The sequence below is a fragment of the Notechis scutatus genome, chromosome 2, assembly GCF_049901735.1.
Source record: "Notechis scutatus isolate UNSWTSFEM ecotype Mainland chromosome 2, rNotScu1.2, whole genome shotgun sequence".
Lineage (NCBI taxonomy): Eukaryota > Metazoa > Chordata > Lepidosauria > Squamata > Elapidae > Notechis > Notechis scutatus.
In genome coordinates, this window is record NC_142010.1 from 158508198 (window position 1) to 158652376 (window position 144179).

Here is a 144179-nt window from a genome sequence, read left to right on the forward strand (position 1 = left end):
TAGTAGCAAAGATGCCAGCACAAAAGTGAAGGCTAGGGAAGTTTAAGGAAAGAATATAGGAAGCAGACACACTGAGCATGTTTTATATGTTTGAAATAATGGAGGATCAAAGTGGTATCTTCAACGTGGCCTCTTCCTCTCTTTTCCCATAAAAAGCAAATGAGAAAGGAGCAGCCAGTCCAAATACTGATTTCCTATTTTGAACATTTCTATAGCTACATAAATGGGAATACTTTATTTAGTGGGGATTCTAACAGGAGCTTTGCTAGTTTTTTTATTCTGAGGAGAAGGAAAATTAAGAGGCTGGAACAAGGAAAGCCAAAGCTTTTCATGGTGATCCAAGAGGTCCTTTCCCTACTGGAGGGAAGTATAAGAGCAGCATTCAATTCCAAAAGCAAAACACTTTTCCTCTGGTATACCTCAGTTCTGGGAGATATTTGGGATGAATTGTATTGGGTCCAAATTAAAAAAAAAAACTGCAAATGTATGGTGTTGTTAAATCTGATTGTATGAATCTGCCTTCTATGTTGGGTATTGAACCATCATATAGCACAGAGTCTTCTGGGTTTCCCTGGGGATTTCTAGAAAGGAGCCTTCTTCCCTTACCTGAGATCCTGGTTGGTGGCTAGGTTAGAGGTTAGAGCTGAGACCTTCAACATGCAAAGCATTGGTTACATTACAAAATTGCAGCTATTCATGAATTGCTCATTGGCTGGAACAGCCCACTGCGGAAGCCTGTAAGAGTCCTCATTAAATGACAGGGCTTGTCTTGGCTGCAGGAAATATGCCACCCCTTTTCCACTCACCTACTTCATTACTTCCAGCCCTTTGGATCAAATGACTGCACTTCCGACTGAAATTCTCTTCTGCTCCTGAGTTGTTCAAGTTGTTAAAATGCCTGCCAGGTCCTCACTCCAGGAACAACTGCATCTTGGCAACTATTGTCATGTACTTGCAGCCGAAAGGGATTTTCTCCAGCCTGGCTGGCTGTGATGACTTGGTGGATTGTTGACAACCCATTTCCTCTTGGAGCTCCCTTTTAGAGGATAAGGCCCTGGATTAAGTTCCCACTTTGAGCAGATGTGGGAGCAACTCCCTCAGGACGGATTGGGTGGATGCAATCAGTTTTGGTTCTTCTCCTCTGCAGTGTAATCTGTGTGGCTTGCAGATCTTCCCCATGGAATAGACCCAGCGTAGCTATAATTCACCGGACGTGGATACCAAACCGTTACCTAGTTATGCATGCGTGTCTCTCTCTCTTCCTCTTTCCCCTGGGACTAACTGTGATCCTCTCCACTCCTTTCTTCTCTCTCTTTCTCTCTCTCCAATAGAAATGGAAACATTACTGAAAATGAGCAGATGTCCACCGGATCCAGACCGATATTTCCTGTGTGCAAATGAGGTAGGGGTCATGCCTAGCATTCCTTAAACCAATATCTTTTTCTTCCTCATGTTCCCACCCACTTGAAACCAGGGCCAGTGACCTGGAGATGCTGGAGTCAACAAGATCAGTCCTCAGAGGCCACCAGAAGTGGTGTCTGTTTCAGAATGCTGAACTTTGTTCCTCCTAAAGGGGAGAAACTCAGCTATGGGCTATCAGATGCGTGGAAATCCCTGGCAAGTTTGTGTGTGTGTGTGTGTGTGTGTGTGTGTGTGTGTGTGTGTGTGGCAGGGGGGGGTCTTTTTCACTGGCTGCTTTGCATTGGTTGATGGGGCAAGCAGGCATTGAGGGATCAGGATGGGGTGGGGATGAGCTCTCTTGATCTCAGTGGAGAAATGCTCCACAGAGAAACCAGAGGGAGAAATGGATGTTAGTTTTTTGAAAGCCATGAGCAGTATCCCTCATAAACAGGCTGCTCAGTGTTACATAGCAAGGTGGGAAGGAGTAATAAAGCAGGGAAATACACCTCTAATGAGACTTTCTGGAAGCAGGGGAGGGAAAGAGAACACCTGAAAACAAAATGTCTCCAGAGAACTGAGGCATTGTTGCTGGTAGAACAGCACTCCTGGGTTCTGATCTGAGTTTGGCAAGAGGTGTGCTTGTGTGAGAAAATGCAAAGCATTTGGACCCACTAATAGGAGAGGATTATTCTGAGGTTGGAAGACACAAAAGAAGAAATGGTTGTTGGTGGGTTTCTTCCATTATTATAAAGACTGCCAAGAAAGAATGAATGTCTTTTGCTGTTGCTGCATTGAGCCTTCAATCCCAATTCAACAATTTCTTGGTGAGATTAAACTAAAAAAGCTTAAGGAAAACATTATGAATTAGCATGTTATAGCAGTTATATGGACAAATCTTGATAGAAGACTTGATTTTAAATCATAATACAGCTGCCTAACTGCATGCTTGGCCTCTGCAGATCTCTCTCTTCAGCTCCAGTTATTCTGTTTATAGGGGGGAAACAGAAATATTCATTGCCTTATAGAATATGGAAAAATGGAGATGATGACTGCAAAAAGTGCTTAAGAAGTGCTATATAAATGATAGCCAGTCACTAAGTAAGGCACTCAGCTGAAGAAATTTATTCACTACTATCAGGAGAAGCAGTAAAATCTTGTTGCATGGAGTACTTCTGTGGAAGAATTCCAGATATATCTTAGAAGTAGAACTAGCAGATGTGTGTGTGTGTGTGTGTGATTTGACTGGTACTTCAGATTTAGCAATGGACTATTTTTTTTCTGTAAAACACTGCTCAGATTAATCCCACTCCTAATATTTGGGGGAATGTGTGACAAATCATAAGTGCCATCATTTGAATCAAAGTAGGTATATTCTTCTGTGGAGCAGTTTTTATTCTGGAGAAAGAAAGGTGGCAAAACTTCAATCCGAGGTCAGGAAAAAAGGGAAAGTTTAAGTGACAATATAAAATCAAAACCAAAATGGCTTTTATTCACTCCAGTCCCACAGACTCCTATGGCTTTAGGTGGTGGGTTTCTATTTTTCAGCCCACAGTTCAATTTGGTCTGGTGATCATGGCAAACGTCTTTTGGATACACTTGGAACCAGGTTAAATTATGGAAGAGAGATTGATATGATTCAAAAATCTATAATAGATTTCAGAAGATATATAATTTAAGCAGAGCTTCCGCTATGTATCCTACATACTACAAATGTATCACCAAGAAAAGAAAAAAAACAGAAACTGAAGCCAGTAAGGGCATGACTTCAGATATTTACTATCCTAGTACAGTATCTTGTTGACCTTGACTAATTTTGGGGGGGAAATCAAATTTAGACCTAGTTCGTCCTTGAAGAGGACACCACCAGAAAGACCCAGGACTGTTTGCTAGACTAGAAAGCTGAAAAAACATCCTGGAAGAAGTCTGCCTATGGTAAGCCAATACTATTGCCACAAAAAGAGCATGAATATGTTATATTGTCACCAAGAGCCAAAATTAAACTGAAGGACTTTATTTTAGACTCTACAATAAATCTGCACCAGCTTGTCCCATTAAAAAAATGGAGATCTTACTATAAAAGATCTGGCTCAAGTTGTCTATGTTGCATTGGTATAGCACTATAAGGGCTCCAGATCATAACCAGAATAGCTCCTTTATAAAGAAGAAAAGGATAAGAGATGGAGAGAAGGACAAACACCATAGTAAACTCTCCAGCTAAGCAAGGCCACGTGGCTCTTTTCTGTGTCCATTTTCCAGAAAGCAGCAGAATGGGACCTTGCATGAAAAAACTCCTCCTTTGGCTTAATCCCCAAATCTCCAAGAAGGGCTACAAAAATCCCTTGCAGACAAGTAAACCTCAGTGGGAATTATAATGCCACAAGGTAGAAGGGTTGGGTCAATGATAAAGCAGCAATGTCTTGCTCTCTAAATAGTTAGAGCCTAGCTGAATCAAAATGCAAGAATGTGATAGATGTCTAGTTTTACTGCGCTACTCAATAGGAGAACCTGTCTTAAAAACTCTGAGATCCAATTCAATTGGAAGGGTACCTGAGGTTCGTATTCATCCCTGGAGTGGATGTAGCATTTGCTCACAACCGAATCGCTACTTTGCTTCTCGGTTCTCTTTAATGAAAGGGGGGGGGCGGGGAGAAAAGAAAGAGCGAGGAAATCGCCGTAGGGCGCCCCCATCACGTGAACTCTCTTGGGGCAACTGACCGAGCCCCTCCGCGAGGGCAGCCTTTGTGTCTCCCCGAGAACGCCACGCCGCCAGGGGAAGAGCAGAGGCGTGCTTGAAAAGGCGCCTTGAGCTCGTCTTCGGTGTGCTTTCCAGGCAGGCCCGGCCCCGTTCCTTTGCAGCCCCGCTTGCCGTGCGGAGCATCCTTGCCGCTCTTGCAATGGACGCCGAAGGGCAATTCATGGCCGCACTTGCTGCGTCTGAATGTGGCGCTTCAGCTTCAGGCGAGCCGGGACCCTATTGGAGCCCTTCTCCCCGCATTCGTTCCTCCCCCCCACCACCACCACACACCGCTTTCTGGGGCACAAACCTCCCTTCCGCCTCGTCTTCCCCTAAATGGCGTCTTGCTTGGTTCCATCTCCTCCCCACAACGCTATTGCTCCGAGTGCTCTCCTCTAAAGACACTCGGGGCCTCTGAAGACAAGGGAAGGAAGGGCAATGGGGGGCTGGGGGGGGGGGGACGACTCGCCCAAGCATTAGGCTCTAACATTAACCCTCCCCTGTCGACTTCTCCTCGGCGAAGTGGAGGGTTCTAAAGAAGCGGGGAGGGGCGCGGCTACGCGATGGGTTGTATCCACCAACCAATGAGTGCGGGGTTCATAAAAGCTTCTGGCCCGGTAGGCAGGGGGGCACAAAAAGGCTGAGGGCGGCGAAGGGGCGAGCCCAACTGTCCCCCCCCACGGACTAGCCCCTTGCCTGAGCCTAAGACAGGCCTCGAGGGGGCTGGGAGGAAGAGCACCCGCCCATCCCCCTCCGGCCCCCGTCCATATCTCCGGGTGTAAATAGTCAAGGGCGTTTAAAGGAGCATTGTGTGCTCCTTCGCGGGTCGGTCGCCTGCGCCTTCTCCGTTTTTTTACTCTATTCCTTTTCCTTTAAATCTTTTTCCTTTAAAAATCCATCCAAATCTGTTTCTTCTCTTCTCCTCTCCTCCCTCCCGCGTTTTTTTCTTCTTCGGTTTGTTTCTTTCCAGATATTTGTCACGCTTTCCTAAACCCCGCTTTGACGCCTGCGATTTCCCTCTCGCTTCGGTTCCTCCCTCCCTCCCTCCCTCCCTCTACCCCAAGAAGAGAATTGGTTTGGTCAAGAGCGGGTTTCTTGCCGTTACCGCGCAACCATTTTTATTCTCTTTCTTCCCCTCCGCACGGGCGGACCCCCCTTTTGTATGCGACACTGCAGCTGGGGGGGGTCCAGATCACCATCGATCGGGAAGGCAGAGCGACCCCTCCCGCACACAGGACCAATCCGTTCCGACCCGCCCCACCCGGGGAGGACGAAGAAGCCCGATTGTACGGCAGTCCACGTCCTCCGAGGAGCCGCCGCCGCCCGGCTGGACCCCGGCGCTCCCCCAGCATGGTCACTGTAGGTATTTCGCGTTTCCGTCATTCCTGTATATGCCCTCAGTGAGGAGTCGATGGGGGTCCCACCCGCCTCTCTGGCTCTTTGGACTGGAAGGGCGAGGGAGAGCGAGATGTTGGGGGCGGCGGAAAGGGCGAGCAGATTTGCCTCCCCTCCCGGCGTTTAGGCGGGGTGAGCTTTGAGGGGTACAGCATAAAATGCCCCCCGGCCCCCTACCCGCAATGAAAGGCGCAGATGTGCTTGGGCAACTCACACCCACACCTGAGCCGGGCTGCGCCGTGTGGGTTGGGAAGGGCGAGTGCGGATCCTGGTGGAACGGGTGGCGTGTGAACGCGAGCCGGGTCGATCGCTCCCATTCTAACGCGGCGCGACGGGGCCGGCTAGTGTAGGCTTTTCTTTCCGTGCCGGGGATGGGGAAGGCTGAATGGTTATGCGGATAAAATAACCGTCCATTCCCTTCTCCACCCATCGTGGTCGAGGCCACGCCGGAAGGAAAGGACATCTCTCACACACACACACACACACACCCTCGCGAGCAGCAGGGCCCCCATTGACGCCTAATCAGGCGGCGTGAAATTCGGACTAGGGTGTGTCTCTCCTCCCGTCTCTGCGTGTTTTCAGGGGGAGGGGGAGAAAGACACCGAGATCTTTGGGGGAGGGTCTCTTTGGGAGGGGTGCCCAAGGAGACCTTGCCCCAGCCGGCTGCGCATTTCCGCAGAGCTTCGAAGGGTCATTTTGTGCACCTTCTCCGCCTTGGGCTGTCCGCACATCCCCGGCGGGCAACCGCTTGTGCCTTGCGCACGTCGGGATCCTGCAGGTGAGGCGCTTTCTCTGCGGATCGGAGCGCCTCGGGTTGCCTTGACAAGAGAGGCGGCTGCCCGCGGAAGTGGGGGCTGGAGGGGGGCCTTTTCCAGTCTCACTCACCGACGCGCATCTTGAGGCGTCAAGGCGCAGCTAACGGCCGACACCTTAGGCGCAGTGGAGCGGGGGCGGGACGGGAAAGAGATTTGGAGTTGAGATACCGGGGATGGGGAAAGAGGCTGCCAGAATCGATCCCGTTGCAACGCGCCTCGGTCTAGAACCTGCATTTCTACGCTGCCGCCGCCCCTACCCTCCCGTCGAAGAGACGGGAGTGGAGAAGGACGCGCTGCTCCCTCCCGAACGCGTTGCATGTCGCGGTGTACTTGCAAATGCCAGCTCTTTTCCTTTGCGAAGCCCCCCCCTCCTCCTCCGCCGTTTCTGCTTAGCGTAGATGGTCCCATTTCGTCAGCCCCACCCCACAAGCTGCCGACAGGAGCATTGCAACTGAACAATAGGAGCTGGCAGCAGCCTAGGGGAGAGGTCGAAGTGCCTCCTCCGCGCCCATTCGGTTTGCACTAAACTATCGCAAATGCTCATCCCCTGGCTGTGAAGAGGAGGGATGAGGGGCTGGAAAGGTGAAGGAAGGGATGGGAAAGAAGAAATGTGTCTCCATCTGAGATGGAGGAAAACCCGGTGCATGAGAGGTGGTGATGTTGGGAGCCACGGAGGGCAGGTGGCAAGATCCTAATGGCTTTGGGGGTGCAAGAGGGAAGCCCCGCAGACTGGGTGGATGCAAAAGGCACCACCCTTTGCAAGAGGCACGATGAACACTTTCCTCGAGGCAAGAGAAACAGACCCTTTGGACACAAAGCCACATTGACCTTGTCGCAATTGCTCTGGGTGTCCCCCCCTTTCCTTGCCGCATTGTATACCCCACCCTTTGGAAATAGGGCTTGCTGAGAAGCAGGGAGGAGGGGTGTCCAGTGGGGTGTTTACCGTGGATGTGGGGTTCTCTTTTCTGCAAGAGCTGCCTGCCTTGTGCTGGAGAGGGAAGTAGAGAGAAAAGCCAGAGGGTCAGCAATGCAGCAGAGAGCTAGTGAGCCCAGAGATGGAGAGGAAATTGGAATCTTCAAGTTGCAAGCAGAAGGATGGGGTGTGTGCTGGAGCAGGGAGGATTGTGGGGCTTTTGCAGCTGTGGGGCTTTTGCAGGCAACGTGGGGGGAGTGCCTTGGCTGTATGGTTGCTTTGATTTAGCAGAAGGGAAGAAGTAGGTTATTCCATTCATTATGTTGGGTCCCAACTTCTCTCACTGGCAGGGAAAACCCAGATTTTTCTCTTACCGCCCTTAAGTTGTAAAAGGTGAGAAACAATGACCGAGTGGTGCTGCATCAACATAGGTAGAGAGAAGGAGGTTATTTTCTTCCAAAATGGGGCCGATAGAATTACTAAAGTGTGACTTGAAATGGCCTTGTTGGACTGCTTGGATTTATGTTAGTTCACTCAATCAGAATACAGCTGGAAGGGCCTTTGGAGGTCATCTAGTTCAGCCCCCTGCTTAGGCAGAAGGCCCTATACCACTTCAGACAAGTTAAAATTCAGGTGCAGTTGTGAAGGTCACATAACATTTGAAGTAGAAAAAATTACAGAATGACATTCAGTTAGTCTATAAGATGCTGTGTCTTTCTTTACCATTGTAACAGCAATAAAATTACTTATCTGAAATTTAACCTAGACATCATTACAGTAGTGGGCTGATCCTCCTAACAAGTTGGGAGAGTTGCTTTCCATTTTGCAAAAAGGTGAGTTGAGCTTGGGTTGAATTTGAACTCTGGACAGAGGCAATATATAGTCTATCGGAACAAAATAGTTCTGATTGGATTCTAATAGTGGCTTTGTTAATGAGGTGGAATGAAGCTGAGCTGACAGGTTTTACTTTCTGAGCTTGCTAGTGCTGTGATAAGAAACATGGATGATAGAGAACAGGTCATTCATACTGAACAGCATTAAAATGTTTTAAATGGGCCCCAATATATTTTGTGGGAAGAAAGTCAAGTTAATCTATGGTAGCCAAAAACAGGAATAGACTGGCAATACCTATTCAGGCTAACAAATTTTATTGACAAACATCAGTTTTTATGACTCCATTTGATCTGATGCAGAGAGCAGCAGCTCACAAAATCTTATGCTTTTGTATATAACTTGTAAGTTTGAAAAGGTATACCAGTCACCTTTTAATACATGGTTCTTTAAATGGGAATGAAGATTAGTGTGTCTTTCTGTCAATACATCCCTTCTCCTAGTTATATATTTTTCTAATCTGTCCCTTTAATTCTAGGGTTTTTTTCCCTTCTACATCTTTCGCTTCCCTTATCTCACCTAAATCCTGTTTGTGTGTGTGTGTGTGTAAATACCACTTAGTTTTACTGTCAGAGTATCAGAGAAGTTTTGCATCATTCAGGCTGAGAAACAGTATGAAAATGAGGACAAAATGTTTGTGGAAGGCAGCTGAAACAGGAGGCCACTAGCGTCTTCTAGTCAAAAATACTGGGTTCAACAATGTACTCTTTTAGCTTCCAGGGTGTGTGTTCATTAGTTACAGGAAGGATATTTTTACTGAGTTTGAGCTGGAAGTTACAAGCTTAGCCCTCAGCTTTAAAATGAGCTTGGTAACAGGAAATTGGACCTTTGGGGTTCTATCTATCCTTCAAGACAAAAGGGATGGGAAGTAGGACTCCTGGGTCCCATTAGTTAATATGCACAGCTTGGGGTGGGTGGGATCAAACAGCTGTCAGGCTTTACCAATAGGTGTGGCTGAGGCCAGAGCCTCTCCCTGGAGGGAAGGATGCTATTCTTACTCTTACTCTTCTAATTTCCAGCAGCCTGCTACTTCCCCCCCTAGAATGATCTAAAGAGAACCAAAAAATGGTCATAACTTAGTATTGCTAAAAATGCCTCTGTCAGGATTTGACAAGGACTTTAAAGGGGCGTGACTTCTATTGCTTAAAGAGTCTGATTTCTTTTTCTGGTGCAATACCTTGAATCTTTTTTAAAGAGAACATTCTCAAAAGATTCTTAGTGTTCAAAACTAACTCATTTGAGCACCCAGAACCTATTTACATTAATTACTGTCTCCCAATTTTTGTTCAAATTGCAGACTTCATTCAAAATGGTTGTGATTTCCGTGCCAGCTGCTGAGTTCTTCTTCCCTTATTTTTCCCCCTTCTGCACTACCTAGCTTTACAAAAAAGTTGAAGGAGCAGAAAGCTTCCACACACTCCTCTTTTTGAAAAACTGATGTCTTGGGTTCTCGTCGTATTCCACCTCCTCCTGGCATTTCTCATATCTTTGGATAGCATGATGGGTGGTATATAAATTTAATAAATAAATAAAATAATGCTCCCCCCCCCCAAAAAAAAACCCTCCCAAGCATATGTTGTTTACACAACCCTGCCCCCAGGTCAATGAGCAACACTGAGTGCAGACACTTGTACAAAATAATGAATGAATGATAATCTTGCAAGTAAAATACCAAACAGTGCTGGAAGGGGAGGGGAGACTTTGTTTATTGTGAGCAAAGTGAAACTGGACTGCAATCCTTTTAAGTCCTTAGTTGAAGGTGCAGTTAAGTAAGCAGCACAAGCGAAAGTGCACAGGCATAGGTTTGCATTATGAGTTCCATGAGTACTTTGGCCTCTCTCTTAGTATTCTGAAAAGTCCTGGGCACCATACTTGTTCTGGTATAAGTCAGCCTCCAGCTTCTGACATACTCTCTTGGGAGGTGGGGTGGCCTTTGGGGAGCAGAAAAGACCCAACAGAACCTCGTGGCATTTGTTGAGATCAGCTCCAGGATTCATTTGGCTGTCTCGCAGATAAAACTGAAGAATGTTCCTTGAGGCACATTATGCTTCTAGTATGCTTAATTTAGAACAGGGGTATCAAACTCAGTTTCATTGAGGGCTGCATCAGGTTGTGTTTGATCTCGGGGCTGAAGTGGGCATGGCCAGGGTGGACATGGGCAGCATGACATCACTCGTGTCGGGGTGTGTGTGCCTGTGATGGCCCAAGCGCTCTGCCAGCAAAAATGGGCTCCCTGGCCATGATCTTGGCCGTGATGGCCTCCTGCAGCCCTCTGCCAGAAAAAACAGTTTTTTTGGGGGGGGACACACATGCCAACCCTCCTGAGCTCCATTTTCACTGGCAGAGGCCTGCAGGAGGCTGTCGCAGGTGAAAATGGAGCCTGGAACAGCTGGGCGTGGCCCTCCTGAGTGCTGTTTTTGTTGGCAGAGGCACTGCGGGCCAGTCCTTTGCTGTTTCCATAGCGGCCCCATGGGACATATCCGAGCACCTTGTGGGCCAGATTCGGCCCACGGGCCTTGAGTTTGACATCCCTGATTTAAAATGATAGTTGTGCATCTTTGAGTTTTCCCCATTAAAGCGTACACTATTTTCCACCATTGGTTTCTTACAGATATATATTTCTGCCTATTTATTATATTCCTTAAGTCTTCGAGAAGCTTTCCCACCCTAAGTTGATATTTCCACATTTCAAATCAGTTGTACCCGGTCAACCTCAGCTTTTAGCATCTATAGTGTAACAAATTGAGCAATTTATTTTGAATTGATATGCTGATTTGCAACTCATAAATTGTATAGTTTTGGTGGTTTTCCACATCCATTCAGAAGCTACAGCAGTGGATACGTTATATTAGAGAAAAGGTAACCTTATCATTACGCTTTCTTGAATCTAGTTGGAAATTTTGAAGGTATTAGAGAAAGCTCTCATTGAGAAGGGAGCATTGCTCCTTGGAAATAGAAACTATAAATTTCCAATGACCTGAATTGGGAGCTAGTTCTTGCTAGGGCTTTCTAGCTGTTTTTTGTTGCTCCATGGTGTGATTGTACATCTTTCACATTGTTTCCAGCTGACCTTTTAGGGCAGGATGAGCAGCCTGCCATTTCTTTGGAACCCTTCTGGCTGCAATTGCTGAAAACGGTGATGGCCCAGTTTCTTGCTGTCATCAGAGAAGCAGATGAAAACTGTAGTCTGAGCCTTAAACAAACATGTCACTATTAAAAAAGAAAGAAAACCTGAATTCTACTCACAGGTATGACATGAATCCACCCCCTCAGCTTTCTCCAAAATAATAAGGGCAGCAACTGGCTACAAAAAGATTGTGCATCCCTTATTTAGAAGAATGAGTTTTGGTGGATGATTTGGGGGTGATTGATTGCACAGATGATGAATCTTGGCAGCGGCAGTTTTTGATGATTGTTTGTTATTCCAGATCTTATAGCATGGCTGCAAGGAAGCCAGTAGGTTGTATAATAGGGTCTAGTATACCCTGTCTGCAGACATTTTTTTAAGAGTGAAATGTAATATTTATAACTGGCATAGATGAAACTGCATTTGTAAAAGGAGGAGAATTTGGTCAAAACTAAATGTTATTTACATTCATATTTTAATTTTACATTAAGTCTTGATCTAATTATATTCTCATAAAATTGATGTGTGATTGTTTCCTATGTATGTAATACTATTTCCGTTCTTATATGTTAAAATTATAGTTGGTAGTAATTTTTGGAGAAGTTTAGAGGCTGTGCCAAGAGTGTTTTGGCCTAGCTGTGTATCTTGGAATGAAAACAAACTCAAGGAAGAGCTATCCTGACTCTCCTTTAGTTCTTCCAAAGACATCAGTCCCATAATTTCTATAGTAATATTGGGGGCCTTAGCTTATCCTACTGAAGGGTAATGCTTCATTTCAAATATCCTTTCTATGCAAAGGATCATTACTTATAATGACTTCTGTTCTGGACCAGGAAGCCTTCCAACTGCGTGGCATTCTAAAGCATTTTAGTAAATGCTCTGTGAAGGACTACATTTTGCTGTATTCAGTCTTTGCCAGCATATTGCTTTATAATCTCTTAAACTTGCTGAGGTCCACTTTTTTTTTTTGCTTTAATGGCAGTCTGCAATGCTCTTCTTCTGGCATTTTAATTGCTCTCCTGGATTGGTCTGTTGTTCCTGGGACTCTGTGGTGCTCTCTTCCTTGCTGTTTAATGTGGTGAATCCAGAGTTCCTATAATAAGTAACTGGAAATGAAATGAAGGTTTAATAAGAGCATTCTGTCCACAGAGGCTGTCTAGAGGGGCAAAGAAGGAAGATTGTTTGGACTTTGTTGTAGGCACAGGATAGACATTCCCAATGACGGCGGCCTAGAACTGGTTGTGGGCATGATCACGCTCAAATATCTTATTTTTCTTTGTGAGAGGTCCTTGCTGGCACTGATGATGTTTCCTAGTTTGGGTAATGTAATCTGTGAAAGGAAACCATTAAGTTCAGAGAGCACCAAGGACCACTCATTTCAACCCTGAGCTACAAATATTCTCCTTTATTGATCTTTCCCTTTGTGCCACCCTCTTTTCCTCTGGCCAAATATCTGAATTGCTTTGCTTGCAAAGGTTTTTAAAGGTAGGGAAAGAAGAATGTTTAGTTCTGGGCCCACAGGTTAACCTTAGTTTCAGTCATGAGTGTTTATATTATATACTCTAATTTGAGGTATGCAAAGTAAAAAGGGCAGAAAGAGACCAAGAAGTAGCATAGTAAACAATTTTTTTAAAAAAATTAAATATAGGAAAAGTGGGGGGGGGAATCAAGTTTACATTGACATCACTTAGTGCTTCTCTCCTTATTAGATCATCCATTTCTCCCTGTACCTGAATATTCAAATTCTGTAATATCTAAAGAAATCCAACTTCTTTCAATGCAACAAATTATGTTGATCAAGTCAACCTAGCTTATTTTAAATCTGTATCTAGGGCTTTGGTGTGTGGAATCGGTGTCTTTTGATACATTTCTGGAAAACTGAAGCAATGAAATCTAGAAAACTGTGGTGCACATACTCGCTGCAGGCCACTAGAAGAGTTGCACAGTCCTCTGAATTCCTGATGTTTATTTTACTTGATTCTGCCTATGTAATTGCAAATGACAATGTTGAATCATAAGCTGAAAAAAACAACAAAATCTTGTGGTACCTTTAAATATTAATAGATTGAATGAGGCATGTGCTTTTCTGCATCAGACAAGATCCATTTTGGTTAGAATGATGAAGGATTGTATAATTCAAATGGAAACTGTACTGTATTGATTGATGAAAGCTAGTGCCACAATAAGTTGATTAAACTTTAAGGTGACACAAAAGCGTAATACTTTATGATTGTATTTGCAATAAAAGGAGCTAGAACACAAGCTACAACCCCATGCTTAAATACCTTTTTTCATTCTTTTGCTTTTAATGACTTACTAAAATTGATGTACAAACCTTTTACTTTTAGGCATATGGCTTATTTTGCTATTGGTGAGTCTTGAAGCTCTGAAGTATATCTAGGAATCTAATTGATAGAATTAGACCTGAGAGACCATGCTACTGCCCCTGCAATTAGTCTGAGAGATAAAATCCTTGCACTCAAATCCAATGAATCTCTGATTTTGATTGCTATCCTGTGGTTGTATGTATTCACATGGCCGTTGCTTTGGATTTTTTGCAGCAACCCAGCCCCCAACCACCAGCCATACAGAAAAGTGCCAAATTCTGGAGGTCAGCTCTACCATGAAGCAGGACATCTTTGTCTGCCTGGCTCCCATAATATCTGTCTAGCTGATCCAATCCTGCATGGTTGGCACACACTCTGGGCTCCTTTGATTAAACAGTATTATCTATCAAGGCTCAGGAAGCATGCTTTCTCTGTAGCAGTGTTTGCCTCCTGGAATGAGGTTCTTTCTCCCTTCTGAGGTATGGATGGCTCCCACCCTGCTGTGCTGTAGAACAACAGTGAGGCCTTTGGTGAGGAAAAGAGAAAGCCATTATTCATTCAATCTGCTCGGCTGCATTTGCCATCTTTTATTGATTTTATTATAATTTCTATGTTTAATTGTCGTGAGCTGCCCAGAATCATTGGAAGCTGGATGGCATTTAAGCATAATAAATTACTGTTGTTCCTGGCACATCTTTTCCATTTTCACTTACTAAAGGCGTACTCCCTTCAAGTGCAGAAGGGTGGCTGGGACCAGAGCATAGCACAACAAGAGCTACTGATCTCTTGGATGCTCAGTTTCACACTGTACATGCAATATTCAGTGCTACCTGCTGTTTTTGCAAAGAGAAACCATTCTTATCTGCAAGGTCCCCAAACCTATACATTATTTCATTACCTCCTTCAGCTTACCAGAAGATCATCTAGATGAGGAGAATGAATGTTCTTCCTTTCCTTGCTTTCCAATCTATTTTCTCTCTCCTACTAGCTATTTCATCACTGTGAATAGACAGAACAAATGCCTTTTCCAAGTAGCCTCCTCTGGTAATGAAACTGCAGGATTTCCATCTTGAGATGTAAGGAAGAAAGTAAGCTCCTCCACCAGCAGAACTAGAGAAAAGAGGGCTGGGAGTCATGACTTGAAGTTCTATTTCCAGAAATAGGAGGAAGGGAAAGAGTGCTCTTTGTTATATAATAGTTGCAAAGCTCTTCTGGACAAACTGAAATGACTCAGCAGCATGTCTTCCCCATTCTTAAAAGGAGCTTTATAGCACCGTAAACATATCTAGATTGACATACATGCATTGCAGTTGCCAAGATGAAGAAGAGCCCATTCTACACTCAACAAATGTGTGTTTGTTTGTGTGTGTGTGTGTGTGTATGTGTGTGTGTAGGAGGGGTGACATCTGGAGACGTGATTGTATTTTTTTCTCCTGGAAGATTCTGTTTGTATTTTTATCCTGCTCTTTCCCCAAAGTTCTCAGGGAATTGGCACATGCATTAAGCTTACCAAAAAAGCTAGACAGAAGGAATGTGAACTTCAGGATAACCCAGCAAACATTGAACCCTGTGAAAATATTTTTAAAAATGCACTATCCAATTAGTTGCATTGGCTTTCAGTCAGTTCATTCTATCACTTAATAGCAGGATTACTGAAATGATTGTAAGCCTTCAGAAAATAGATTTTGAAATACTGTAATAAGGTTTGGCTTAGTAGAAATTGCTAACTAAACCCGTGATGCAGTTCCTTTAAAAAGCCCTCTGTCCAGCTGCTGAAATGTTAGCACATCCTTCTTCCTATTGATGGCCAAATTTCAAGGTCCATCATCACATTATAATTTCATAATGCAGGTCCCCTACATACATTAAGATAACATATAATGTAATAATGAGTGTGAGCTTTAATCATACACATTTAATGTGGTTTGATTTCAAACCAGCACGTGTGATTTGATACATTGCTTCTCAAGTAATTTCAAGGAAGTCTTCCTATATGAGAAGTCATGAAATTTATAAAATGAGATTGATATTTTAGGATTTTTGTTCTTTCTTTCAAGGTTATATCTCTATGTGTGCACATGGATGTGAAAGAGGCAGGGATATTAAAAGTACGTATATCTCTGCTGCTACTTTATTTTATTTATTTATTTATTTGATTTGATTTGTCAATCACTTACAAGATAATAGATATGTATAAACATGAGTAAGAATACAGGAAATAGGTACAAATAAATGGGGACAATAGGACAGGGATGGTAGGCACAATGATGCACTTATGCATGCCCCTTACAATCACATACTTTCATTTCTTTTATATAAGGCTGTAATTTAGAGAAAATTTATATGCACATACTACCATGTATTAGTGCACTAATGCGATGTCTTTTATATCCAAATCTAAAGTGTCAAACAGGTCCTGGTTAGGGTTGGTGTTTGGATATAAAATATATTATAAAATATAAAATATGTTACTACCTGAGACTTCTCAGAAAACAACAACTGAATGAAAAACTACTGGTGACCTTCTACCACTGCACCATAGAGAACATTTTAACGTAACATTTTAACTCTGTATGGTTGCCAATTGCACAGTGGCAGATAGGAAAGCACTCCAGAGGGTTAATGTCATTGCCCAGAAGATCATTGGTTGCCATCTCCCCTCTTTGGAAGAGCTTTATAGCTCCCGCTGCCTTAAGAAAGCTCAAAACATTCTCAAAGATCCCTCTCATCCTGGGAATCCTTTTTTTGAACTATTACTATCTGGCAGATGGTACAGAATAATAAAAACAAGGACAAATAGGCTGAAAAACAAGCTTCTATTCCAGGGCAGTGGCTCTTTTGAATTCTGCTGTATAGTGCAGTGTTGGTGTGGTGTCGGGGTTTTTTGGTTCAATGTGTGGAGGGTGAAGGATGTGCATTTGTGTTTATTTTCATGGTCATGATGTGCACTGAAGATGGTGTTTGATTTCCTTGTACGAGGTGCAGTGACAATAAACTAAACTAAACTAAACTAAACAACTAAACTAAAAACCAATAAAAATTCCAAACTTGCAAATTGATGTTCCAAACTAGATTGTCAAAGTAACAAATGTTTTAGCTCTTACGGATATATATTTCCACTTAAAAGGAATTGTGCAGCTTTTTTTCTTTACTATTAGAGTTTGTGTGTGTCTGGAAAGAAAAACTAATGAAAGAAGAAGTATGAGTTAGAGATGGAGCATTGTCTTTACATGGGAAGAACGTGATGAAGTCCTCATAGTTTGCAGTAGTATGATACATTCAGTGCTCTGTGATTGAAGATTCAAACTCAGACTAAAAATACAAGTGGATAGAGTTCATAAAAGTATACCAAACTAATTTATATTTGAAATTTAATTGATGAGCCATTTTTACTGGAGTTGTGGGATAATGTTAGACAAATTACTGCACATAATATGCCTTGGGTATAGGTTGTATGACTCTTGACAGGTTTGAGAGACTACATTTCAGGGAGACAAGTTATCTTTCCAAGTAGTAGCAGGCTAGACTGCTAGATCTGAAGAACATGTGAAAGCCACAGTTTTCTCTCCCTCTTCAACTCAACTATCACTCAAATATTGTGCTTCAAACTCTAATAATGAAACCACTGCATCTGTTTTCTGATTTTTACAAGAATAAATGATGTTTTTGAAAGTGCTACTATATGGGAATGCAGGTGAAGGACTAGTATCTCTTCTATCAGCCCACAAAGGTGTGCACATATATTGATTATTTTCCAAAAACAACAACAAAAAATACAGGATCAGATTTGGTCTGGTAGCATAAATTGGCAAAGGAAACTTCTGAGTTTGAGGACAGGGAAACTCTAGCTGTGAACTGCCTCTGAGATGGGCAGCTATATAAATTGGAATAATAAAATAAATATGTAAATACATAGAAAACAAATCCAGAAACAAATACTCCTATGGGTAAGGCAGCAACTCTGAAGATTGCTGACTCCTTCATTCTAAGTCCCTTCTTGATCATCTGACCCAGAGCAGTAGTTTATTAAGGGGTTGGGAGGAATCGTAGAAGCCATGCTTTCTTTGTTTTGAAAAGAATGACATTTTTAATGGAGAAGTAGACATAGCATAAGCATTGTTTATTATGATCAAAGCCATTTACAAGGGCTATATTTTTCTCTCCTTTTTAAAAATTCACATGTGACGAGATTATAAAATCACTGTCTGTTGATTTCATCCTCTCAAAAAAGACCCTTTGATGGTGAATTGAATGCTTGCAATTGAGGCAAGAGGATGAATGATTTTGTTGTCACAGATAAGACCCAAAGATGATAGAAAATCTTGGAGTTCCCCAGGAAGCTTTCTTAACTGATTTGGTCTGGGACTAAAAGAGTCTGGAAAACACCCTTTGAAGAACAAAGAACAAAGTCCAGCCAAGAGTTCTCCAAGACAGCAGTCACCAACTGGTAGACTGTGAGAAAATTTTGGTGGTCCGCAGAAAAATGATTTGCATTTTTTATATTGCACTAAATCAGGGGTCCTCAATCTATGCCCCCTGGGCTGGATAGGTGCAATGAATGTTCATATTGCTGTAGAGAGTCTCTCTCCCTCGGGGTCTTTTTGTGTGGGTCAGAGGGGGGCAGAAATTCCAACTTAGGGTCTGTTTCAGCTTCCTGGTGCGGGGCTTTGGGCAGCTGGAGGGAAGTGCCGCTGGTGGTGAAGAGCCAGGGGACCTTGTTCCAGTGGGACTTCATCATGGCCTGGAACTGGCTGACCATCTCAGCTGGCTGAACCTCCAGGCACCAGTACCTGGCCTTGCACTCCTGCAGGTCTTTCCTCTGCTTGGAACGCCTATGCTCATAGTCCTCAGTGAGGTGCTTCTGCTGAGCCTCCTTCTCAGTCAGATCCAATTTGAACTGAGCCAGCTGTTTTGCCAACTCTTTCTCATGGTAGCTGCTTAGCTCCAACAACTGCTTCCTGTTGGGGCCCTAAGGAGCCCAGGCAGGCAGGGGAGGAGTGGCTGTGAGGGGAGGGGGGAGTAGAGGCTGGTAAAGTTCCCTTTGACGTGACATTGAGTTGCCCATACCAACCCAGTCACATGGTCATCTAGCCACGCCCACCCAGCCGGTCATTAGGCAGATCGTATTAGTGGTCCGTAGGATTTAAAATTATGAATTTAGTGGTCCCTGTGGTCCGAAAGGTTGGTGACCCCTGCTCCAAGATACCTCTGAGCATTCTAAGACACAAAACTCTTGTAAGCCAGGCTCAAGAGTTGTTTGCTCTTACTCTTTTCATGATTGCTATTTGATCTATCAGAAGAAACCTTGCATTGGTGTTGCTCCAGAACAAACAAAAGAAATTATAAATTTCACAGTTCAGGTTCCTCACTCCTGCTTATTGATGCCCCTAAAATATGTTTCTGTGTAGGTAATATATTTACTACTGCAGTTGAGTCTGCCCAAGGAAAGAGCAGGGTGAGCCAGAAATAGGGTTTTCCTACCTTGCCAGAACAGCTGTTATTCCCTGTGAGTATTGATGTTTTTGGAATGCTGACTGAAAATGTCACAATCTTTCAGTTTGCATGGATCAAAATGATAAAATGATTTCCAGGTTTAAAAAAATGATTTCCCTATTCCCCCACTACTGATTAAGCAGGAACATTCTTACCTCTTCCAGAAATACAGATCATACCCTTGGAAATTAAGCATTCATTTGAAACTTTTAGAATTTAAAACAAGCCTATTCTGTAGGTGGGTGTTTTTTTGAAGAGTAACCTTAAAAAGTAAATAGGATCAACTGCAATTAATATTCTTTCTAGTTTTACAGAAAAGCTAGTCAGGAGACCTTGATTCATGGTGTGCTTCTCATTTGATTAGGTGTTGTGCATTATCACCCTGAAAACCACAAATATCTTAGCCATTTTTGTCTCTAAAGATGCCTGGTGTCGGGGCAATTCTCAGTATGAAATTTCCATGGATCCATATACCGGGCTAAGTTCACATTCCAGATCTTAATCCCCGCATCTATTTACTCTTCAGAATGAAAGTGGCTAATTTTCCCCTAATGTCTTGGGGAAAAGAAGGCAATCTGAAGAGATAGTTTGACTTTCAGTGCTCTAAAGCAAAATGCATGCATAGTTCTTTTTATTGTGTGGATTCACTAAATGAGAACTGGTTAGCAACACTTTCCTGTAAATTGTGGATCACAGGATCTGGATTCCCAATTGCATAATTACACTTAGGCAGATAGTTACAGAATCTTCCTAGTTAACACAGAGAAATTCATATTGAGAAGATGAAATGGAAATTTACTTCTGTAATATCGGGTTCAGCAAATTGGAAATAAAGGCAGCAATATACCTCAATTTTTTTTATTTTAAAAAATTCAAGAGCATCAGTGTTTGGAAGTTGTGGATGGAACTCTTCTGGAAAAATATGTTTGCAAGTATATGAAAGGTGGCTTATCCCAGGGATAAGATTTTGGTCTCATGCAAATGGTAGGTGGGTATCCTGGGACCCAATAACACTAGGCAATTTTCACTCTGGCAAATAACTCTCAATGGTGGGAGACCTGAAAGTTGTCCTTCTAGGGAATTTTTGAAATTTGATTAAGAGCTATACGAGAATAAATCAAAGGTTGTATGTAACTTTGATTGTAATCCCTGCATGAGAAACCTTATATTCAGTTTATCATTTCCAAAGCTGTGATTCAGTTTCTTTCTTGGGAGGCCTCCTGTTTAGTTAGGTGATGAGTTTTTCTAAGGTCAACCTTATAGGTTTTTGCCCCTTCCATTGGTTTAATGATTAGCTGTATCCGGACCTCTTAATGATAGGATCAATCAAAATATCTAGCCCCTTCTACAGCTTAGATTTGGGTCATGGGCAATACCTGAGGGAGACAAGATTAGTGCATAGTTCACAAAATTGTCTGCCATAACATCTTGCCTGTCAATGACTTATTTAGCTTCAACCGTAATAATACACAGGCAAACAATTGATACAAACTCAAGGTAAACCACTTCAAACTCGATTGCAGAAAATATGACTTCAGCAACAGAGTGGTCAATGCCTGGAATGCCCTACCTGACTCCATTGTTACAGCCTCAACCCCTCACAGCTTCAACCTCAAACTGTCTACTGTAGATCTCACCCCATTCCTAAGAGTTCTGTAAAGGGGGTGTGCATAAGCATACCAACGTGCCTATCGTCCCTGTCTTACTGTCCCCATTTATCTGTATTTACTTCCTTTATTCATGTTTATGTTCATAACCATTGTTATCTTGTACATGTTTGACAAACAAATAAGAGCTTGAAGTTTTTAAAGGGATACTAGTTTATTGGCTCAGTGGCTAAGATGCTGAGTTTGTTGATCAGAATGGTCGGCAATTCGGTTGTTTGAATCCCTAGCACCGTGTAATGGAGTGAGCTCCCGTTACCCAGCTTCTGCCAACTTAACAGTTCAAAAGCAGGTAAAAATGCAAGTAGAAAAGTAGGGACCACTTTGGTGGGAAGGTAACAGCGTTCTGTGCACCTTTGGCATTTAGTCGTGCTGGCCACATGACCATGGAGACGTCTTTAGACAGCGCTGGCTCTTTGGCTTTGTAACGGAGATGAGCACTGCCCCCTAGAGCCAGAAATGGCTAGCATGTAGGTGCGAGGGCAACTTTACCTTTACCTAGTTTGCTGGCAGCTGCATCCATTGAAACAGGATAATGTAAGTTGGATGATACAACTTCAGGTAACATTTCACAGTTTAGGTGCTTCAGAGAAATACAGATAGTCCTTGATTTACAACAGTTTATTTACCATCTGAAGTTACAAAGGCACTGAAAAGAATGACTTATGACCATTTTTTCACACTTATAACCATTGGACATCACCATGGTCACATGATCAAAATTTGGATGCTTGACAACTGACTCATATTTATGATGGTTGCAGTATCCTGGGGTCATGTGATCCCCTTTTGCGGCCTTCTGACAACAAAAGTCAATGGGAAAGCCACTTAACAAAGGTGTTATTAAATTAACAATTGCAGAGATTCACTTAACTGTGGCAAGAAATTTAAAAATGGGGGAAAATTCACTTAAAAATTGTCTTGCCTAGCAACAGATATCTTGGGCTCAATTGTGGTCATAAGTCGAGGATTACCTGTACATTGTGGAACTGGCCCTGGTTTTAACTATGAGAAGATCATTTCCTTTTCCATCCTTGCTTCTTTTGGTCTCCAAAATGTCTAGCGTGATCTGCAGCAGCTTTCTAACTCCTCCATATTATCATCAAGTCCTATCTTCACCTTCTGTACTTTGCACTGGTGGAAGTGGTGGGGCTGTGGTGGTAGAAGAGCAATCTCATTTGAGATTTTCCTCTCTAAAAACAAAGGGTGAGAAATGAAGGATGTTCTCTTAAAAATAAGGTGAGAGTTTTCACATAATCACAAGATCCCAGGAATGGAGCTGTGAAGTATGTTCATTTTAAAAGTTGCTACTTTAGGGCCTGTAATAAGGCTGAGAGTATGTTGGGTGGAACCTTGATCGAATCAAAAGTAGAAATCTTTCTGCAGTAAAAAGCTGGGATTTTGCCCCAGGACTAGGTAACAAATGAAATCTGTAAAGAAAGTTTTTGCAATGATCCTTGTATGTCACTTTTACTGTAAATGTGGGTGGTGCGACCAGGGATTTGGAACAGAAAAGTGTCCAGTGCTTTATTTTTCCATGGAACATTGTCTATCCCACATCAGAAAAATTCTATTTCGAAGGTTTTTGGAATAGAATAATCAGATTTCTGCAGGTTTTATTTTCTAAAGACTAGATTAAAATAGTTAATGCCTATCAAAAGTTCCAGAAGTTTTAAAACTGCTCTGTTTAGTCAGACTAGAAAAGGAAGACTGGAATTTTTCTTACAAGGTCAAAAGAACTAGAACATGCTTTTTTGACTGGAAAAGTAGAATAGGTAATTCTTTATGAGACTATATCAGATTCCCCTCCCCAAATACTCAGAAAAATGCAGAAAACACAACATTTAGGAAATGTCAGTGTTTCCTCTTTGTCTACAAATGCAGGGATAAATAGTCACATCTCGTTTGCACTCATTGTCTCTCACACATATATATTATATATATATCTAATGTGTGTATGTATGTATGTTTGTGTATCAATATATATAAATCAATTCTCTAGAAGAGTTTTGTCTTGTTTGAAAAGAGACATTAGACACACACACACACACACACACACACACACACACACACACACACACACACACACAAATGCCTCTTTCCACACAAGACGAAACTCTTCTAGGGAATTGATTTTGGAAACCTGCTTCATTTTTCTTACCTGAACATGGATCCACTGCAATTTTAGTGGGAGCTTTGACTTTTCCTGATACTCAGTTACAAGATTCAGTATAGGCTTTTGTCGCAACTTGGAAGGAGCTAATGACAAGGGCCATGGAGTACATCGCTTTGTGGACTTTCTGTGTGAACCTGATACAGTCCCATGATTTACTGAGTGACTCAGAGAGATGAAGAAAACGTAAGAGACACTTAGAGCATTAAATGACATAAGAGACATTTAAAGTCTTCAGTGGAACTGCATCTACATGGAGGGATCCATGCAGTGGGGTACCTCAAGGTTCTGTCCTAGGCCCAGTTCTCTTCAACATCTTCATCAAAGATTTAGATGAAGTGATAGAAAGGACCTCATTTAATTTTCAGACAACACCAATCTGGGAAGAATAAGCAGCACTTTAGAAGATAGGTTCAAAATTAAGAAGGATCTTGACAGACTTGAACATTGGATCCTATTGAGTAAAATGCAATTCAGTGGTGAGAAAAGTAAGGTCTTAAACTTTTCCAAGAAAAACCAAATGCACAGATATAGGTAGTACTTGGCTCAACAGCAGTAACTGTGAAAGGGATCTAGATGTGCTAGTGGACAGCTACTTAAGTATAAGCCAGCAATATGCGGCAGCTGCCAAAAAAGCCAATTCAAAAGAGGGATAGTATCAAGATCTTGTGAAGTGATAGTACCACTTTATAATGTACTAGTACTGGGGGGGTCTAACTCATGGCCCACAGGTCGGATGTGTCACATGTTGGCTCCATCCCTGCCCAGTTTAGCAAGGGGGAAAAAAGTCCTTTGATACGTCACATGACGCCACTGTGATGATGCAAGATGGACACTCCTATACTAGTAAGACCACATTTGGAATACTGCATTCAGTTGGACTCTTTCTGGGCAGATCCTTTGGAAGTGACACGTCTGAGCCTTATTATCTGGGAGGAGCTTGAGCTAATTGCTGTTGAAGTGGACAAGGTCCTTTGGGCTGTGAGCTCAGCCGTCTCTGTTCTGAACCCATGCCCCTTCTTGTTGGTTAAGATCTCCTGGGAGATGGCATGTGGTTGGATCTAATAGTAAGTAATGCCCTTTGTAGGAGAGGGGGTGCTGCCTGTTCTGAAGAGCCATTCTTGGACCCAGCAGTATCTTTTAGGAAAGAGAATAGTTGGCTTTATGGAAGATTGCTGAGATGGTGGTTAAAAAGAGTCCAGAAGCAGATTATCTGGACCCTTTTCGGTCTGGGTTCAGGCTAGGACACACCACTGAAACAGCATTATTTGCACTTGTTGGTGAGCTTTGGAGGCCTGGGGGGCGGGGGTTGTTGATGCAATCATTCAGGCCCTCCTGGATCCCTTGGCAGTTTTTAATACTATCATAGAATCATAGGACCAGAAGAGAGCTTGGAGGTCTTCTAATCCAATCTCCGTCTCAAGGCAGGAGACCTTATACTTTCCTAGACAAATGGCTGATTTTTAAAAAAATCTCCAGCAATGAACATCCACAACTTCAGAAAGCAAAGTGTTCCAATGGTGAATTGCTCTCACTGTCAGGAAATCTACAATAGCTCTAGGTTAGATAAATCTTTAAGAAGTTTCCACTCATTGCTTCTTGTCATGCACTCATGTGTTTTGGAGAATAAATGAACCCCCTCTTCTCTGTTGCCTGGTCATTCAGTACTGGAAGAATTGTCTCCCCTAACCCTTGCTCTTCAATAGGGTAGAAATACCTAGTTCCCTTAACCATTCGTTATATGATGTAGCCTCCAGACCTTTTTTGTTCGGATTCATGTTTCTCTTCTCTGCACCATCAAGCATGGTATCATTCTGGACCAGCTTGAGGGGAATGGGAGGCTCTGTGTTAGGGTGGTTCTCCTCTTTCCTCCATGGCTGGCTCCAGTTAGTGTTGGTGGAAGGGGAGAGGTTGAGCCTGAAGCTCCTGTCATGTGCAATGCTCTAGGAACTCAAACCTTTCGCTTCTCCTTTTCAACATCTATATGAAACCACTGGGGGACGTCATCTGTAGGTATGGGGTGTGGTATCACGACTATAGTGATCATCAGTATACTGATGATACCCAATAATATATCTCCACCTACCTAGCTGGACGAGTGTTGGCCATAAGGTGTGGATGGGGAGGAATAAACCAACATAACCCTGGCAAGATGGAATGGCTCTGAGTTTTTGTCTCCACTTTTTCTATTGAGGCCAGATGATATTTCATCTCTGGATGGGGTGGCATTCCCCAGACTGAGTTGAATGCACCATTTGGGAATCCTCCTAGACTCATGGCTCCTGCTCAAGAACCAGGTGTCAGCATGGTTGGGTAGGGTGCTTTGCATAGATTCATTTGGTACTCCAAATGTCCACTTTCCTGAGACAGGAAGCCTTGCTCATGGTCACTCATGCCTTGGTCACCTCCCGTTTGGATTACTGTAGTACACTCTACATGGTTCTGCCTTTGAAGACCACTGGGAAGCTACAACTGATTTAGAATGTGGCTATGTGTGCAATGATTGATGCCCCTAGATTTACCATTATAGCACCTCTGTAGCGCAAGCTGCATTGGCTCCCAATTTTCTTCCAGTTGCAATTCAAGGTGCTTTATCACCTTTAAAGCTTGTTGGTTGGTTCGGAGCTGCCTGGAGTTTGATATGTGTGGCTATATAAATGTTTTAAATAATTTTTTTTAAAAAATGATGGAGACCCATGTAACTGCTACTATGACATGCCAATATTAATCAAAAGTTGTGGGTGATGCTGAGAATTATAGAGAGAGGGATAGATGCAGGGATTAATTACATTGAACCCTGTCTTGCATTGTAAGTGTAATTGATCTGCAATCTTTATTTTTTGATTATGAAGAAGCATTCTACTTCCATTTCTTTAGCATGTTTGGTGCTCTGCAAAAGATGTGTTTATTTGTTTAGTTTGTGGTAAGAGACGAATGAAATAGGGAATTTGGTATCGGACAAAATGGGAACATCAAAAAATTTCAGCCGCTTTGAAGATTGTACCATCTGGATATCCAGAGTCTGGTTGTTCTTAGGGGTCTTAGCTATTACACTATTACTTATTGCAGTTATATCATGCATGAGGAATCACAGGTTTTTATGAATGTGCTTTATATTACATTATAAAATTGTTAATTTTACAAAGCAGCTCATGCCCTGTACATTGGAATACCCAAGTAACACCTCTACCCTAGCACCAGCACTACTGACCATTGTGCTTTTCAGTATAATTCAGAGTGGTGATTTTTATCTATAAATGGTGCAGGGGTAGGTTACTTGTGAGATTGTCTATCTCCTATCCCATCTTTCTGATGAGCAAGATCTGACATCATTGGCATTTGGATCCTGTTGCTTGGTCAGTGTCGGTTGGGCAGGATTCAGGGGGCTGTTTCCTGTTCCTATTGCTGTTTGACCCCTTTGTGACAACATCCACCTGAGATTCAATTAGCCTAACTCACGCGTGTTTTTTAGAAGGCATTGAAGACTCATCCCCGCCCCCTTCCTTAGGCCGTGGGTCTGAGAGTGATAACACTATTGGGCATATTTCCTTGCAGCACTCAAGTGCTTGTTATGTTTTTATGTTTATTATGTTTTTCTATTTATTTCCTTTTTATTATGTTTTCCCTGGTGGCACAGTGCAGTATTACAGGCAACCTCTGCCCACAGCCTGGAGTTCAATCCTGACGGAGCTCAAGATTGAGATCGACAAAATGAGGACCCAAATTGTTGGGGCAATATATTGACATTGTAAACCGTCCAGAGAGTGCTCTAAAGCACTATGGAGTAGTATGTAAGCCTAAGTGCTATTGCTATTGCTATTTTGTTTTATTATGTGCTTTTTACTGATTCATTGTTATTGATCATGTATGTACACCTGTGTGGTCAGTAGTGTGGCTATAGAAATAGAGTCAATAAATATATATTACAAAAACACAATAAGAAAGAAAACTTTGCGTTCCTTCCCAGTCTAGCCTAATGGCACAGGCCTCCAGGATCTGAAATCGTGCACATTTCCTCCTCCTCCTGCTACTCCTCCCCCTTCCCCCTCTGGAGTTGTCCCTTCTGAAGAGGAGGAAGCTGTGTGTCATTGTTGGCGTGGGCGTGTCGGATACATGTAAGAATAGCAACTTTCGGTGGCTGGCAGTCCTTGGGCCTGCTGTCGCCTGGGCACTCAATGCTTCATTGTCCTGAAGGGTTGGCTAGGCAGGCATTGTTTAGTGTGCCGTGCTTGTCTCCGTTTGGGGAGAGGGAAGGAAATGAAGGTGACAGTAGAGTGATGGCTGGCGCTCTGTAGTTTTGTGCATGTTGTTAAACCTTTATATTTTACATCTCACAAAATATTATATTTGTTATTTATTATATTCTCATTTCTGCTCCAGAGGTGAAATTACATTCAAGATTTCTGGAGTTTTGCACAAGGATAGGCAAAGCAGGGAATATTGATGCTTGGGCTGTAATGCTTTCCTGGAAGGAGAATGCTGTCCAACCGTTGCTTGTATGGAGTGGGGGAGGATATGCAGTTGACTGCTTGGAACTAGATTCCTTCCCTTTCTAAAACGACATAGGATGGGTTCTACTGCTATAACCAGTAGAGAATGTTATCAGTAACCTCAAATTCAGGGACTGATAAAGATGAAATATGATAAATCTGTTTTTTTCCTTTCTTTTTTCAGTGACTGAACAAGTAGGGCACATGCCAGAGTCACATTTAGCAAGTGGCTGGGTACATCTGTCTGTGCATGACACAGCAGGAGGAAGAGAGAATGCAGTGCCTAAGTCTCTGCACTCTCTCCCTTGCAGGCATGTGACCTTGGCTTTGCAGAGCCTTCTGAGGATGGCAGAGCTGATATACACAGTGAACAAGCTGGATGAAGCTGCAGCAGTACAAATTCTTGTGATCCAGAACAAGGGTGGATAGAGTGACTATTTTTGCCAGTAGAAGACAGTCGTGGCTGTTCCATAACATTTGCTTATTATAAGAACCCTCATCTCATCATTGTGGTCTCATTTTGTGGAAGTCCCATCTCATCCCCTTTTTTCTTTTATTATTTATTATTATTGTATTATTTATTTAGTTCATCACACATTCATCCAGATGTTCAGATTGGATTTGGCATTTTTTTCTACCTAAGGACCTGGGCTAGGCAGATGTGAATCTTTGATGGTATTAGAGATATCACCGCAAGATGTAAGCTGTTCTGAGTAAAGCTGCCTTTTGCAATTGGCGAATTTTTCAATACTGATGGTGTTCAAGTGCTGCTTCACTTGTTTATTTTATAATTTATTCATATTATTATTATTATTCCACATTTCCCCAAAATAAGACCGGATCTTATACTAATTTTTGCTCCAAAAAACTCATTAGGGCTTATTTTCTGGTTAGGTCTTATTTGGGGGGAAATAGTGCTAAATACTTTCATTTGGCTGACGATCTTATCTGGGGCTTATTTTGGGGGTAGGGTTTATATTACGATCATCCTGAAAAATCATGCTAGGGCTTGCTTTCCGGTTAGGTCTTCTTTTCAGGAAAACATGGTATTATCATTTATTATTTATTATTGGAACAGAATGCTTGGAGACTTGCACTTCCAAGGGGGTCCTTCTGGTAACCCAATCGATAAAAGGATTTTCATGCACAGTTGGAAAGATCTTGTGGAACTTCTCTTTTGTCTTTCAGAAATTGGTGGTGCATTGGTTTTCCGGTACTGCAGCTCCAATTTCAGATTCTGATTCTGATAATGCTATGTTGTGGCTAAATGAATGAACTGGGAAGTCCTCAAATTAGATCTCACTTCAACCAAAAACTCAATGAGAACAAAGAGAGAACCTATATGCATGTGTACACCCTTTCTGTTTAACAGTATAACCTTTTGGGGTCCATTCATTGATCATGCTAGAATGTGATAAGAACTTAAATTAGTGAAGGCATCAAAATGCCTAAAGGGCCTCTCAGAAATACACCTGCTGACCATGTTCCCCAGCTGAAGTGTTATTGATCTAAAGGGGAGGGGCTTATGGTATTGCCTTTGTGTACTTAATTGACAAGATATTATCAATTCTCTACTATCAGTCATGATGACTAAATACTGCGGGCTCTACAATCTTAGAAGATATCAGATTGGGGAAGGTTACCTAGGTTGGGACTAGACTGACAACAAAATCTTGCAGCTATTTTTTTCTCCTGAGCTCCAGCTATCCTGGAAAAGGAATTTTGCAGCAATTGCAGGTACTCCAGCCTTCAGCTTGAGCACCTAGTGTAAGAAAAGGGTCATCCAGAAACCTCCAAATGTGATAATGGAAGATGGTGTTTAACCTTCCGTCTCTCATTTCTGATCTCACTCCCAAGACAAAATCAATGTTGAGAAAAGTATATTTAAAATCAGTATATGAAGGTAAGATATTTGCTTACTCCAACATGTAACAACCCTTTTAATCTGTTCAACAACTCCAATTGCTTTCTGTATATAAAACGAAGAATAACTCCAACTGGATGCCTTGTAGAGACACTTTTAAAGCCTATTCCATGGTGATAAAAGCAGCAAATGATCTTAGTTCTCTGCTCTTATTTCATCTACAGAGTGTTGCCTGTTGGCCCTGTTTCCAATCCCCCAGTCCCTTCTAGTCCAGGGGGGCTCAGACAATCATCTTCAGGGCAATGCAGAATGTTGAACATCTGTCAGATAAAATCATACGGATTCCTTCCCTGTTAGAACTTTTGCATGTTCAGATGGATACAAGTCCATATGAGATGCTGATGGAGACTTCTCGCCTATTATTGGAAATAAGGAAGTGGATGGAGACCTCTGTGCTGTTAGGGCAACCACCTGTCATTTAGACCCTTGTCCTCCCTGGCTGGTGAAAGCCTCCATGATGTGACCAGCAGGTGGCTTCATGCAGTGATAAATTCCTCACTGGAAGAGGGGACCTTTTCAGGAGGCTCTGTTTGTCATTGCCTTAAACAACCATCACTCAATCACACCTGCCTGAACATTCTTCCCTTTTGGTAGCTCAGCAGCTCTGGATGAAATGAACTTCCTAGGTCCTTCCAGTCCAGATTCAGGCCCACTATGGGACAGAAAGAGCCTTTGTCATGCTCATGGATGATCTCTGTCTGGAGGCTGTAATGACCTGGATGGGAGACAACAGACTTCGATTGAATCCTGCTGAGGCTGAGAGGCTTTGAGTGCATGAAATCTCAGGATCCAAGTTTTTATCATCCTTAGTTCTGGATCAGGTTGCACTACCCCATTCAGATCCAGTTCACAACTTAGGGATTCTCTTGGACTTACAACTCCTGCTCAAAGAGCAGATGGGGTGTGTGACTAGAAGAGTTTTTGCAAAGATTCAGTTTGTGTACAAGTTACAACCTTTCCTGGATCATAACTGCTTGCATTCAGTTACTCAAGCCCTAGCCATCTCTTGTCTGGACTACTGCAATGTGCTTCACATTGGGCTACCCTTAAAATCAATTCAGAAGCTTCAGCTGGTGCAAAGTGTGGCAGCGAGATCATCTGAAGCCCCTAGGATGGCTCATATTACACCTCTGCTCTGCCAACTACACTGGCTACCAATCTGCTTCTGAGTGCAGTTCAAGGTTTTTGTTACGAACTTTAAACCTTAATGGCATACGACCAGGCTACCTAATGAACCATCTCACCCTGTCCTATTTATGCTAGTAGAGAGCATGTACTATGGATCCTGTTGGTCAAATAACTTCAACTATGAGGATCCAGATGAAGAACCTCCTATGCTGCAGCATCCCCCCTTTGGAACATCCTACCCTCTGTTGTGGCTAGCAGAGCTGATGGTAGAATCAGATGACGAAGTGGTTGGGGAGGAACTTGGGTGGTTGGGGAGGAACTGGAGTCTGGGGAAGGCTCTGATGGATGCTCTGTGTCAAACACAGAGATACAGCCAGGACTGTTCGACATTTCCCAGCCACCAGAGAGGCAGCTGCCTTTGGAGGCTGATATGAATTAGGAGAAAGAACAGCTGGGCCCTGTTCCAGACACACGTATGCACAGAGCTGTTAGGAGGGGAGAACAGTGGAGGTCAAGGAGTTGACTTGGGAAGCAAAGCACACATGGACATTGAATGGCCCCTCCCTGGCTGGGGAATAAATAGAAGGAAAGGGGAATGGTTGTTGTAGAAGACAACAGTTCGTCTTCCTGAAGATTTTGCTCATTGTGTTTTGTGCCACAGTGACTGTTTGCCAGAACTTAAATTGCAGCTTTTTGGCTGGGAGCTCACGGCCTTGCGATTATCACAAGGAACTGATAAGGATTGTTGCTGCCATTAACTCTTCGAAGGACTTCCTGGACTTTTCGGTGGGTTAATGCAATTAATTCACAAGAGGTAAAGAGGGTTTTTTTTGGGACAAGGAGTCTGTTTCTTGCTTCTGCTGAGGCTGGGTCGGAACAGTTTGTCTCCTACCTCAACAACCCTCTACTAAAATGGAGCAGCTTCATGCAGAGAATGCTCAGCTCACCCAATAGGTGGCCTTGCTGGCAGCACAGGTTGCAGAGCTTCAAGCTCACACTGCTGCACCTCCACGGAGGAAATGCCCAATGGCAATGCCTGATAAATGTGATGGCAACCAAGCTATGTTTCCAGCATTTTGGGGACAATGCCAGCTCTTTATCAGCCTGAGAGCTGAAGACTTCTCCACTGACTGGGATAAAATGGGATTTATGATTAGCCTTCTCTCCGGACACACAATCTGCAAATCTACTGGTCCCAGAACCTAATCATCTTCCCGAGTTTACAATGCCTGGACCACACTCGTCAAGTCTGCGCAGGCCAGTTGCTGAGTCTGCCCGGGGTGTCCCTGCCTTCTGAACTGGCAGAGTTCGCAAAGGTCTTCAGTGAGGAAGAGGTGGACCACTTGCTCCCGCACCAGCCATACGACTGCCCCATCGATTTGCTTCTAGATGCACCACTCCCAGCAGGGCATTTGTACTCTATGTTTGACCCTGAGTTAGCTGCGTTACGAGACTTCCTGGACAAAAATCTGGCTCGGGGTTTTATCTGGCCCTTGTCGTCACCAGTGTCCACACTGGTGATGTTCATGAAGAAGACTGGAGGCGAGGTTCTGTTGTGACTATCGCAAATTGAATGCTATCACCATGCACAATAGGTATCCTCTGCCCCTTATTTCGGAACTGTTGGAACAGCTCTGAAAGGCTACCATCTTCACAAAATTGGACCTATGGGGGGGGGGGAGCTATAATTTAGTTTGGATCCAGCCCAGGGATGAATGGAAGATCATGTTTGGCACTAGGTATGGGCACTTTGAGTATGCTGTCATGCTGTTTAGGCTGACCAATGCCCCCACCATCTTCCAACATTTTATGAACAACACATTCTGGGACCTTTTGAATCAGTTTGTCATGATTAACCTGAATGACATCCTGATCTACTCTCCCAGGAGAGCCACCAACAGCACCTACACCTGGTCCTGCAACAGCTCTGGGAGAACTGCTTGTATGCTAAACTGGAGAAATGTCAGTTTTTTCAATCAACCATCAGTTTCCTGGGACATTACATTTCTCCTGAGGGCATTGCAATGGAGCCAAGCAAGATCGAGTCTTTGTGCAGTTGGCAACCTCCTCGGTGAGTTAAGGATGTCCAGCGACTCCTCGGGTTCGCCAACTACTATTGGACCTTTATCCCTGGTTTTGCTTCTCTGACAGCACTCCTCACTCTGCTCCTTCAGAAAAAGATTCCGTTTTGATAGAGTACCCCCGAGTAACAAGCATTCCAGGCCTTGAAGCAAGCATTCATGCAAGGACCCATCTTGAAACATCCCGACCCCCACCGTTCGTTTGTAGTGGAAGTGGATGTGTCTGATGTTGTTATCGGAGTGGTGCTACTCCAGGCTCACACGCCTGGTGGTACCCTCTTCCTTTGTGCGTACTACTCATGGAAACTAAACTGTGAGCACAATTACACCATCTGGGAGAAGGAGCTACTGGCCATTAAAGTGGCGTTTAAGGCATGGAGACATCATTTGGAGGTGGCCCGACATGAACTTGAAGTCCAGACAGACCACAAAGACCTTGAGTTCCTGCAGACCACCTGGAAATTGAACCAACAACAGATTCGGTGGGCCCTCTTCTTTACCAGGTTCAATTTCCACGTCACCTACATTCCGAGTGGTGGCAACCAAAGGGCGGACATGATCTTGCAGAAACCGGAGTACTCCTACACTGAAGACCAGCTCCCGCCCAGGACGGTTCTCTCTGTAGAGTCCTTTTCCATGGTTCAGGAGCCAGTGGACTTACTGGTCTTTCATCGACCCCTCCTTGTTCCAGAATGGCCAGCCTGTCTGCTCCACCAACCAGATTGTCTCCTGCCGGATGTGACCTCCGTACATGCACCTGCTTTGGTGCACGCCTTCCACGACCAATTCCCATCACAGCTGTACCCGGATCGTCAGACCTGGGGGAAGGGCCCTGCGGTGAGGGATAGTGTTGTGGCCCACCAGCTGCCAGTGGAGCTGGCGGCAGAATCAGATGATGAGGTGGTGGTGGGGAACTTTGGCCAGTTCTAGAGTCTGGGGAAGGCTCTGATGGATGCTCTGTGTCGGACACAGAAATAGAGCCAGGACTGCTCAACATTTCCCAGACACCGGAGAGGCAGCTGCCTTTGGAGGCTGATATGAGTGAGGAGGAAGAACAGCTGGGGCCTATTCCAGACACATGTATGCGCAGAACTGTTAGGAGGGGGGAACAACAGAGGTCAAGGAGTCGACTTGGGAAGCAAAGCACACATGGACACTGAATGGCCCCTCCCTGGCTGGGAAATAAATAGAAGGAAAGGGGAGTGATTGTCGTAGGAGACAGTTTGTCTTTCTGAATATTTTACTCATTGTGTTTTGCTCCACAGAGACTGCTTGCCAGAACTTAAATTGCAAGCCTTTCGGCTAGGAGCTCAGGGCCTTGTGATTATTACAATGAACTGATAAAGGACTGTTGCTGCCATTAACTCTTTGAAGGACTATTGCCTGGACTTTTTGGTGGGTGAATGCAATTAATTTACAAGAGGTAAATAAAGAGCGGTTTTTCGTGACAAGGAGTCTGTTTCTTGCTTCTGCTAAGGCTGGGTCAGAACACGCTCTAGAGCAGTAGCCCCCAACCTTTGTGACTTGGTGGCCTGGTGGAGGGGGGGGAGTGGAACCAGGCCACACGAGCAGTACTCAAAATGGCCCAGTAGTGGGCTGCAGCCCTGGGGTTGAGGACCCCTGCTCTAGGGTAAGATCTGTCCCCACCCTCCTATCCTTCCGCAGGAATGGAAGACTTGGCTCTGCAATTTGGTCTAGGGACCAAATAGAGGAGTTCCATGCTGAAGTGGCTGCTGGGTTGATGGCAGACTCTACCTCCTCCTTGCTCTCTGCTCTCCACCCGGCCCATCGTTTTATTTATCATATTGATGCATTCTCATGGTTTATTTCATTGTTCTATTATTTTACTTCTGATTTACTTACACTCTTTTTATTGTTGTAAGCCACCTAGAATAGCCCCACAGTGAGATAGGCCGCAAATAAATTTAGCTAAGAAATACAGGTGGTCCTTGATTTACGAACACAATTAAGTACTAAATTACTGTTGTTAAGTGAGACATTTGTTTTGCCCCATTTTACGACCATTCTTGCTACAGTTATTAAGAAAATAACTGAAGTTGGTAAATTAATAATCTGGCTCTTAAGTGAATCTGGCTTCCCCATTGACTTTGCTTGTCAGTCGGTTGGAAAAGGTGTGTTCACATGATAGAGCAGTGGTCATAAGTATGAACCAATTGCCAAGCACCTGAATTTTATTCATATGATCATGAGTATGCTACAAAAGTCATAACTAAAAAATTGTCATAAGTCACTTTTTTCAGTGCCGTTGTAAATTTGAACAGTCACTAAGTGAACTGTTGTAACTCAAGGACTACTTGGATAATGTAATTCACAATAGTATAATTTAACATTTATTTTCAAGCATCATGGAATTAAGTTAAAAATTCCAGTATTTCATTAATATAGTTTAAGTAATTGAATACAGTATATTGTTTTAAAACATTTCTAAAATCCAGGACATATATGAATATCCAAAGCAATAGTCAACACAATGTAAATCATAAAATGAGAATTACAGTCATCTCTATGTGACTAATTAAAGACTTTAAAGACAAACCCCTTATCTAGAGTTATAATCTAAAAGCGGTTTCCTCATTGAATTAAATTCTAGGTCAGATGTACTTTTGAAATGTGAGCTAATTTTGGACATTGAAGCAGAGTCTCCCAGAGCTTAATTAGCATAGATTTTTCTGCAGAAGGAACTGAACATACTTTCCAGTAGGAAGCATTGAGTAGCCTTGTAAAGCTAAGTCCTTTGTGGGAATATAGAGCTGAGAAACATTTCATATAGAAATACCAGGGAAGGAAAGTCAGCTTTTAGATTTACAGACTTCGTCTACCCAATGCGAAGAGGAAAGATCGGCCCCGTCTACCCAGTACAAAGAAAAAAGATCAGGCCATCCTTATTGTCAGGCACAAGTACAGACTTCATATCCCTGTTAAATAAATCACAAAGCCATCCCAGAAGCAAAGCACAATTTGAATATTATTATTTCTCCAATTATACTATCTACACCCCTAACCTTACAATTTTTCAATAGGATTTTAGTTGTTTTTTTTCTTGGGCACTAACAGTATTTGAATGCTACTAGTGCTCTCCATTATCATTCCCACACAAATCTCTAAAATATTATTTCTAGCTTCCCTTCACTTCAGTTTCTCCCCACATAATTTCACCACTTTTCTTTTTAATTTGATTCAGTCTACTGGAGGTTTCTTGTTTAACTCTCACCTTTTCCAAAACAAATAATGCTTTATAAAAAAATAATAATTCTGCATTTTGTGTTTTTGTAACTTTTGCTGTCACTGATAACGTTTTTAAAACTATATTATGGCGTATCTTCCTTTAAGCTTTTTTTGTTGTTGCAATAAGCATTTTCTTATATGTACTTTTCTCATACTTACAGAAAATCATATTTTATTTTTCTGCAGTTCTGCTTTTGCTTTCTTTCACTTCTCTCATTTTCCTACATGCCTTTAATTTTCCCAATCAGATAAAAACCTTGCCCACATTCAAAACTGCACGTATGATTGGATACATGTATACATTTATGCTTACCAAACAGTATTCAGTCTGATTTATTCTTGGTTCTCCAAATGGGCCAGTAACTTTTTCTACATTCTCATCTCATTCTCATTCATTCAGTCATTCATGCCATCATTCCCCTGAATTGCAATCATGGTTTTTCTCATAACTCATGTTCCTCCATTATCTTCCTTTGGGAGAATAACCAATTTGCAGCTATCACCAATCTATAGATACTTACTTTAATACACACAGCACTTTAGATAATATAAATGCATAGTTTCTTGAATATATTTTAGTCCTTTATTTCATTATTAAAACTACATCTTCACTTCTACATATATTCTTCGTTTTATAAAATCAAACTACATTCATTCAAATATGTTACATTTTTTCACATTTTCACTTTCAGAGACGCGCATTATATACTTTAGTTCTTTCATTTTCTTTGTTAATTCATATTCTTTACCATTTAATCTACTTATGTTTGAGATAGTGGTCATTCACATGCCATGGTTAGCCATAGGGTTGGTCAATTAAAACTTCCACATGTTAACTTTTTAGGAAGTTAGAGAAGATGTAAATTTAGCTACCCTGGTTAGTTATACATACAGCACTTGCTGCTAATTTGAGCACACTCTGATTTGTTTGGCATGTTTTTGCCTCAGAAAACACAACTACAACAAAAGCCCACTTTTATGAAGAATAAAAGAATATATTATTCTATCCAAGCTATGAAGCTCAGTTTAGTTACCAAGCAAGCCAACTTAATATTGTTGCAATTCATCATCTGGGAGATACATGTGCATAGTCAGAATTTATTGGGAAAAACAACATTGTATTCACACTATGCCAGCAAAGCAAATTTGCACCCCAATCCTGTTGATTTCAGTCATCCGAGAACCGTATCATCTATTGTCATCTTCTAAAATTTACTCTTTTGAGTACAGAAGAGTAAAGCAAAATATTTAAACCTCTCCATCTGTTCTTTACCTTTAGTGGGTGTCAAAGAATATAATATCAAAGAGGGAGGGAGAGAGAGAGAGAGAGAGAGAGAGAGAGATGGGGAGGGAAGGGGGAGAGAGTATGGTATTTAAAACTGCTGTGAATATTAAGCATAGGAAGAATATTGTACATATTTTATTGAGTCACATATTGAAACAGCTAAGCCAATTTTGTCTAGATTAAGTTTGCTTAAGATGTTTTGAAGAGCTTTAGTTGGCTTGTGTACTACGAAACCCATTTAAAACATCTTAAGCAAATCAAAAAATCCAGCAACCCTAGAAGAAAAACCAGGAGTCATCTACAAGATACTGCAACCACCATTATGATTGCGCCTTGGTGGTGCAGTGGTTAGAATGAGGTACTGCAAGCTACTCCTACTGCAATTTGGCAGATCGAATCCCACCAGCCTCAAGGTTGACTCACCCTTCCATCCTTCCGAGGTGGGTAAAATAAGGACCCAGATTTTGGGGGGGCAATATGTTGACTCTGTAAACTGGTTTGAGAGGGCTGTAAAGCACTGTAAAACAGTATATAAGTCTAAGTACTAGTGCTATTGCTATTATGTAGGACAAACAGGGCAGAAGACTGGCAGAACTCATCCATGAATGCCAACTAACAGTCAGAAGAAATGATGAAAATTCTTTAATTTCACAACATATAACCATAGTTTCAATTGGGAAAATGTGATCACCATAGACCAAGTCCAAAAACGCCAGGGAATCTCTAGAAGCCTGTCACTCTGACAAGTTAGCCATCATTAGACACATAGTGTCAATCATGCCACATAGTCCAGACAGCAAACAAAGACTCCTGAGACATTTTTCTGTTGCCAAGGGTACAATTTATTGAGCTGACATTGATATGGAAGTAATAAAGACAATTCTAATGTTTTCGTGCGCAAATAGCATAGTTAAACATCCCCCTTTTTCTGTGGCCCTCCCATTGACATTTTATTTCCTCCAATTATGTTCAGTTTGTTTTGGGAACAGACTGTTTGTCTAGCAGACTTCTCCAACTGGTGACCTTGGGACACTGGTATGTCTCAGCTACAAGTCAGTGCTCTTGCATTCCATTAACCCATCCCTTGCATTCCTTCCCCCCCCCCCCATTATTTCTTATCTGGCTATGAGTGGGGTTTGCAAAGTGAGCCAAGCCTCAGCCATGACTTACCAACCCTCCAAAAGATTATTCCTGAAACAGAATAAACACACATATAGTATTAGTGGTATCTTTTCCTAAGTGTACCTAAAATCCCCCAGGCGTAATTGGGTACTTGGCATGGAATTTGCATACAAGTTTAGGGGCATGGACATGTGTTGCTACCAGCCATTCTGCCTCTGCTAGAGGGAATCCCTTCCACAAAATTTAAGTATTGCAATTTCCCTTTGTAAATTCGGGAGTCCAGGATCTCCTTAACTTCAAAATGTGTTTCCTCTTGCACCCATATGGGAGAAGGGGGCAGTTTATCATCTGGCCACAGAGGCAAACTATAGAATGGCTTCAGTAGGCTACAATGGTTCTTTTGCAGGTTCAATTCTACAGTCACTGGATTTATTATCTAGATGAGGGGAAGGGGTTGGATTCAAATTTCTTAACAACTGGTTCTGTGGGTGTGGCCTAATTTGTGGGTGTGGTTTGGTGGTCATGTGACTAGCTGGGCGTGGCTTGCTGACTGGCATGGCTAGGTGGTCATGTGATGAGGTGGGCGTGGCCAGGTGATCATATGACTGGGGTGGGCGTAGCTAGGTGGCCATGTGACTGGCAAACCAAATATAAGTGATCCTCGCTTAACGGCCAATTGCTTAGCAAGTGTTCTAATTTATGACTGACCTCCCCAGAGCTACTTGACTTGTTTTTGGTGTTTTGACAGCTATACATACACACACATACACACACACACACACACACACACACACTTATGACCAGTTACAACATCCCAAACAGTCTTGTGACTGAGGTTTTCTATGTTTTTTGCCAGTTTCCAACAATTCCTTCTGGTTTCTGGATAAAAATGCTCATTGGGGAAAATGGATTTGTTTAACAACCAGTGTTTGCTTAATGACCACAAGGGTCACTTAATGATCATGGTTTTGCCTAACCCAGGGGTCTGCAACCTTAAACACTCAAAGAGCCATTTTTCTATTTTCTTTTTAAAAGGTATTTCTGTCTCTGTCTGTCTTTCTTTCTTTCTTTCTTTCTCCCTCTCTCTTTCTCATCTATCTCTATCTCTTTCTCCCTCTCTGTTTTTCATTTCTCTTTCTCTCTCTCATCTATAACTGCTAAGATTGGAAGCTGTATTTTTATAATCCTATTTCTTTACAGTTTTTTTCACAGACATTTGTGTATTTGTATCCAATACTTTTTTCCGCTATGTATTTAAAATGGGCAATGATTTTGTTTTGTGTGTGTGTGTAGCATGTGTATATGTGTGTTATGTATGTGTATGGATATGTAATATTTCACTTTTAATGTGTGCCAGTGTACTTACATGACAATAAAAGTTATCTTATCCTATCTTCCTTCTTTCCTTCCCAACCCCATTCCTTCCCACACCCTATTTTGTATTGGCTTCCCAGCCAAGTACTTACCAGGTCTGATCCTGTTTAGCTTTCTAAAATCAGCCTACTGAAATAAATACCAAACTAAACTGCCCAATAATTTACCTACCATCACTATCTTGCACCTGATTTCAATGTAAACAGCCAATCTGCAGTATTACTAAATTTTGCTAGGCATCTGCTGCATGTTATTCTCTCTTCCTTGATAATCTAGTCGAGAGGTCTCCAGACTTGGCAACTTTAAGACTTGTGGACTTCAACTCCCAGAATTCTACAGCCAGCTATGTCCCCAAGTCTTAAAGTTGTCAAGTTTGGAGACCCCTGACATAGATCAACCACATGTACATGAAGTCCATACAAAGCACTTCCACACCATACAAATGGGTGACAAAGACAAAATGATGAAAAATGGGAGACACTTGATTACAGCATAGACAAAAAAATCATATATAATTATTGGGTAGAGGATGATAGCAAAAAAGTAACATAAACCACTCATGGTTAGAACTTGCTTGCTTGAGTCCCAGCACTTTAGGATTGTGCAGTCCATCGGCAGCCGCGCAAAGCCATCCAGTCCCTTAGAATTATCCATTCACTCTAGACACACATGCACACACACCCCTTATCCTTGCACGTAGGCGTCGAGCTCTGAGGGAAGTTCACCTGCAGGGGGTGGGGGATGCAGCAGCAGCGAGGTGGCGATGGCAATTCTGGCAGCGTAGGGGCTTCTGGGATTGTTTCTCCCCCCGCCATCCATGCGGCTGCACACGTGATGCATCAGGGCTTCCAGGCTCTGCTCCCCGCAGCTGCTGTCAGCTGTCCTGGACTTGATTAAGGGGCGCCTTGCTGACACGAGCCTCTGACCGGGGAGAGGAGAGAACGTTCTCTTCTCTCCTCTCACTGGCAAGCATGGCCCCAGCCCTGCAGCGGCTTTTCCGTGGCCAGCAGGGGCAAGAGAACGCTCTCTCCCCTCCCTGGCAAGCCCGACCCCAGCCTGGCGATGGGTTTTCTGTAGCCAGCGGGGGCAGGAGAACAGTCTCTCCTCTCCCTGGCAAGCACAGCCCCAGCCCCATGACGGCTTTTCCATGGCCAGCAGGGGCAAGAGAACGCTCTCTCCTCTCCCTGGCAAGCATGACCCCAGCCCCGCAGAGGCTTTTCTGTGGCCAGCGGGGGCCAAGAGAACTCTCTCTCCTCTCCCTGGCAAGCATGGCCCCAGCCCATAGCAAGCCCGGGGATGGGGCAGGGTGTTGGGAGACAGCGCAGCAGCCTAGGCTGGCCCAGGTCGGGTGTCAACTCGACCAGGGCTTGCTTGTAGGGTCACTCACCCAGGGAGATCAGGGCCACAGTGGAAAGCAGGCAGCAATGACGGGCAAAAGCAGGTTAGCAATGGCAGGCAAGATGAGGAATAACTGGGCGGGGCGGGGAGTGGGCAGGCAGGAAGGGTTAGGACCAACCAGGGGCACGATTTACCAGTTCTCCAAACTGCTCAGGCTCATAACATCCGGTTCTATAGAACCGGTCCAAACTGGTAGAAACCTACCCCTGGTCCTATATACCTGGGACCTAGCAGGGTTGTCCTAGCTGCAGGAACTTGGTAACCAGATACACTATCTCCTATTTTAAACTCCTTTTGGGCCAGTCTATTCCTGTCAAACTGCCTCTTCTGTGTCTCTCTTGTGGGTTCTAATGCTTTACAAACCATAGGCCAGGTATTTTGTAGAGATCTATTTGACCAATTATGTGATTGAGGGAGTTCTGGCATGGGCATGAAATCTGCACTAGTAGCTACTCAGAAAGGGTAAAAACAGTATTACTGTGCATAGAATAGGCAAAAGCTCAGCCCAATTGTCTTGCTGGTAGTTCAGAGATACTATTTTACTATGGCATATATGCATTCACTAGCTCCATTCATTAGTGGATGATGGGCAGAGCTAAGACTTTGGCAGGAGCCTAACAGATTCAGGAATTCACACCAACATTTTGAAGTGAATTGTACCTCCCCCCAATTTGTTGTTATACATTTAGGAATGCCATGTAACTGGTACATGTGTTGCATGAAAAGCTTAGCCAATGACCGGCAGAGGGGATCTTGAGGCAAGTCTCAAAGTGAGCTTGTTTTGAGAAAAGGTCCATAATAACCCAGATCACAATATTCTCACCACTCTCCAGCATCTCCACACTAATGTCCATTGATATTTCCTTCCAAGGAGCTAAGGGGCTGTCCACAGTTTGCAGCAGCCCTGGTGATCTTCTGGGTAGCCTTTTTACCAACACACACACTGCGCAGCTGGCTACATAGGTCTCTATGTCCTTCTTCATGTGCAGCCACCAAAACTGTCATTTTACTATGTGGAGAGTTTTCACAAATCCAAAGTGCCCCACTGCTTTTGTATTATGGCTGTTCTGTAGCACCAGGATTCACTGATTTGCCAGAATATACAACTTGGCTTTCATCCAACCCATCTCTCATCAAGAGCTCAATTCCTATGCTGCTGGAACCATTCATCTTCCACTAAAGCCCCTCTTAAGGTTTGCGCTAGATCTTCAGTTACTGGCATTGGTGAGGTTCACTGTTGTCTTGAAAGGGCTGCATGACTACTTGCTTGGAGGGAGTGATAGAATTGATTACTTCTTTGGCACTGTTGTACTGTGGCATCCTGGAGAGGGTATCTACGAGGAATTCCCCTCTCCCGGGTAGATAGCGAAATGTAAAATCAAACTGATTGAAATATTGAGCCCATCAAATTTGTTTGTGGGATAACTTGGGGGGTTAGTGCTTCCAAATTCTTATGGTCAGTCCACACATCTAAAGGAATTCTGCTGCCTTTGAGGAATTGCCTCCACGTGAGGAGGACCCAGTGGACCATATAGGCTTCTTTCTCCCAGACAGCCCACTGCCTCTCTGTCTCAGAAAGTGTAGGTGCAAGCCTGTATTTCCCGCTTTGCATTCTTCTGGAGGAGCCCTGTTCCCACAGCCACATCACTAGCATCAGCTTGAATTATGAATGGCTTGTTGGGGTTGGGGTGCTTTAAAACCAGTACAGTGGTGAAGAGGTGTTTTAACTTCTCAAATGCTGCTTGGCACTCCAGTGACCACTTTAAGGGTTGATCGAGTCTTGGTTGCCCCTTTTGTCTTTTTGTAAGTTCGTGATGGGCAGGGCAATCTGGTCAAACATAGGGATGAGCTGCCAATAAAGTAAAGCTGGGAAAACTCTGCAATTGTTTCTTCTTCCAAGGGGCTCCCACTCTAAGATTGCCCGCACTTTCTCAAGGTCCATTTCCATATTGTCCTGTGAAATCCTGTATCCCAGTTAAACCGTCTGGTCCTATGCAAGTCACATTTGGATAGTTTCTCATAAAGTTGCACCTCTCTGAGTTCCTCAAGTATAGCCCTGACCAAGTTTACATGTTCCTTCATTGTTTTGGTATAGATCAACATGTCATCTAAGTATACTAGGAGTCCTTTATATAGATCTTCATGCAAGACCACATTTATCAGTTGCATGAAGATGGCCAGGTCTCCATGCAGTCCAAATGGCATCATTCGGAACTGGTAACAACTCAGTGGGCAGTTGAATACCGCCTTCCATTCATTGCCCTTCCTGATCCTCACTTGGTAATACGCCTCTCTCAAGCCCAATTTTGTAAATATACTCCCTTTGCATGATGTCCCAAGATTTCACTCATCAAAGGGAGGGGGTACATGTACTCTGCTCAGATACCGTTTAATCTACAATAGTCTATGCACAACCTAAGGGACACATCATTTTTTTCTTTGAAGAGTTCTAGGGCCATCATTTGTGATTTCACCAGCTGAATAAAGCCCCTGGCCAGGTTCTTATTCACAAATGCTTGGAGTTCCTCCATTTCTCTGAGCATCATTGAATACAACTTTAACTTTGGCAGTTTGGCCCCAGGCACAATTTCAATGGGGCAATGGGGCAGGAACACACTAGTTTCCCTCTCACTGAACACCTCCGCCAAATCACAATATTTCTTGGGAATCAATGGTTCCAAAATTTCTTCCCCTCTAAGTTTATTGGCAATTTCCACCTTTGCTTCCTTTAATTGCAGGCTCAAGGTGGCTCTTTAACATTTTCACTATTGCCCTCAGTTGGATACTTTCCTTCCTCTCCCCCTTCTTTGAGTTCCTCACCTCTCATCTGGGAGGCAGCTGTGACTCTCTTGTCCCATGAGTTCTCCATTAGATCAATCTCCACCCCACTGGCCATGTGATACTAAGCCCTCAGGGTTTGTGGCACCCCTTGGGACAGGCAGGTATGCTACAACTCCTTATTCAGTCAACTTGCCAGTCCCCAGATGACTGGCAAGTTGATGGAAGTCTTGGATATACTCTGTCACTGGCCACTTCCCCTGCTTCAAGGCATGGATGAGGGTCTCTGCATGCCAGGCTGCCAAGCCGCCTCATAAGGCCAGCATAAAGGTGTCGAGACCAATCATCTCTGGAGCATTCTCATCATGCAGTGACGCCAGCCATTCCAAGGCAACCTGCTCCAGATTGGTGGCAGTGGCAGGGACCCAGGTCATGTCATCTGAGTACATCACTCCATAGTGTTCCATGTGGTGCCAAGCCTGAGCCAAGATCTGCACAAGGTGGTTCTGCTGTCCATCGAATGAGCCACAAAGTGGGGTGACTGGCACTCCTCACAGACCAGGAAAAATCCCTGGGGCAGGACCCCAGCCAGCGGCTCCTGCCAACGTTGGGACTGCTGGCTAGGGAGGAGTAGCAAGAGTTGTTGTAGGGGTGGTGATAGTCTCCAACTCTTCAGTAACACCCCTACTCCTGGCACCACCACTGCATGTACCTCCATCCCTGTGAATTTTTCTCTTAACTGCCCCATAGTCGGGCTTGGGATGATGACTAAAGTTTCCAGTCAATGGGGTCCTCCCATGTGGCTGCTCGCCGAGCCCTCCATCGGTTCTCTCACACCACGTTGACCCCTGGGGAGGGAAGGAACTCCTCAGCATCTGCCAAATTCTCCATTCCCACTGACCACCGGGTCCTCAGGTCCTAGAATGGGGAATCTTTCGGCTGTTCTTTAACCACCATGGGTTGTTGCTCCAGCTTCTCGGTCTTTGTTTTCAGCCATGCTCTAGTGGTCTGAGCAACTGCTCAATTCTAATGTTTTCATGTGCAAATAGCATAATTAAACATTCCCTTTTTCACCGGCCCTCCCATAGTTACTTTATTTCTTCCAATCAATTATATTGTTTGTTTTGGGAACAGACTCTTTATCTAGTGGACTTTCCCAACAGGTGACCTTGGGACTCTAGTATGTCTTGGCTCCAAGTTGGTGCGCTTGCATTCCATTACTCTCTCCCATCCATTTCAACCCATTTCCTTCCAACTCCCACCCCCATTGCTTCTTGTCTGGCTGTGAGTGAGGTTTGCAAAGCTACCCAACCTTCAGTCATGACAAACAGACATTAACAACACCTATAGACTATACAAAAGAAACAACCAGCCAAAAGGGAACTAAATGACCCAAGCACCTTTCCACCAGTAATCAGCATTCAGATCAGCATAGATTAACTCCAAGGTAAACATCAGGCCAACAGTCAAGTAAACAATACCCCAAACAACCAAGAAACTGCCGAAGAAGCTAACAGTAAACAGCTCAACCAACAAATTTCTAAGACCACTCCACCAGCACTGACAGGCATGCCATCAGAATATAAACTGACAGCAAACAGCACTCCTTACTAGCACTGATGATGTTACCTAGTGTTGGTGATGAAACTGCTGCAAGAATACAAGCAAGCTCAGAGAGCATCAAGGACTCCTCATTTCAGCCCTGAGCTACAAATATTCTCTTTTATTGAGAGCATAAGTTGTAACATTTTTCCCAAGGGGGGCTTATGAGAGAGGGAAAGTTTAAGTCTCAGTTCCTAATCACTGCTTCAGCTGCACCTGTGGCCTTATAGGCCCCCTCCCTCTTTCACCAGATTAGGGGTAGAAGCTTAAGCTGCCTAAGCATCATCCTGTGAATGGCTGCCATAGCAACCAAACCTGCAGACTCCTGGGGCCTACAACCTAGGACAGATGGTCTCCATGGATGGGGGTAGAGAATAAAATCCTAGGAGTGTGCATATCACAATCCAATTCTCAGCCCCATGTTTTCCCCTATCAACATATGTTTGTTGGCAAGAATGGAGAAGGAAGAAAGGCAAATCTCATTTGGTAGCTCTAAAGAGGATAGAAAGTGAGGATCAACCCAATTAAGGGCTTAGCAAAGCTAAGCTGAGCCAGAGCTTAAAAATGATATCAGATTTGGCTGTGTGATACCAGCCTGTGGATAGCTAAGGAGAACAATATGCAGTTTAGAGGAACAACAGGTGGTAGCTCTACCTAAGCTGACAACTAAGAAAAAGAGAAGATGTGAAACTATATCCAGATCCTTCTATACAGTGTTCTCCTCTCTAATTTTTTAGTTTAGTTTTCTTTCAGTTTATGCCCTGTTTAATTTGTTTTTTAAATTATATATAGATATAATTTTTCTGAAAGGAGAAAAACTCCATTCACATGATCTATGCTATATTCATGCTTTACATATATAGTATATTTCTATATTTATCTCCCTTTAACCTCTATTCCAAGCTAAAGAATCCCAATTGCTTCTTAAGCATGTACTTAAGGGTACTTACCCTTAATAATTTTGTTATTCTTTCCTGAACTTACTAGCTCCATATGCTTTTTCAGGTGTTATGACCAGAATTTTACTCAATAATTTCTAAATATGATTTTACTCTAGGCTTGCTTAAGGGCATTATTGTGTCAGGAGTTCTATTTTCAGCTTCTTTCCAAGTGATTCCAAGCATACAATGTGCTCCCCCACCTTTTTTTTTTTTTTTTTTTACAGTAGCTGCATTGTGGGCTGAAATTTTATAGAGCTATCCCTTGTGATCCCAGGACCTTTTTCGTGGACAGTCCCTGCTGGCTTAGATCCATTCTTGAAGAGGGAACTTTTGATTTTATATATATATATATATATATATATATATTGGGGGGTGCTAAAATGCATAACTTTACACTTGTTTATTTTGAATTGTGCTTGCCATTTTGAACAATATTTACCTAGCCTGGACCTCCTTTTGCAGATCTTCACAGTGTGTTGCATTTCATTACTGTGAATAGTTTGGAATAATCAACAAAAAAGCCACTTGAGTGCTTTGTTCTAATTCCAGATAGTTCACTTACAAGTTTTAAAACACCAGTTGCAATACTATCTCTGGGGGACTCCAGTCTGTACAACCGTGCCCTGTTTTTTTTTAACCAGTTGCTTGTCCATGAGAGCACCTTTCTTCTTATCCCATGACAGCTGAGTTTTCACAACTCATAGAACATAGAATAATAGAATTGGAAGGGACCTCAGAGGCCTTCTAGTCCAAACCCCTGCTCGAGCAGGAGAGTCTATATAATTTCAGATGAATGGTTGTCCAATCTCTTTTTGAAAGTCTCCAATGATGGAGCACCCACAACTTCTGAAGGCAAGCTATTCCATTGGTTGATTGCTCTAATTCTTACAAATTTTCTCTTTAATTCTAGGTTGCTTTCTCTCCTTGGTTAGTTTCCATCCATTGTTTCTTGTCCTGGCCTCTGGTGCTTTGGAAAGTAAATTGACCTCCTGTTTTGTAGGAGTCCCTCAAATGTTGGAACACTGCTATCATGTCTCTTTTAATCCTTCTTTTCGTTAGACTAGACATACCTGATTCCTGTAACCGTTCTTTGTAGGCTTTAGCCTCCACCCCCCTAATCATTCTTGTTTCTCTTCTCTGCACTCTCTCCAGAATCTCAACATCTTTTTTATATTGTGACCAGAACTGGATGCAATATTCCTAGTATGATCTTACTAAGGCTTTGTAAAGTGGTACTAGAACTTCACGTGATCTTGATTCTATCCCTCTATTGGTTCAACCTAGGATTGCGTAGGCTTTTTTGACTGCTGCTGCAGACTGTTGGCTCATATTTAAGTCATTTGTCCACTAGGTCTCCAAGATCCCTTTTACAAATTCAAAAGTTGATAGACTTGGTCAATGTCTATTTCAAAATGCAAGTAGACAATATTTATTGTGATGACCCAGGGTGGGATACAAAACAAACACAGTCACAGAAAACAGGTGAAGCCCCTTTTATTTCTTCACTTTGCTTCCAAGCTCCCACTATCCTTGACGGAAGACAAAAAACTCCCACACAAACAGTTACAAGAAGGAGAAAAAAAGCAACACAAACCAGGCAAGATAAGGGCTGGAGGATGTCCACAGATAACAAAACACACACTGGGAAGGATGCCAAACTCAGAGAGGAACCATAAACTAGAGATATTTCCACGCTTTGTTTCCAGCATTCGCCCATACACATGTCCATCCTCTTTTTCAGTTGTCACAGCTGCAGCCCATGAAGAGGATCAAGACCCTTATCTTCTCCTCCCTGTGTGCCCTAGGATGGAGAGGGGATGGGCCTGGGTCCTCCTCTGACTGCTCAGCCAGCCACCTCCACAACTTCCACTCCCTGTCGCCTGTTCCTCCTCTCCCTCAGTCAGTCTCCACTAGGGGCATGACATTTATTGGGCCACACATATCTACTTGTTTATGGACACTCTAAAAAATCTAGAAAACAATTAAAGCAAGCTTTACTTTTCAGAAACCATGTAGTTGTTAAGTATTTTCTTTTTTTAAAAGAATTTTTAATTCCACTTTTATTATTTGTATAAATAACTCAAGGCAGTGAACATATCTAATACTCCTCTCTCCTATTTTCCCCATAATAACATTCCTTTGAGGTGGATTGGGCTGAGAAAGTGACTGACTGAAAGTCACCCAGTCACTGGCTTTCATGCCTCTAAGGTGGGACTAAATCAGAGTCTCCTGGTTTCTAGCCTGGAATCTTAACTACTAGAACAAACTAACTCTTTTCTCTATAATGATAATTTCAGCTTTGAAGCAGATGTTAAGGTTACTGACCCATAATTTCCTTTACTGCTCAGTCTCCAGTCTTTTGAAAGAGATGCTGATATTAATAAGAAGTTGCCTAGTTGTATGAAAAGATCAGAAATTTCATATTTAATTTATTTAAAATTTGTGGATTAGATACTGTTCTGAACACTTTATTTAGTTTTAGTCTTGTTGAGTTTGACTTTATCTCTCATTATATCCATTTGTTTTAGTTTGCCCAGTTTTCCTTTGCTAAAGCTAGTTTAGACATGGGCATCTCAGAAGTGGAAACAGAAATGAAAAATTCATTTTTTCTGCTTTTATACCATACTGATAACCATTGTCGAGTAGGAAAACAGTTTCCATAGCCAGTTTCCTCTTCCAAGTACAGTTAGTTCTTGACTTATTACTGTAATGGGAACTGAATTTCTGGTCATAAGTCTTTACAGTTGTAATTCAAGGCACTCACATGTCTGGACTTGATTTTATTGTTTTTTTGTGTGTGGCAGTTATTAAATAAATTTGCAGGCATTAAGTGAATGCTGTGGTCATAAGTGTGAGTGCATTCTTTCAAATAGATATTTTTTGTGTCCGCTGAAGTCATGTGACCATGGAAACCAGCAAAAACAAATCATGGTCACATGACCGCAGGGAACTACAAACAGTCGTTAAGGTGAGCTGGTTGCTAAGCATCCAAAATGCAGTCATGTGATAGCAGAATGGGGGTAGTACAACATTTTATGAAGGCCAGAAGTACTTTACAAGCCATAAAGCACTCATTTGAGTCCTGTCATAATTTCAAAAGGTCATTAAACAATTGGTCATGAGTCAAGGGCTATATGTATATTTTAAATTGTTATTGTTGTTTTTCTTAATATTCATTTTGAATAAATGGGTGTTCAGATATTGTGGAGAGAATTGACCCTCTTTTCAATAATCTGTTGTTTCTGGAAGTTTCCTTTTCTGATGGCCTTGTTGAACTTCATTTGGAAACATCTACCCATAGTACTTTCATATTAAAATTATAGCATTAGGATTCCATCTATGAATTCTCCCTAATGGGTTTCCATCTCCTTTTTGTAAGAACCACAGTGATGCAGTAGTTAGAATACAGTATTGCAGGCTGACTGTGCCCACAGCCAGAAGATCAAGGTTGACTCAGACTTCCATCCTTCTGAGGTCAGTAAAATGAGGGCCCAATATGCAGAATCTAAACCACTTAAAGAGTGTTGTAAAGCACCATGGGATGGTATATAAGCCTAAGTGCTTTTGATATAAGGGACAACCCTACTCCCAATATACTCTTCTTATTTGTGGTGCTTCTATCCAGAAGTAATTGTAACCAGTTGTGTTGGAGGCTTTTCATAACCTGAAAAAGTGGTAACAATTTGGAAAACATTGCTAACTTAGAACATCTTCCCTTTCCTTAGCTGTCAGGAAATAAACTGTCACCCTTACCCATCAAATGGTAATTAATTTAAAAAAAAAACCTCACTGCTCTAGTGAACTAAAAGAGAACTTGGGTGCTAAAGTGAAAATATAGACTTGTTAATACTTTAGTAATCAAAAGAGATAAAAGGTAGATAAAAGAAAAAATGTAATAATAATGTTTTCTGTTGCCCAGAATTTAACTTACTCCCATTATAAGGGAAGCCACCTAGTTTCCTGTTCTTATCCAAGATCATGGTAGCTAATTCCTTAGATTTGTTTTTGATAGCTTTAACAGATCATAGTGTATATTATGAACACCAAGAATAGTTAGATATTCAGATCAATTAATTGAGGAATGTCTTTATTCAAATGATCTAACACGAGGGGCTCCAACTGTGGCAACTTTAAGAGCTGTAGACTTCACCTCCTAAATAGCCAGAGGAATTTGGCCAAGAACAGCAATCACAAGGGGCTGTCAGAGTTGTACTTCCTGCCATTTGTGCCCTATGACCTTGTTATTTCAATTTCCAAGCTGGTTTGATGGATCCTTTTGTCAACTTATCCTTTGATTTGAGTTATATGTTCCCTTGATACCAGTTGAGATTACTGTGGATCCTACTTGAATAGGTTTGGTTTCTCTTGGTCTATATAGAAGGAATTGCTAAGTAGATAAATTTATCTCATGAACAACATTCCCATGATGGATAAATATTCTAATTTTATGCAGAAACTGTGCTGCCTTTGATGACTTTGCTACTGCTAATCAGGAGATTAACAGATTGCACCACATTTCAGGAGAATAGGGGTGCGTGTGTATGTTTCAAGTGTATTCCCAGAAATATTGGCTGGAATGAATCAATTTTTGATCAGTTTGCCAAAAGTTTGTCCATTGAATTGCAAGATGAACTAGTGCAACAGGGCACATCAGAAAATTTTAAGGGAGCTGTTTCAATGCTGCATTGACTTTAGATGGAAAGCTAGAAGAGTGAAACAAATGGGGATGGGAATAAGAAATATTACACTTTCTCTCTGCTCATTTCCTCCTGCTGCAACCATCCTGTTGAACCTATGCAGCTTGGAGCTAATAAAACTTCCTTGTCACTTATGGAAAAACAACATTGACCTGTCTTAGCTTTGCCTCTTTTTATTGTGGTAATTTTGGACACTTTGCATTAGTTTGTCCTGTTTAGCTTGCAATAGTATCTTCCCATCTTCATGGGGATGGAGTACCTACAGAATTATACTTCTGAAATTCACAGGGATCACAGAATTCTGTTACATCCCTGAAGTGCCCTGATCATTGTTTACAGGTGCTCAAATGTCATTCCCACTGGTTAGTCCTTCTTTTTTACCAGAAAATATTCTGTTTAGACTAATGTATTTGGAAACAAGAAAGCAACACATTACCCATCACCACTGTTTCTGTAAACATAATACCACCTTGATGTGGTGATTTATTTGGATGATATGCTAATTTTTTCCAAAAACACACCTGCCCATATTGAGCATGTCAAGGCCGTTCTGCAACATGCTTTTCAAACTAAACTGTTTGCCAAGCTAAAAACTGTGACTGTGATCCTCAGTCCTTGGCTGATTGTAGATTCTAATGTTAAATGGCATTCAGATGTACCCCATGCATATGGACTCTTTCCTATCCTTGCATATTCTAAAGCCACCGTCCTCAAATTTTACACTGGGGCATCCTGGGTTGCTACAATGAACTCATGGAGACCTGCAAGATATTTAACTATTTAATAAACAGAATTGCTCATGAATTCACAGCAGTACCCTGGAGTGCTACAGTGGAATTTGGAAAATACAAGGAGCTCCATGAAGAGAAGAAGTTGGGGATCTCTGATCTAGAGAAAATGTTAAAGGTGCATGGTGCTTTTTAGGATTTTTGTAACTTTTATAGGTGCTTTATACCTTACTAGAGTTCTGCCTGCATTAACAAAGAGGATTGTTTAAAATGCATCAGAGGCAGAAGAAGCCTTCCACGATTTGAAATCAGCCTTCATCTCCCAGAGTGCATCATCCAATCTTCAGTCTTTCTTTCATTGTGTACACTATAGGTTTTGCCTAAGGGACTACCTTTCTTCAGGCAATCACTGCAAGAGAAATGTTTCATTGCTATGTGCCTGCCTTTGGTGGCAAAGGATATTTATGAAGCACTTCATTTAAGTCCAGCCTGATCATAGGAATCTGGAAATCATAAATTTCACAACTGCTTACACAATTTTAGATCAGGTAGGCCATTTTGGGCCTAGGAAGCCTCCCTGGAGCCTCGGGAGAGCCAAAATGGGGCATGGGGGATGCGCCGCACTCCCATGCCCCAGTTTGGGCCTAGCAAGCCTCCCTACACTTACCTGGGAGCCAGAATCAGGTGCATGGGGAGTCCTGGGAGGGATGGGGTGGGACCAGCTGGACTTTGGAACTACCAGTTCGCCGGACTGGATGTAAAATTAACATCCGGTTTACCAGAACTGGCCCGAACCGGCTGAATCCCACTCCTGGGTGTGGCCTAAGGAGATCAACACACTATATCAAGGTGTGCATAATTTTAGGCACCTCTTTTCCTCAGGCAAAATGGACGAAAAAAGAGATTTAACTGATTCTGAAAAGTCAAAAATTGTAAAAAGTGTTTCAGAGGAACGCAGCACTCTTGAAATTGCTAAGATATTGATCATAGAACCATCAAACATTTTGTTGCAAATAGTCAACAGGTTTTCAAGAAATGTGTTGAGAAAAAAAAAGACACAAATTAACTGCCAAAGGTTTGAGAAGAATCAAACGTGAAGCTATCAGGAATCCGTTATCCTCCTGTGCTGATGTATTCCAGAACTGCAACCTACCTGGAGTGTCCAGAAGTACAAGGTGTTCATCATATGCATCGTAGTACTCCACTGCATGGCTAGCCGGTAAAGGCCTTAAAGATGAAAGAATAATGATATGGCCCCCTTCCTCACCCTATTGAGAACTTCTTAAACGGGAGATTTATGGTGAAGGAAAACAGTACACCTTTCTGAACAGTGTCTGGGAGGTTGTGGTTGCTGCTGCACAAAAAGTTGGTCTTCAACAGATCAAGAAACTGACAGACTTCGTGAATGGAAGGCTTATGACTGTTAATGGAAAAGAAAGATGGCTATATTGGGCACTGATTTCCTTTTTAAATGTCAGAAATGTTAATTTGTACATTGAGTTGTTTTGTTTATTATTCTCATGTTAACAGGTGGAAATAAATGAGTGAAATGGGAAAATTTTTGTTTTTCATTTAGTTGCATAATTCTGCACACTAATAGTTGCCACATAATTCTCCTAAGAAAGGCAAAAGCTCACTTTTGCTTTCTTAAGGTTTGAGGTTTATTAACATTTTGGATTGATCAAGAGTTCTGTAGTTGTTCAGTAATAAAATTAATTCTCCAACATAATTGTGCGCACAGTGTAAATACCAGGCACTTTTTGCCTCTGGTGCCTAATTTTTGGCTATTGAGGTTTTGGAGAATGGAAGATATACTCTATTTAAAGAATGAGTAGAGCAGAATCCGTATCAGTGAGCTTTGATAGATGACCTTCAGAAGCATCCTTCTGATGTTTCTTTCCCTTTTTTCCTGTAAAGGGGGATGCTATTACGCAGTGTCATCTTTGCTCTTGTCTTGTCCTCAAAAGAAAATTTGAAACTCAGTTATCTCAGACTCCTGACATTTTAATGATTTCAAAACTAATTTCTTGGTATCATATGAAAAAGATTGATATTTTCTCCTGTGACATCAATTTAATAATCCAGTTGAATTGTTACATCTTCCTCCCCTCTTTTCCCCAAAGATCAAAAGTCTCTGTTTTGGTTGCTATGGTTCTTTTTACAAAAATGCAAAACTTTCTTCCTTATAAGGGTATTCCAGTTGCATCAGAGAATGTTGTTGTTGACAGTCCATTTCATTACAGTGGTATCAGAGGTGGTATTCAGCAGTTCTGGACAACCAGTAGCAGATTTTTTAAAAAGTTTTTATTGGTTTTTAAAAACAAACATAAACAAACAAAACATAAAAACATCAAGCCATCTTCCATATGTATACATACAGTGTGCCGGTTGGTTTACAAATTGTTTTGTGCTTCCATTTCGTAGTCTTCAATTACAATTACATTGCATATAATCTCATATTTTCAATCAAAAATTAAATACCTTAGTATCATTATTAATCAATCATTTGACTATACTTTTATTCATTCATGTTTTACAAAATAATCATAATTTACTTAGTTTGTTTTATAACAGTTCATATTATCATCCCAAATCTATCCTAAAATTATTTTGTAGATATAATAAGAAGTACATCTTTATATATTTATTATTTTCTAAAAGTTTACATATTTCATTACTGTATTTTATTGTCTAACCATTGATAGAATAGATCCCAAATTTTATAAAATTGTTTATCCTCTTGTTCTCTAATTTCAAATGTCAATTCAGTACATTCCAATATTTTCTTAATGATTTCCTCCTGTGATGGTGTTTTCTCATTTTTCCAGTTTTTGGCAAATACAATCCTAGCCGCTGTTAATACATTTACAATCAGATATTTCAAGTCTTTACTATATATTTCAGGTAAAATTCCCAATAAAAATATCTCTGGTTTCAAGTCTATATGTTTTTTTTGTCATTTTTTCCAACCACATGTGGATTTTAGTCCAGTATTTTTTAGCATCCGCACAAGTCCACCACATATGGTAATATGAGCCAGGTGTCTGATGACATTTCCAACATTTTTCAGATTTATTCTTGAACATTCTTGCTATTCTTGTCGGGGGGAAATGCCACCTGTAAAACATCTTATACAATTTTTCTTTATATGCTGTTGACATTGTCATTTTATAATTTTGAGACCACAATTCTTGCCGTTTCTCTAAATCAATCCCATATCCAAAATTCTTCCCCCAAGCAATCATTGTTTCTTTAACTTGTTCTTCTTCTAGTTTAATTTCTAATAAATATCCATACAATTTTTTAATCACCTTTTCATCAGTACCTGTCAAAATCTTATCTAAATCAGTCAATTTATCATAGAAACCTTCCATTTTAGAATCTTTATCATACCTTGAATGTATTTGCGCATATGAAAACCAATTCATCTTTATACCTTGTTCCTCTAGTTTTTGTATAGATTTGAGTTCACCCTTTTCATTCAATATTTCACCATATCTAACTGTTTGTTCCTTTTTGTATATTACAGGATAAGAAAATGCTTCAATAGTCGATAGCCATACTGGAATTTTCAAATAACATTGTCTTTTAATCTTCTCCCAGTTTAACCACAGAGATTCCCGTATATAATGTCTTCTAAAATACCCCTGTGTTTTAGTTCCTTTATGCCATAAAAAAGCATGCCACCCCAACAACAGGTTATGTCCTTCTAATGTCAACAATTTAGTGTTTCTTAGTGTTATCCATTCCTTAACCCACATCAGATTCGTAGCTTGATAATACAACTCCCAATTAGGCAAACCAAATCCTCCTCTAATTCTAGCATCTTGCAAAAGTTTTAACTTTATTCTCGTTTTCTTACCTTGCCATATATATTTCAACACAATTTTATTTAAATCTTCAAAGTAATCTTTTCCAAGCCTAATTGGAATTGTTTGAAACAAATATAAAATTCTGGGTAATATACTCATCTTGACTGTTGAAATTCTCCCTATTAGTGACAGTTGTAAATTTTCCCATTTCACCAGATCTAGCGCTATCTGCTGTTTAAGTTTGATATAATTATTCTCTTTTAGTGTACTACATCTTGCTGTCAAATATATCCCCAAGTACTTGATCTTATTCATGACCTGAATTTTCAATAGGTCTGCCAGTTCTTCCTTTTGTCTTAATAGCCTATTCTTTGTCAAGATCTTTGTCTTATCTTTATTTATTTTCAAACCAGCCACATTTCCATATGTCTCTATCTTTTCTATCAATTTTGGTGCTGTTTCTAGGGGGTCTTCTAAGATGAAAACCAGATCATCTGCAAATGCTTGCAGCTTAAATTCTTCCTTTTTGATTTTCATTCCTTTTATATTCTTTTCATCTCTAATATTTCTGTTTAGCACTTCCAAAGTTAACACAAACAACAAAGATGATAGTGGGCACCCTTGTCTTGTTCCTTTTCTTATATTGATAGAGTCTGTCAGTTCTCCCTCTATCATTACCTTTGCCGTTTGCTTATAGCATATAGCTTCTATTGCTTGAATAAATTTTCTAGCAAAGCCCATCTGTTCCAGAAATAATAACATGAATCGCCAATTCACATTATCAAATGCCTTCTGTGCATCTAGAAATATCAGAGCCATTTGTTTTTCAGGATGTGCCTCGTAGTATTCCAAGGTGTCCAAGATTACTCTCATATTATCTTTAATTTGTCTCTTTGGTAGAAATCCATTTTGATCAGGATGAATAAAATTATTTAGATTTTTTTAAGTCTTTCTGCCAATATTGAAGCAAAGATTTTATAATCTGCATTTAGTAGAGAAATAGGTCTATAGTTCTTAATTTGTAATGGATCGGCCTCCTCTTTTGGAATAAGTGTAATATAGGCTTCTGACCATGATTTAGGTATCTTCTTCTTTAACATAACTTCATTCATAACTTCTAGCAATGGAAGATTCAACGATTCTTGTAATGTTTTGTAAAATTCTGCCGGAAGTCCATCTGGGCCTGGTGCCTTTCCATTATTTTGCTTCTTGAGTGCTTCAGTTAACTCCATCATCGTTATATTGCTTACTAACATTGTTTCAATCTCTTTAGTATCTGAGGTAAATTAGCATTCTGTAAGTACTGTTTAACTTTTCCTCATCAATATTCTCTTGCATATATAGTTTCCCATAGAAGTCTCGAATGATTTCCTTCTTCTCTTTACTACCATAGCAAACTTGGCCTTGGTCATCTGTTAATTGCAATATTTTCCTTGATTCTTTCTCCTTTCTCAATTTGTATACTAACCATCTACCTGGTTTGTTTGCATCTTCAAAGTAGTTCTGCTTAGCACCTCTAATTTTCTGTGCTAATTCTTCTTTTTCTATTTGACCCATTTTATGTTTAACTATATCCATTTTTAGCTTGATGTCCTTTTTCTGTGGCATTTTCTGTAGCTCTTTTTCAAGTCTTTTATACTCATCCTCTAAGACCTTAGAGGCTAATCTTTTCATAGTATTTCTTTTCCTTGTATAGTCTATTATCAAGCCTCTAACATATGCCTTCATTGTATCCCATACATTCTGAATTGATTTATCTTCTTTTTTGTTTTCTCTAAAGAAAAAAACCAATTCTTTCTCCATCCACTGTGTGAAGTCTTTTCCCTTTAAAATAGTATTATTTAACGTCCATCTAGATCTTCTTTTTTGTCCTTTCCATTTAATTGTCATTGGATTGTGATCTGCCCAAGTACTTGTTTCAATATTCATTTCTTGAATATTAGTTATTAATTCTGTTGACATCCATATCATATCTATTCTGGACCATGATAAGTGTCTATTTGAATAGAAGGTGTATTGTTTAGTTTTAGCATTTCTTTCTCTCCATGTATCTTTTAAGTTTATTTCATCTACCATTTTAAAAAAAAGATTTAGGGAGAGTCTTTCTGTTTTGCTTTATTGTTTTCTGTGCTATATAGTCCAATTTATTGTCTACAATTCCATTAAAATCTCCCATCATAACTATATTAACATAGTCCAGTTCAACTATTTTCATATGTAATTTTGTATAGAATTCTTCTTGTTTGTCGTTCGGGGCATAAATTGCAATCAGGAGTGTTTTTATATTATTGTCCATTATTTCCACCATTAATATTCTTCCGTCGTCATCGGTATAAATCAATTTCGCTGAGAGGGTCTCTTTAATATATAAAACCACTCCTCTTTTCTTACATTGTGTCAAGGAAGTGAATATTTTCCCTAATTTTGGCTGTATCAACAATCGTTCATATTGTTTTTTAATATGTACTTCTTGTAGACAAATTGTATCAAATTTTCATTTCTCTAATTTATGAAAGGTTTTCCTTCTTTTAACGGCTGAGTTAAGTCCATTTATATTAATTGTAATCAGTTTTTTCTCTTCCATAGTTATATTTTGTAGTTAGGTTTAGTAGCTCTCGTAGATCTTAGTTCACGTTGTTCTTTGGCTTCCACCTTTCCGCATACTGCATCTTCTTCTTTTTCAATCGCCATTTGGCAGTCCTCTTGGAATTCAATTAGTGAGATCTCTTTTTCTGCCTCTTCCTCTTTCCCTCCAAAAAATTCTGTATAAAATAATTCCGCTTTCTCAATTGAGTCAATTCTATGTCTCTGTTCTTGCCATGTGAACATTAAACCTTCTAGAATCAGCCATCTATAATTCACCTCTTTTTAAAGTAGCATTTTAGTCAGGAATCGGTATTCTCTTCTCATCTCTCTCACTCTTCTGGGTATTTGTTTCAAGACCACAATCTCCTTGTCTTTATATTTCAATGTTTTCCCTTTTGCCACTTGCAATATTTGTGTTTTAATGGCTTTCTTTGTAAATCTAATGTGAACTTCTCTTGGTAAGCTATTTCTCATTGCATATCTTGTGAAAATTCAATAAACCTCATCTATTCCATCCATCATCTTCTCTTGAGTTATTTCCAAAGCTTCAGCCAGTATTTCTATCATTATCTCAGCTAAGTTTTGTCCTTTTTCTTCCTCTATGTTTTGGAATCTAAGATAGAATTCTGATCTATCCATCTCCCAACTCAACATACCACTTTTATCTTGTTCAACCACCGTTAATCTATTATCAATATCTCCAATCTTCTTGTCTCTTTGTTTATCTTCAATTTTTTGGAATCTCTCATCATACTTCAACATCATTTGTTGGATGTTCTCCACTTTTTCATCGGTTTTCCCTATTCTTTGTTCAATGTTCTCTGTTCTTCGTTCAATGTTCTCTGTTCTTTGTTCGATGTTCTCTATTCTCTTTTCAATATTCTCTGATCTTGCTTGAATATTTTGAATTCCTTGCATAATCATCTGCAGAGTTACTTTTTCTTGTTCTTTTTCTTGCTTTAACATTGTCTGTATTGAACGTTGTCCTCCAGATGGTGGAGAGGAAGAAATAGAAGTTGAAGAACCAGGAGCTGTAAATTTCCTACTCATTTTAAGCAATTCAAAATCTTCAGGTTCTTCTAAACCTTAATCCAATTGTGAAATAATCAATTGTAGTTCGAAATAAAAATAGTAGAAAAAAGAAGCCAAATAGTAATGATAAAAAAAGGGGGGAGAACAAAATTTCTTCAGGTTCTTGTATACCTTAATCCAATCCGTAGTTAGATGGAGAAAAAGGCTTGGAAAAAAAAGGAAAGGAAAAATTCTTCAGGTTCTTCAACACCTTAATCCAATTGAGAGGTCTCAAATAGAAAAGAGTGCATAAAAATAAACCAGAAAGGTAGATGAAAAAACAAAAATACCAGGAAAGGAGAAAAAAAGGGCTATTCCCTTTTAAAAAAGGAAACATTAATACTAAAGCTTTCCCTTTAAAATAAAAAGCAAGTGTAGAGATTGGACTTCCAAAGAAAAAAAAGAAAAACAAAGACAAGCTCCAACAAAGCCAAAGATCCAAATAGCTATTGCAAAAAAAAAAAAAAAAAAAGATAAAATGAAATGAAATAAAATAAAGCTGGTGAGGAGGGATAGCACAACTTAGAAAAAGTAAAAAGAGCACACTGCACTTTGTTTAATTATACAAGGCTCTTATTATAACTCTCTTCTCCAAAAACTTATCACCTTTTTCCCCCCTAAGTTTCAACACCAGACTCCAGCTGTTGATAGAAACCCAGAAGAGCACCTGCAATAATATTCTCCCATGCTCTTTCCTCTATCTTATCAAATAGCAATGTCCTTGAAAAAAAGTCTCAGTTCTTTCTTTCTCAGCTTTGTCTGATCACAGGAGAAATAGAATATTTCCAAGCCTCTAGTTGGCAGTGTTACAAAGTTTCTTTGCTTTCACTTTCCCCCTCCTTTTCCAAGCAAAATATAATAAGAATTAATAAAAAAAAGATATTTTTTAAAAAAGAAATAACTAAAAGGGAGTCTCTAGCCTAAAATAGTTACAAAATCAAAAAGGAGAAAAAAAAATAGATGGAAAAGAAAAAACCAGTCCAGTTTCAAAATATAAGATCATGTATAGAAAATCCAGCAATGAGAAAAAAAAACATTACTTTGACATTCCTGTTTAAAATCGCCGCTTAATCACTTCTGTCAAAACTTTTACAGATTCTTTCTTTTCCTTAGGGTGTCCTTTCAGATCTTAGAATAAAGAAAAAGTTCTCACCAAACCGACACACTCTCTCTTTCTGTTCTCTTTCGTTTCGGAGCTGTCCCAACTTTAGCAGCTTTAAGGGCTGCCTCTTTGCCGCTGGCAAGAAGAGCTTCTCCTGGATCTACCAGGGACTTTGCGGTATCCCTGGGATCGACAGGATGCGCTCTTCACTTTCACCACCTCTTCGGGACGGTTTAGATCCGATAGGACCATCCAGGAGCAAAGATATTGGCAGCGATCTCAGACCTCCAAGATTGCATGCCGTATCATCGTGACGCCAGCTCCGCCTTTCCCAGTAGCAGAAATTTTGAGTAGTTCAGAATTCCACCTCTGACTGGCCCCGCCCCCATCTATTCTCTGCCTCCTGAGTCCTAGCTGATTGGCTGTGTCTTCTTTTGTTGCCCTGCACAGGAGAACAGAGCTGGAACGCAGGTTAGTGGGGTGAGGAGAGAATGGGAATTTACAGTATCCTTCCCCTGGAGTGGAATGGGAATGGAGATTTTACAGTGTCCTTCCCCCTGCCATGCCCACCAAGCCACACCCACAGAACCGATAGTAAAAAAATTTGAATCCCACCACTGAGTGGTATGATTAGTTGTACTATTTCAAATAGAATAAAAGAGTTGGAAGGGACTTTGGAGGTCTTCTAGTCCAACCCCCTGCTGAAGCAAGAGACCCTATACAATTTCAAACAAATGGTTGTCCAATCTCTTCTTTAAAACCTCCAGTGATTGGAGCACCCATAACTCCTGGAGGCAACCTGTTCCACTGATTAATTTTTCTCACTGTCAGGAAACTTCTTAGTATGCTTGGTACCAAGTTTGGAAAATTTGTATCAGTTGCTTGAAGTTAATACCTGTTTATCTCTGGAAGCAGGGCAAGTACTTTTAAAAGAACAGAATATTGGAATACTTGATTCCATTAGATAAGTAACTTTAACAAATGCTGGGAAGCTACTGCTAGTGTTCATGCACTCTGGGTTTTCCATCAGGTTCATGTAGAATACAGATAGCAACAATAATTTCACCAGCAGCTTGGTCAGTTAGCAAAGCAGTCATTAAGTGAAACCATGACAATACTTATACTCTTACTACAGCTTTCTTTATGAAGGTTATGTATATGAGGATTGGTCATAAAGTTACTTTCTCATCACTGTAATAATTGCAAACAGATGCTAATAAGTACTACCTGTATTTTCCTCAATCTAAATCCTTCCTAATTATTGGGCTTCTCTGTAGCCTTGTCTGTTACCAATCCCTTTTTTTTTCTTTCAACAAATTAAAACTCTGCAATCACCTTGTTTTCTATTGCCCAAGGATTCCTCTATTTCCATGATTTCCATTCCATGCTGTGTTTATATTTTCTCCTAACATTAAGCATGCTAACTCTCTCATTCTGGTTTAGAGGTGCCTGGCATTTTCATGCAGACGTCAATATACAGTCTTGCATTTGGGTCTTCTATGGAGCGCATCATTAACCCTTGAGGCTTGTTAATATACTCATTCTCCAGATGCATACTGGAGAAACAATTACAAAAGTTTTCACCCTGATCTTCTCTGGACTCAGTTTAAATAGTAATAGGATCCCCACTATTAGGTCTCCCCCACCCCTGCCCATGGGCAGATTCTTAGTGCATAACAACATTTGTTTGCCCTCCGAGAACTCTGTGTTCTACAGATCTTCTCCCTCTTCCTTGGAGAGGTTTCTTCCTACTTTGAAAGCTCCATTCTCTGTGACTGCTACGATCAATTGGGATGCTGGGATCTCACCCCAAGGCTGGTTCTGCCAATCTTCCTGCTTTTCTCTGCTTCTCCAGTCAAGCTATCTTGACTCATTATACCAATTATAATACCGTGATATCTTCCCCAAAAGGAATACATAATACACAGTGCAATGCACTGGATTGTTCTTACACTCTTCCTGACTGTCTAATTGTAATTTATAAATAGCATTTTGTCACTAGGACTGTGATGCTTCGTCAGCGTGGGCTCACCAGGACTTGGAGAGATTTTGTTGCATTGTTACATTTTTATTCTAAAGTTCATTTCAAGTCACTCAGAACATATTTCAGCCTTGCAATTTACCTGTCCTGATAGACATTTTGATAATTTAATTAGCAAATTCCTTTTTTCTTGGAATTCAAAGAGGATGCTAAATACTAGTGATTTGTTAACAATTGCCTAGGGATCATCATAAATGAATAGGAATGTGGTTTCTAATTAAAATATATTATACTGCATCACATTGATTTTCTATTCCAATTGAAGGAACTGCACCTATGCATCTGCTCTGACAGTTTTGCTTTCTGGTGAGGTACATAGATGCAATGAAGAACAAGACTTCCTAACCTTGCATTAATTATATAAAAGAGAGGAATCCACATTTTCAGCTCCTCTAATCTTTTCCTTAGCACATCTATCAAATCTCTCACACAAGCATAAGAGGTAACATTGGAGTATTGACTTTTTTGATACATGGGCATCCTTCAAAATGGGTAACTCTGCTACTTATACAGATCCATTGTTATCTATAGAACATGTCCTTGTCTTGAAAGCTTCAAAAGAAGGAGTTTCCATCAATGAGGTAACAAGGGGTAACAAGCAAAAGACTGATAGTACAATCAGTATATAGTATTCTATGTTGGTTCAAATAGGTTGCACTGAATTTGCAAAGTTTTCAAGGAAGTTACAATGCTTAACTCCATTCTCTTTCCATTTTATCTTCTTGTCAGTCTCTTACATACTAAATACAGATGCAGACTTTACAATCTTTGCGATTCTCTGATTGTAATACTTATTGTATTACATTCTTGTATTTTATTTTATTGATTGATTGATTGATTTAAAATATTTATACATCTGCCCATCTTTCAACCAACTCTGGGCAGCTCCCAATCAAAAATGAAAAGGCATATTAAAGCATTTTAGAAACTAACACTCAACCAGTTGAAACATAAAACATTTAAAACAACAAAAATCCAATCTGTGTTAACATGCCATCATCTAATTAACTCCCAGCACTTGGGGGGGAAAGCCAGATCTCTAAAGCCATATGAAGGCTAACAGGGCCGAACCTCTGGGGGCAGGGTATTTCATAGGGCAGAGGCTGCCACAGAGAAGGCACAGAGTATTTCTCTCTATTGAGGAGCAATTGCCATACTGTTGTGTTCAGTGAGACCTGGAAAAGTTCAGATTCTGATGTAAGTTAGTGGGTGCAGACTGACAAAAATTATAGAACTTGAAAATAAGTCTTATTTAAGTAGATATGCAATGTGTTCTTGATTACAATAATCTACCATTTAATGCTGATTATAATAGAATAACTAACCCTGTATTCTAAAACACTTAGAAAAAAAAATCCGAGTCAGTCTTGAATCATTGTGACTACTTGGACATGTTCCCGTCAGAGGTGGTATTCAGCAGGTCCTGACCAGTTCTAGAGAACCGGTAGCAGAAATTTTGAGTAGTTCGGAGAACCGGCAAATACCACCTCTGACTGGAGATTTTACAGTATCCTTCCCCTGCCAAACCCACTAAGCCACACCCAAAGAACCAGTAGTAAAAAAAAATGTGAATCCCACCACTGGTTCCCATGTAATTTTAGGGGCAGCAGCAATATGAAACAGTTTGCATTGCTTGCTTTTTCAAATTTGCCAGTCTAGCCTACAGTCTGGGGATGATGTGGTGCCCTCCATTTAAGCAATAATTAGGTTTTGTCTTGCTTAGCATTTTCCAAGTTTAGCCAAGATTGTTTAGATGCTGTGGCCATGAAGTCAATCATGCTGAACCTAGTCACATGGAACAGTATGAGCCAGGATTCTGAACATTTTGGCTTTTTGTACTGTGTCCCAGTGCATGCATTTTGTTCATAGTTTCTTTCTACCACCTGAAGTGGATAAATAAGCTAGAAATTACTCACTCAACAATTTCATTTAAAAAGCGGATCTTTTTTTATTTGGAGTGCTCTTTAAAAGCTGGCATTGTAAACCCAATTGTTCTTGGTCTGCCACTTTTAACTTATTTGTTAATAAGAAACCAAGTTTCTTCCTTGGCAAATAATATCTAGGGGGGCGGTGGGTGGATGGAAAGCTTGAACTAGTTTTGGTTCTATACAGCTCCTGGACTTAACTGGCTAAAATCTGGCTAAGAGGGTGCTGGCATGAGAATGTGATTCAGTTAGCAGCTTTCAAGAAGATTGGCAGTTTCTTGAATGCCAAGTTAAAAATAAATCATTTTAAAAGTAAAAAAGGTATTGCACTTCAAAATGGATGTCGTTTTTCTTTCAAGGGCTCAAGTCTGTAACTGAGAGGTATTTTCAAGAGACTAAAAAGGAAGGCAAATTAGCATTGATTCTCTAAGGAATTTGCCACAAGAACAACTGAGTCTTGTCTTACTTGGGGTTTCAGAGCTGCCCTGCCCATTTTCTGTCACCAGTATGGTTGTGAAGTTGGAAGTATGGAAGTTCAGAAGCAAGGAAGGCCTCCCAGTTTTTAAACTACTGCTTATTATTTAGCAAGCTATCGCTAATTTTAACTGTGGCTGGTGTGCTTCATTTCAGCCTCTATTCATTTTTTATTTTTTTTGCATAAGATGATCCTTGTAAGAGGAAGGGGGAGAATAAGGGAAGTCCAAGGTTCTCTGAAGCTCATTCTGGTCGTTTTTAACTATGGCTAGTGTGATGTTTGCTGTTTGAGTCAGGATGGTCTCTGGTCTCTAGCCTGGGAATTTAAATTCCTTTAGTTATCAACCCAGCAAGAAATCACTAATGCAGAAGCCACCACAGGGGTGGCTAGGTAACATAATAGATCCATCCTCTGGTAGAACTTTAATCTGCAGGATGAACTGCAGTTGGCTTACAAGTACTTTAAACAAAATAATCACAGAATCATTAAAAAATAGTAGGCAGAGGAGTGATGCCCAGCCTTGCTTTTCTTCAGAGACAGTGGCTAAGCATATGCTTCTTGCTTTTTGGTACAGCTTCCTATATGTGCTTGAGGCCCTAAAGCTTTTGTGCTTAATTAACTATTGTTTTACTGACTGTTGCTTATAAAATAGAATGAGGCTAATATAATAAGCTTACTAAATATAAGAAAACAAATTTGCCAGTCTATTAAGATGTTCTAAATTTATTATACTAGACTCTTAATGTGGAAGCTAACAAAACATCAATAAATCGGGGTAGATTTTTTTCCAATAAGCACCACAGCGAGAATGGCAATCTGGGAGTAGGAAACCAACTTGAAAGATAAATAACTTAAGAGTCCTGAAAAACTGAAACATCTTAAATTGAATTTAAAAAAGAAACAGATTAAAAATGGCATGGCAATAAATTGGATGTGTTCTAATGCTTCTGATAACATGGTTTTATATCTTGGTTTGGGAGGGTTGCCTGGAGACTGGTATATAGATGATGTCCACTTAGTACAGCAATTACAAGTATAATGTACGAATTGTGTATATAAATTAGAGGGTGTATGAAACTGCTCCTATCGGTAAGCTTAACATATGTCCATGAAAGTTGTTGACAATCTTTGCAAGGTAATAGGCATTCAGAATAAAATTAGACATTTCTAAATCATCATCAGAGCCTCTGAATAAATGTGAACAGAATTGCAGACTTAATATTGATCTGTATCTGTTCTGCTATTCCCTGCTTTGTTCTGAATTTGTCTATCTTGATGGTTACCCAAACTGGTCATCTCTTTTTAGTTATTTCATAGATACATTTTGTATTTAGATCACTTTACAGATTATATTTTTGCATAAATTCCCAAGGTTTTCTGCATGTGACCCAAACATTTGCAAATTATTGGCAAGTTGCAACAACTTGGTCTGGTTGCAGCATCCCAGAATTTGTGTGTGACATAATATTGGTTAGTCTTTATGTTAGAGTGTAATATGGCTTTTGAATGATGGCTTTTAGAACCATTATTTATTTCTGTGAAGTAGAGAATAAACATGGAACTATACTTAACCAAATAAAAATTATCTTTATGTAGAAATTTAAATTTCCAAAGCCTAGTAAATACCATATAGCGAAAGAAGAATGCCCTGTCCACAACCATCTTTGTAAGGAGATTATTGGTAGGCCCAGCAAATTAGTGATGCATTTTTCTTTGATGATATTCATTCCTGGCCTGAGGCTGGAGTGTAATGGCAGAATCAATGGCCTGATCAATAGTTTAAGAGGAAACCAGCATTTTGCTAACAGAAGAGCTGCCTGTAGGGAAAGCACAGAGAAGTGGATGGTTGGCACAGAGGCTTTGTAACAATCAAAATAAATGTCCAGGGAATGAAATGGAAAGAACCATTGTAAAGGGAGGGGGGGTGTTGTATTGCCTAAAGAAGCACTGATCAGTAATTATTGCGAGGTCCTGAATTTCCACCACTCTCCCATCAAATGCACTTTAAATTTGTTTGTGCATGGAAAAATATGGTGACAAATTAAATGAAAATAGTTTAAAATCTCCTTCAGGTCAAATAAAAGTCCTGGTGATTTCATGCACATATCCACATAGCAGTTTTTGGCAAAACTGCAGAGGTGTTTTGGGGACCTTTCTCCAACTTTTCTTCATCTATTCTACGTACTGATTTTCTCTGTTGGTCCACCAACCAAGTATTAGTCTCTGAGTTCAGGCAAGGGCAATATGTATTCCGCTTGAGCATAGCATTCCTGTAGGAGTAATTTTTTGGGAGCTGCATTACATAGAAATAGTATACTAGTGTGAACAAAATAGGACCATCGTATGGCTTCTGGCACTTCCTTTTTTTCTAGCATTTTCTTTCTCTCTTTCTTCTCTCTTTCTTTTTTATATACTACTTCAATATAACCTCTGTGAAACCATAACACTGAAACAAATATATTATAAGCCTAATCCATTCCAACAACTCTTATGTTGCAAATGAACAATGTCATACAAACTGCTGGGTTTGCCTCCCATCCTTCATAACCGTAACACTTTTCCCTCCTCCCTCTTGTTTTCAGCAGATAATCAGCACAATGGAGACCCAGGTGTCCAACGGCCCCACAAGCAACAGTTCCCTCCCCAATGGGCCACTGATCAGTGCCAATGGGGCCACTGATGATTCCAAAACTAACCTCATAGTCAACTACTTACCCCAGAACATGACACAAGAAGAATTCAAGAGTCTGTTTGGAAGCATTGGAGAGATTGAATCATGCAAACTCGTTCGAGACAAAATCACAGGTAAGACTGTACATGTCTGTCTGTATGGATGAAAAAGAAAGAAAAATTGAGATAGAAAGATAATCTGGCTAAAAACCCATGGTAAAATGGAAATACCTATTGTCTTGGGAAATTTCAAAGAGCTGTGGGGTTTTGAAGAAGCATTCTGTGTCTCAGTATGCTCACATAGGGCAGCAGCTATGGAAAACAAGTTTCATGCTATTGATTATTTGGAAACATCCTGAAAACTTCCCAATATTGTGTTAGAATATTTCTTGGGTACAGTTGAATTGTCAACTGTAAACATGCTGCTGCTACCACTTTAACTCCAAATGATCCCATAGAGTTGAAAAGAGATAAGAAAAGCCTAATTTAAGGAGCACTTTCCCCCCAGGAAAATAAATAACAAAAAAAAAAAAAGGAAAATACAGTATGTTCTGTGTTACAGAGTAAACTCATAATAGGTTTATGGAATTTGCTGCTATTTAAAATGTGATAGATAATGGGTTTAAATAACAAAAATGTGCAAGGATGATTATTAATGGCTGTGAAAGGGTGTACATAACAAACCTCCAGATTAAAATACTTCAAATAACAGTAGAAAATGCTGCTTGTTTTTGGGAAGTGTAAGGATGGATTAGAAGAAGGAGCTTTCGTTGAGCAGACCAGCACATAAACTATGTTCAGCCTGAAGAAGGTTTATCTATAATTTAGTATGATATTAGAATTGAGCTACTCTAGGTTTTTGGAATTGTCTCAGAGCTACAGAGGACATGAATGACCCTCAGATGGTAAATTCTTAGGATTTGAGATATTTTGCTCATATTAAAGTCGCTTTTGAAAATGGATGGCATGTATATTTAATAAATTCCTTTTCCTTCTGGGAAGCTACATTAACAGTGGCAGAGAAAATACAGTGACTTTCTGATGAAAAGGCGAGCATGTGTGTATTAGACAATATATGAAATATATTTTAGAAATTGTAAGATAGAATACGTCCATGAAACTATGGATTATAGAAGATATCAAGGTGTTTGCATCCAGACTGCATTTTATATTATTGTTAGAGTTCCTTAAGAAGGAAATACAAATTTAGTGAACCATTAAATTTACATAGCAAAACAGCATTTTAATGATCCGCAGATTTGTAGAACAAATAAAGAAATTCCTTTAAATATTTTGTCACAGCAGATGGCAGCACCTGGTTGACCTACTTGGGGTTTGAAAGCTAAGCTTGGTTAGTATTTGAGTTGGAAACTCCCAGGGAACCTTGAAGCTAGACTAGGAAGTCCATTACAGCCTGAAAGAAGGCATTTGCAATCCAGTTGTGATAACTGTCCAAAACCCATGTAGACCTATCTATGAGGTCAACGGGAGAAAAAGCCAGGAAAAAATATTATCTTTTGAAGCAGGGGTGTCAAATTTGATTTCATTGAGAGCCACATCAGGGTTGTGTTTGACCTGGGGAGGACAAGTGGGCGTAACCGGGGTGGGCATGGCCAGCTCGACATCCTGCAGCCCTCTGCCAGCAATAATGGAGCCTGGGACGGCCGCGCAGAAAACGGGCTCTGTTTTCACTGGCAATGGGCTGCAGGAGGATGTTGCAGCCGAAAACAGAGCTCCGTTTTCACTGGCAGAGGCACCTCAGGCCAGTCCTTCACTGTTTCCAGGGTGGCCCCAGGGGCCAGATCTAAGCACCCCAAGGGCTGGATCCAGCTTGTGAGCCTTGAGTTCAACATCCCTGCTTTGAAGCATTTTATTGCATTGATTTGTGACGTTGAAAATAATTGTTTGATGATATGATGTATTTTTATATCTTTTCTTATTACATGGAAATATAATAATAATAAAATCATAATAATAATAATACTATTTCAGAGCATCCATTGTCCAGCATTGATTATGTTTGTTTAAGTACTTGAAAAGGCAATATTGATTATGTTTGTGCATACTATTTGAGAACAAATAAAATCCTATCTACTTTTTCACACTACCTTGCTTTTATAAATTCAGTTTCACAGCAAAGTCTTCTATGCAGGTTGATTAGTCTACTCACATATGTGGTAGCTGAGTGAGAATTTGAATGTGTGCTCAGTTGCCAAACACTACATTTGTCTTTTAGTGATTGTAATAAATTGTCCTTTCTGACAAGACAACATTATTATATGAGAAACATGGTAACAACCTCCAAAGAAAATGATTCCGAGAATATCATCTTCCTAAAGATCCATTTTACTAGAGATGTCTTATTGGCACATCTGGGAAAACCCGAATCTGAATGTTCCGGATTTTCCCTAGCCCAAAGGAAACCCAAAATCCAACCCCTGCACCAAATCGTCCATCACATGGTCCAATTGTTATTTCATTCCAACTGGAAACTACCCCCAGTCACTCCCCTCCAGGTACAGGGTAGCATGTTGTTGTGGCTAGTTTTCCACCACTCCTTGAAATCCCGCTCCCAAATTCCCAGGCACTAAATGTGGCAGCCCAGAAGCCTCAAAGAAAATTGGCTTCCAAGCTGACAGGCTTCCCCCCCTCTCAGGCAAAAATCACATCCTGGAATGAGAAACAAGCAGGGGGTTAATTCAATCAACAAGCAGTTAACCTCCTCACACACCCCCAGGAGGACTCTTTGGTTTGTCTGGGAATTTATCATGGAATTGTTTCACTAGGACATCCGCTTTGATATCATAGCTCTTAACCCAAACAGGTTAACTTTGTCACCTCTGACAAAGGGTACCCATTCCAATGGACCAGATACTGCAATCTGCCTCTATGCAATTTAGAATCTAGAATCTGTTTTTACTTTGTAATGGGTTTCACCCTGTACTACAATCAGTTTGGGAGGCGCTGTTGGCTGTGGCCTTAGCCTTGAACTGACAGCAGATTTTAACAAACTACTATGAAAGACCGGGTGTATTTACCCCAGTATTCTAGGGAGACTTAATTGCACAGTTACTGGATTAATCACTTTCAATATAGGGAAAGGTCCTAAAATTTCAGTCCTAATTTCTTACTAGGTAATTTTAGCCTAATGCATTTGGTTGATAGATAAACTCAATCTCCCACCCAAAAAGGGGGTTGGATAGATTGATGTTTATCAGCTTGTTTTTTATATGCTTCCATGGCTTCCGCTGGCGCTTTCTTTGTGCTTTCCCAACCCTTCTTTAATTACTCCATCCAATTGGTTAATGACATGAAGGTGGGTTGTTCTCTTGGTAGTTCTGGCATGAGAACAAATTCCATACTACGAGTGACCTGGAAAGGGCTTAAACTAGTGCTACTGTGCACCGCATTGTTATAAGCCACTTCAATTTTCTTGTTGGTAATCTATATAACATCTGATGTATTGCTCCACCATGGCGTTCACACATTTCGTAGGCCCGTTCATACTCGGATGAAAAGCCAAGTTATATCCTTGTGAGGATCCAATGGATTTCAGGAACTTCCTCCAGAACCAAGTGGTGAACTGGACTCTCCTGTCCAAAATTATACATTGCAGTACTCCGTGTAGCCTGTAAATTTGCTTAACAAACATCTGGGCTAGCTTTTGGGATGAAGGCAGCCCAGAACGAGCAGTGAAATGGGCTTGCTTGGAAAATAAATCAATTACATTCCAAATCACTGTGTGCCCCCCACTTTCAGGAAGTTCCAGTATAAAATCCATGTCAATCTCTTCCCGGGGTGACAGGTTCGGCCACTTGTTGGAGGAGAACTGGAGGCTTCCCTGGCCTCAATTTCATAGTGGCACAAATGGCACAACTTTCTACATATTCCTCTACATCTGCTTTCATTTTCGGCCACTAAAACTGCCTCCGAGCCAAGTGGAGGGTCTTTAGGAATCCAAGTGACCAGCTAAATAGAGACATGACTCCACTGTAGTACCATTAGTCTCAAGCTGTTGGGTATGTAGAGCTTGGACCCTTTCCATGCCAATCCCTCTCTCATAGTTAGAATCTCCTTGTTTTATGTGTACCATTGGTCAGTTAGTAGTGCCTTCTTAAGGTCCGTAGTTTTCTTCAAAAGGGGCAGCTTGGCATCTGGCCTGGCTCCTAGTGGTGGCTTGGGCTGCACTTTGTGTGTTAGGGACCATGGTGTAGTTGATCTCCTCTTGCCAGCTGTCATATTGGGGTTTCCTTGACAGAGCATCAGCCAAAAAGTCCCGTTCCCCCCCACCGGATGTATGTGAGTTGGAAATTGAAATGCTTGAAGTATTGAGCCCAGCAAACTTGCTTAGGGTAAAGTTTCCAGGGCATTTTCAGGGCTTCAAGGTTTTTGCGGTCAGTCCAGACCTCGAAAGGCACCTTAGCCCCATCCAGGAAATGTCTCCATGACAAGAGAGCCCACCAGATTGCAAACACCTCCTTCTCCCAAACTGCCCAGCACCGTTCTGTGTCTGTCAGTTTTTTTAGACACATATGCACAAGGCAACAGTATACCCCGAGGGTTTTCCTGGAGAAGTACAGCTGCCACTGCCACATCACTGGCATTGGCTTGAACAATAAATTGCCTGTCAGGGCCTGGGTGTTTTGGAGGATATGTTCTTCCACAAATAGTAGCTTCAATTTCTTGAACTCTTTTTGACAGTCCATCATCCAAGCTAACGGCTGAATTGGATGGGGTTTCATGGGGGGGGGGTCCTGTTTTCAACAACTTTGTTAAGGGAAGGGCTACCTCTGCGAAAGAGGGAATAAATTGTCTTTAGAAGTTGGCAAACCCCAGGAAGCTTTGGAGCTGTTTGTGTGTGTGAGGCGGCTGCCAGTCTAGCATGGCTTTTACTTTCCCTGGATCCATTTTGATCCCTTCATTTGATACTCGGTAACCCAGGTAGTCTAGTGAGATCTTATGGAACTCGCATTTGAATAGCTTTGCATAGAGTTTTGCAGCTAGGAGTTTTTTCAATACCTGCTGCACCAGATAATGTGCTCTTCTAGCATTTTGCTGAAGGTGAGAATGTCGACCAAATAAACCAGGACCCCATTATATCGGTGCTCATGCAGTGCTTCATTAATTAGTTGCATAAAGATTGCAGGGGGCCCTTGTAGCCCAAAAGGCATGACTCGGAATTGGAAAATTCCAAGCGGGCAGTTAAAAGCAGTTAAAATCATCCCCTCCCGTATGTGTACTCTGTAATACACTTTTCTCAAATCTAGTTTAGTAAATATTTCGCCTTTTGTCAGGTGATTCAACATGTCTTTCATGAGGGGGAGGGCGTAGGTATTCTGCACACACACAGCGTTGATCCTGTGAAAATCCATGCAGAATCTCATCCCTCCATCTTTTTTTTCTTTGAATAGTATTGGGGCAGCTACCTTAGACTTGACGGGTTGGATGAACCCTCTGGCTAAATTGGTGTCAATGTACTCACAACTCAGTCATTTATTTTGGGGTCATAGAGTACATTTTAGGCTTTGGTAGCTTAGCCCCTGGTTCAATTTCAATTGCGCAGTCAGTTGGGCGGTGGGGGGGGAACATTGCAGTCCTCTTCGCTAAAGATGGCGGCCAGGTCTTGGTATTCTTTGGGGACCTGGGGGCAGCAGGCAGCATTTCAGTGGCAGTTGCTGCTACCTCCGGTGGCTTGGGGCTAGTCGGTGGATTGCAGCTCTCTGGAGGGATTGGTGGAAAGGGGCCTATGCCTATTCTAATTTTTCTGTAGCCATCTTCCCATTTGATCATTGGGGCCCACTTGTCCAGCCAGGCTAGCCCCAATATAACAGACTCAGTCATTTTTGGAGCTAACACGAATCTTACAAGTTCTTGGTGTCACCCCATCTCCATCCTAATAGGTTCAGTGACCAGGGTAGCGGGGGCTCCACCTATCAGTGTCCCATCTACTTGCTGGAAGCAGATTGGCTGGACCAGGGGTTTTGTCTTTATTCCTAACTGCTCAACAATGGGGAACCCAATTATGCATCTGGTGCAGCCTGTATCTATAACTGCTTCTACTTCCCCTTGCACCCCAGTCTCTGGCACTTCTAGTCTGACTTTAACAGTGAAAGGGCAGATGGCTCCACTCACCATTGGATCGTCATCCCCACTAGCGGTTCCGGAATGGGTTTCTTTGGCTGGAGGTTTCTCACCTTCCTTTGTGGGAGGGGGAACCTCTATGGCTTGTCAGGTGAATCTGCTCACATCTACTGGCTTCCTTGGGGTCCTCCTTCCTCTGGTTGCTATGGGAGGCTGAGGTTGAGGGACAGGCACAGGAGCTAAGCACTTGGACTCTCAGTGCCCTAATTGACTGCATCTGTAGCATTTAATTGTGCTAGGTTGCTGGGCCAGTGGTGGTTCAGGTGGTTTCACTGGGGCTTGCTGACCCAAGTGTTTTCTTGCCTGCTTCTCTTGTGCGGGTTTGTGGTGAAGATTGATTTCTCAATCCATCACCATGGCCATGGTGTACCAATCCTGCAGTCGGTTTGGTATTCTTTGGATGCCACATGCTTTTCTAATCTTTGTGTCTATGACCTCCTTAAAATAGTGGATAAGAATGGATTCAGGCCAGTGTCTGAGGTTCCTGGCCACCCTTCTGAACTCCCAGACAAACACCTTGTGGGGGGGGGTGATTCCCCTTTTTCATAGTCTCAATCAGGGCTTCATTCCCATTTCTGCATTCCGTGTCTTCGAATCTGGCCCGGAGCAGCTGGATGAATTTATTGGCATCGTCTAGCTCAGTAGATCCTTCATCATGAAGGTGGGCTATCCACTCCACCACTTCGCCCTCATTCACCCCATCACGTATTGGTAATGGTCAGGTCATGGTCAGATTGGTACTGGTCCCAATACCGGTCAATGTACACACAAACTTGGTTGAGGAAGTATGCCAACTTCTCTGGGGTCCCATCAAATATCACCCTAAATCTTGGTGGTGGTCCCATGGTGGGAGGGGCTGAATGCACTGCAGGAGGTGCAGCTGGAACAGCTGGGGGCGGGGCAGAGACCAGCTGTTACACAGCAGCTGGCTGCAGGGCTGGAACCGGTGGTATGACTGGTGCTGGCATCCATTGGTACTGAACCCACCCCTGGCCAAGATAAAAAGCCCAGCCAGGTGGAATATACTTCGCTGGTGGTAGCCTGAAGGCCGGTTGGTGAGGGGGAGTGGCTGGCTGTTGCAGACCTCCAAGACCTGGCTGCAGCTGCTGCCCATCTCCAGCAGGTTGGGCCAGGTGTATAGAGCATGTCCTTCTGTCATCTCTGGCTGAATAGAAGGATTCCATCACCGCACTATAGCCACTTACTGACCCTGGGTCTGGGAAGGTGAACATAGACTGAGTCAGGACCCATCTTGGCTGGCTAACCTGAGCTCCTGGGGCATAGCTGCCCACCTTGAGATGTTCAAATCACTCTGGGAGACCTGGCAATGATTGGCTCGACAAGGGAGGTAGCAGGCTTTAATCTTGAATCTTCAATCAATGTGAGATTCCAAAGGTAAGTTATCTCCACTTAACACCTAGGGTTGTCCTCATTGGACTGGTTTCTGGTTGGTACTCAGGTGGCCTCATCTTGGTTCCAATCTCCGGAATTGGGCCAGATTGACCAAGTTGCCAGGACTCTGGCTCTTTGGGTTGAGCACCTTGTCACTGTTCTGCCTCGACAGCTTTGATTGCTTGTGTCATGCCTTCAGAGGGAGAGTAGAGGGTCTCAATGAGGGACCCCATGTCAGTCCCCATGGCTCCCTCTTTGATCATCTCCTCCATCTTCCCTGAGTCTTCATGCCACCCGGTAGGCAGGTTGGTGTTTGGAGATCAGGATGCTGGAGAGCCCCCGGGTTTCAGGAAGCTGGTTGAAATTTTAACAGATTCGGATTAATTTCAGCGTTCCAAGTATCAACCTCCAAAGAAAAAGATTCTGAGAATATCATCTTCCCAAAGATCCATTTTATTAGAGATGTCATATTGGCACATCTGGTAAAAACCCGAATCTTGAGAGTTCTGGTTCTTCCCTAGCTCAAAGAAAACCCAAAATCCAATCCCTGCACCCAATCATCCATCACATGGTCCAATCATTATTTCATTCCAACTGGAGACTATCCCCGATCACTCCCCTCCAGGTGCAGGGTAACATGTCCTTGACTTTCTAAGAAAGGAAAGTTGTTGTGACTAATTTTCCACCGCTTCTTGAAATCCCCCTCCCAAATTTCCAGGTACTAAATGTGGTGGCCCAGAAGACTTAAAAAAATGGCTTCCAAGCTGACATCATTCTACTGATTAATTGTTTTAATTGTCAGGAAATTTCTTTGTTCCAGGTTGGTTCTCTCTTTGTTAAGCTTCCATCTGTTCCTTCTTGCCCTGCTCTAAGGTGCTTTGGAGAATAGGTTGACCCCCTCTTCTCTGTGACAGCTCCTCTGATATTTTATTCTATCTTCTGCCTTCTGGAAAGATAGAAGATGGCTAAGGCATGTTCTTTGTATAATATCCTCTCTGGTATTTGAAGAGCATGGTCATGTTGATCTTCCTCAAGGCTGAACTATCACTGTAGCTTGGCTGTTCATTTCAGGATTTAGTTCCTAAGCCCCTAATTGACCTCTTTGTCCTTCTCTGATTTTTTTCCAGTTTGCTTTGGTCATGGAATGTGCAGGCCAGAACAGATACGAATGATGCATGTGACCAAAATGTTCCCAATTCAGCTCCCTGGACCCAGGGCAAGCCCAGACTGAATTAATTGTTCTGGATTTGTTCATTGCTTGTCAATATAAATGAGGAACCCAAATAACCTATCATTTCAAAATTGTCTTAATCACTACAGAAAATCTTAGCAGGCATAAGCAGCTTCATTTTAAGACTGGAAATTTTCATTGCAAAGCATACAAAATGTATTTACAATTTCTAGAGGAAGGGATATTAGGTTTAGTCAGTCATTCAGTCAAAAGATTTCAAGAAATGGATTTACACATTGCTGATATGATACCTATTTGGTCTTGATGCATATAAGATAAAATATTTTCCATTTTAATTAGAATGTCTTCATATACTTAAAACTGGACATCTGAACCCTATAATATGAAAGGAGGGAACTGTAGCGTTTCTGTTACCAACATCTAACATGTTGAGATTGTTAAATTATTTCTCGTGATAAATTAATATGATTTGTGTCACAAATATGTTTGCAATATAGTCCTCAGCTTTATCAGATGGTGAGTGCATGAATATACTCCTGTTATTTTCTCAACAATAATAGGGTAAGTGGTTGCCATTGCCTTCCTGGTAGTTTTAATTGCTAGCTGTCCCCTAGCCATGGGATTTCCTCAGTAGTGGGATTCAATTTTTTTTTACTACCAGTTCTATGGGCTTGGCTTGGTGGGCGTGGCTTGGTGGGTATGGCAGGGGAAGGATACTGCAAAACCCCATTCCCTCTCTACCCCCCTAACCTGCTTTCCAGCTCTGTTCTCCTGTGCAGGGCAACAAAAGAAGACCCAGCCGATCAGCTGGGACTCAGGAGGCAGAGAATAGATGGGGGCGGGGGCAGTCAGAGGTGGTATTTGCCGGTTCCCGAACTACTCAAAATTTCAGCTACTGATTCTCCAGAACTGGTCAGAACTGGCTGAATACCACTTCTGGATTTCCTGATAATTTTCTGTCTAAATACACATCAGATCCAATATAGCACCATCTTTCAGAATCAGACAAAGTCAGCTACAAGACTATGATTTTTGTGGTTGATAGAATATATGAGCTTTTTTTTTTTTTTTGCAAGATGCTGAGCATGAAAAGAAAATATGTGGCTGCTTTTAAATGCCTCTTAAAGCAGCCATCTCATTTCCCAGATCAGTATATATGAGCCAGAAAAAAGATGCGTGAATATTGATGGATAGCCAAGAAGTGCCAGATCTCAAGGACTTCTGAATCATTGTTGTGGGATACTCAGCTATGCTTCAGACCCTCCCATTCTGTTTTGTGTATTTGCTACAGATCTCTATATGTACCTGACACTTTAGTTGCAATAAAGAAAAGCTCCTAAATTAAATTAAAGAAAAGCTCCTAAATTGTATCCTACATTGGTCCACAGTGTGGCTATGGACTAAGAAAGTTGTATATATGCATGAGGGAAATTGTGTTGAAATTTTTGCTACAAGAGCTTTTTGCTCAAAAGGCAAGCTCATTTTCACTTTAACTATCTTAGATTCATCTCAAAATGTGAGTTTCCTCTTCAGCAGAGAGTACAAAGTTCAGATGACTCTTTACTAGATCATTACCATAATTTAATACACCACTATAATTTAATATATTGATGTAATATATCATTTAGTAAAGATTATATTATATGAATTAATTTGACAGTGTGAAAAGGCTGATCATCAGATAAAGTAGCACCTGTGGACAAGGAAAACAAAAAACAAAATTCTCCCTTTTTAGTTACCTTTGCATAAATGCAAAGCTAGTGTCAGAAGGGGCGGAAGGATGCTGCTTCCTATCTGAGGGACTGTCTTACCCCATCAGGGATGCTGTCCCATCAGTGCTGGCAGAAGGGGCATGCTGCAGATCCCTTCAGTCGAGGAATTTCAATTGGCAGGGTCCTAGAAAAGAGCCTTTTCTGCTGTTGCTCCTGCCCTTTGGAATGAATTGTGCCCTCCCCGGAGAGATACGAACCCACCCTCCTGACATTTTTATAAAGACTTGGCTCTGCCAGTTGGCCTAGGGTCTGAATGGGGATGCATCGTGCTAGAAGTAGCTGACAGAATAAGACCAGACCCCAGTCTCTTCATGTGCATCCTGATTCCTTCCTCCCTGTCCTTTTTAATGAATTATTGTTGTTGTTGTTATTAATCTTCTATTCATTAAACATGAAACTCAGTCAACTGACCATTTAAAATGTATCGCAAATGCCAGTGACTGGTGCTAATGGTTGATACGGGTTGCTGCCAGCATCCTAGGTATCAACCAATTATCTTCTTAAAATATATGATGTTCCGAGTGGCGCAGGTTTTTTTGCAGTTCTGCTGGTGTTATTGCAGGAAGCTGCAATTTCTTGATGTGTTTTGTAAAATTCTTGGACATGGTATCAAGTGTCCCGATGATAATGGGAATCACTGTTACATGTTTCATCCATAATTGCATAATTTCGATGGCCAGGTCGCGATTTCATGATTTTTTCCAGTTCTTTTTCATCAACTCTGGCGTCTCCTGAGCCACAATATCAATAAATTGTACACTTTGGCTTTTGACAACCTTAATATCTGGCGTGTTGTGTTCCAATGGCGATTCATCTGTATTCAAAAGTCCCATAAGATCTTCACTGTTCCATTTTCGACAACTTTTTCCACTTTATGTTCCCATGACTTTTCGGATACAGGCAGGGCATATTTTTTACACAATGATCAATGGATTAATCAATCATGTCTAACTTTGTAGTCAGTTTGCACAATTTTGTTGCACTCACATATTAAGTGTGAAACAGTTTCAACTTTATCATTGCAAAGTTGACAGTTTGGATTGTCAGTGGATTTTTGTATCTTTGCTTTCATGGCATTAGTTTGTAGTGCTTGTTCTTGAGCAGCAAGTATTAAACCTTCCATTTCTTTCTTGATGGTTCCTCTCTTAAGCCATACCCATGTCAAGTTGTTATCACATTTTCCCTCAATGTTTTTTTATAGTGCTGTCCATGCAAAGCTCTGGTTTTCCATCCATTTAATCTGTCATCCAGCTGTTATTCCTTATATTCTGCCTTTGTTTCTGTTGTTTTTATAATGTTCTCTATTTTCACAGCCTGCAGCAATTTTTCTGTACTTTGGTTCACATAATCATTCAAACTTAGTTTTTCTTCTTCTACAGGTTAATGGATTTGCAATAGCCCTCTGCCCCCTATTCTTCTTGGCAGGTGTAACCTGTCGATGTCACTTCTGGATGTAAAGCATGGTACATATTCAAAAGTTTATGCATTTTCTGGTCCAGGTTTTCCAGTTCAGCCACAGTCCAGTTGATGTAGCGTATCACTGGAACTGCCCATGTATTAATGACTTTAATTATGTTTCCAGAATTGAGTTTTGATTTTAATATTTTGCAGACCCTCCTGAGGTATTCCTTTGGCATTGACTCTTTGACTTTTCCATTCAAGATATTATCTGCTTCCAATATACCTAGGTATTTGTAACCGTCATCCTTTGCTAATGCTTTCACAATGCTTCATTTCCCAGTTCTATTCCTTCTATTTTTTTTCCATTTTTCCTCACTGCATGGATAGTATAGTACATTTTTCAAATCCAAAGTTCATTCTGATGTCATTGCTGAACAGTTGAACTGTGTTGAGTATTGATTCAAGTTCAGTGAGGCTTTTCGCATACAGTTTTAAGTCATCCATGTATAGTAGATGGTTTATCTTGCCATGTGGCTTGAGATTTGGTAGTCCAGTTTTGTGTTTTATAGGATTATTGTCAATGGAATTAATGCGATGTTGAACAGTAATGGCAAAAATGTGTCCCCTTGGAAGATTTCCCATTGGATGTTGACTTCACTAATGTTCTCCCCATTTGCTGTTAGAACTGTTTCCATTTTTGCATATTTGCTTTAAAAAATGTGCAAATATTTTTGCTGATTCCAAAGTTTTCCAGATAGGCATAATCCAGCTGTGGGGTAATGAGTCAAATGCCTTCTTGTAATCAATCCACGCCATATTTAAATTCGTTTTTCTTCATTTTGCATTTTTTAGTACCATGTTGTCAGTGAGCAGCTGATCCTTTGTTCCTCTTGATTTTTTATAATTTCCTTTTTGTTCTGCCGGATACAAGCTGTTTTCCATCAGATGAATGAATACTGAATTTGCCAGTATTCTTTTAAAAAGTTTGAACATTGTTGGCAGACAAGTAATTGGGTGGTAGTTGCTTGGTTCTGAGCCCTTTTTTGGATCTTTCATTATCAAGTATGTTTGGCCAGCTGTTAACCATTCTTTGCTTGTTGCATTTTGAAGCATTTTGTCAAATTGAGTGGCCATGCAGTGATGGAGGCTGGTCAGATGTTTTAACCAGTATCCATGCAGTTCGTCCAGGCCAGGTGTGTTCCAGTTCTTTACCTTCTTTACTTGTTGTGCAACCATATCAGTTATTATTACAATATTCTCCATTTCATTTCATGTTGCTTGTTTTTTAATATCTTTGATCCAGGTGGTAGTTTTATTGTGTTCCACTGGATTTTCCCACAGTTCTTTCCAAAACATCAAAAGTTTTTTCTTTCCTTGGGTTAGTTTGGACTTTCATCAAGTGACTGGTAGAAGAGGTGTTGGTTTCTTCTGAACTGAACATTTCATGATATTGTTTTATTCGTCCTTTGTGTTTTTCAATTTTCTTTGCTGTTGCTATTACATGCTGTTTTAGTTCTTCCATAATTTCTGTTATTGTTTTTTCCTCCAGGTTGTATTTTTTGTGAAAACTATTTTTCAGCATTTTATTTTTTAGTTTTCCTTCTTTCAAGTATTTCAAATTGCTGACATCTCCTTGTAATTTTTTTTATTTTATTTTCAAGTCGAATTTTCCACTTTGGTGTTTCAGTGGGTTTCTTTTTTGGCATTTCATATTCCAGTTGTGCAGTTATGATGGCAGCTGTGCTGTACATTAATTGGTTTGTTTCCCATAGTGTGCTGGATGGGATGGAAGTTAAAATGTTCACAGAATTTAGTAGATCTTTCACTCATTTTCTATGTACTTCACAAATGGCAGGCAATCTTTTTATTTCTGTGTTTTCTTTGATGTGGTTTCAATCTTGTCTTTCAGCATTTCGCTAGATCACTTAGCTCTACACTTTCAAGTTGTTGCACAGGAAGATCTTCATCCTGTATGTTGATTTCTTCCAGTAGTTGGTCAGTTTGTTCAGGTGTTGGAACTGTTTCCTCAGCCTGTTCATCATTACTTGTTGTTTTTTTTCTAGCCAATGTTTCTAGATGTTGTATTTTCACATCTGTGAAAACTTTAGTATGGATGATGAAACATTTTTGATCCATTAATCATTGTTCAGTTATGTCACTTTCTGGGTGTTTTTCCTTCCACAGTTGCATCATTCTTTTTTGAAATCCCCTGGCGGTTGGTTCTGCCTGAAATTCTCAATTTTCATCAGTTGTCCAAGCTTTGCGCTTTTGTCCCAGGCGCTTTACAGTTGCATGCCCTGGTTCCCCAGAAGTAGCAACTGAGCCCTGTAGCCCAGTGGTGGGATTCAATTTTTTTTAGTACCGGTTCTGTAGATGCAGCTAGGTGGGCGTGGCAGGGGAAGGATACTGTAAAATCTCCAGTCAGAGGTGGTATTTGCCAGTTCTCCGAACTACTCAAAATTTCCGCTACCGGTTCTCCAGAACTGGTCAGAACCTGCTGAATAGCACCTCTGCTGTAGCCCATTTTTTGACAGATGTCCAGGAGCCATAGCATCTGATACAGTCCTTGTTGACCTGGGCAATGACCAATCTGGTATGGAATTTTGTTGATTTCTTCTCATCATTGGTGATGGTAGGTGCCTGGGTTGTTTCACGGTGGCTAAGCCACTACGGATCCAAAAGCCAGCAATCCCATAACCATAAGGACTGTGCCCAATCCAGGCCCAGCCACAGGAATAATAATAATAATTAATAATAATAATAATAATAATAATAATAATAATAATAATAATAATAATAATAATAATAATAATTGTTGTTATTTTCAATTTTCTATTTGCAATGTTTGTAAGCCACCCAGAGACATCTCTAGGTGACATGGTAGCAAACAAGTGTAATCAGTATAAATAAACAAACCACAGGCTATTAGCTTAAGGGATAACACTACTAAGAGTTCATATAAGATTGTGGTGGGATATAAATATGATAAACGGCATGTTAATTGCTGCTATTGGCTTTCTTTCTTTGTTTTTTTAAGGTTATTTTTCACTCCAGTATTTTTAGTGTTGTGAATCTTAGGACTACATAAAGAATAGGTGTCACATAATGCTTGAAATTACTGAACAATAACTGGCTATATTGTAGGTGAACTTTTCCATTTGGGTTAATTTGGCATAAACAAGCAACAAAAATTTGACTCAGTATACAAAATTAAAGATGCTTTTCAGGTGTGCTTGACTCCTGGTGATGGCATTCATTTGATTTGGGAACAATTAAATTACAACAATTTAATTGTGGAAATGAGATGGGCCCTTTTAGCTAAGCCTACGAGTCTGCTGAGCTCTTGAATTGGAATAGTCATATCTAGTGAAATATCAGAGGAAGAAAACTCAAACAGAAGCTTTGAGAATATTGTATAATTTGCCTATTGTGGATCAAATATAAGACGTTTAAAATGTGTGTATTTTGTTAACATATATTTAACTGAAATACAAATTTTGCCAGCAAACAGAATTGTAGATCGATATTTTGCTGCTTTAAGATACATTAATATGTGTAATTGTTGAAATAATTTAGTATCAGATGGTAGAGAAGATGCTGTATTGCTCCCCCGGAAATTGTCTTGCTCTAGATCTTAATAGATAAATACTGAATTCCTAGATGGTTTTCAAATCAGAAACACTGAGAGCTAGTGTTAAATTATGTGACAAGTTAGTAAAGTCAGCCATTTCTGCTATTCTCATGTAATAAGACAGAAGTAATGTTTGAAGTGAATAATATAAGTCCTTCATAGTTCAGTAAAGATTTATGTGTGACGGATTACCATTTTGTCCAGTTTCCTCGAGGCAGGGAGGACAAGGAATGTCAAGTCTTCACATGCCATAATAGCTGTGGAAAACCTACTTGAAAACATTAATAGCATCAATGTTAGTGGGTTTATTTTATTATATTCTTTTAATTCAGCCTCGTTCACAGCATATGGCAACCAGTATGTATTGCCCCGCATTACATCTAATATTATATTTGTGACTTAAATACTTACTGCCAATGGTTTGCCTGCACTGTAAGTAACTAAAAAGGTTTGAATAATGCATGAGTTGTTGTATTTCTGAGTAATCCTGAAGTGATATTCCCATTAAGTATTTCCATGAAACAACCACAAAAATCTTCACCCAGAATGGGTGTTTTCTGTGGTACAAAACAGAACTCAAATGCCATAAGGTTGACCTCCAATGTTGTGTTACCTTTTGTGGAACTATGAGTGTCCTGATGTCACAGCTCAAAAATCCTTCTTGCAGGCAAAAATTGTGCTATACTACTGGCCATTCTGTGTCCTAGGGAAACTTCATTGAGCAACTTCACACTGCTGTGTTTCCCTTGGTGAGCAGTTAGTATATTCAGTTGTGTGCTGTGTATGTTTGTATGCTCCACAATAAGAGCACTGCATTTCACATTTGGAGATGCTTATTTGTGTCTTTGTTAGATTCATCAAAAGATGTTCATTATTGCTGTCTGCTGTTATAAAACCTGCACGACCGGTTCCTTTCATTGAACCACTAGATTGGTTCCTTCCACAGTATTTGCTATGTGGTTGGCAATTGCCATGATTTTCTGTCAGTAAAAGAAATTGTCAGCATGTGCCATGAAGAATTTTCCCTAAACAAAGAAGAACAGCATCTTGTTCATCAAACCCAAAGGTTTGTGTGACGGATTTGGCATTTGAAATCACCCATTCTGAGTGAAGATTTTTGTTGGAAATATACTTTCCTTGTACTAGTAATCTTGTTTCATCAACTCTCTTCATCATCTCAAGAAAATATATCCCCCCCCACCTTCTTTTCTTATGGTGCCACCAGCATTGGTGGTGACTACCTGGATAACTTGCTGCACATTTTTGGCAAGATTTTTCAGAAATGGTTTGTCATTGTCTCTTTCCCAGCTGGCCTTGTGCATAAGGCAGAAATAGAATTTGCAGTCTCCAGGTTTCTAGTCCTTTCCCTTAAAACAGGGGTTGGCAAGATGTGGCTCTAGAGCCACATGCAGCTCTTTGAGTCATCTCCTGCAGCTCCCTGTCGGATGATCCCACCACTGGCTGGCCCCGCCCCTCACCCTCCCCTCACAGTCACTCCTCACCTGCCCTGAGAAGAGAAGGGCAATGGCAGTGGATGCAGACTTGCTCCATATTCCAGGGCAGGAGCGAAACACCCCTTCTACTTGCCTCTTTTTCTTGCCCTTGTTGGTGCTGTGCGCACCTCAGCCACTGAGGGAAAAGCGCGACTTTTCTCCTCCCCGAGACACTGGCTAGGCCAGCTGCATGAGGTGCACACAGCACTAACAAGGGCCAGAAAAAGAGGCAAGTAGAGGGGTGCTTCACTCCCGTTGTGGAATACGGAGCGAGTCTCCATGCGCTGCCATAGCCCTTCCCTTCTCAGATTGAACAAAGACTTGCAACAAAAGTCAACGATAATAAAAAAAGTTTCTTCCAACATATAAATAACAAGAAAAAAATCAAGAAAACAGACAGTCCACTAAAGAGAGAAGATGGCAAGGAAGTAACAGGCAGCAGAGAGAAAGCAAAGCTGCTTAACTCATTCTTTGCATCCGTCTTCACGCAAAAAGAAACTATAGCCAAACTTATCAAAAACATAACTTTAAAAGACAAACTAGAAATAAAAATTAAAATAAGCAAAAAAATGGTAAAAGAATACCTGTCTGATATTGGTGAATACAAATCACCGGGACCTAATGGATTACATCCCAGAGTTCTGAATGAGCTGGCAGATGTCATTTCAGAATCACTGTACCACATCTTTCAAAAATCCTGAAGCACCAGGGAACTACCAGAGGACTGGAAAAGAGCTGATGTGGGTCCCAACTTAAAAAAGAGGGGGAACTAGACCCAGTAAACCATAGACTAATCAGCCTAACATCAATACCCTGGAAGATACTAGAAAAGATAACTAAAAAATAAATTTGCCAAAATCTAGAAATGAGTAAAGTAATAATTAGCAGTCAGCATGGGTTTGTTAAAACAGATCATGCCAAACCAATCTTATTTCATGCTTCAACATAGTGACTAAATTAGTGACCAGTGAAATACTGTGGACATAATATACTTAGACTTCAGCAAGGCATTCGACAAAGTAGCCCACAACCTACTTCTTGGTAAGCTGGAAAAAAGTGGGATAGATAGCATCAACCCCAAGATGGATTCATAACTGGCTGACAAACCTTACTCAATGTGTAGTCTTTAAGGAGTGTACATCTACTTGGAGGGAAGTAAGCAGTGGAGTACCACAAGTTTCCGTCTTAGGCCCAGTACTCTTCAATATCTTCATAAACGACTTAGATGAGGGAATAAAAGGGGAACTTACCAAATTTGCAGATGATACTAAGGTGGCAGAATTGCCAATATCCTAGATCTGTGGTGGTGAACCTATGGCACATGTACCACAGGTGGCATGCAGAGCCCTCTCTGTGGGCACATGCACCATCGCCCCAGCTCAGCTCCACCATACATGCACATGTGTCTCCCGCCAGACAGCTGGTCTTCAGGTCTCTGCCATGTATGTGCAGGTAGCGCATGCGCAGGGTGCATGCGTGGAGGGTGCATGCGTGGGAGGGGGTACACATACATTAATTTGGGCATGTGCACTTTGGGCACTTATGGTCCAAAAGGTTTGCCATCACTGCCCGAGATGATAGACTCAAGATCCATATGGATCTTGACCAACTTGAACACTGCGCCCTATCTAACAAAATGAAATTCAACATAGAGAAAAGTAAAGTCCTACACTTAGGCAAGAAAAACCAAAAGTACACATATAAACTGAGTGAAATCAGGCTTAATAGCAGTAACTGTGAGAGGGATCTTGGAGTCTTAGTGGACAACCAGCTAAATATGAGCCAGTAGTGTGCAATGGCAGCCCCAAAAGCCATTGCAATCCTAAATTGCATTAACAGAGGGATACAATCAAGATCAAGTGAGGTACTAACACCACTCTATAAAGCTAAGTAAGTAAGTAAGACTACACCTAGTAAGACCACACCTAGAATACTGCATCCAGTTTTGGTCACCACACTATAAAAAAAGATGTTGAGACTCTAGAAAAAGTGCAGAGAAGAGCAGCCAGGATGATTAGGGGACTGGAACTAAAACATATGAAGAACGCATGGCTAATCTAGTGAAGAGAAGGACCAGGGGAGATATGATGGCAGTCTTCCAATATTTGAAGGGTTGCCACAGAGAGGGAGGAGTCAAGCTATTTTCCAAAGCACTTGAAGGCCAGACAAGGAATAATGGATGGAAACTGAACAAGGAGAGATTCAACCTAGAAATAAGGAGAAATGTTCTGACAGTGAGAGCAATCAACCAATGGAATAGAAGTTGCCTTCAGAATTTGTGGGAGCTTCATCACGGGAGGCTTTCAAGAAGAGATTGGAATGCCATTTGTCAGAGATGGTGTAGGGCAGTGGTGGGATTCAAATGTTTTTACTACTGGTTCTGTGGGCGAGGTTTGGTAGGCATGGCAAGGGAAGGATACTGTAAAATCTCGAGTCAGAGGTGGTATTTGCCAGTTCTCTTGAATACTCAGAATTTCCACTACTGATTCTCCAGAACTGGTTAGAACCTGCTGAATACCACCTCTGGTGTAGGGTTTCTTGTTTGGACTGGGGGGGTGGGGTTGACTGGATGCTGTACAGTACAAGGTCCCTTCCAACTCTGTTAATCTGTTAAGTCTGTTAAATCTTGAATTGGATAACAAACAAGAAGCTAATTTGACTCTTTCTAACAGGTGTTCAGATTAAGGCAGCTTTAGATATTTCAGCGGATTGAAATTTGATCCAGATAACATTAGAGTAGTTACAGAAGCACTCATGCATCAATAGTATGTATCATTTTAACTCTTACAATTTAATATGCCGAATTAATCTAGATCAGGGGTGTCAAACCCACATCGTCACAGCGGCGTTATGTGATATATGGGGACTTTTTCCCCCCTCACTAAACCGGGTGTGGCCAGTGTGTGACACATCCAGCCCACAGGTCGGGAGTATGACAGCCCTGATCTAGATTGTATTTCATCACTCATCTACAAATGGGGCATAGACAGCAGCTGCAGAAAATTGATTTTGAGATAAATGTTTAATTTTGTGATTTTTATGCAATCAGCTTCAGTTACAATTATAGTTATTCTCCTTCAACACAGTGTGACCACCCAGCATATAGTTATGAATTAGGTTAATTTGTTTTTCTTTAAGATATTTGATTGTACTGTCCAAATATGCTGGCTGCAGAGATATACTTAGCATTCTGTAAATCCATTTGCTGATGGGTAGATAAATTGCATTTTGGGATCTGTAAAAGATGTGAAGAAAAAGTCCTTCTGAAATTACTATGATTGTTTATGTAATGAGCTCATGAACACTGTGATTTGTATTGGTGGTTTATAATAGATATGCTATCACAATGCATGCAATTTTCCAGCCATAAGCACCTGGTTGTGTGCCAGCAATTTCTGACTTAGACAAAAGCTAGATATGGATTTTAACCTGATAAAGACAACTGTCTTCCTAGTATTATCCTTAAACACCTATTTTGGTATATGTCTTGAAAAGGAATTGATCTCAGATAAAGACATTCAGTTGCTTCATTAAAGTTTTATCCTTCTTTGTTAAAAAATAATATCAAACATAAATGCTGATAATCCACAGCAACCCTAATCCTTGTAGAGATAGAGTATATAAACAGGAGTTTGACAGAAAACATAAAAATCTATAAATGATCTACAACACAAAATTTTAAATATTGCTTGAAACAAGATGCTGCTTGATTGCAGGTTTGTAATTTAGATTATTTTCTGAAGCAAAATGTGAAAGAAATAGGCTAGCATATGTCTGTTGTTGTCAGGTGTAGGAATGAGCAATTCAATATGATGGACCAGCCTCTCCCCGCCCTTTCGAACAAGTATAGACTCTTGAAAATTTTGTATTTCAAAAGGAACCTTTTATTAAAAAGGGGTGAAAGCAAGTCAGAATTCAAAGCAGGCTCTGAGGTCCCTCAGGCCATACAACTAGGATAAAGGAAATTAGAGACTCCTCCCAGCAGTCTGATGTGGATTCCACCGATCTGCAGGTGTGAAGATGTTGTTGTACCGACCTCTCTGAGAAATAGATAAGAAGGGTTTCTCAGGTCCATCTTCCAGCGTTGCAATCCACATGGCCCTCCCTCCCTCAACATTCCCCAAGAGGTGAGAATTTTCCAGGTATCTGATGTGCCAAGCAATGATTATAAATCAGGTGAAAGATCGTACAAAAAGACAAGGCAAGAACTAGGATACCTAGGATAAATACAGAGGAAAAGGAACCAAGTGTAACAAATGAACACTGAAGAATGGCAGATACACATATCTGACAGCATATGTACAGATGAAGAAACTGTTATTTTTCAAGAAACAGCCATTAATCTAGATTTTTTCCTCTTGGTTCTAGATCTAAAAGAAGGCTATACTTGGATAGATGGTGGCTAATAATCATCTTCTGATTTTGACTGGGCAGATGGCAATGAATTTGCTCTATTATCTTTTATGTGAAACTGATAATCCAGCATAAATTCAGGTGACATCATGATTAGATGGGATTAACACTATTTTGCAGCCAATATGCTTTTGGCAAAAATATACTTAGCATTCTGTAAATCAATTTACTGCTGCATAGATAGATAAATTCATTTAAGGATCTGTAAATGTGTGAAGAAAAAGTAGGGAATAGAATCAAAATCCAAATAAAACGGAATCATGACTGTGCTGCTTTTAGTTTGCAAGTGTCTGGAATAAAGGAGTTTGAACATGTTCGTGAGATTTTGGAATTCATGTAATACCATGAAGCTCTGAATATGTCAGATCTATGTATCTGTCATTTCTTCAATGAAAGAAGAAAAGTGGGGAGGGGGAACTGATAAAGAAATCCTTCTTGATGTCACCTGAATATATTTAATCTTATATCGAATTTGTATAACCTACACATGATACAATGGAGGATGAAACCTAGATGGCCGGAACCTATCACCTCAGAGAGACAGCCAGGAGATGAAGAGACCATAAAAATTCCACAGTGAGATGTGTCCTGGGAAACTCTGAAAAAGATCGTTCTAAGAAGGGGGTGGGGGGGGATTAACATGTTGGCTCTTTGTTTTACTAAATACACATCAAGATAAGGGGAGGGGTTTTAAACTCCCTTATCTACCTCTGCATGCCTGAAAGACCTTAGATGCTGCTTTTAACCCCTACATGCATTGTCTCATCTCAATAAAGGATTCCTTTTGATACGTTTTGATATGTTTTCAGAAGTTCCTTCTAGTTGATTGAATGGGAAAAGTTCTGTAGCCTGACAGAATAGGAATATTTCTTTTAGGCAGGACTGAACTAAATTTCAACATTTGTGATACATTCCAATTTCATTTTTTTTGTTTTTTTTGCTGTTGATAATATGCTGTTGACTTAGGTAATGAAATAAATACCAAGGGCAACTTCTTAAAGTCTCAACATCAGGCTGTGGAGAACCAGACACAGCACAAATACTATGCAACCTGTCCATTGTGATGATAAACTCAGTTATTTAGACAGTTATTTAGTCAGTTGTTTGGAGTCCTATCTTTTATAAGCTTATCCAAAATCAGGATAATAGGACAAACTTTCCTATTTTTTTCACAGTAGTAGTTATGGAGGCTTTGCTATATTAACATGTTAGAAATAAAGCACGTCTGATTCAATGTTTCTACTCAAAATTCTTCCCTGTGAATATCTTTGTTTATTGATCAAATTTATATAACAACCATTTCATGAGAAGTAACTCTGGGAGATTTACAATATGTTGATAAATGTCATTATTAAAATTTTCAGGAAATGTTTCTATTCGACATTATCATGGCACTCAGTAATATATAGCTAATTTTAACTTCGTTTTTTTTCCTGAGGGACCTGAATCCTTGGAGAGAGTTAGAAGTTTGACTATTGAGGTCATTGATAAACAACTTAGAGGAAATAATTGAAGGGGAACTTTGCGGATGATACTAAGCTGGCAGGAATAGCCACACCCTAGAAGATAGGCTCAAGATCCAAATGGCTCTTGACAGACTTGAACACCAGGCCCTATCTAACAAAATGAAATTCAATGTAGAGAAATGTAAAGTCCTACACTTAGGCAAGAAAAACCAAAAGTACACATATAGTCTGGGTGAAACCAGACTTAATAGTAGTAACTGTCAGAGGGATCTTGGATTCTTAGTGGACAATCAGTTAAATATGAGCCAGCAATGTGCGCCGGCAGCCAAAAAACCCCAATGTAATCCTAAATTGCATTAACAGAGGGATACATTCAAGATAAAGTGAGGCAGGGATGGGCTTCAAAAATTTTAGAAATGGGTTCTCTGCCTGGTTGTTGGGTGATCATGGCTGTAGTGGGCATGGCCTAGTTGGCCTTCCGCACCATGGCGGAGAGAGGTGTTTTTGCCCTCCCTGGGGTCTGGACGCTTTCCTCTAGCCTCCAGGAGGATGAAAATGGCCTTCCTGGGCTCTAGAGGCTCTCTGGAAGCTGGAAACAGGTCCATTTCTGGCCTTCCTGAACTTCTGGGGGCCCATTTTTCGCCCTCCCTGAGTTCTGCATGCACCATGCACTTATCTGCATCCAAAATGGGCCATGTGGGGACTCCTAGGAGGGGTGGGGTAGGGTGGGTGGGGTCAGCCAGGAGTGGGATTTGGGGGTTTTGCACAGAATCTTAGCTAAGGGCTCTCCCAAACCCCTGCAAACCCACAGCAGCCCACCCCTGAAGTGAGGTACTAATACCACTCTATAAAGCCTTAGTAAGACCACACCTAGAATACTGCATCCAGTTTTGGACACCACACTATAAAAACGATGTTGAGACTCTAGAAAAAGTGCAAAGAAGAGCAAACAAGATTAGGGGACTGGAGGCTAAAACATACGATGGATGGTTCCATGACCTGGGCATGGCTAGTTTAGTAAAGAGAAGGACCAGGGGAGGAATGATAGCAGTCTTCCAATATTTGAGGGGCTGCCACAGAGAGAAGGGGGTCAAGCTATTTTCCAAAGCACCTGAAGGCCAGACAAGGAATAATGGATGGAAACTGAACAAGGAGTGATTCAATCTGGAAATAAGGAGAAATGTTCTGACAGTGAGAGCAATCAACCAATGGGACAGAAATTGCCTTCAGAAGTTGTGGGAGCTTCATCACTGGAAGCTTTCAAGAAGAATTTGGATTGCCATCTATCAAAAATAGTGTAGGGTCTCCTACCTGGGTGGGGGAGTTGGACTAGATGTCCTACAAAGTCCTTTCCAGCTGTATTCTGATTGATTGATTGATTGATTGATTGATATAGGCCAATGTAGGATGCATCTAGTCTAGGCCATTAACCAATGATACATACTTTTGTGTTTCTTTAAGGGAGAGCATAAAGAGAGTATTATTTGAGAGAAACTGAATGGTTGTATGCAAATAGGAAACGACTTATTCATACATTTATACAGATAGTCTTCACTTAATATCCACTAGTTCAGTGACTGTTCAAAGATACAGTAGCATTGATTGAGGGGTACTTGTGACAGATCCTTGTTGTGACTGTCTCACTGTCCCCACATGGTCACATGGTCATGATTCAGGCATTTAGCAACCAGCTTGCAGATATGATGTTGCAGTTACGTGATCATCATTTGCAGCAAATTCAGTGGGAAAGCCATCAGAAGGTGGCAAATGGTGATTACATGACCACTGGGACACTGCCACTGTGCAGGATTTGCTTAATAATGGAAAATGAGACCACTGGAGCTGTGGTCATAAATCAGCATGATCATGTGGCATCATGCCTTAGACCAGCGGTCGCCAACCAGTGGGCTACGGTCCACTGGTGGGCCATGAGAAAATTTTGGTGCACCACAGAGAAATCTCACCCCCAGTGCACCCCCCCCAAAGCAATTAATCCAGGCTGCGCAGAAACTCAAGGTACACCGCCCACATGGCTGGCAGGAAACCTCCCCGCCCACTCACTCCTTACCCAGCAAACTTGCCTGATAAATTGCTATTTTTCCTTTTCCGACCATCACCTGTTCTGCTGTGCCGGGAGATTTAGATTAGCTAGGAAGCAGGAAATGGTTGGATTTCTTGCTTTCTAGCTAGTCTTTAGATATTAGGCTCTGCTTTTAAGCACAGCCAAACCTCCCTTAGGACTGAAGGTTCTGTTATTCAGTGCAGACTCACGGCAAGCAAATTTGAGAGACTGAGCTAGCCGACAGATAGATCACTGAATGATTCTGTGAGCAACTCAATCTGCCCGCCTGCTTTGCCTGGTTTTGGGTAAAAGTTGCTCCTTTTTTAAATAAAAAATTCAATATTTACATACATGGTGTGTTGTGAGTTAATTTTGTGAGTTTGCTTGCTAGCAAATTTTATGTGACAGACTGAGCTAGCTAATGGCAGATAGGTAGATTTCTGAATGAATCTGTGATTCTGTGAGCAACTCAATCTGCCTGCCTGCTTTGCCTGATTTTGGGTAAAAGTTGCTCTTTTTTATAAAAAAATCAATATTTATATAAATATTTATAATATTTACATACAAGCCATGCCTAGCCAGTCACATGACCACCAAGCCACACCCACAAATTAGGGCACGCCTACAGAACCAGTTAGTGGTTCCTGGGACTTAAAATTATGAGTTTGGTGCTCCCTGAGGTCCAAAAGGTTGGCGACCCCTGCCTTAGACCATATTGCATAGTGATGGAGTTTCTGGTCCCAATGACTGTCCATAGGCAGGGACTACCTGTATAGTGTGTATATAAGTGTATCATAGACATCCATTTGCTGGACTGATAGGATGGAATGGGCAGAATTGATTCCATGTAGAGTTGATAACTCTAGATTAATAATATTAGAGCATTCTTAGCTCCTGAGAATATTCTTATAGGACCAGCAAAATGGAATGTAATATATTTTACCTTAATGATAGAGAGGAGGAAGCAAAGTACAATACAATCTCTTCTATACTAGTACAATAATTTTGAATCATCTGCAAAATTCTAATCTATTCACTGCCATCACACAGATATTGCACCAAACCTGTTATCTCATCTGCAATAATCATATTGGCTAGAAATTAAATTTTAGACCATAGACACCCGGACTTGATTGAGGCCCATTGTGTGATTGTGACATTATTACAGTAGCCGCTGAATAAATTGAATGAAGTGGAAAAAACATGTCATATGAACCCAGCTACTTACTGTGTTCTCCCACAACTTATAGTACTCTTTTTGTTCCCTTTCAGTTATTTCTTGGAGAATAAAGTAGATTTCTCTTGAGATAAAAGCTTTACCAGAATTTTATTTTAGTGTGTTTTTGTATTTGAGAATTGTCTAGCATAACTGTTTGCTTTTGTCATCCAGAGATTGTATGTTGTGTTCAATGCACAAACTCCACATATTCCTGAACTGAGAAATAGTTTACATTTATACTGTCACTGTATATTGTTATCTGATTACTTTTGTTTGGGGGTAGGTTTGTCAGAGAAAAAATTTATTCCCATTTCTTGCTTAGCATCATCTTTACTCTAATTTTTTTTCTTCTCTGCACTCCCAGGGCAGAGTTTAGGCTACGGCTTTGTCAACTATGTTGATTCCAATGATGCTGACAAAGCAATCAACACCTTGAATGGACTCAAACTGCAGACAAAAACAATCAAGGTGAGGAGCAGGTGGGAGGGGTGGGTGTGAGGGAAAACTCAAAGGCAAAGCAGAGCTCGGAAGGGATATGAATTCTCTATTTTTGTGCCCAATTATGTTTAACTCACTGTGAACCTGACATCATGGATTGGGCGGAGAGAGAATGATTGGCCCAAAGTCACCCAATTGGCAGGACTAGAACTCAGAGTCTCCTGGCTTTTATGCCAACATTTTCACCATTACACCAAACTGGCTCCCCCACTACACCTTTGAAGATTTAAAGACCTACATCTTTAATCTTCTGGGATTGTGGCTCATTTGGAGTTTTGAGAATACAGCATAGGCATAGTTTATTACATAACATTGATTGATGATAACATTTTGCTTTTTGGCCCCAAAGGGTGTTTTTTTGTTTGTTTGTTTTTTTACTATTCCTTCTCAAACTTTCCCACCAAACACTGGGTTGCAGCCTTTCTTCATTTTGATTTTCAAAGAGTTTCCTGGGGCCCACTTTACTCCATGAAAAGAGGGGTGGAGCTAGAGGCTGGCCCTTTGCTGTGTGTCAGCTTCTAATTTTGTAATTAGAAGATCTTATCTTCTAAGAGGGAGGGGGCAGGGAGGTAAATATACACAGGCACATTGACATTACCTTCCCAAATAATCAAGGAAGAAAAGATGTCTGCCCCACAGAGCCTGCAGTTAAGAGTTTTCAGAAAAAGTCTTGTAGAGAAAGGAAATAGAGGTAAAGAAAAGGTATCAATAAATAGGAATCTTGGCTCCCCTTCAAAGAGAGTGTTGTTTGTTTTATGATAGAAGGTTGTTGCTTTTGATGTGAGAATAGAATTCAGAAGATTGTTCTTTGCTTCTTTCTTGTAACTATGCCCTCCTTCCCACCAGGTGTCCTACGCACGGCCAAGCTCTGCTTCTATCCGTGATGCCAATCTCTATGTCAGTGGCCTGCCCAAAACCATGAGCCAGAAAGAGATGGAGCAGCTCTTCTCACAGTATGGACGCATCATCACCTCCCGTATCCTTGTGGATCAGGTCACAGGTAACACAAGAGCAGGGATCTTACCCCACACTGTGCCAGTGTTGAGAGATGAGTGCCAAGGGGACTAAAGCAGGGAACAGGGGAGTGTAAGAAAGCAGGCTATGTTACACATTGAGGGTTGTGCATGTATTTGTAAGTATTGTTACTTATGAAAATAAATAATTACTTTGTATGATGCTGTTTCTGTGAAGTCATGTGCTCAAGTGTATATATTTTACTGCTCATGCGTATCTCTCTCTGTTACATATGAATCACAATTACTCTGCAGTTATTTTAGAAATAAATGAGAACTATCATTCATAATGTCACAGAGAAAATTCTAAATTTTATGTATGTCCAAAAACATTTAAATATGTTCCTGGACTGAGCTTTGACTCAGCTGAGTCAACTTGCTTTGGAGCCACTGAGCAATATAGGTTGTGGTTCCAACTCAAGCTCGGAAATATGAAAGAAAAGAAAGAGATGCCTAAGAGTAGCAATTGATCTATAAAGATTGCCAAATGCATTGCAAACAATTGCTTTCCTCTGGAAAATTAAAACCAGTAACAATGCTCAACATTACAATCAATTTTAGCTAGTAAAAGTTGGAATCTCTGCTAGGTGATATGGTTGCCTAAACAATCAGAATATGCAGTAATTGGCATTAATGCCCCCATTTCTTCAATTGTAGGTGTGTCTAGAGGCGTAGGATTCATCCGCTTTGACAAGAGGATAGAAGCTGAGGAAGCCATCAAGGGGCTGAATGGACAGAAACCGCTGGGTGCTAGTGAACCCATCACAGTCAAGTTTGCCAATAACCCCAGCCAGAAGACAGGGCAAGCATTACTCACACACCTGTATCAGACCACAGCCCGGCGGTACACAGGGCCTTTGCACCACCAAACTCAGCGATTCAGGTGAGACATGTTGCCCACACCTTCGTTGGAAGGCTGAGTGGTCAGGTCTTCTCCCCCACCCAGTACCTTGTAGCTGTTGTCCCTCTGCTTAAGGGAGATGTAGTTTTTAGATACCATACTTGGATATGTTCATCTTTAGTCTATCTTTAGTCTGTCACATGAGTACCATTAGTCCACAAACAAATATAATAGGAAAAGCTTTTGTTTCCTTCTACAGCCCCATGGCACAATCATACCAGTTGCTTCTTAACAAAATGTCTCTTGCAAAAAATAATCCATGGAGCTTGGGTCAGATAAACAGTTCTCATGTGCAGACTGTTCCTCAAGATACATTGGATCTCTTCCTTTTCTTGATAAAGCCTTGTATTTACAGCTGATGGCCACAAAGCAGTGCAAAAAGAGAGAAATTGTTCTTCCCTGTAAAAGGGAAGGACAAAACTCTTTTGCTGCTTTACTTAGTCTGCAAAGATTTGTTTGTTTGTTTTTTTGAGTCCTCTGGCTGGCTAGACTGCTAAAAGGAAGAGTCTGCTGGAACAGGCAACCCAAAGGTAGAAGAAACACCTGAGAATAGGACAGGTAGTTCTGAGTCAAGTAGCTTTTTAATAACTTTAATACCTTTCTCCTAGTAGTTTTTGTAGCAGTGACTCTATTGTCCTACCCAAAAATTTCTGGCTTTCTAACTCTGCTAATGTAACTGGAGACTGAGTTTTAATGTTGAACATAGAGTGTTGCCAGATTTCTCTTATATAATTAGAGAGCCATTTAAAAAACAGTCTGGGCAATGCTATCTATCAAGGAGGAAGAACCAAGTCTCCTGAAAACATTTACCTGTGAAATCTTAGAATCTTTTTCACCCTACAGGTAAACAGAAATAGATTTTACCCTGCAGAATCCTTTAACCTATGTTCTGATTAGTTTGGAAGATACTTGAATAACCAGAACAAAAATGATGTAAAACTCTCAACTCATTTTGTTTTGGAATATCTGCTTGCAACTTGAAATCTGTGTATATAGCACATATTTAGTATTCAATGTTCTATGTTTCTCACAAATTTTGTGTGTTTTAGGGCTCTTTCAGACATACTATGTTTTCTTTATACAGCAGTATAGAGAAACTGCCCATTCTATGTAAAGATAACGCAGATGTTTAGTTTTCCATTTGTAATCATGGCTTAAACATGCAAATACAACTGGAGAAGTAGATATATTAAATTTTCACTTCTGGTAGTGTAAGGTACATGGATTTAAATATCCTTTTTCCATACTCTTGTGGAAAAATAATCATGTGAGATTTTCCCTTTTCATGTTACATTGTGTGGCACTCATATGATATTTCTATTCATCATCCATGGTATCTCCAAGGCTCAGCAGTTGTTCATCCTTCCAATTTACGGTAGCTAATGGTCCCAATTTATAACTCAGCTGAACAACTGAAATGGTGAAACACCTCAGACTCTGACCATTTAACTTTAGCTTTTTAGTTATGAGTCTATCATATTTCCTACCCACCAGTATAGGCTTGCAGTACTAAATGCCAAGACTAGAGGCCTCCTCAGGAATGGCTGTGAAGCAGGGAGCTATTATGTTACAGGTGACTCTTTATGAAATGGTACTTTCCATGGGTAGCTGATTAAGGGAGGTCAAGACAGCATGGATGATAATTAGGCAGTTCCATATTAGACAGTACTGCTAAGAATAAGGGATTTTGGTATGAATTATGCATGCTCGATTTTGGTAGAAAATACTGTAAAAAAATAGCATACTAGCTTGTGGAAGAGGATAGAACTAAAACAGTGAGCATTTCTATCATCTGAAAATTATAAAAAAAATACTTTACTTGTTCTTTAGGCTTCTTGTTCTTACTGAATGAAGTGGTGTGTGTGTGTGTGATTGGGTCTATATATATTGTATATATACATATAATACACATATCACATACATACGAATACATATACATATACATATACATCATATACATATACATATATATATATATATATATATATACATATACATATACATATACATATACATATACACGCTTTTTAATATACATATACATATACATATGAGACTTCATACATATATACGAGAAACCTGAATATACATATACATACATATACATATACATATACATATACATATACATACATATATATACATATATATATATATATATATATATATATATATATATATATATATATATATATATATATATATATATATATATTCCCAGAGAGCCATTATAGCTGTTTCTTTCTGCTTCTGGAGATTATTTCATTGTGAGATGAAATCCTAGGATGTTTATTTCTAAGAAGTTGACCTGGTCTTAGTCTTTTCTGCTCTCAATCTATTGAGAGCTGTAAATGATTTTGTATGGTGGTTTTTCTGGTGTTTTGGACTTAAGAGACCACAAGACAGAGACAAAAAACCCACAATATTTTAACTCATTGTGCATTTTTGTTGCAGCTCATTTTTCCATTCTTGTATAAAGCATAGGTAATGTAATTCTCCGGTATGCAAGTTGAGAGTTGGTTATCAGTTGTGGTTTAGTTGAAGAGCAAAACCAAAGGATGTCTCATGTGTTGATCATAACAATCACTTTTATATCAGAGGCAAAGTTGAAATTTCTAAAATCCTGCTGATTGTTACAAATATACTGTCCTTCTAGGGCTTGCTGCCTGCCTGATTATTCTTGCTTGACCTGTTCTGCAAACTCAATAGCTATATATAGTTAGAAATATTACAGTGGAAATTTCTTGATCCAAATCCTGGGGTAGGAATTCATCCCATCTGACTTCCCACCCTGTGAATGTGATCAGTCACAGTAGAGCAGCATACCCCTGATGCTATGCCAGGATTCTGGATTAATATTTTGTGGGAATGCCGCCAATCCAGGAGCTGGGAGAGAGGCTTCCTGAAGAAATCAGTCCCCCAAATGTAAATTTCAGGGAATTCCTTGTAGGCTAAATAAAGGCAAAGCAGTTATAACAGTCCTGCCCCTTCTGACTGAAACTGTAAAGCATTTAAAGTAGTGATCAACTAGTCATGTTGGACAGAGTCAGTAAGTGTTCTTTGAATTGTATCTTTTGTCTTCTAGTTGTCTGCCAACTAGCTTTGTGTACTAACATGGTTAATTTAACATTCTTCATTGAAGGACTCAAAAAAAGCAGCTGCTCACAATTGTAAAATATGTTAGTCCACTTTCTCCTATTTTAATGTAGTACTTCTAAACTTGTGTGTAATGGATGTGGGGATTACCACTCGGGTAAAATGGTCCATGTTTAATATTATCAGTGAAATTACCATCATGTCTGTCTGAGAGTCAGACAGCTTGCAATTCATGTTCAAATTATTTTTAAAATGTATGTAATGCTTCATTGCATTATATTTGGCTTGATTTGTAGAGACAGAAGACCAAAATAGCAGCTCAGCACAAGTATTTCCTGTTTCTTTGTCTAGATGATACTCTAACCATCAAATAAACTCCAGTAGTCTCAAGTTATAGTTATGGATAGATAGAATCCAAGAATCCTGTATGGATAGATAGAATCCAGGAAACTTGCCCCCAAAAGCAGAATACTTGATCCAGTAATTATTTTCTACCAGATCTGCTAAAACAATATATATTCAGTAGATGAAAATCCATGAAAAAAGGTTTAATTACTTTTCCAATCTGTTTGATGAAGAGCTGTATATGCCTTGTATATGTGCATTAAGACTGGACTGAATGGTAGTTCAGGGTCACTTGATCCGAATTTGCTTCTCATGCATTTCTACCCATACATAAATGTCACATATAAAAGCATGGCATCTGCATGGCATATAGTATAAAATCCATACAAACCCATGGAACATGTGAACATAAGGGTTTCTTTTCCCTTTCCCTGTGCCTTGGCTAATTAATATTATAGTTTTTGGATAAAGCCATAATATACAGTCAAAAATTCTTGGGCCTAGGCAATGTAGTTCTGCCATCACACAGTTAACTGCTGCACATGGAAAGCAGCAAAATGCCCCAGTTAAAAGGACTGTAATTCTGAGATGATACTTGTAAATCTGTAGTAGAAAAAATGCTACATTGTACTAAGCGAGCAAATATTTTTTCCATTTTTGTAAAATGCACAATTTGTTGAAAGGAAGCTTTTAAAATGTTTTCCTTTTTACACAAGGTTCCTTGAAGAACTAGAATTCTGGAAAAGCATACAGGTACAGACAATGAACACTTGAGTTAACATGGCACTTAGAAATTCAGGAAAGTTAACTGAGAGGGATTAATTCTTTGATTTTGACAGTTGAAAGCTCTAACAACCAAGGCACTTTGAGGTTTTGTCTAGCAACCACAGTGGTTATATATTGCCAAAGAAAGAAAAACCTTTGGATCTTACAGGATAATGGGAATCTTGTTGTACCATAAAGCCAGCATGTAGATCCCATGTCAAGAGAGTTACTGTATAAAATCTGGGCCACCATGTTGAAAGGAAAGTCCACCGTGAAAATGGGGTTGGGATGCCAAAATGAAACTACAAACATGTTTGCCATGTACGCTTCTATTCTTTATGTGTCTTGTTTTCAAAACGAATGAGTGTCAGAAACATCCTCATCCTCATTGTGATGTTTGAAATACAACTTTCACTGCCCTTTAGTTTATGCCTCCCATTTCCCACACTTTCTAGCATCGTGAAAAAATAGATGTGTAAAAATACGTAGAGCACCTGATCCTTGTTATTATTTTTGAACTTCCCTCCCTCAACCAAACTATTAGACACCAGGGCCTCAGGATGCAGTTGTGCACACACATTAAATGGCAACTTCTGCTAGTGACAGAATCCATGTGCTGCCTTTCTGCTGCACTGACAATCAGCGCAGATGACCTCACTGGACCCTTTTGTTACGAGATTATCTACTAACAATGGCCTCTCCTCATCTTCCTCTTCCTCCCACAGGCTCGACAATTTGCTAAACATGGCATACGGCGTCAAGAGGTAAATAGCCTTCCAAAGCCTACGCTCCTCGCCCCCTCCTCTTCCCCACCTTGGCCTACAGCACAAGGCTGGATTTTTAAAAGGTGATCGGTCAGGGCAAACCCCATTCCCCAGCCAAGAACTTCCTTTTCTGCCTTGCCAAGGCCTCCCTGCAACACAGACATGCTTCCATTTTGTAGAAACCCAAAAGAAGCTAAGGGTTGTAATTGATCAGACCCAGCACTGAGACTTGGAGGGGGCAGAGTCTCCTATAGAGGAGGACCATTTTCTTTCCCAGTTTGAGCCATGTTTAAACCATCACATAGACAACATTTGATTGCTTGATTCAGTGCTTTTCCCTGTACAAAGATCTTTTCTTTTTAATCTCCCCCAAAACACCCAATAACTCTCCCACGCTTCCTTCAGTGAAGATGGGAATTGAAAAGGAAAAGCTAAAATCCCTCCAATTTCTGACTTAGGATATGGAATTCAAATGTGTGTGTCTTGAGGACACACCATAGTCTTTCATGTGTTCTTTTGGTTCTGTTTTGGGTTTGGCTTGAGACAAGGGCTTGCTGTTTGCTCAGATGACTGGCTGTTCTTTATGATTTTTGGTCTTGTGTTTCTTAGATTTCATTGTGTTGGGTGCTTCTTGGTTTCATTTAATTCCATTGCTTGTGGGGCAGAAGTTAGTAATTGTTCTAAAAGTATATCAGAAAAGCAATAACCCATTTTGTTTTTCAATTCGCGGGCACCTTTTGAAAACCAAAAGGTTATTTATTTGTTTGAACAATGACATTTACCCAGATAACCGACTCTTCCATAGAAAATCTGGCATGGCTTATGAAATTGTCAGGGGTCTCCTGTCCAGAAACTTATCATATGTTATTATGTTCAACAATGCTGTAGCATTGTGTGTTTAAATTAAAAATATTCATAATATCAGACCATACTCTTCATTTTAAGCTGATGTTTAAAATGTTTGCTGTCTCAGTTTCCTTTGTGGGAGCTCCAGTCTGCCCTGAAGATTCCTGTCAAGAATCAGCTGCCTCTTCAGATTGAGCAAAGAAAAGCTGCTCATTCTGTAACTCTACCCTGATTCAGCCCATAATCGACTCCCAACATGATTATAAGGGAGAATTTTTATCAAGGGTATGAGAGCATGCATCCATGTTCAAATTTTGCACTTAAGATATAAGAGCAATATATGATGCCTGCTCACTTCAGAAATAAGTCCTACTGAGGTCCATGGGGCTTCCTCTGGTAAGTGTGCATGGGCACTTGGTAGCAATCAGCTAAATTTGAACACTGATGCTGACTCAGGCAACTACTCGGCTAGTTTAGGTTGAGGAAGTAGCTTGACTGAGCCATTATCCCTGTCAGCCACTTTCTGTTTGAAAAGTTTGGCTTAGCAGCACAACAAACAGGATACATTCTGCATCTAGAAAATCCAGCTCGGTATGATCCAGAAAGGGGTTTGCACACTGTGTAGAACTATGGTTTATCAAATAAACCACGGTGGCTTTGTTTGCCCAACCTCACAAGCCATATTCTGGAACTAGAACAAAGTTGATCCAGCTGGGTTTAGAAATGGTTGGCACACTGTCCAAAACTATAGTTTATTGAATAAACCACTGTTGTTATGTTTGCTCAGCCCTACAAGCCACAGACAAGGAAACTGGCACATTGTGTAAATCCCCATAGAGATGGCTTGTCTGAATTAATCCATTAATTCAAGGTATTCAAGAACTTTTTAGTGAAAGCTATGTTGCAGTAGACAGGGGATTGTGGTAGATGGAAGACAGGACAGAAATGTGTGGTGGCCTGTCCCCTGCCACTGTCATAAGGTTTGCTCAATCTCCATCTGATTTTGGAACTTACGTTGCAATTATACTTGGTTACCTTGAAGTTATCTCAAATAAGTTATGGAAACTAAGATCTTCATTTTGCAAATAATACACCAGATTCCAGTTCCATTCTTACAAAAATGATGGTTACAGTCCATTTTATTACAAACCCTTTCATAATATGCTAGTGAGTTTCTTTAGCTCTCAGGAAGCCCAATAGATAAATCAAATATTTCTTCCATCTTGCAAGCAGAACTAACCTGTAAGGAGAGCCCCAAATAGGGAGAAACATATTTGAAGAATGTGGATTCAAATGTTAGTTTCTGGATTTGCCTTGGCAAATAATAGAATTATGGAAATAGGATCCTACAATTTATGCCAGCTTCCTGGCATAGATAAAATCTTAAGACAAACTGCCTCTCGAATTTAGAGTTCTCTTTTGAGCTAAGAATGCTAGATGAAAGCGGACACTGCTCCCTTCTGCTGGGGGGAAGGGGGTTGTCACCACTGTCCCTAACCTCTCTGTAATGCAATGAACTTATGCTGGCAGAATGCCAGCCTTACACCCAAAGTAGTCCTCTCTCCTTGATCTCCAGGTTCTCTCCTATCACGATCGACAGCATGACCAGTCTGGCAGGAGTCAATTTGACCGGGGCCTCCAGTGCTGGCTGGTGCATCTTTGTGTACAACCTCTCTCCAGAGGCAGATGAGAGCGTCCTCTGGCAGCTCTTTGGGCCCTTTGGAGCTGTCACCAACGTCAAAGTAATCCGCGACTTCACCACCAACAAGTGCAAAGGCTTTGGCTTTGTCACCATGACCAACTATGATGAAGCCGCCATGGCCATCGCCAGTCTCAATGGCTACCGACTGGGTGACCGAATCCTCCAGGTTTCCTTCAAGACCAGTAAGCAACACAAGGCATGAGTGAGCAAATGCACCTGAGAGATGGGGGGAGGGGGGAGCAACAGTGTGCTGGAAACAGCTCTCTTCCCCAACTCGCCACAAGAACGGAAATGTTCATTGACTCAATGTTGCAGAATATTCAACCGCCAGACACCGTGATCTTTGGGAAGCAGGAGGTTCCTCCCCCTCCTTCTCCCCATGCCCGACAGCCCAGCGGGAAGCACGGATGCAGCAACTTGTCAGCCACTTCTTGAAAATTAAACCCTGTTCTGACAGCATGCAGGGGTGACATCTGCTCAGAATAGGATACCTCTCTTGTTTCTATGCTTGGTGACCCCTCCCTCTTCCAAGGCTTTCTTAACATACATGCCCAGGTCTGAAGCTTTCTCCAGTTGTCCATATATCTTTCCCTCTATGAATTCCACACCTGTATGGTTCCTTTGGTGGACAGTTTTTCTGACCCTGGAGGATTAAACAAACACTCCCGGTAAGATGTGATAGAAATGCCCCCTTCATGTTAAAACATTGTGAACCAACAAATCCAAGAAGGTCATGACTGTTACTCTGAGCTAGCCGAGGGGGAGGAATTAAAGAGATTCAGCTCACCACCTTTGTTCTCTTATGATGCAAAAAGAAAGAAAGAAAAAGAACAAATGTGGTTGGAGGAGATTGCACTCATCTCATCTGTTGGTCTAACATGTTAGTGATACAGGTTCTTAATCCCACTGTTTTCCTTGGCCCCTAATTAGAATGATGCCATATTTGGGAAAATAAATCTAACCTTTTATGTCTGAAAAGAGGGTACTTCCTATTTGATTCCAGAGAAAACTCATTCCCTGGGAAAAGAAGAACCATTTTACACTCGTATGTTGTAAAATTTGCTGACCAGGTTTTGAATATTTGCTTATTTATTTAACTATTTTACATTGAACGAAAGTTTGGGCCAGAGTGATGTAAAAAAGGGCAGCCAAGAATTTGGCACAAAGTCCAAGATTTCTAGAGTCTTTATGGCTTCTAATCAGGTTGTAAGGACTAGATAAGTTTCTTACGGGTCAGAAATAGGGACTTGCTATTTGAGACATTAAGGGGCAGTAAATTAAACATTTTATTTTTTCTTCTTCCCCAAGATGAAATGTTTTTCTTTTCTTGTAAACTGATATTTCTTGAAGAATTTATAGAACCAAGCACAGGGGAAGGAAATCAGCCCCAGAGTTGTGATCACTGACAACTGAATAGATTGAAAGGTGTTTTGGGCAAAGGGAAGATGGTTAGTAGGGCTGAGGTCTTCCTTTCTCTTTTAAAACAAATAAGTGACCAAACAAGGGGAAAATAATAAATTTTAAAAGGTGAAACTGAAACAAAGAAGAAAACCCAACAAAAATTTTAAAAAAGATTTTAAAAATCTATTTTTATAAAAAAGGAAAAGAGACCTTGTTGGAAATTTTTACTGGGGTTCTTGAACTTCATACACAGTCACAATAACAAATTCCAAAGGGGGGAAACAGACAAACAAGCCACTAAGTGCGATTGCTGTGCATGGTCCAATCATTCCTTCCAGTGGGCCTTTTCAAACTATTAACAAAGCTACCACACACCTACAGAGATTGCTAGCAAATCTTAGGCATCACCTGATGTGTGACACACATTCCCCATACACTGAATAGGAAGGAGTGTTAGTATTGCTGCAAACTGTGTTGTTGGCAGAGTGGGGACAGGATAGCCAAGGACTGTTGGCTTTTCTAGTTCAAGCTTGAAAGGGTCCATCCCAAAATCAGCATCTTCCTCTTGGTCCATTTCACCCAGCTTAGTAAAAAGTAAGGCAGCTCAGAGGTGGGGCTGAGTTGTCTTTTATATGTAGGACATCTGAGACCAACATAGAGTGGATCAGTGTCCCATGATTTGTAGGGCAGCACACAACAAATGAGACACTTAGAAAAGTTACAAAACCCTACCGGTTAAAAAGGAAATAATTAGCGGCAGAGGAATGATCACCAGAGGAAAATCAGGTTCTTCAAACGAGGTGTCATGGACACAAGCCCAGAAAAAGTAGCTGACTATCTACTTAAAATTTTCCCAACAGTAATGGAAAGATGCTGAGACAAGGCATTTTCCCCAAATAGGGAGCTTTGGATAAATAAATAAAAAACCCACTGTCTACACCTTTTAAAACAACTGAGCATCAAGTGCATGTTTTAAACTGTGTATTTTGGGGAGGGAGGGGGTAGGGCGTAAGTTGCCTGGAAAGACCTTCGGATTCTTGTGCAGAAGCAACACTTTGTGTCTCAGGTCCCAAAGATTTTAAGTGATTTTGTCCCAAGCTATCAAAATCAGGAAATGGACACAACTTCTTTTATTCTTATTTTCTTTCTGTTTCTTTTTTCCCTTTGCATTTTTTCTTTTGTGAGAGGCAAGGACGGGGCAGAGGACTATAATAACTTGATTGTATTAATAGATTTTCAGCACCACTATTCTCTCACTATCTGTTCTGACCCAGAGAGCAAACACAGACAAAGGCAGTAGCCCCCACCTTTTAAGGTTTAATCACAATTCTGTTCCTTTACAGATAAAAGGCAACAATTAGCTCCGACAAGAAAGAGCCTTGCCAAGTTGTTTGTCAAGGCTGCCAAAAACCCAGAGATAAGAACTAATTTACAAGATTTCTCCAAACACTAAGATGTCCACCGGTTGAGCTTAAGAGCTTCTTTGCTGTCTGCAAAGAACGCTTTTCCAAACCTGGCTTTTATCCTCTTGAGAGGGGCCATTATCTTGCAGCCTTACTCCCGAGTTGCCTGTGCTGCTATAATTGTTCTTTCCTCCGAGTAATCCTTCGTGCACGTGCACTTGGCACAGGCTCCTCGGGAACCTCCTCATCACTGCTGCCAGCCCCCACAATCTCTGAAGGCAGCAGTCCACTCCCTAATGTTCCTGGCCCCTCATCAGAGTCATCGCTCTCCTCAGCCATCTGCACCTGCTGCCGGCTAACCACAACACTATCCCAAAAACCAAAAGGACAGAAAATTGACAAAAGTTTCTAAAATGAAAGCTGCGTGCTTCATAATATAACCACTGCTTTTACTCACATCAACTTCCATAGTTTTCTTTAAAAAAAAAAACATTTTCTACAGGTATTACAAAATTATTGAGCAAAGTTAAGAACTCTCCCAAACCAGGAAATGCTGCTTATTCACAAACCCTGATTTCTGCCTCCAGGCACAATCTCTTTCGAAGGCATTGCTCTCTTTCTGACCAGGGCACAGAAGCTCCTTCTGCTGCAGCTGAACTCTGGAATACAGAACTGGCCATCAACAGTGAGGGGAAGAAATGGGTGATTCAACACTGTTAACAATACCTGATAAAGGAGAAAACAAACAAAACATGTTAGGGTGAGGATGCCATGCAGAGATTGTGCTTAATATACAGCTGCAAGGTAGAGCCAGAGAGCATTCAGGAAGTTTCTGTGGAATAAATTTAGCTGGACGGATTCTCTACCATTTTAAGCATAAAGAGGGTCCTGCTTCTAACTGTGGGGCATGGCTGCCCTAAAAAAGCAACCAAGGACTGTTCTGGACAATAAGATGGCAGTGAGGTAGGGGGAAAAATACTCCAGAAAAAAATAGTCTTGGTTACTGTATCTGACATTGCCGTCCTAAAGGGCTGGCATGCTCCTTCAGACGAGCATAGCTGCAGCAGGTCAATTTGGTTCTGGGACGTTGTGGGATTCTTTCCCAAATTACCTTGTCTTGAAAGAAAGGGCTGTGTGCTGGAAGGCACTGCTTTCTTTCTAACCCACCTGTCTCTTTCCATACAGTTTAAGTAGATCTCAGTGGAATGTTTGCCACTTGCCCTTTCCAGACACACTATTGCAACCCTAGACTAATTATTGTCCTTTAACATGGATTTGGGTGTCTCTTTTAACACCCACGTTTATTTTGCTTGCTGAATGTAAACCCCTTCCCATAATAGAACCTTCCTTGCTTGTCAGGGGAAGGGGGCTCAAAATAATTCCCAGGTCTACTACTGTTTGTAGGGGAAAGGAAGAAAATGCTGATGTGCGAAGACATAGCTATACACCATGTTCAGTAAAAGGCATAGTTTGTTGTTCCTGGCACTTCACAAATGAATTATTAGCAGGTTGTCATGCAGACAATGGTAAGATCTAAGGGTCTTAACTAGCTATTAACATATTCCCATTTTTGCTAGGATTTTACAACCAGGATGCAACCTTTTTAGGATTTCATCCCCCTTAAGTTAATATTTCCTTTTCTCCAAATTAACACAATCCCCAACTCTGAAATGGTGCACACCTACACCTTCAACTAGATTTAGAGCTACTAAATGGTATAGCTGATCATCCCCAAGAAAGAATATATTCCTCAATGCCAATCAACCCTGTAAGCAACACTGCACTTTAGCATCATGGACTACCACAACTGAGACTTTGCTCTGATGCCTACCCAGTGCTAGCTGGTGTGCAGGACTCTTAGATGAAGGGATCCAATTTCTTTTCTATGCTGTAAAGCAATTGTGGAGCATTCAGACCATAAGAAGGCCTTGTGATTCCCATGCTTTAAGATTTCTCTCAGGGGACTTCTCCTTTCCTCGTGGCAGCAATAACTCTTATAGTCCTTCGAGATGAACACTCCTGCTTGGGCTCTTGGCCTTTTCTGCAGTCTGAGGCAGCATGGGCTGCTGGTTATAGTACAGGCCAGCATGAATACCGTGTGCTTATCTCACAGTAAGGTGGGCTACTTAAGACTACCTTTCTGGTCCTTGCCAAAGACACGCTTCATGTCTTCTTGTCAGACATCTAGCTTTCAGCCTGATTTTTTCCTCTAATTTTAACCTGATGGCATGTGCACTCCTCTGTGCTTCGATACTGGATCACATACACATCTGGGTGTGCATGTGCATATACGGGCAGATGTTGGGGAAGAGATTCAGCAATCCTATATCCATGTTGCAAACATACTGACCTAGCCAAGATTCTGGGGCAGCCAATGATGTAGCTCTAAGTTCCAGCTGTGTGGATCCTTTTCCTGAAAACACCAGAGCATCACACCTTCAGAATCTGCCTGTCAAAACGCATGCACCTTCTATAGCAAATCTGGATTCTTGGCATTAATGTCTACCTGCAAAAACAACACAGAGCAAGAGATTCAGGTGCTTTGACATGGTTGGGGTGGTAGTGTGTCCACACATCTGTCCAATGGGATTTTAAAACAGATTTGTATTATGGAAGCCTAAATCTTCCAAGTTGCCTCCTGTTCTACTCTTGTTTTCAGTTATTTTATTTGAAGATGAATCATTATCACAAATGATAAACTTTTCCCCAATCTCACTTCCTGGCCAAGGGATGATGCCCCAAAATTAAAGAAGGGATTGTCTCTAATGACACTCCATTATTATTATAATGATTATTTTAACAGACTGAGCTAACCCTGTGTAGAGCCTTGAACAGAGACTCCTGTCCAGAAGGCAATTCTTGCCTCTATCTCATTAACCTAAAACTTTTGTCAGGATGAAGCTAAAACAAACTGGCTCATCACCCCTACCTTTTAATCATGCAAAGGTTTTTTTTAAAAAAAACAGAAAAAATGGGCTGCCTCAATAATTACCACCTGGTCTTTGTCCAATCATCCTTGGGTTGGAGGATGCTTTCCTGGTAGGTCCTCGAGCTGAATGTATTCTCAGTGACCTCATAATAAATTGAGACAAATGCTGGAAAGTGTCATGCTATAGTATGCAAGTTTTCCTGTGATAACGAAGTCCTGTGGCAAGCTAGATGTCAAGGGGCAGAAGTGAGACTTTTCTTCCTTGCTGTCAACAAACCATTTTTAACCTTGGCTGTAGGTAGGTGGGGGAGAAAGGATATAGGCCAAGGCTTTTTCTCAGAACAGTGCTCTGTAATGTTAGCCAGCTTCTGTTTATTTGTTTGCTTAAAAGCAGGAAACTGAAAATGTTGAGTTTTTAGCCTGCCTGGCTGCCATAAATGCTAAATAAATACTTCTGTTGGAGTTTTAACCATTTCTTCAGAAGGATCACCCTGTTTCTCAAATTAAGCCAAAAGAACCCAGAAAGATTTTTTAAATGTCAGATGGTTTCTCTGTAGGGCTGCTGCTTAAAAAACTGTTTTATGTTTATGGCCCTTTAGATTGGAGCCTTGAAGTGGGATGAATCTATTAGTATAGGTTGTAGTCCAGTGACACCCAGATCTACCTTCCTTACCCTTTCTTCCTTCCCACATGCTGAAGGGAATGAGAATTTCTCTTAAAATCTAATTGTAAAAGGGGATGAAATTGTGGTTGCCTTTCCCAAGGCATCTCTTTGGATCTCTGTTAACAAACACATCCTTAAAAATGCACATGACCTAATTTCCATTTTTATTTATTTATTTATTTTGGTTGGCTAAAAACGACGAGTCATCGATAGCACTTGAGCAAGGGACTTTGTTTTCTTTTGCTGTCAAAGGAAAAATGGAAAAAAATGAACAACATTTAAAAGACGAACTTAATGATAATTAAACATTTTAGCATTAGTTCGAGTTTTAATTGTTTAATGATTTAGAAATTAGTTTAGGATTTCTTGATTTTTTGACAATAAATGTGTTCACTTGTGTTTTGTAAGAGTCTGTGGCAGCTTCTGTTTGCGATAAAATGAGAAAAAGAACAAAAAAAACCTGGCACCATTAACTCTTGTATCTTTTTGCGAATTTTAGCTTCTTGTAGTTTTAACTTATTGTTAACTTAAATATTTATTACTGCCTTGTAAGAATACATTTGTGTATATTTATGTTCTCATCAGAGTTGCAAGTTAAAAGGGAAATATTTTTAATTTGCTGAAAATGATTATTCCTTATTTATTTATTAAATAACAAACAAAATTGAAACAATACTAAAAGCTTAAATGACAGGCTCTCCATCAGGGCAAAGTGCACAGAGGTAAACATTTTAAAAACAATCTACTAATGTGGCATATACAACAAAATCTGTAGACAAGTTTGTTTTGTTGTCTTGTTGGAAAAAAACACATTTTGAGTTCATTCTATTAGAAGGTTATGGGGTGGGTGGGAAGGGAACGTGTAGCTTGTCATTTTCTCTATTCTTGTATTCTGTACCCTCTGGCCTTCATATGCTGCCACTCAGCATCCCTCCCACATGTTAACAAAAATTATTTCAGTGACAATTTGCTTTTTTATTTTAAATATTTTAAGCAAGCATCAGAGGCAACTGATTTTTTTTTTCATGTACAGGACATTCCCAACCTTTTCTGGCTCTGATTCACTGAGATCCTTAAGCACAAAGAGAAATTTGTTTTGGTTAGACAACATGGATAGTATCTTGTGTTAAATTCTGTAGATATTTACCTGGGAAAGTCTTATTGAATTCACAACACTTTGCATATGAAGAGTAGAACTGAAATCATTTTAAACATGCATTTCCTCCTTGTGGATAGTGCAGTAAATGGTTTTTCAAAATACTAGGCCACTCATTAAGGGTACTTGAAGTATGCAAGCAGTTCTTGGCTGCCATGTATGGCCCCTGTTATTGCAAAATACAACTGTTTTGTTAAAGTCCCAGGTAACAATTTGAGAAAAGAGTTACACTAAATTATTCTGATCAAAGAGAAACACAGTGAAAATCAATCTTTCCATCTTATTTTGATTTCTTCCCTGCCACATGGAATCATGCAGTAATTAAGGGGGGGGGGGGTGGGCGGACCCCAGGCATGGAAAGGACTCCTTTGGGATCTGCTTTATGTGCTGGAAATGGGGCCTGTGGCCAAATAGTCAAGGCCTGATATGTTTCCCAGGCAAAGAGAATCTGTATCAGTCCAGATTTTGAAGAAAAGTGCAAAAGGCCTTGGAAGTCATGTTATATTTTTTTCTAAACAGAAGATGTCTGTGATTTAAAGATTTTTTAAAAAAATTAGACCAAAAATAGGTTGCCTAACTTTGTACCATATCCTTATCAACACTGAGATTTACCGAGAAACGATTCCATTTTAAAAGGTTATGTGGCTTGAGGGGAAAAAAATCTTTCCTGAAAATGGTGTTCCAATACTTAAAAGTAAATTTCCTAATTGCTGAAATGAAAAAAAAAGTTGTTTACCCCCATTAAAACAGATTTGAAAGAAATACTGTATCATATTTTTAGTTTTTAACTAGAAAGTGGACTGTAAGAATGCACTTTTCTCACCATTTAGTCAGTTTCATGGCTGATTAAAAACATGTTTACAAATAGTTAATTCTTACAACTAAACTACTTCAGTCTTCTGGAGAACTCAGCTCAGAAATCAGTTAAAGACCACTTATCCGACTTTTCAGTCAAATGCCAGGACTCTTAGTATGTTTGAATCAGATCGGTTACTGTTAAAAGTATTATTTGACAAAGCCACTTACAAATGCTGGCTTCTGCAAATCCTAAATTGTGGCTGCTTTGCATTCAGATAGGACAGAAAAGCTAATGGTTTGGTTAAAGAAATAATTGCACTCTGTGAATTTACTGTGCTCCCAAACATAAGCCACCACCTCTTGAAGCCACTGCTCCACAAAAGGCAAAGTGGTGCAGGACAGCCCTTCCTGCAGAAGTTGGACGCTCCCACTATCCTTGATACAGTAGTTGATCAGGCTGTCAGGAGTTCATCTGGGAGGTCAATTCCTGCCCAGGCTCTGCAGCCATCCAATGTGATGAACAGGCTCAAGCATGCTCCTCACTTTCTTAGTGAGAAATGGCCATAGCTGATTCATGGCACATGTTCAAATTAGCGCACGTGCAGAAATGCTAAAACACTTTTAGCATGAAACCTGCTGTGCCATATAGATAGCAAACACAGACTTGCTTTATGTATCATAATGCCAATTTTTAATGTGTAACAATGGAAGCCTTTTTGCTTTTCATCTGGACAACAGGCCCCCGAAGAATGGCACATAAAACAGGTGCTTTGCATAGCAGGGAGTACTTTACAAAAGGATTTTTATTACAAAAATGTGCATTACAACCATAACTGCATTCTCATTCAAGAAGGGATGGTGTTTCTCAGTGTACTCAAGCAATAGCTTGAGCCATTTATGCAACTAACCAGGCTCAGAAGGGAATGGCTAAGACTAACCCTCTGTCTGGTGCCTTAGAGATGATCAGAATAGGAAAGGTTGCCTCTTTTAAGACTTGGCACAAATGAGGCATTTCAGGTTGTTCTCAAAAATAACATCACAGCAGTAGAGCACTTGCCTTGCCCCATTTTTCAAGACGCCTCAATACCTAAGGCTAGACCTTGAAAACAAGATGTGAAATGGATATCTGGACATACACAAAACACAGCCTTTTAAAGGTTTCTTTGCCCTCTCTTCAAATTACTTCTGTGCTTAAAGAGCTGTTATGAACTGGAGCCATCAAGTCAAGCTGCATACATGGCATTCACAGCTACTAACAGCAGGAGCTTTGCCACCAGTTTCAGTTGTGTGAACCGCCTTGCTTTGCCTTTGGTCAGATCCTACAAAATGTGTAATCCTGCAATCTTAATCCTGCATTGCAACAAGGGCATTTAGTGGTAAACAAAATTATCTTTTAGGATCTGTTGATTACCAGCTACAGCAATCTAGCCTTTTCAAGTGTATTTTTTTCAAGTAGCAATAAGTGCTAGTGTAAGTTTAACTAAGAAGTGAAGTGGCTTGATTAAGGACTGAACGAGGGCAGGGAGGAAATTAAAGCACTTTGCCTGGTGGCATCAGAGCAAGAAGGGCTCAGGAGATGTCCTTACTGTTTGCCAGTGGTGGGTCAGGGTGCAACATTGAAGGTAGCAGAGGGTTAAAGAATTGTCTGTTGTCATGGCGAGTTCCTAATAACTTTTACATGCCCCTTAGCCTCCCACCAATATATTTAGTCATGGGTATGGCAGGGCTCAGGGGAAAAGAGGATAGTGCCTGCCCCCAGAGCTCCTTGAAGCTTCACATGGATTGGGACAGTTTTTAAAAATATATTTAAAAAAAATGAGAGTCAGTTGATGTGGGAAAGGTTTAAAAATTGTAAAAAATAAAAATGACACTTTGCATTTAGTTTAGACTATTTATTACTGGGATTTCAGGCACGGTGGCTGTATGAAACTTTTACATGGAATTGTTTAATTATTTGTACTTTTCATGCCAGAAAATAAAAAGTTCAGAATCTTATGAGAGTCTGTGTCTTATATTGAAGAGAATTCCAGGAAGTGCCAAGGAGTTTCACTTCCACACAGGACTGATCTGAGCAGATCGCACCTTACTCTTACTTGGAACAGAAAAATAAATTGTGTGCTTTCTGGGGTTTACTCTCTATTCTTGAAGACTTAATACACAGAACTACATCAGAGCCTGCGGTTACTCCAAATGTAAGCACACTGTGGAAAAGCATATACTGTATCAGGGGTGTCAAACTCGCATTGTTGCATCGTCACATGACACATCATGATTTTTCCCCTTTGCTAAACCAGGCGTGGGTGTGGTGTGTGACGCATCTGGCCCGTAGGCCACAAGTTTGACAGCCCTGTATATCACAAATGGCAAACTCAACTAAATTTTAAGACCTGGTTCTCCAGGTACAATATATGACAGTCGCAGCAGTCCTGTTAACATTGCTTGAAAATGTCTGACATTTCTCCCTCCAGCAAGCTCAAAACTTTGCTACTTTTCATTCATTTTTGCTATCAAATGGAGAAATAATTTAGACCAAGGTTACTATTTTATTCCAGATCAGAGTATATTAGCAGATGTAATGCATTCTGAGAATTGTAAAGAGAAGAGCTGTAGGAGGGTGCAGGAGAAACGCTGGCTGTCCCTGTGGAGCACTCTGCTCACTGAGAGGAAATACAGGCATCCTGATGATGCCTGGGACAGTACAGGCATAACTTTTTAAAGAGGGAAGCAAGGAGACCTGCTGGACATCAGTAAAGAGCATTCTTAAAGATGGAGCTCAAAAGAGCCAGTGTGGTTAAGGCATCAGGCTATAAACTGGGAGAATGAGTTTGAGTCTCACGTTAGATACAAATCCAGCAGGGGTGATCCTGGGCTAGTCACTCTCTCAGTCTGAGAAAGCAGGCAAGGGCAGACACTTCCAAAATATTACCAAGAAATCTGCAGAGACTTGTCCAGGCAGCCACCAGGAATCAATTCTGATTCAAAGGCACAAGAAAAAAATGTGCAAACTAATCAGTTTTGATAGTTTGGTGTATTATATAAAAACCACAACACTTGAGTTAAATCCACAAATCCTGGTTAAAACAATGGGAAGGCCTGATGGCGTTGCACAATCCCAATTATCTCTGTTGTAAAGTAAGCCTGGTGGTTCTAGTAGCATCGGTGATGACAACATAAAAGTGTCTGTATCCTGAATCAGGGATAGCGGGTTTTTCCTGCTACAGAAATATGTCTTCCTATTATAAACATCTCACTTTGGCAACCAAGGATTACCCTCTTATTTTCTCAAATACTGAAGTAATAGAGCAGGCCTCAGAGATGGTAACTTAAATTTTACCCCTTGCCTATCTGAAGAGATGTAGAACTTACACGTTTCTGGGAAGAAATACTTCCCAAATATCATGTGTTGGAGCCTTACCATTCTTTGCTAATCGAAAACTGGTTCAAATGAACACATGTACATAAGTCATATCTAAACCTGCTGGTACCATTCAGATAGGTGAGACCAGTTTTTGTAATCCCTTATTACTTTTGTAATCCCTTATTACTTGCCTTGCTAGCTAGGGCAGAAAAAGTTCAAAATATCTGGAGGATATTCTAGTCGTCTGCCTTTGACATCAGTTGTTTCGATTTAACGCCTGCTCTCCCCACCAGTGGAAAACGCCACATAACCTAAGAAATGACAGAGTAGGAAACCATTTTCCTCACTCAAATATCATCCAACATGCTCAACATAAAACCTCACAGAATTTCTCTCCCTCCCAACCCACTACTCCAGCAGAGAACTGAAGGCATATAGTAAAACGTAATCCTCATCACCAGAGGGCCTTTTGTGAGAGGGCTGCCTGCCTCTCCCCCTTCCCCATCCAGTCCCAGAAAGCAGCAGATGCTTTTTTGAAGAAGGGTTCAGACGAAAAACAATGGGGCTGGGAGCGAGAAAGAGCCTCCGGTTTTGTTATGGAAATGGTTGGGCTTCGACAGCAATCAAAGAGAGCAGGTGAAAGGCACCAGCTTTTTCCTCCCCCCTCCCCCTCCCATCTTTATCGACAGAAGAAGCCCAGGAGAGCTGGGCAGGCCTTCATCCCCAAGGACCCTGGGGGGTGGGCGGAGAAGAGGCTGGTCTGTGGCTGTAACCCATGTCCCTAATCCCCATTAATGCTTTTAGGCAATTTCAGAGGAGGAAGAGGTGATGTGTTTGTACAGCTGATACCACAGCTTTTTAATGTAACCCAGCTCACCTCCCACCTTCAATTTCACAGAAAAAGACAAGACAGAAAGGACTTTTCTTTATTGGATGGGAATGTGGGTTTTTTTCCAGGAAAAACAGCAGATAAAAAACAGGTGGTGATTTTTGTCCCCTCTTCTTGTTTCACCTGTCCCAAAGTTTCAGACCCAGTGGAAAAATCACCACTGAGTGATTTTCAGAAAAAGATCAGCAGGGAAAAGCTTCGGGTAGACAGTTTTGAGGTCTCTCCACTATGAATGAGAAGTAAATGCATCTCCTTCTTCATAAAAGCATCCAATTTTGGAGTGGAGGAAGCCTTCTGCCAGCAGAACAAAGGCCAGGTAGTTGTGCAATCCTAAGTGGACGTGTTTAGGGAAGATGATATTTGGTCACAACTGGGTGGATGGGAAAAAGACTTGTGTCCCAGTAGCTGACAGGGAAAATGACAATTCGAACCTCAAAGTCCATAACTGTTGGAATTCATGAAGAGCACATCTTGAGGCAAACCATGTGGTGAATTCTACAAAATTGCCTGGAATCATATGAATTAGAACCTGGCTTCTCTGGCAGGGATGGTTGTGTACAGCTGCAAGAAAATGGTACACAAGAGAATAAGTCAGGAAGACAAAGATGGAAACAACAATGATCCTTTTTTCGATACAGTCTGTGAACTGAAGGTCTTAGTATTGAAAGGTGACATTCTCCCAGATGCCCTTGAAGAAAGATGAATATTATTTGAAACATATTTGTCCTTTCATGATTCCTCCCAGCTATTAAGCAAAGAATATGAGTCTAAGCTGATGCAACTCACCTGTCTCAGAGTTCATCGTGGCCAAGATCTTTTGGCTCATGGCAAGCAGCTGGGGTAACGAACTCCATTGAATACTCACAACGGCTGGGCTCTGTTGTGGATGTGATAATTGTCTCCTTGCCACATGAAAGTTTCACCTTAGTAGGAGAAAAATCAGAGCAAATGCCATTGCCTCTTAAACTTTACTGTAATTGAATCGAGCAATTAAAGAAGAAATGACCCCCTAGTTATGCCACAAGATACTACAGACAGTATAAGTAATGAAAGCTGGCTGGGTATCTTGGGGCCAGTCATTCCAATTCAGCCCAACCCACTGGACAGGGTTGCTGTTGTGGGGAAAATAGGAGGAGGAAGGAGTATTAGGTATGTTTCCTGTCATGAGTTAAATAGTAAGGATGAGATAAAAATCTAAATAAGTGAACTAGCCTCAGACTATCAGCACATATTCGAAATTAAATTTAGGATTCCACTTGACTTTACTGCAATCAGCATCTTAGTAAAAGTGCTTTTTCACTACCACCAAATGAAGTTGAGTATTTTACTTCCCTAAGAGATCAGACTGGAGCAGGTGTGATACTGTCCCATTCTAACCAATGATATACTGGCTTCAGAGATGAAAGGGACCTTGGAGGTCTTTGAGTCCAGCGGTTGCCAACTGGTGGGCCGCGAGAAAATTTTGGTGGGCTGCAGAGAAATCTCACCCCCAGAGCACTCCCCCAAAGCAATTAATCCAGGCTGTGCAGAAACACAAGGCTGCGCCGCCCACATAGCCTGTGGGAACCCTCCCCGCCCACTCACTCCTTACCCGTCAAACTTGCCTGCTAAATTGCTATTTTTCCTTTTTCCGACCATCAGCTGTTCTGCTGTGCCAGGAGATTTAGATTAGCTAGGAAGCAGGAAATGGCTGGATTTCTTGCTTTCTAGCTAGTCTTTAGATATTAGGCTCTGCTTTTAAGCACAGCTGAACTTCGCTTAGGACTGAAGGTTCCATTATTCAGTGCAGACTCACGGCAAGCAAATTTTATGTGACAGACTGAGTTAGCCAATGGCAGATAGATAGATCACTGAATGATTCTGTGAGGCCTGCCTGCTTTGCCTGATTTTAGGTAAAAGTTGCTCTTTTTTATAAAAAAAATCAATATTTATATAAATATTTATAATATTTACATACAAGCCATGCCCAGCCAGTCACATGGCCACCAAGCCACACCCACAAATTAGGCCTCACCCACAGAACCGGTTAGTGGTGCCTGGGATTTAAAATTATGAGTTTGGTGGTCCCTGAGGTCCAAAAGGTTGGCGACCCCTGTTCTGGTCTAACTCCGTGCTCAAGCAGGAGGCCCTATACCATGTCCAGTGTTTTCTTAAAAACTCCAGTGATGAAGCACCTTCAGTTTCTGACAGAAAGCTGTTCCACTGGTTAATTGTTTCTCATTATTAGGAAGTTTCTCATTAATTCCAGGTTACTTCTCTCCTTGATTAGTTTCCATTGTTTCTTGTCCTGCCCTCCGGTGCTTTGGAAAATAAGCTGCCCCCCCCCCACTTATTTGTGGCAGTCCCTCAAATACTGGAATACTGCTATCATGTCCTTCTTTTGTCTAGACTAGCCAAAAACCAAATCCTTCAACCGTTCTTCATATGTTTTTGTCTCCAGATCTTCAATCGTCCTAGCTGCTTTTCTTTGCACTTTTTCCGAAGTCTCAACAACCTTTTTGTAACGTGGTGCCAAAACTGGATGTAGTATTCCAGGGGTGGTCCTGCTAAGTATTTATAAAATGGTACTAATATTGCACATTGTTGTGATTCTGTCTCTGTTTATACTAAGGATACTATTAGTTTTAGCTGCTGCCACACACTGCTAGCTCATGTTTAAGTGATCGTCGATTAGGACTCAATTCTTATCCGTGTAGGTTTTATTATTTGTTACAGAGAAAAATTACTTGCTTCAAAATCTTCATTAACCAATACTGAAAGGATGTAGAAAAAAGGTTCAGCTTTTCCAGCCTGCACCATTTCAGACACCAGGGCTTGTATGTTGGTTTGAAAAATCTGTCCTCAAAAGACTTCTCCCCTTGTGCATGAAGCAAAAACTAGCATGTGATAGAGATAACTGTGCTGAATTTTGTCATGACGTGTTCTTTTTATGTTCCTAGCAAGGTAATATTCAGAACTTGATAAATGCTCAAGACCCATGTCCACTTCTTTACATCTCAAGATGAAAATTGCCCACTAAAAAAGGATTTGTCTCCCACATTCCAGTTGGCCAAGGATAAGCCTCTGCAACACAGCACATTATCTATTAGCAAACAAGCAAAATTGCTGATTTCAGCTTTTGACAGGGAGAAAAATATATCTGTGCTGCAAGTCTCTCACCAAACTGCTCCGAAGGAAGGAGGCAGGAGACCAGTCCAATCCAGAGCTTCAAGTAAAACTCCTAATCTGTTTAATTTTTCAATTTCTAATGCAAGGAAGACATGCTCCCCCTCTTCCATCTTCACTGCTGAACCCCTCTAGCTGCTTCTCTGTATATCTGCCAGCCCAGTCACAGCCGTTCATTTTCCACCATATTCCTGCAGCATATTTAATGCTTACTTCACTGGAAGTGTACACAGTCATTTCCTCTATGGGATCTGGAGATGACCTTTAATGGGCCCACTTGGAGGTACAACATTTGATGGAATTCAGAATTCTAAAGTCTATGAAAGTCAATATTCTTCCAAGACTACAACTATTTGCTTCCCATAAAGATTAGCTGTATCCATTTTGCCCCATTGAAAGAACTCACCGATGTAGATCGATTGGGGCCCTGCCAACAGCCTGTGCCATGCTCATATTTCATGATGCTGAATTTGTTATCATCTGAACCAGCCCAGGATCCCCATGTACTAGAAAGGAAGAAGGTAGTCAGTGCACCAATGAACTCTTGCCAACCTAATCCAGGAAGTTCAAAGAAGAAAAGCAGGCCCAACTTATTTCAAAACCACTTTAAAGTCAGCCATTTTAAGGTCCAGAAGAAAATACATATACAGTGCATATACACACTGCTCTTCCCTCTATCAAGAGAGGTTGGGTCATGAGAAGTAATCCTTTAGAGACAGAAAAGCCCGAAGACAAGCATTTTAAAAGTTTCACAACATGTTTTGTGAACAACTCTTTTTCAGCATAATGGAGAAGAATTTAATCCTGATACTACAGGTAGTCCACATTTAGCAATCACAATTGGAATAAGCACAATTGGTTGTTAAGTGAAGCAGTCATTAAATGAAATTGTAACTGTCTTATGACCTTCCTTCAGCTTTCCTTTGCTTCACAGATCTGTAAAGATTGTCAATGCAAAGTTTGATCACAAAGTTACTTTTTTACCACCATTGTAACTGTGAATGGACACTGTTCCAGGCACTCACTAAATGAAGATTAAGGAAATGCTCTTAATATGCATATATAAAATGAATAAATGGCAAATATATAAAGTGTCATCTGTGCTCTAAATTTGTGATCATGACACAATTCTACTGCCTTCCAAAATAGAGTAGTAATAGCAATAGTACTTAGATTTATATACCGCTTCACAGTGCTCTACAGCCCCTCTCTAAACAGTTCACAGTATCAGCCTATTGCCCCTAACAATCTGGGTCCTCATTTTACCGACCTCGGAAGGATGGGAGGCTGAGTCAACCTTGAGCCTGGCGAGACTCGAACTGCCAAACTGCTAGCAGCCCGCAGCCCGCAGGAGTAGCCTGCAGTACTGCATTCTAACCACTGCACCACCACAGCTCTTGTACCCTCCTTTTTCAAAGATTGGGTTAGGGATGAAAGGAGGAACACGGTTTGATACACTTAGATTAGGGTTTGATATACTTAGGGACTTCAGGGCAGAATCAAAACCTCAAAGAGGGGCTTTTTAATTCATAGCTCAGCCTTTTGACCATTGTACCTGATCACTTCTCAATTTAGTTCAAGAAGCAAATGACCTCTGGTTGCTATGAGCAGCATGGATGCCATGCTCAATGCTCAATCCTCAAAGGGTATGACAGCATCAAAGTCTCTTACCCAAGGTTAGTCTCTGAGCTGCCATGCTTAGGTTTCTGAGACACTCTGTTAAAGGGGCAGAGGCGATAAATATATCTAGAAAAAAGGAAAAAGCACAAGAAATGTACGTCACGCCTTGCATGATGATTTCCATATCTCTCACAGTAAGCAAATTCCCTTCTAAGACTCAGCATAAACACTTTTAACTATTAGTCCATTAAGTAAAAGCAATCCTGGGACTCTCTTCTTTCCCCATCTCAGAATTAGGCAAATAGCAGGAGTTAGCCACTATTAATATTTACATAAAACAACTGCCAACTTAAAAACAACTAAAAGCCAAAAAAACCCTGAGGTTGTGAATTGCTTTTATAATGGTTTGCTGGAAGACCAGGTAGGTTGCCTCATTGAGTTGAGTACCTTGCAAACATTTCCAGAATTGGTGAGAGCTAAGAAACAAATTTTGTGTGTATATACCTGGGTATAGATAAGGCATCTCATTTTCACCAAAATACAACTTTGATCTGGTAGGAGCACTGAATCAGCTCAATAATCCCATATGAATAACTATTTAGTATACTACAGAAGAACTGCAGCTGATAAAAAAGTTACTACATTCTGCATTGCTTGAGGGAAATATATAATCAAAAGAGATGCAAATGTGGCTGAACTGGGGACTGAGATCACTCTCAACAGAAACACAATTCAATATAAAGAAATAGGCACCTACTCATTAGTAGTGAGTTCATAGCACTGGCCATACAAGTAAGAAAATTCTCCATTTGGACCAAAATCAAAGGAAATTTCTTTCTCCAGATTCCTAGAAAAACAAATAAAATAGCGGAAAAGACACTGTTAAAGAAATATATATATAAAAATAACAAGATAGATGGCTAAACCGATTAATGGTAATTATTAAAGTTTTAGGAACATTTGTAGTCTCATTTAACAGAATATGGTATAATTTTTCCCCAAAATCCCAGTTCCAAATTCTTTCAAAATCAATTTTCCTTGACATCTGACTCCTTCAAAACAATGTTGAAGCTGTATTCGGAGAGTAGCTGACTTTCATAAATACCTGACTGGTTAAAGTAAAACAAAGTAGCTGGAGAGGAAAGACTTCCCTCCCTGGCAGACTTCAGCTTTAGGGAGGGAATTCATAATACAGTAGAACCTCTGGTCATGAACACTTCTGACCACGACCAAATCGGGTGACGACCAAAAATTTTGCAAATTTTTTGCATCTAGTCGCGAACAAATACTTGGTGGCGATCAAACACAGCCACAGCGATTTCTCCTTCTGCACCATTTTTTTGGGGGGAGGTATGTGCATGCGCAGTCCGTCTCGCTTCCGGTCACGACCAAATCGGGTTGCGACTGAACTCATGGAACGGATTACGGTTGTGACCGGAGGTTCTACTGTATGTGGAGGGGCTCAGGGGAACTGAACGGGTGGAGGAGAGCAAAGAATAGGAAGGGAAAAATTTTTGTCATCATCAAGAAAAGCTTTTGTGAAATATATGTATTTTGAAGAAAGATGAAAAGCGAGAGGACATATCTCTCAATTAGGGAGTGGGAAAACGAAAGACGCAATGGATCACCTGTAACTTGCTGCATTTGACCCAAGGGACACACTTCCTCAAATTGAGCCAAATCCACAACCTGCCTAGGGATAGTAACCACTGTTACTTTTCAAGAGCTGCACCCAGAGTTCAGCCATCAACATTAAGATGCACAGAGAGGGAACTAAATTGGCAGCAGCCTCTTCAGTTCAATCATGATTTTGAGCCTGAAGCATGAACATGGGTCTTGCCCACTCACCCACAGAATGGTAAAAGGCAGGCTTTACCTGCATCAATGATCAATGCCCTTTTTACTCAAACTCTCCCTTTAGGGTACCGTGACTGCGTTTTTAAAACTCCAGGCAATCTCTAGATGGCAACAAGGAGGTAGAGTTTTTTCTGAATCCCTTTGCTTTCATATGGTGGTCATCTGGATTTGTTTATTTATTTGTTTATTCATTTAGCAGCTCAGATCTTATAGCCTGATCTTTGTCAAGAAGCTGTCTTCTTTGTTTCTTGTCCTTATCATCTGTGTGCAGACCCGTGGGACCCACAGAGCAGAAAGAAGGCAAGTTGGGGAGGCTGAATCCCATGGTTACCGCCCTGTCACCAAGGCTACCCCTAATTACAGGTCTCTCTCCCAGGCACACAGATGGATGCAAAGCTCTTTGTCTGATGAAAGACCTGCCCTTAGCTAATGCTTGGCCCCAGTCAGATGGAAAGAGCTTTCAGGAAGAAGGAAGCATTTTCCTCTTCCCTGGGCAAAATTAATTCTGCTCTTCATTCTTCAGAAGCTTAATACAGTATCCTTCCATTCCTCTATACTGTACATCCAAGCCAAGCTGGCAAGAGAATGCTCCTGGTGCACACATGGATTTTTTAACCAAGTCTTGAGGGAAGAGGCTCCAACCTCTCTGCCAGCAGCAGCCTCACCTGTCCTAGGAAACAGGAGCAAGCCTGTGCTGGGAGGCTAACAGTCAACTCTGAAGAAAAGAGGGTTGGTAATCTAAAAAGTGAGTTCCAGGGATCCAAATTCCAGGAGGAGGATAGGGAAGGGTGTTTCATTCCCCAAAGGGGAAAAAAAAACTGCTTTGAAAAGTGACACCAACAAAACAGGTCTCAGCTGCTTCTCACAGCTTCCATTAACTGCATGCCTAGCTAACGGGATCCTCTGTGCCCCTCCTGTCCCCTTAAAAGCTTTCCTAATGGGCCAAACTGGAGACCTCCCAGGGGGTGAGGAGGGGCAGGTTGTGCTTGCAGCTACAGCTAAATTATGGCTAGATGGAAATCACCCCCTTCTACAGTCAAATTTAAAGGACTTCAATTAAAGCTCTTGCTTTGCACCTGCCATTGCAAGCCATTTTCTCCCCAAGGTCATGATCCAGCATCTTACTTGCACTACCGCAGATGACAAAATGCTCTCCCTTAACTCCTTCAACCATTCTATCATTGATGTTTAAATAGAACTTCAGGGAGAAGAATTTTGGCCTGGTATTCTCCTTGACATGCTAGTTTTCTCTATGCAAGGGAGGAGACTTAGGTATGAATGCCTACTGCTAATGGAAGTAACAGTAGTTTTCATGTGACTTTTTTTATAAACTTGGAAATGGAAATTATAGAAATGGAAACTGCTACTGCAGGAACTGAAAGTCCATACCCCAAGTGCTTCACAGATCTAGGTCAACTAAGATTCAACAATGGACAGCTCTAGTTGGAACCCCTCTCCCCTTGATGGAGACAAAGCAATCTGCATCTCTTGGCTTAAAGAGCCCAGATACTTCTGAGTGGAGATATACTGGGCATCAAACATAAATATCTGCTGGGGAAAGGATGGCTTGTGCAAGAGAGGTTCCCAACAGCCTATGCTGGAGGCAACTATATTTAAGATGCTTTTAAACTACAGAAAGTTGATTTACAGGATCCATCCTTCTCCGGTGACATTTCACTATGGAAACTTACCTAAACAATCATCTTTCACAGTGGAATTTTTGCTAGAAATTATAGAACATAGTTTTATAGGTAAAGAAAACTTTTAAAAATTAACCAGAAAGGACTGACTGATTGCGTTGATCACTGTTTAAATTGGCACAAATCTGTATTCAGATTACACATAAACAAAATTGTTCTCAAGAAAAAATGGGAAAGAGAAATTAAAAGCACAGCGAGAATGGCTGCATTCAGAGGATCCAATATAGCTTGTATTATGTTTTTCAGGAGGAGGAAGAATCTCCCAAATTAAGACTCCCCCCAATAGCTAAAAATGAAGTGTCTGTCACCAGGGTCAACTAAACTAAGCATGCCGAGATCTCCCATCTGCTCCCTAAAACCACCCTCCCAGTCTAAGAGCTCAGGAGTGGTGTGATTACTGCAATAATTATGTATGCAATCAATAGAAGACAGCTTGAAATTTATTTCTGGCTTCCATCCTTTACCCTCCCCCACTTGAGACCTGGGGAGAAAAAGATGTGAGTCGAATGACAAAATAGCACCCATCTCTCCAGAGCAAACCTTTTCATCTTTATGGAAAATTCAAATGGAATAGGCAAGTTAAGACACATCAAGATAGCAAGAAACAATAGAAAACAGCAGGACTACTAAAAACCAGTTTGTTGTTCTGATTTCTTAGTCTCACTTACCCATTCACCCCAGGATAGAATTCATGTTGATATTTTAAGCTCATGAACTTTCTAATACCACCCTGCTAGGTTCCCAGATTTAAAAAAAAAAGGCACCTCCCCATCAAGGTTAATAGGTGAATGGAAATACAAAGGGAAGGAGCCCTTTGGACCACATCTCTAGAAAAGGTTATGAAAATAAGGTGGCTTTCTGAGTTAGCCACAAGCAAATGGACAATCTACTTTTGGATTCCTGGATTCAGCCAGGAGCTACAAATGTCAGAAACTAGTGGGAAGCGATGTGATAAGATGGGCTTCCAGATTACCTATAGGGAAAACTGCCTCATTCTGAACTGTTCAAAAACATAATGGGTCAGAAGACTGTTCCTACATTGGAAAGCCTTGGTGGGTGTCATTGAAGCAGACATGGGTATCTATTACTAAGGAACTAATTGCCAGGAGGTTAAGATGCATCAGGAACCCATACAAAGATGGGCCAAAGTAGCAACATTCACGTTCTTATTCACAGAAGCTATCACCCAGTTGAACAGTTACAGTTTTTCTCTCCAAAGTCCTACCTGATTGATTCCTCCATTTCTTTCAAGGACTTCTCTACTTCTTCAAATTGTTCTCGGGCTGTTTGGGCAGCTGGAAGACAGGTAAAAACTAAGACTGGCTGAAAAATTGAATAAAATCATTATGTACATTTGCTTTTCCATAGAATTCCCTTCTAGACAGTAGTATTGGGGCCTGGTTAAATCACCATACTGTATACCTGTTTCACAGAGAGCATTAGTAGTTATTTGTTCTTCTTGTTATCTGAACCAGTTAAGCATCATAGCCAGCTGGAAGGATAGGTAATATCCATCCCATTTCACAGTGGACAACTAAAGCTGGGAATGCAACTCTTGTCATTTTGGTGCATGTGCAAATCTGACTCAAGATGATTCACTTATCTCCTTTGCAAATTTATTCCTCATCAGCCTTTCCAAACTTAATGCTTTTAGATCTAGCCTCAAACTGCATGGTTAAAATATAATTCCAAGCATCTTGAGGTCATTGGGAACTGCTTTGCATGATTCAAGGTGCAAGCAAAAAAGAAAGAACAAATGATTTAAATTTCCTCTCTTCACATCACTGAATTTTGTCCAAAGAACGAAAGACATAATAAAATAATAGATTGGCTGCTCTGATTCAACCTATTAATAACTATGTGAAAGGACCATTTCTTTCTTATTACAAATCAAGAGCTCACCAGTGGCCAAATTCCATATTTTTGGGACATAGGTTAAGAGAAACATGGGGGATTCTGGACATCTCTGCACTTGACAGAAGATAACGAAGCTATGGAGAAAAGTAATGGGATGCGCTTCCGCATTCAAAGAAATGTACAAATATAGCTTAAAGCTTTCTTCATTTCACTTTTGCATTATTGGTATCTGATGGAATATTCTTCAAGTCAAACAAAATTTTGGATCAACAAAATTAAAAACTAAAGTAATTTTTCTAAGTTGAATACAAATTCTATAATTATCTTACAGATGGGTTTAAGCTTTATTAGGCCAACTCTATGCAGCACTTAAGAAATTATACTTTGTCAGTGATAAACAAGAATGATTCATGACATTATCATCAAGGAACATAGTAAACAAACAAAAAAGCCATTAGACTGAAAGCCTAGGAAAAATTCTTCCCTCTCTACGTAGTTTGAAATTGGGGCACCATCACTGAAAACCCTGCAGTTTGAATCAGTTTCTGTTACTTTTGATGATAGGAAGAGCTGGATAAATTAGCTGAAGTGGATTTAATATATGAGAAGATTTATATACTGTGATCCTTCAGACATTCCAGCTGTTAAAGCTAATACAAATATTTTGAATGATGCTTCAAAATGAATTGAAAACCAGCACACAGGGAGTGTTCCCATCCTACTTAGTAATCTAACTGCTGTATCTGTTTCAGCTCCACTTGTAAATAGAATCCAATAGCAACATTAAATACAATACATTCCAGGAAATCCAACAAGATGTTACTATTGTAAGAACTTTAGGGTTTCTTTAGGGAAAATGTGCTTTTTATGTGCCATTATGTACTTCTGAAATAATGTTGTAGTGTTAGATTGCAGATCCATTTAGCAGAAACCTGCCTGCTAAAATCTCCTAGGGAGGAAAATATTGTTGGATCCCTAATATCATTTTTATAACACATATATTTATTTGCCTAACCCAGGGGTCTGCAACCTTAAACACTCAAAGAGCTATTTGGATCCATTTCCCATAGAAAACAAAACAGCAGGAGCCACAAAACCTGGGTGGGTATGGCCAACTCGATGTCACTCACTCCCACCCAATCACACGACCCTCCCCAGCCATGCCTCCCCAGGTTTTGTGGCTCCTGGTATTTTCTTTTCTCTGGGAAACAGGTATCTCTCTCTGTGTGTGTGTGTCTCTCTTTATCTCTCTCTCTCATACACACACCTCTCTCTCTTTCTCTGTCTCTCATCTCTCTCTCTCTTTCACCCACTCTTTCTCTCTCTCATCTCTTTGTTTCTGTTCTTCTCTCTCTCATCTCTCTGTTTCTCCCTCTCTCATCTCTCTCCCTCTTTTTCTGTCTCTCCTTCTCTCATCTTTCTCCTTCCCTCTCATCTCTCTCATCTCTTTCTCCTTCTCATCACTCTTTCCCCCTCTCATCCCTCTTTCTCATCTTTCTCCCTCTTTCTCTCATCTCTCTCCCTCTCTCATCTTTCTCATCTCCTTCTCTCTCTCTCTCTTTCTCTCATCTTTCTCCCTTTTTCTCCCTCCCTCCCTCCCTTTCTCCCTCTCTCATCTTTCTCCTCTCTCTCTCTCTCTCTCTCTCTCTCTCTCTCTCTCTGTGTGTGTGTGTGTGTGTGTGTGTGTGTGTGTTCCCTCTTGAACCAATTCCAAAAATAAATATAATATTGGTGTTGGTGTTGTTGTTTTTGCTGATATTGTTCTTTCTTCTTCTTTGGGTGCTTTCTACCATACGATTTAAATCCAGAGTCATTTCAGGTTCCCAGATAAATGAAGCTCTTTTGTCCCCCTCCTGTGGCTTCCTGTTGGCTGAACCCATCAGTGACTGGCCCCACCCTGCCCCTCAGAGAGATGGGAGTATCAGAGCATCTTATTTGTCTCTTGGGAAACCTCTATGCCAGTCAAGAAGCAACAGTGAGAACTGGACACATAACCACTGATTGGTTCAAAATTGAGAAAGGAGTTCGGCAAGGCTGTATACTGTCAGTATACTGTATGCAGAGTACATCATGAGAAAGGCAGGGGTAGATGAATCACAAGTTGGAATTAAGATTGCCAGGAGAAATATCAAGAACCTCAGACATGCAGATGATATCACTATAATAGCAGAAAGTGGAGAGGCTTTAAGAGACTCTTGATGCAGGTGAAGGAGGAGCATGCAAAAGTTGGCTTGAAACTCAACATTAAGAAAACTAAGACCATGGCATCCAGCCCCCTCAATTCCTGGCAAATAGATGGGGAAGAAATGGAGGTAGTGACAGATTTTATTTTCCTGGGCTCCAAGTTCACTGCAGATGGGGACTACAGCTAAGAAATTAAAAGACACTTGCTCCTGGGGAGGAAAGCTATGGCAAATCTAGACAGCACACTAAAAAACAGAGACATCACCCTGCCAACAAAAGTGTGCGTAGTCAAGGCTATGGTTCTCCCAGTTGAAATGTATGGCTGTGAAAGTTGGGACCATAAGGAAGTCTGAGCGGCAAAGAATTGAGGCCTTTGAACTATGGTGCTGGAGAAGACTCCTGCGAGTCCCTTGGACTGCAAGGTGATCAAAAAATTGGTCAGTCCTAGAGGAGATCAACCCTGACTGCTCCTTAGAAGGCTAGGTCCTGAAGATGAAACTCAAATACTTTGGCCACCTAATGAGAAGGAAGGACTCACTGGAGAAGAGCCTAATGCTGGGAATGATTAAGGGCAAAAGAAGAAGGGGACGACAGAGAATGAGGTGGCTGGATAGAGTCACTGAAGCAGTCGGTGTGAGCTTAAATGGACTCCGGGGGATGGTAGAGGAGAGGAAGACCTAGAGGAATGTGGGGTCACGATGGGTCAGATACAACTTTGTGACTAACAACAACAACAACAAAAGACAACAGGACCAGTAATGGAGATTTTCAATCCCCTAAAATAAAAGGTTATGCACAAAAAGGCCAAAGGTATCACCAAAACAAAATTTAACTGAACTGTTATTCTGGATATGTGCATTTTACTCTGCACTACTCTACTTGCAGAATCCAACTATTTTCATTTAGAACAAAAATAAAAACTAAACTGGTTTTTCATTTCAAGTCTATTTGGTGCTGGTAGGCTCCCCATTACCTTCTCAGAAAGCCAGACCATGAGAACTAGAGCAAACCCAGTGCTGATATGCAAACTGCATATCAGCACGTAAAACTGACGGTGTTATTTCTTAGCTTCCAAAGCCAAATCAACACATGGTGACAATTCTCCACCTCTACTCAGGGTTAAACTAGAAGCAGAAGACTCATTTTAAACTGATGGAGTCGCCCTTAAGCAACCAGCTCCCACTACCGATTGCCCTTTGCTTCCTGGGTATGTGAGACTTGAGAAACAATGCATCTGCTTAGAAATGCTAATGGCATTAGCTATGTAGGTGCTACATATCAGAATGCAAAGTGCAGACATGCCTTGGGCTTCCTAAATCATTTTATTATAACAACAAAACTGCTTTTTTGTTTCATCTGATACATTTTGACAAGCTCTATCTTATAGCACTTGTGAGAGCTTGGTTGGACAGGCTTTGGAAGAACTGAACAAGGGCCAATATTTGGGGAACAGCAAAGACAAATGTTTTTATCTGTTTGGAAAAAAACAGGGAGGGAAGGTTCAGATAAATTCCACTAAAAATACTCGACCCTTTCCAGAGCAGTAACATTTACATGGAACATAAGTCCTGTGCTGAAATGGAATGAATTAATCATCAATCCATCAATTTATTGTTTTGACCACTAGTCAAAAAATAAAACCTGCACAACTGTGGCAAATCATTAATAAAATACCTCAAAAATGTAACGAAATCAGCAAAAAAACATTAAAACAGTGCTATTGCAGCAAGTAAACTATTAGACAACCTTAGGAACTTTTGATAAATTATTTTCTCTATTTAGCACCAGCCCATGAGGAGTGGGCTTGCTAATTTTCACAGCATTGTCCCTGTGTCAATGAAAAATCAGGAAAGGAAAAATCAGATAGGACAAGGCACAGAATGAATCCAACACTTCTCAGGAAATTAAAATGTTATAGTGTGAATTTCAGCTCTAGTCAGAAAATGGTCTGGGGAAATTCAAAAGAAGAATGGGAAATGGCTATGATACCGCAACACGCATCTAGTTGAACATATGCATCGCCGGCAAGTTCTATTTTTAGACACAGGTAAAGCTAACAGCTCTTCTGCCCTTTCCAGGGAAGTGACTCAGCTTTTCCTGCTTGGTCTCCCTAAAACAGCAGACATGGCCAAGAAATACATCAATTTAAGGTATTTTTATCCCACTTTCAAAGGCACATGACAGCTTATAAAAACCAAAGAACACACACACACACACACACAAAACCCAAGTAAGATTAACACACTACCAGCCATTGAGCACTCAAAAAAGTGACAAAATCAGTTAATACGCCCACCTCCTGAAACAACAAGGCCTTCCAACTTCTTCACATGCCCAGGGACCCCAAAAAACATGAGCTATGGGAATAAATCCAACTGAGGCATCAGTTCCAAAGGCCAGGAAAACAGGCATGCTGGGCAAAAAATATATGATTTGCCTTAATATCATCTTATTAAAACATGTTCCCCCATAAAAAAAAAAAATCTATCCAAAGGTGGAAAAGGACTGTAAAGCTGGCTGGAGTCTAATGGGAACTAAGCTTCAAAATAACTGGAATATATCAGCTACTACTTATGCGGCAAGCCAAAACAGACTCCAGATATTTTGCCAAACTGAGAAAGTATTTCTGCTCTCTTTTCATCTGGCCTTCCAGGTAAACTACCTGTTATAGCAATATAAAATGCTTTACATAATGTTGCCAAGAAAATTGCAAGAATGGACCCAGGACAGCATCTCTGTTTAGTTTACAGTAATTTAACATAATGTCCAGCTGGATGACAACATTTAGCTTGTGGTTGTTCTCAGACTCCTAAGCAGAGTCAGATTTGCTTGATAAGAGGCCACTATGAAAAATCAGTTCTATAGACAGGAGTGGGAAATTGTTAGAATCCCAGAAGGTAATGGAAAATCACTCAAATGCAGGAAAAAACCATATAAACCTATATGAATTCAATGCGCTTGAGATTGAATTGGAACATGTTTACATTGTGGAGAGTGGCAAATGGTTGTCTGATAAAACCTATAGAAACTCTACTGAAGAAGAATTACTCTTAAAAAGCAGAACGGAGAGTTACTTCTATAACCTCTTTCAAACCATATTAATTATGCGGAGTCATCATTTGGAGACTGCAGTGCCAAGAGAACTAGAAATGGCTCCATCAATCCCCTGTCCTATCTTAGCAAAAACATTTTGAGAGGACTGGGGTGCCCTCTAAAGGCACTGAGACGCTTGAAGCTTTGTGCAAATGTCATGCATTAACTTCCCAACTGCCCTTCAAAAATAATCATTTCTTGGATTCTTATTTTATCATTCTGAGGTTCGTTTCCTCATATGCATCTCTTTCTCCAATATTTTTGAAACTCTTATCATTAACCAGACCAACTCTAATATTCTGGGCTGGCCTCACCAAAAGCTGACCATTGCCCCTGATTGTGATAGTCCATTATTTATTTTTTTATTTATTCATCAAAATACCACCCATCTCATGGTTCAGGCGACTGATAATTAAACTTGAAAGTTGGATGGTAATACAAAAAACAAAACTAAAAAAAATAACAGATTAGAGAAATGGACTGAAAGCAACAGAAGGAAATGTGAAAGAAAGCCCTCCACTAAGGAAACAAAAATCAAATGCACATATATAGGGTGGAGATACCAGCTTGATTGTGGTACTTCTGAGAAAGGTCTTCCTATACCCATTTACTGAAAACTGAACATGAGTCAGCACTGTGAGATGGTTGTAAAAAAATGATAAATTTAAATTTCTTCAACCAAAGTACAGCTTCCAGGCAACAGCTGATTTTTTCCTTTTATTCTCTAATACTGTGTCCAGTGCTAGACCTCCCAAATTGAAGGAAAGATGGAAACTGAAAAAGCTCAGAGAAGGCCAACAAAAATCATCAAAATGTAAAAGATGTGAAGTTTAGTTTATTTTGATCATAGACCCAAACAAATACAGGCATCCTCGACTTACTACTACAATTGGGACTGGAACCTCCAGTCCACTAAACAATGTAGTTTCTAAGTGAGTTATACCTGATTTTATTATCTTTTTTGCCATGGCTATAAAGTAAATCAAGCAGTCGTTAAATGAATCCAATTTCCTCATTGATTTTGCTTGTTGGAAGCTCCCTGGCAAGGTAGCGAATGGTGATCACATGGCCACAGAGACATTGTGCCAATTGCAAGTGTGAGGACTACTTGTAGGTCACTTCTTTCAGCATAATTGTAATTTTGAATGATTGTTAAACAAATGATTGTAAGTTGAGGACTATCTGTATTGACACATCAAAACTGAATATAACCAAAGTAATACACTAGAAGTTATATTAAATTATATTAATAAAAAACAACACATGGCTACTCTCACTTGAAGCAACTGTTCATAGCCAATAAAGAGAGTCTTCTTATACTTCCTGAGATCTCCACCTCCACCTCCTCCAGCTAATAGGAAGATGAGATAGTCATCTCCAGTCCTGTAATATGATGGTGTAATTTGGGAAATATATATGCAGCCTGATTATCTCCATAAAAGAACGCACAGCAGTATCACCAACAGCTTTGATTTCCTTTTCACCAAATGGTCTTTAGAAATGTTGCAAACTTGGACTTCTGGAGGAGGTATGATGTCTCTGTGAAAGTGGAGCGGAGGACTATAGCACAAAGATCAAGGAACCAGTGAGTAGATTGGTGTCTTGGAACTTTACTGGTTAAGGAAAGAACAGGAGATTGTCTACATGTGCTCTGGACAGCTGCTCTTCATGAGGAGACTGCAGTACAGGGATTGTCCACAGGTTTGAATGACAGGAGATGAAAGGATAGACCAGTGATGGCAAACCATTTGGGTACTGAGTGCCCAAAGTGAGAGTGCGTGTATACCCAAAATACAAGCCTCCCCGCACATGTGCTTGCGTGGCAGAGACCCGAAGATCAGCTGGACAGCGGGAGGCGCGCATGCATGCATGGAGCTGAGCCGGGGTGACAGTACGTATGCCCACAGAGAGGGCTCTGCGTGTCACCTGTGGCACGCATGCCATAGATTTGCCACCATTGGGATAGACCATCTTTGTCAGCCTCAAGAGATACTCATCCCTAACTATCAAGATATCTTCACCCCTAATTATTGCTTATTTGTTGCTATGCTCTTTACCTCTCTTTCGGCTGTCATGAAAGCGGTGGAGGGGGGAATCTTGGAGGGGAAGAAGGCAGGAGGTGTTTTGCATTCCTTTGCTGGGTTAAGAAGGGGAGGGGGGATTCTTTGTTTTAACTTTTCATTTCTTCACTAGCCTCTGTCCTTTTTTCTGCGCAACTGCGAACTTTTATCAAAATATGTCAAGGTCACTGACAGTAGCCTCATCATCACCTAGAGATGACCACATGATCCTATTCAGACGTTTTAATTGGAAGAATCATTTGATCTCTGGAGGGGGGGAGCAATTCTATCCCTTTGTATATGCATTTTACCGCTAATATTTCAGTTTCGAATTGATTCTGTTGCTACCATTCAATTTCCAGTAAAAGAATAATTCTGCTCTACACCATGGAGTCTGAGTATTTCTTTCTTGGGATTTAGAAGGAGCACAGTCTGACATTATTCCGAAACTGAAATATTGGCGGGTAAATTGGCGGGCAAAAATAGCCATGCCCATCACCAACCTCCTGAAGACAAAGGGGGAAGTGAAACCAAAACCCAGCCAACCGTTGAACTGGTCCATGGAATGCCTCAATACAACAGTATCCGAAAAGAAGTGGTAAGACCAATCGTGTCCACTACACAGTTGGCTGCTCCCGTAGTTACCAGAGCACAAAAAAGGGACCAGGAGAGAGATCTGTCCACTGACTTGATGGAACGATTTAAGGAGGCTTTGAAAACAGATGAGTGGTTTCTAGCAAATGCGAATAATTGCACCATTCGAGATGGTCTAGCCTGGATAGGTGCAAAATTGTATGTACCTCAAATCCTGAGAACCCAAGTTTTACAACAAACTCATGATTCTAAAGCGGCTGGTCATTTTGGGTTTGTGAAGACTCTACATTTGGTGAAACGACAGTTCTGGTGGCCTTCGCTGAAAAAGGACATTGAGACTTATGTGGCGAGCTGTCCAGTTTGTGCTTCAGCAAAAAGGCCTCCTGGCAAACCGCCAGGTTTGTTGCAGAATGTGGCCAGCCAACTGCACCTTGGAAGGAAATTTCCATGGACTTTATAGTAGATCTACCCGAGAGTGTTGGACACACTGTCATTTGGGTAGTGACTGATTTGTTTTCCAAACAAGCCCATTTCATCCCTTGCTCCAAGATTCCTTCAGCGAAATCATTGGCCAGAATGTTCATTATACATGTCTACAGGTTGCACGGCGTTCCTGAGCGTGTAGTTTCTGATCGGGGGTCCAATTTACCTCGAACTTTTGGAGGGAATTCTTGAAGTTAATAGGCTCCACCCAGAGCCTAAGCTCCGCTCATCACCCCCAAACTAATGGAGCCTGTGAGAGGACAAACAGGGTGTTAGAACAATACCTCAGATGTTATTTAAACTATCAGCAAGACAATTGGGTGGATTTACTGCCTTTTGCGGAGGTGGCATATAATAACTCTGTACACAGTAGTACGGGGTTTACTCCTTTCAAAGTAGCCACGGGACAAGATTTTGTGCCCATACCTGAACTGCCTCGAGAAAAACCCAATGTCCAATCGTTGGACGACTGGATATCTAAACTTCAACTAAATTGGCCGGTCGCTCGCAAAGCTCTGGACGAGGCACACCAATCTCATAAGAAATTTGCTGACAGAAAGCGAGCCCCACAGATGTTGTATAAGGTGGGCGATAAAGTTTTCCTCTCAACCAAATATTTGCAGACTACCCAAAAATCGAAGAAGTTGGGTCCTAAGTATGTGGGACCTTTTCCCATTGAGAGGATTGTAAATCCGGTGACTGTTCAACTGACTTTACCAAAGACTCTTCGTCGTATTCATCCAGTTTTCCATGTCAGTTTGTTGAAACCAGAACATACCAGTACCTTGCGACCGACCCAGTCTGATCCACCCGTACCCTGTTGATCGAGGGGAACAACATTTCGAGATTAAAGAAATTCTAGATTCTAGGAAATGGAGGGTCGTGTCCAATATCTTGTAGCATGGAAACATTTTCCTCCTTCCTATGCTGAATGGGTTAATGAGAAAGACATTAGGGCCCCTTAATTGCTTAAGGACTTTTATGCCAAATATCCTGATAAACCATAGAAATGTATGCCAATGTTAATATATGATTGTTTTTTCTTACAGGGACTAATGTCCTTCTTCTAGGGGGTCCGAATGTCAGCCTCAAGAGATACTCATCCCTAACTATCAAGATATCTTCACCCCTAATTATTGCTTATTTGTTGCTATGCTCTTTACCTCTCTTTCGGCTGTCATGAAACGGTGGGAGGGGGGAATCTTGGAGGGGAAGAAGGCAGGAGGTGTTTTGCATTCCTTTGCTGGGTTAAGAAGGGGAGGGGGGATTCTTTGTTTTAACTTTTCATTTCTTCACTAGCCTCTGTCCTTTTTTCTGCGCAACTGCGAACTTTTATCAAAATATGTCAAGGTCACTGACAGTAGCCTCATCATCACCTAGAGATGACCACATGATCCTATTCAGACGTTTTAATTGGAAGAATCATTTGATCTCTGGAGGGGGGGAGCAATTCTATCCCTTTGTATATGCATTTTACCCGCCAATATTTCAGTTTCGGAATTGATTCTGTTGCTACCATTCAATTTCCAGTAAAAGAATAATTCTGCTCTACACCATGGAGTCTGAGTATTTCTTTCTTGGGATTTAGAAGGAGCACAGTCTGACATTCTTGCTGACAATCACACCGGTCTTTTGAAGAACACTAAGTTCACAAACCTTACAGTCTACTCACTTTTGGAATTAATCATATTAAAGCTATTACAGATCTTTGGAATGACAAGTTTGAAAAGTCTTTAGGTGGGTTTTATCTTCAACTCTGAAGATAATTAATTTTCTTAATTAAGAAAAATTAATTATAAGGCTAAAGAATTTGAAATAAACAACAAATAAAAATTTGATTTAAGAAAGTTATAACTGGACTAAGGGTCCACATAAATTTGGAATATTTTACTATAAAATTTTAGAATTAATTATAAAAAATAAAGTTTCTCAGAGGAAACTGACATATTTTGGCTATTCTGGCTATTGCAAGTCACAGCAAAGATAAATGTTGCGATTTTAGAAATGACCTAGAAGGAACAACAGATTCTAAGCAGAAGAGGGAAAAATAGACATCTGTTCTTGATGTCAGTTAATACTGAGACTTACAAAATGACACAAAATGTGATAACACGGGAAAAATTAAAGAAGATCTTTAAAACTGGACCCAGAAATTAGTAACCACAATATCAACAGTCAGTAATGATGTTAGCTTCTATGGATAGATTATGTCCAAAAGATGTTAATGAAGGAATGACAGATGAAGAACACATTTTGACAAGACAAAGTATTGAAAGTGGAACTAGAAATGACAGGCCAAGAGAATGATTTAGAAAAGGACACTAGACTGGATATACAAAAGAAACTGGCTGAGGTTTTAAAAACTAAAAGGGAAATACAAATGATAAACCAAGAAAATGACTTGGAAAATGTTTTCTTACTGAATGTAAAAAAGAGCATTGTTAAAGCCCTGAAGAAATCTGCTATGGGATAAAGAAGAAGAGAAATCAGATCCTATGACAATATTCTACCGTTAAGTAAAAGAAATGAGTAAAAAATTGGTTTATTTGGAACTTCCGGTTTGCTAGCCTTCGGCGGCGGCAGGGATTTGCCACTGTGCGATCCCTGCTGCGTTCACCCAAGGTTCCCCCGATCCATTTGGATCTGGGGATACAGCTGCCCTGTAGAGGCAGCGGAAGATAGGGGATCCGGCAAGGGGTTTGGGGGTGCCGCAAACCCCTCCCCAGCCAGCTAAACTCCCTTTTCCCGAGGCGGAGGAACGGCAGTCAGCAATGGCCGCCACGAAGAAAGCTGCAGCCGGGTAAGCAAGTGCAGGAGGGAGAAAGCTGAAAGAAAAGTGAAAGTTGCTTCTAACTGGGACAAGACGGGAGAAAGTGACTTGGAACCTTGAAAGCTGTTAAGTATCTATTGTTCCTTGCGAGAGTTACAAGCTGCGAATACCTTAAAGGGAAAAGTTTTTTTTTTCTTTGTTCGACTCTCCTTCCTAAAGTGATAGCGGGAAAAAAAATCTTTTTGGCTGTGAGTGGGAAGGGAGAGTGAAAAAAAAATCTGAGCAAAATTTGAAAATAAGGAGAAGATTGCCTAGAATTGCAAAGAGTTTAAAAACTTCCAAAAATATATTTGAAAAGGATTTGTGATTACTTTAACCCCAGAAAGAGAAAGTCAAGAAGAAGAAGGTATCTAAAAGAAACAGTCTGTTTGGATTGTTTGGTGATTTTGGAACCTTTGGAAATTACTTCTGATTAAATCATCTGGGTGGTTGTTTGGAAAAACTTTTCTCTACACAATGGCATCATCTATGGATGAATTGGAACTTATATATCAAAAATTTGAAAGAGAAAAACAAGGAGGGAAGATGGACTTGGCACTATTTTCCAATACTTAGAAATGGCGGTTTATATTTATGTGAAGCAGAATGAGGATAATGGGGACAAAGAAGAAGCCATCTTTGATGAGAAAAGGACTTTGATTGGAGAAGGGAAAAAGCGGAGGTCTTTAAGATCTGGAAAAACAGCCCAAAAAGAGAAGAATAAGGTGAAAAAGGGACATTATGTTAAGAAACAACAGAAAGGGGGAAAGCAGAATAAAAGGGAGGTGGGGAGACAAGGGGTTAAAGAGGACAAGGAGAAAAAGAAGCAAGGGAGAAAGGAAGGGATGAGAAGCCTTAATGGTGGGAGCAAGATATTAAGAAGCAAAAGTTTTTCAGAGATAATGGATAAGTCTTATTGTTAATGGATTCTAGAAAGGTACATAAGATTGCATTTTTATATCTGTATTTAGAAGTAATTATAGAAAATTAGAAATAATATGTAGTTTAAAATGTGATAAAATATTTAACATAAACAAGTGAAATTTTTGTTAAGAAAAAGGGAGTACTGTAATGAAATATGATTCAAGATTGTGATGGGAACATTTCAATGAAATATTGAGCTATAATATGTGATGTGGGGGGGAATAATTTTGAAAAATAGGGCTCTCATAAAAGCATGTGATTTAATTGAAAAGTGATGAGTTAAACATCTAAGATATGAATGAATATCAATATTAATGAATAGATTTGTATTATTTTTGATAATATAGTATAATTTTAGAATGTACCAGACAGAATCCCAATGTATGTTATGTATTTTATATTAAGTACTATAAATATAGGGGAAAAAGATAAAGGCATCATACTCCATATAGTGTATAGGAGAAGTACTTCTTCTTTTTTTTTAAAGAAGAAAAATAAATGATTGGCTGGAATAGAACAGACAAAGAATAATAAATATTACGATATGAATTGAGAGGAGATAAAAAAAAAAAAAAAAATAAAATTGAGAAAATTTAAAGGAGAGGAGAAGTTATATAGAAAATTGAAAATGTTAAGAAGATATGAAATGGTATGTAAAATGAATATGAAATTGAATTTGTGTCTGTACCAAGAGTTTTAACCGGGATTAAGCAACTTTCAGAAAAGAGATTTTTATATATTTTATGTTTTGTGTTTATGTGTATTTATGTATTGTTTGTCTTGAAAAATAAAACTTGTTTTTTTTTAAAAAAAATTGGTTTATTTGATCAAGGTTTAAATAAGACTTTTTGTTTTTTTTGCAAAGTTCTGGCAACCCTTTATGGACTTTTTGCTGATACCAGGTTTAAAAGGTTAATGTTTTATGAATATGTCTATAGATAAAGTAGGGACGTAATTGTTCAGTGGCTAAGATACTGAGTTGATCAGAAAGGTCGGCAGTTTGGCGGTTCGAATCCCTAGCGCTGCATAAAAGAGCGAGCTCTGTTACTTGTCCCAGCTTCTGCCAACCTAGCAGTTCGAAAGCATTTAAAAATGCAAGTAGAAAAATAGGGACCACTTTGGTGGGAAGGTGACAGTGTTCTTTGCGCTTTCGGCATTTAGTCATGCCGGCCACATAACCATGGAGATGTCTTCGGACAGCGCTGGCTCTTCCGCTTTGTAAAGGAGATGAGCACCACCCCCTAGAGCCAGAAACGACTAGCATGTATGTGCAAGGGGCATCTTTACTTTAGCTTATAGATAAGGTATGGGATATGGTATGAAGAGATATGTGTTTGTAACCTTATATGGGTTAAGGAGTTACTAAATTTGTTTATACTTGTGATGAAGGTTGGAAGTCAATTCTTTATATATTTCTTTTGTTTTATTAATTTCTTTTTCTTACATTTTTATCTTTTTTTCTGTTTTCATCTCTTGTTCTAAACTTAGTTTGCCTTAGTGTTTAATATTGTAATTGAAATTCTTAATAAAAGATATACTTTTATTATGTTGTAAACCTACCCTCCAAAATAGCAGATGGAATGAATAATGCTGGGTATAATAGTAAACAAGTAATGGACAGAGGCAACACAGGGATTGTGGAGCCTGGCTGAAATCATTCTGAAGATCACTATCATGCTGCTTAAATAATTATTTGGTCTGTTCAGAACCACAGCATAAAACCCTGACCATGTCAAATTTAATTTGGATGAAGGTATTATCAAGCAACATTTAATAAGTGCCAGTATATGCCTGTCAATAAGATTTCCAAATTCTGTTCTAAAAATAATCAAAAACTATTTTAAATCCATGAATGCCATGCGCAGAACTGATACTTGTCAATAAGAGGCTGTAAAATAAAGTATTGGTTCATGGCAGATCTCCCCATCCTAAGACAAGATTATAGATTTAGATTCCTTGTTTGGCAAGTATGCTTCCCTGCACCTTCCAGTGCACCAGTTTCTAAAATAAGTGCCTAAATATTAGTAATAAGAACCTGATTAGACAATGGTAGAAGGGTAAGATCTGTTTCCTTTTATGAATATGGAGATAATAACCATTACATTCAGGATGCAGCATATGGTTGTGAACACAAATACTAAAAATAATTAATTCAGGTTACAGGAAGATGCTTTAACATGGGATACCTGTATTAAGGAGGTTGGACTCAGCGGCTTAAATTTCTCCTGCCAACTCCATAGTGCTACTTTCTTAGAGTCCCACTTTTTAGCCATGTACTAAAAGCAACTGCTCATCTCCTTTTAGAGCAGAAGCCTTTTGTTTCTGCTCTAAGCCTCTTTATGACATTTACTAAAACAAAATATGTGCACTGGTATTATCACTGGCAGTTAATTCCATTAGAAGAACTAACAGTCTCAAACTCTCCAATCCCTTTAAAGAGGTTCTATAAAATGTTCATGCAGCTAAATGCATTGACAGCTTACAAACCAAAACAGAAGTTTAAAGTATAGATTTGCCCTGGGGATAGGATAGCATTCATAGATCTAGAGCACAAAATTACAATTTAGTTTTAAGTTCAGAATTCTGTTTCTCAATCAAAAAAAATCTTCATTCTAAAAGCATTTTTAAAAACTCTTACAGATGGCAAAATGTTTTAAAGCAACTTTTCCAGCACAAATAACTGGGGGGGGGGGGGATGTGAGTTGAGTTTGCCTTATTTACAGAACCCCCCCCCACCCATGCAGAATGTGCCTCAACAATCAGCATTGGGCTATCCTTAAAAAAGTAAATTGACAGCTGCCTTTTTGCTGTATAGCATCAAATTTGCTAGATGATCTCATTGAGGAATTTGGGATTATGAAATGCCCAAAAGGACCCCTGCACACACAAATAAACACAGCATGCTACTCTTCAATTAGCAGCCCTCACCAAAAAGGACTTCAACTTTGTTCCTAGTCCAGTACCTTTTCCACTTCATGACACCTAGTTTGAGTGCCAAGAGTTGCAATGGTCACAACTTGCTCAGCAAAAATCATCCTTCAACGTAGTTCCCAGAGTAGCCAAATAACAACTTCCTAGCAAAAACTACTCAGTACAGGGCAGCTTGTGCATGTAAGAGTGCGGAAGCTATCACCTCAGCTCTTACAACATGGCCCAACTATTGCTTAAATGGGGATGCAACCCCTCAAAATATCAGTTGCCAATACCAGGCCATCTGATATTTAATACTGGGCCTATAGAGAGAAACTCCAAAGGACCCAGCAACATCTCTGGAAACATCTCTGATGTAATCATCAATATCAAGGATCTCATAATCAGCATTTAAAACTAAGATATTAACATATTTCCCTTGAACAAAAATAATAATATTTAGAACATAAAATATAGAGTTGGAAGAGACTTTGGAGATCCTCTAGTCCAACCCACTACTTAAGCAGAGGACTTTATACCATTCCAGAAAAACGACTGTCCAGTCTCTTCTTACAAGCAATGATGCAGCACCCTCAACTACTGAAGGTAAGCCAATTGCACTGATTAAATGTTCTGTCAGAAAAATAATTTTCTTAGTTCTATGTTGGATTTCTCTTTAATTATCTTGCAACCATAACTTCCAGACCCCTTATCAACTTTGTTGCTGTTCTCTGAACTCTTTCTAGGATCTCAACATCTTTACTGTATTATGGTGACCAGAACTGGATGCAATATTCCAAGCACGGTCTTACTAGTGCAATATAAAGCGGCACTATCACTTCACATGATGTTGAAACTATCCCTGTTATGTAAATTTATTATTTATTAAATAAAATATATTTGCAAATATACAGATCCACAAGGTGTAAGACAGACATTACTTTGGCTTATAATGACAAATAAATCTGTAAAAAGTCATGTGAGGTATCAGCTACCCCAGGGGTAGTCAACCTTTTTATACCTACCGCCCACTTTTGTATCTCTGTTAGTAGTAAAATTTTCTCTAACCGCCCACCGGTTCCACAGTAATGGTGATTTATAAAATAGGGGACAAAACCCCTACCGCCCACCCTGAAAGCTGGAATGCCCACTAGTGGGCGGTAGGGACCAGGTTGACTACCACTGAGCTACCCCATATTACTCTCTCCAAGATACCATAACCGCAAAGTTGCCAAAACATCACATAAATTCAAAGCCCTGACGCAGTCTTGCCCATAAACATCCTAGCAGGAACAATATAAGCAAACCTGTGAGTTGTAGTCTAATCCCCAGTCCCTGGTGAAATATCATAAGATAATTTATGGCAAATATTTTAATATTTATTTTGAGATGTCCTTATAACTCTTATCCTTATACTCTCTTGATGTTTGAAAATATTTACCATCATTTGGTTACTTGTGTAAAGACAGATTCAGAGTAGACCATTCTGGAGTTTCAGTTTTATATGAGCTATCAAAATTAAGAAATATATGCTGCATTTATAATTGTCATCCTTACCATAAAGTTTTAAGAGAGCAATCATGAACCAGGAGAGTTGTCTCTTTCTTAACCTTCAGATCTATGGACAGAAACCTGCCTCTGCCAGATCCCTCCACAATCCTGTAGTTTGATATAATACTTTCAACAGCCTACCATCAATTAGAGCTTGAGTTGCTTCATCATAAGGAGGCATCTTCTCCATTTCTTCCTCTGCTGCCTTGTCATCTGGTGATGGTTTGGGTGAGGAGACCTATAGAGACATTAAACCAAAAGAATACTATTAGTTCTTTGAAATCCATCAATAACCCTTGTGGAATAATGAGAAGAAAAGCAGAATAAGCTGACTAAAAAGGTTAATTTTACAGATACTGTGTGACCAGAGTTTCCAAAGAAAGTGCATTACCAAATCAGGAAAAGAAAAATAAACCCATGCTAAAGCTAAGAGTGGTGGATCATTTTTTTCTTATTATCATTTGTTCTGCTTCATTGCAGAGACTACTTTTTTGCATTCTGCTTTCTTAATTTACACAGCAATGCCATCACTGCATGGTACAACTAGGGATCTGTTTGTTCAGTCAGCTTGCTGCAGAGCCTGATGCTGTTTCAAGGCCAAGAGTGTGTGGCTGCCCGAGGTCACCCAGCTGGTGTCAATGTCTAAAGGAGAACCTGGGTCTCCATTCTCCCAGTCTGGCACTTTTCCTGGCTCTCATTTATGAATAACTCCATACTAATCACAAAACAATACTCACTCCAAATATTGCCAGTTTCAAATGAGTGAATATATTTCAATAGACATTGTAAAAATGTTTAAATATTGCTTTTTCTACCTGAGAAAAGCATGTTCTTATGCTGGGATGGGCAACCCTCAGAGCTCTTCTGATCAAAACTGCTAAACAATAATGTTAGCAGAGATTCCCACCATTTTGGGTAGGGAAAACTGTGAATTCTGTTGTGCAAGCCCTAAAAAGATGTTACAGTTAAAAAGAAATAAAACCCCCCAAAGTCCTTCCCCAAATCAACTCATTCTTATGTTTGTGATTCTAATCCTCTGCTGTGCTCAGCCTCCCAACTGCAGGATGCACTTGGCCACCAAGGTTGCCCTTCACTGACACAAATGGCATCTTTTAAATCTCTCCTAAATTGTTTAGCATGTAGCAGACAACACAGTTAGTCTAACCGTTTGCAAGACAAGATAATGAATACTGCATGCATAATTCTCTATGAAATATCTGGCTTTACAAAGAAAAAATTATGCAAATAAAGCA

The 144179-nt window shown here is 40.6% G+C and overlaps 2 protein-coding genes across 17 annotated transcripts in view; one reads left to right on the top strand and one right to left on the bottom strand.

Moving 5' to 3' along the window:
* The first annotated feature begins 1281 nt into the window (after window positions 1–1281).
* ELAVL3 (ELAV like RNA binding protein 3) lies at window positions 1282–104856 on the top strand. 6 transcript variants are annotated; one of them, XM_026679634.2, is made up of 7 exons: window positions 1282–1402; window positions 67322–67544; window positions 93956–94059; window positions 94936–95089; window positions 95760–95985; window positions 100935–100973; window positions 103396–104856. In XM_026679634.2, the coding sequence occupies exons 1-7, from the start codon at window positions 1334–1336 to the stop codon at window positions 103721–103723; spliced, it is 1143 nt and encodes a 380-aa protein (XP_026535419.2). In that variant the 5' UTR covers window positions 1282–1333; the 3' UTR covers window positions 103724–104856. The 6 variants fall into 6 exon arrangements, with proteins under 6 accessions (XP_026535419.2, XP_087813194.1, XP_026535420.2 ...); XM_087957067.1 differs by having other exon boundaries at window positions 1309–1402; window positions 103375–104856; XM_087957069.1 differs by lacking the exon at window positions 1282–1402 and adding an exon at window positions 4868–5494 and having other exon boundaries at window positions 103375–104856.
* Window positions 104857–116142: 11286 nt separating this feature from the next.
* PRKCSH (PRKCSH beta subunit of glucosidase II) overlaps window positions 116143–144179 on the bottom strand; it is a 45593-nt gene continuing 17556 nt past the window's right edge. For all 11 annotated transcript variants that reach the window (XM_026679613.2, XM_087957066.1, XM_087957063.1 and 8 more), the window contains 7 exons: window positions 143068–143164; window positions 125687–125756; window positions 121662–121751; window positions 120956–121030; window positions 119691–119790; window positions 116906–117042; window positions 116143–116680 (listed from right to left, as the gene is read on the bottom strand). In XM_026679613.2, the coding sequence (XP_026535398.1) occupies window positions 116911–117042; window positions 119691–119790; window positions 120956–121030; window positions 121662–121751; window positions 125687–125756; window positions 143068–143164 (564 nt within the window). In that variant the 3' untranslated portion in view covers window positions 116143–116680; window positions 116906–116910. The remainder of the gene's footprint in view (window positions 116681–116905; window positions 117043–119690; window positions 119791–120955; window positions 121031–121661; window positions 121752–125686; window positions 125757–143067; window positions 143165–144179) is intronic.

What these genes read in the sequence shown, in the direction of transcription:
- ELAVL3 (XM_087957067.1), top strand. Translation starts at nt 1,334, where the DNA reads ATGGAAACATTACTGAAAATGAGCAGATGTCCACCGGATCCAGACCGA. An exon ending in TGCAGACAAAAACAATCAAG is followed by an intron (nt 94,060 to 94,935) that starts GTGAGGAGCAGG and finishes CCTTCCCACCAG; the next exon opens with GTGTCCTACGCACGGCCAAG. An exon ending in CCTTGTGGATCAGGTCACAG is followed by an intron (nt 95,090 to 95,759) that starts GTAACACAAGAG and finishes CTTCAATTGTAG; the next exon opens with GTGTGTCTAGAGGCGTAGGA.